General features: G+C 49.6%; 2 protein-coding genes across 4 annotated transcripts; one reads left to right on the forward strand and one right to left on the reverse strand.

The window, feature by feature from the left end:
- MRAP (melanocortin 2 receptor accessory protein) lies at window positions 19747–42299 on the forward strand. Of its 3 annotated transcripts, none has more exons than XM_021070915.1 (4): window positions 20104–20191; window positions 21242–21404; window positions 38879–38978; window positions 41685–42299. In XM_021070915.1, the coding sequence occupies exons 2-4, from the start codon at window positions 21344–21346 to the stop codon at window positions 42007–42009; spliced, it is 486 nt and encodes a 161-aa protein (XP_020926574.1). In that variant the 5' UTR covers window positions 20104–20191; window positions 21242–21343; the 3' UTR covers window positions 42010–42299. The 3 variants fall into 3 exon arrangements, with proteins under 3 accessions (XP_020926573.1, XP_020926574.1, XP_020926575.1); XM_021070916.1 differs by lacking the exon at window positions 21242–21404 and adding an exon at window positions 34324–34426; XM_021070914.1 differs by lacking the exon at window positions 21242–21404 and having other exon boundaries at window positions 19747–20191.
- Window positions 43588–116680, reverse strand: URB1 (URB1 ribosome biogenesis 1 homolog (S. cerevisiae)). The gene is given in 41 exon segments (XM_021069844.1): window positions 43588–44325; window positions 44788–45348; window positions 45716–45957; window positions 47711–47908; window positions 49665–49774; window positions 51182–51325; window positions 51991–52097; window positions 53850–53961; window positions 54380–54540; window positions 64121–64223; window positions 64906–65077; window positions 67948–68011; window positions 68232–68342; window positions 69353–69546; window positions 71507–71565; window positions 73635–73818; window positions 74447–74648; window positions 75522–76377; window positions 77793–77972; window positions 78901–79125; window positions 80982–81175; window positions 82199–82369; window positions 83136–83274; window positions 84115–84231; window positions 85582–85701; window positions 87495–87607; window positions 88724–88840; window positions 89361–89445; window positions 90050–90175; window positions 91003–91097; window positions 91100–91175; window positions 93708–93845; window positions 95345–95540; window positions 97350–97474; window positions 100400–100525; window positions 102360–102445; window positions 104723–104819; window positions 110911–111043; window positions 111978–112129; window positions 113102–113241; window positions 116398–116680. Coding segments are annotated over 41 exon segments (6855 nt in total). The 5' UTR covers window positions 116540–116680; the 3' UTR covers window positions 43588–44143.

The raw sequence follows: 124282 nt of genomic DNA on the forward strand, positions 1-124282 counted from the left end.
GGGAACTTTTGCATGCCACAGGAACAGCCAAAAAAGGAAAAAAAAAAAATAAGAGAGAGAAAGCCAAAACCAAAACATACAAGTGGGTAGTAACCTTGGAATTCAAGGGACAATCTATGTGTGCTGACTTTGCGTCCCTATTGGCAACACTTATATACTGTGGTGGGGAGTTCCACTCGTGGTTTGGAGAAACAAATCCAACTAGTATCCATGAGGATGCATGTTTGGTTCCTGGCCTTTCTCAGTGGGTTAAGGATCTAGCATTGCCTTGAGCTGTGGCATAGGTTCTAGATGCAGCCGGGACCTGGCATTGCTATGGCTGTGGTGTAGGCCAGTGACTATAGCTCCAATTCAACCCCTAGCTGGGAGCTTCCATATGCCACAACTCTGGCCCTAAAAAGCAAAGGAAAAAAAAAATTACAGTGGTCCTAGGCACTTGGTGACCTTGGTGGAGCCATTCCTCCATTTAAAAAAATTAGTAACAATAATAATAATCCATAACTCTATTGCTATAAAGATACATATATAAATGGTACCTTTCTTTTTATTGTTTACTTAACATTATAATCACTTCATTGCTCTAGAAAATTTAGTTTTTAAAACCATCAGATTATCGTAATGACAATGAGACTAGCCAAACACACACATACACAACAGTTGATATGCACCATCAACTGTATATCATGAGGCTGCTTCTCTTAGAAGATAAATATTACAAAAATACAAAAATTGTCAGTTACTGTTGCGCTATCAAGGAGGTGTCACATTTCTACAGATCAAAAAGTTGAACAAAAAGAAAACTGACAAGTCACGGAGTATATTTGAGGAATCCGGGTTACATGCAGACAAAAGAACACTGATCACAAAACTCTAACTTAACTCTGTACTAACATTTTGCAATGTTTTAAACATTCCCAAGCCTGTGACAGTAATAAAGATCCAAATGAATTTTTTAAAGGAAGCTCAACAGACAGGATTTATTCATATTATATTTTAAAATGTTTTCTTTGATCTAAAACTTCATTTTTTTCCTTCTGTTTCCAAAATTAAAACATTTTCAGGGGGCCCTAAAAATATTGTGGGCCCTTGGCACTGTGCCTAATGGAGACGCCATCCCCGATGCAAATGAACTCCTCTCAGAGTCACGAGTATAGTTGTGTTATGAGTATAAAATTTTAGATACCCACAGAATCATAGTTTATGAGGGGATAAAAAAGAGATGCTTGAGTCGGATGACCTTGGACTGGGTGGTTGTGGCTGCTTCCCAAACAACCCTTCCCACCCTTCTTCTTAGTTAAACAATCTGGAGATGTGGATAAGGTTGAGTCTGACCCCATCACCTCCACTTCCATCACCATCAATTCCCAGAATGGGTCCCCAAAGATTAACCCCATCAGGATAACCCATCTCTCTTCCACTGTGATTGGCACAGAGATGACACCTGCTCCAAGTTTAAGGCAATCAGCCCATGATGCTCCCCTGGTGTTAGGAATTGACTCAAGATAAAACTTGACCCAAGTTGAAGTTCCCTTCGTGGCTCCCTGGTTAACAAATCCACCTGACTAGGATCCGTGAGGATGTGGGTTCGATCCCTGGCCTCGCTCAGTGGGATAAGAATCCGGCCTTGCCATCAACTGTGGCATAGGTTGCAGACACAGCTTGGACCCCGAGTTGCTGTGGCTGTGGGGTAGGCCAGCAGCTGTAGCTCTGATTTGACTCCTAGCCTGGGAACTTCCATATGCCATAGGTATGGCCCTAAAAAGCAAAAAACAAAACAAAACAAAAAAACCCCAAAACAAAACAAATAGAAGAAGAGCTGCAATCCAGTTTGGTTCGGAAGTCATGGATTTGGTTAGTGGAAGCCATTGGTAGGCATCTGGGCTATTCGACGTCTAGCACATTCCCTCTGCTCTCCCCCGCTCCCCACTCCAACAGTGTGGCAGTGGCAGGGCTTCTCATCTTGAAGGAATAATCCCACTCCCACCACATCCCAGAGGTGGGCTTGGACCAGTCTTGGCCACCACCTTTGTGGCCACAGAGATTGGCTCTGGGTGAGCAGGTGTCAGAACGAGAGCCGTCCAAGTTCATCCCTGGAACTTTTTGGGTCAAAGCTTGGAGGGAAACTTGCACTCACCCTTTCCCCTTGAACTGTGGTCCCAGAACTTCATCAGCCATGTCCCCAGCTACGTGGGACAGCCTGGCCTGATGCTGACCCTTAGAGGCAGGATGTGAGGTGGAGATGGAGAGTAACAGCAGAACCCCAGTTCCCTCCGCTCACTCTCCAGCTCTGTGGGCCCTCCAACTAAACCCCACTGGTGTTTCCATGAACTAAACCTAGGTTTCTGTCACTTACTACCAAGAGTCCTGATGAATACACAGAGTCCAGTCTAGAACCTCAGTCTCTTGTCCCTAAATTTGGTGCTCCCAGCACTATACTAAATTGATGAACTGTAACACCATGCATTTGATAATGCTTGTAGTTTTCAAAATGTAGTCCCTTAAGGGAGTTAACCCTAGAGAATTACCACGTCATGTGATATATTTCCAGCACAAAATTCATTGCTTTGGTTTTGGTTTTGTTTGTCTTTTTAGGGCCACACCTGCAGCACTCCCAGGCTAGGGATCCAATCGGAGCTGTAGCTGCTGACCTACATACACTACAGCCACAGAAATTCAAGATCCGAGCCACATTTTCCACCTACACGGCAGCTCACAGAAGCATGGGATCTTTAACCCACTGAGCAAGGCCGGGGTTTGAACCTGTGAACTCGTGGGTACTAGTCAGATTCGTTTCCGCAGAACCAGGATGGGAACTCCTCCAGCACAAGCTTTTTAGCTCAATCCCAGGCTTTCTTTCCAAGCACTCCTTTGTTTCTCCCCACTTCTTTCCATGCTTTTTTGTTTATACCGAGAGGAAATTCTCAGCGGGAGAAGAGTTGGGATTTTTTATTTGTTTGTCTTGTTTTGTTTCTTTTTTGGGCTGAGCATATGGAAGTTCCCAGGCTAGGGATCCAATTGGAGCTGCAGCTGCCGGGCTACACCACAGTCACAGCAATGCCAGATCCAAGCCTTGTTTGTGACCTATACCACAGCTCATGGCAATGCCGGATCCTTAACCCACTGAGTGGGGCCAGGGATCAAACCCGCGTCCTGGTGGATACTAGTTGGGTTCATACTGCTGAGCCACAACAGTAACTCCCAGATAAGAAGGTTTTGTGTTTTGTTTTTTTTTTTTAACAAAACGCATAAGCTCAACAGACTGATCCAAAACTGAAGATTGTGACTGCTGAAGCTAGAATAATACCAGAGAGACCTAAATATCAAAGGTGTAAATTACTTTTCTTTAAAGAGATTTGAGGTGATGTTTCATCCATGGTAGAAGGATTAGAAGATAACATGGAAGAAAATTCACAGAAAATAGAATAAAATAACTAAGAAATATGAAAAGTGGGACAACATTGTAAATCAACTATACTTTAAAAAAAATTGAAAAAAAATTCTTTTAGGGCCACACCCACAGCATATGGAGGTTCCCCAGCTAGGGGTCCAATTGGAGCTGTTGCCACCAGCTTATGCCAGAGTCACAGCAATGTGGGATCTGAGCTGCCTCTGCAGCCTATACCACAGCTCACAGCAACACTGGATCCTTAACCCAGTGAGTGAGGCCAGGGATCAAACCCACAACCTCATGGTTCCTAGTTGGATTCATTTCCACTGTGCCACAATGGGAACTTGGAAAAAAAAAACTTTTTAAAAAGTAAGGCTAAGGGAGTTCCCATTGTGGCTCAGTGGTTAACGAACCTAACTAGTATCCATGAGGACTCGGGTTTGATCCCTGACCTTGCTTGGTGGGTAAAGGATCCATAGTTGCTGTGAGCTGCGGTGTAGGTCACAGACATTGCTTGGATCTGGCCTTGCTGTGGCTGTAGCGTAAGCCAGTGGCTACCGCTCCAATTCGAGCCCTAGCCTGGGAACCTCCATATGCTGAGGGGTGCAGCCCTAAAAAGAAAAAAAAGGGAGGATAAAAGATAAGAGGCATATACAATTAGTCCAGGAGGTTATCTGACTAACAGGTGGTTCAAACAGACAGGAAGGACAAATGAAGAATGATAAATCATCAAAGGAATAATACAGTATAATTTCTCAGAGTTAAAAGGTATGACTCGTCAGATGGAAAGAGCATCTGAAGCACAAGGAATGAAATAATCTCACACCAAGGCTTAGCATTTGTACAATGTCAGAACTTCAACCTTCAGAAAAGATTCCAAAGCTTCAGAGAAAAAAGCTCCAAGAATCAGAATGGCCCGAGTTCCCATTGTGGTTCAGCAGATTGAAGACCTGACATTGTCTCTTGGAGGATGTGGGTTCGACCTGGCTCAGTGGGTTAAGGATCTGGCATTGCTGCAAGCTGCCATGTAGGTGGCAGATGTGGCTTGGATCTGGTGTTGCTGTGGCTGTGGTTCAGGCTGGCAGCTGCAGCTTTGATTTCACCCCTACCCTGGGAACTTCCATATGCTGCATGTGTGGCTGTAAAAAAAAAACAAAAACAAAAAACCAGAATCAGAGTAGTATTAGACGTCTCATCAGCAACTCAACTTCAGAAACTAGAAAGTTCAAATTTTAGAGGGCAAATAATTTTTGGACTAGAATTACAAACCCACTTGAATCATGATCCTTGCAGAGGTGACATTTTGGACATACATGAACTTCAAAAATGTATCTTAAACATATCCTTTCTTATTCAAAAATGTGCTAAACATGAAATGTGAGATGAAAGGTCACAGAAAAGCAAATATTTAATATATTAAAGATTCTCGACTATACTGATTTTTTGTTTGTTTGTTTGTTTGTTTTGCCTTTTCTAGGGCCGCTCCCACAGCATATGGAGTTTCCCAGGCTAGGAGTCTAATCGGAGCTGTAGTCACCAGCCTATGCCAGAGCCACAGCAACGAGGGATCCAAGCCACGTCTTCGACCTACACCACAGCTCACGGCAACACCGGATCCTTAACCCACTGATCAAGGCCAGGGATCGAACCTGCAACCTCATGGCTCCTAGTCAGATTCGTTAACCACTGAGCCACGACGGGAACTCCTCGGCTATACTGATCTTTAAACCACACTGGAAACCAACAGCTCACCTATCAGTTTGATGAAGTCAGAAATTTGGCAACATAATCTGTTGCTCAGATCATTGTCCAGGAAAACAGATAGTTTCCTATCTGATAGGGATATAACATATTATAACTTCTATAACTGTGGCAATGTCTAACACAATTACATATGTATGTATCCTGTGACATAGAATTCTCACTTTCAGTAATCCATTCCAAAAACATAGTGACATGGAGTTCCTACTGTGGCTCAGTGGGTTAAGAACCTGACACAGTGTCCCTGAGGATGCAGGTTTAATCCCTGGCCTTGCTCACTGGATTAAGTATCCAGCATTGCTACAGGCTGTGGCATAGTTAGTATTGCTGTAGCTGTGGTGTAGGACAGATGCTGTGGCTATGATTCAACCCCTAGCTTGGGAACGTCCATATGCTTCAGGTGGGCTATAAAAAGAAAAAAATATGATAGAAGCATGAACCAAAGTATTGCAACACTCCCTGTAACAGCAAAGACTGACAACAACCCAAAGAGCCACCCACTAGGTGCAGGATGAGTATGGTGTAGTATGTCCACACAATGGCAGGGTGTAACTGTAAAAAAAGAAAAAGAAGTATCTCTACATGCCATGGAGGGGTCTCCAGAAAACACTGTCAGGTGAAAAGAGCAAAGCGTAAGAAAACAAATGTAGTTTGCTATTGTAATTATAAAAGGGGAAGGGGACAGATGTACATATTTACTTAATCTTTTAAATTAAAGGATAAAGCAAAAACTTTTTTTCAAGTGCCTACTCATAAGCAACCTAAATGTCCTTTGACAGAGGAATGGATAAGGAAGATGTGGTATATATACTCAATGGAATATTACTGAGCCATAAAAAATGAAGTAATGCCAGTTGCAGCAACATGGATGGAGCTAGAGATTATCATATTAAGTGAAGTAAGTCAGAGAAAGGAAGATATTATGTGATATCACTTATTTGTGGAATTTTAGAAAAAATGATCCATATTAACTTATTTATAAAACAGAAATAGATTCATAGACATAGAAAACAAACTCATGGTTTTCTGGAGGGGGATGGAAGGAGAGAGATAAATTAGGAGTTTGGGATTAACATATACATGCTATTGCATATAAAATAGATTAAACAACAAGGACCTACTGTATGGCACAGAGAACTATAGTCAATATCTTATAATAACCTATAATGGAAAATTATCTGAAAAAGAATATACATAGAATATATATTATATATAAGATTATATTAATTTTACATTATGTATAGATTATAATATAATTACATATATAGAATGTGTAATTGATATATATAATATATCAATTATATGTATTATTTATATTATATAATATTGATATTACATGTGATATATATATTATTGATATTACATATAATATATATTTTATATATTATTGTGTTAGTTTCAAATATATGACAAAGTGATTCAGATATACATTGTAAATTATATTGTATATATAATTGTATATATACATTCAGATACATATATTGTAAAGTACATTTTAAACACAATAGTGTAAATTACTTCAATTTAAAAAAAATGCTTACTCAAGTGGAAAGTAACAGAGAACCAAAGCTAGAGTTCTAAAAATATGCCTTATTTTGTAGATTTGATTTTGGAATCATGTACATATTTTATAATTATAAGCATTACATAATTATAAAACAAAGTAGAAGTTTAAACAGCAATTTCAAGATATGGACATATTTCGTGTATTTAGCAGTGGTGTAACTTCATAGAGAAGAACAATTTCAAGTGACCTTAAAACATGATGTTGACTATACTTACCACGTAGGAGACACTCTAAGGACAATCCCCCCACAAACACAAGGGCTGAAATTGTTTTCAGTAACTATGTTCTTCTTGTTGATATTATTATTCTGTGACTGTGTGTATTGTATATGGGTAGTTATACTATTATTTTAGGAATAAGATTTTAAGTTTTGGAGAAAAGAGATACAGATCAGAAAGAAAAGGTTAAGTAAACCCCTATGGTGATGATTTTGAATTGAAAAGTATCAGTATGGGAGTTCCCACTGTGGCCCAGTGGAAACAAACCATGAGGATGTGGGTTCTATCCCTGGTCTCCCTCAGTGGGTTAAGGATCCGGTGTTGCCGTGAACTGTTGTGTAGGTCGCAGACACGGCTCAGATCCCACATTGCTGTGGCTGTGGTGTAGGTCGGCAGCTGCAGCTTGGATTTGCCCCCCAGCCTGGGAACCTCCATATGCCACAGATGTGCCCCTAAAAAGATTAAAAAAAAAAAAAAGTATCGGTATAAACTCATGATTTTTTTTTTACTTTAAAAAATAATTTCCTAGGTCTCTATATTGAATGGGCCTGAACACATAACCAACTCAATAGCAATAAGTATCCTTAGTATCCAGACTATGAAAGCTAAATATTTCCTACTACAAGAAACCAGGAGTCCTTGGAGAAATGATTGAATCCACGCTCTGGGGTAGGAAATGCACACAATGAACCTGGAACCTCTTGCCCTTCCAAAAAGCCAAGAAGCTATAAAAACCAAAACAAAGCAAACTATTAATGTCACCAACCCGAAGAGCCTCTCACTGTCCAAATATGAAGTAATTTGGGGCGTAGAGCTCAGGGACAGAGCACTTGAGTGCAAATATGAGGTGATTTGTGCCTCAGTAAAGATACCAGCTGTAATGGATTGGAACACATGAATAAATTTAATTGCACGAGCCCATAATGATTAAAAACAAAAACAAAACACAAACAAAAATCCTCTCACTGTTTCCTGCTGAAAGGTTCTAGGAATCCCAACCCTTATTTTGAAAATTGGCAGAAAAAAATTTAAAAAGAAGAAAAAAACAAAGAAGTAAATCAAACATGTATCCCATCTTGATGTGAACCAAATAGTTCATAAAAGATTTCCCTTCCCCCACCCTTTTTTTTTTTTAAATGGTAGTAGCTATAAGAAGGAATGATAGAATAAAGAAACCACCATTTTGGAGTCCCCGTTGCGATACAGTGGAAACGAATCAGACTAGGAACCATGAGGTTATGGGTTCGATCCCTGGTCTCGCTCAGTGGGTTAAGGATCCGGGGTTGCCGTGAGCTGTGGTGTAGGCTGAAGATGTGGCTTGGATCCTGCATTGCTGTGGCTGGTGGCATAGGCCGGTGGCTACAGCTCAGATTAGACCCTTAGCCTGAGAACCTCCATATGTCCCAAGTGCGGCCCTAAAAAGCAAAAAAAAAAAAAAAAAAAAAAAAAAAAAGGAAACTACCATTTTTACAATGTTTAATGCATTCAAGGGCCTCAGCAATGATCATCACTGATGATAACCGCCCACAAAATAAGGAATGAGACATTATGTATCTCTTGGGGGTAGGACATCACACAGCTTATGAGATAATCTTTCCCCATAAAAATAAAGAAACAAAAAACAAAAAGAAAAGAGATAATCTTTCCCTTCTGCGTTTTTTTAACTTTTAGTTTTATGTTTTTAATTCTTTTAATTTTTAAGTTTTTAAACAGCAGTAGTCTTACCAACTAAAAAAAACTAAAAATTGCTCGGCAGCTGGTCAGTGAAGTGACTGCAGCTTCTCTCCCAGCCCCCACTCCCTCCCTCCCTCTCCCCCCTCCCCCCCCCAAAAAAAACGAACCTAAATCTGATTCAGTCTCTAGATTTAACTTCTCCTTCCAGGAAAAACAAGGAATGGGGAACATGACTAACTCCACATGGGATCCAACTGGCAAACTCTTCAGGATGGATAACTCATTTCCTCAACAAATAAATTTCTTTAAATAGTAGGAGGGGAGGAAACCTATAAATTTAATAAGAAGACTTCGGAGTCATTTCAATCAATTGCAACACATGCAACTTCTTTGCTCCTGATTTGAACATATTAACTATAAAAGAAATTATGAGAAAGAGTTCCTGTTGTGGCACAGTGGGAACGAATCCTACTAGGAACCATGAGGTTTCGGGTTTGATCCCTGGCCTCACTCAGTGGGTTAAGGTTCCAGTGTTGCCATGAGCTGTGGTGTAGGTCGCAGACGAGGCTGGGGTGCAGGTTTGATCCATCCCGGCATAGTGGGTTAGGGATCCAGCACTGCTGCAGCTGTGACATAGGTTGCAACTGCAGCTGGGATCTAGTCCTGGGTCCAGGAACTCCATATGCTGTGGGCAGCCAAAAAAAAAAGGCAGTTCCCACTGCGGCTCAGCAGGTTAAGAACCTAACTAGTATCTGTGAGGATGCTAGTTCAATCTCTGGCCTCACTCAGTGGGTTAAAGGATCCGGCATTGCCCTGAGCTGTGGTGTAGGCCATAGGCACAGCTCTGATCTGGTGCTGTGGTATAGGCCGGCAGCTGCAGCTCCCATTCGACCCCTAGCTTGGAAACTAAAGCCTCAGGTGTGACTCTAAAACCAAAAAAAAAAAAAAAAAAATAGGAAGAAGAAGAAAGTATGGTGGGAACACAAGCCAAGAGATGAGGACCAGCCTCCAGAAGCTGGAAAACACAAGGAATCAGATTTTCCCCCTGGGCCACCAGAAGGAGCTGGGACCTGGGACCTGGGCCCCTTTGCTGCAGTGCTTGCTCGTGGATAAACAGCTCCTCCAGCAACAAAATACAAAGAAACTATAAGCGCCTAAAAATAACTGTGTGGGTATATGATTGGGGACAACAAAATTGTGGACAACAAAATACAACACAACTGAAAAAACCACCTGCCACTTGTGAAGAACCAAGAGCAAAAGCAGGGCACTGCTCATGCCCCCTGCCCAGAGCACCACCAAAGGGGTGAGCCGACCACCTAAGCCACCTCTCTGACCTGAGCCCTGGACCTGCCCCCACCCTCACCCCATAGAAGGAACCAGCTCACCCCACCTTGGGAATCTTTTGCTTGTCTCTGCTGCCCCCACTGCAGCAGGGGCCCCAAATAAAGCCTTGCCTGAATTTTCTTGTCCGGCCTCATCATCAGTCTCTATTGATTAAGGAAGCCAAGAACCCTCCTTAGTAACAGAACCCCCGTTCTGGCAACACCTTGATTTTAGCCCCATAACTCATTTTGAATATTTGACTTCCAAGACTGTAAGATTAAAAAAAAAAACAAACAAACAAAAAAACTGCACTGGGAGTTCCTGTTGTGGCTCAGCAGTAAGGAACCCGACTAGCATCCATGAGGATGAGGTTGGATCCCTGGCCTCGCTCAGTGGGTTAAGGATCCGGTGTTGCCATGAGCTGCAGTGTAGGTCGCAGACTCGGTTCAGATTCCCTGTTGCTGTGACTGTGGCATAGGCCGGCAGCTGCAGCTCCGATTCATCCCCTAGCCTGGGAACCTCCACATACCGTAGGCGCGGCCCTAAAAAAGCAAAAAAAAAAAAAAAAAAAAAAAAAGAATCTGTGCTGTTTTGAAGCCACCAAGTCTGTGATAATTTGTCACTGCAGCCACAGGACACTAATACAGCACAGCTTGCAAGTCCTAGGTGTACTGGGCAGAGCTTGGAGGTTGTCCCACCTGGCTGCATCCCAGCTCTCTGCCAGGATAACAGGGCTCCCAACACCTGAACAGCACAGAAAACACCGAATACAGCAGCCAGCTCAGGTCCTTGTGCAGGGAATGTCTGTTTCCTCCTCTCCTCACTTCCTTCACCTTCTCCCCTGTGCAGATCTGTCAGCACATGGATCGCTCACAACTGTGCACATTCCCCGTAAAAGAAAACACTGCATGGAGTTCCCGTTGGGGCCCAGCAGAAATGAACCTGACTAGCATCCTGAGGACACAAGTTCGATCCCTGGCCTCGCTCGGTGGGTTAAGGATCCGGCGTTGCCATGAGCTGTGGTGTAGGTCGCAGACACGGCTTGGATCCTGTGTGTCTGTGTCTGTGGCTGTGGCGCAGGCTGTTGGATACAGTTCCAATTCGACCCCTGGCCTGGGAACCTCCATATGCCATGGGTGCAGCACTGAAAAAAAAAAGAAAGAAAGAAAACACTGAAGGAAAAATAACTTCACCTTCAAGTTTGGGGTTATAAATTAAAGTGAAAAGAAAAACAATGCCAACTGTCAAGGTCTCTGAGGTATTTGTTAATATAAACATGTCATGGTTATCTCGGAGAGCTGACCTTGATGGGGGTATTAGTTCTAACTTATGTCAAAGGCGAAAAACTTTTTTTAAAATCTGTTTTTCTCTCAGAGCACTTTCATGGGTATTTAAAAGTCAAGATTATTACCAGACCAATAAATTCATTTAAACAATCTGTATGTTGTCAGAAGGGAAAATTCCAAACTAATGAAATTAGATTATGTTCAACTGGCAGACCTGTGGTTGCCAAGGGAGTCAGGGGGAGGGAGTGGGATGGACAGGGAGTTTGGGGTTAGTAGATGCCAACTATTCCATTTGGAATGGATAAACAATCAGGACCTACTGTACAGCACAGGGAACTATACCTGGTCTCTTGGGATGGACCGTGATGGAAGATAACGTAAGAAAGGGACTGTGGAGGAGTTTCTGTCGTGGCCCAGTGGTTAACAAATCTAACAAGGAACCATGAGGTTGTGGGTTCGATGCCTGGCCTCGCTCAGTGGGTTAAGGATCAGGCATTGCCGTGAGCTGTGGTGTAGGTTGCAGACGCGGATAAGATCCTGAGTTGCTGTGGCTCTGGTGTAGGCCGGCGGCTACAGCTACGATTGGACCCTTAGACTGGGAACCTCCATATGCTGCAGGAGTGGCCCAAGAAATGGCAAGAAGACAAAAAGAAAAGAAAAGAAAAGAAAAGAAAAGAAAAGAAAAGAAAAGAAAAGAAAAGAAAAGAGAAAAGAAAAGAAAGGGAATGTGGAATTCCTGTCGGGGCTCAGAGGAAAGGAATCTGACTAGCATCCATGAGGATGCAGGTTTGATCCCTGGCCTCGGTCAGTGGGTTAAGGATCTGGCATTTCTATAAGCTGGGAGGTAGGTCAAAGACACAGCTCGGATCCCACATTGCTGTGGCTGTCGTGTAGGCTGGCAGCTGCAGCACCGATTCGACCCTTAACCTGGGAACTTCCAAATGTCATTCAGGTGCAGCCCTAAAAAAAAAAAAAGATTAAAAAAAAAAAGAAATTTATTTTCTCACAATTTCAGAGGCCAGGAGTCTGAGATCAAGGTGTCAACCACGTTGGTTTTATTCTCAGGCCTCTCTCCCCAGCTTGCAGACGGCAACCTTCTCACTGTGGCCTCACGTGGCCTTTCCTCTGCGTGTGTCTGTGTCCTAATCTCCTCTTCTATGTTATTGTTATTATTATTTTTTGTCTTTTGGGGGCCGCACCTGCATGGCATATAGAAGCTTGAATCAGAGCTGCAGCTGCTGGCCTACACCACAGCCACAGCCATGCAGGATCCAAGCTGCTTCTGTGACCTACACCACAGCTCATGGCAATGCCAGATCCTTAACCCACCGAGCAAGGCCAGGGATTGAACCTACATCCTCATGGATACTAGTTGGGTTCATTAACGGCTGAGTCACAGTGGGAATTCCTCCTCTTCTATATTATAAGGTTTCCAGTATATTCCACTTTAATGGCCTCATTTTAACTGAATTACCTCTTTAAAGACTCTAAGTAGAGTCATATTCTTAAGTATTGGAGTTTAGAGACTCAGCATATGAATTTAAGGGGGAAAAACACACAGTTCAAACCACAGCAGTAATGTTGTTTATTATCTATATCCTTTCGGATATTTTGATATTCTATCAAATATTGACATCATAGTAATTGAAACCAAATTTTGCAGATTTGCCTTTCTCTTCTTAGTTCTGTAAGCTTTTGTTCATGTATTTTTTTTTTTCCTTTTCTAGGGCCACACCCTCGTGGCATATGGAGATTCCCAGACTAGGGGTCTAATCGGAGCTGTAGCGGCCAGCCTACGCCAAAGCCACAGCAACGTGGGATCTGAGCCGCCACGTCTTCGACCTACACCACAGCTCATGGCAATGCTGGATCTTTAACCCATTGAGCAAGGTCAGGGATTGAACCCGCAACCTCATGGTTCCTAGTCAGATTTGTTAACCACTGAGCCATGATGGGAACTCCTGTTTCATGTATTTTGAAGTACTGTTATTAAGCACCCACAGATTTTTTTTATTGTTACGCTTTCTTTGCATTAAATTGTATCACACCATAATGTGATGTGCTTACATGTGATTTGCTTTCTGCTTATTTCCTTTGGGGTTGGCCAAGCAGCTTAGATCCCTAAATTTACAGTTGTCTTAGTATTTTTTTGCTGTTGGTTTTTTTGTTTTTTTTAGGGCTGCACCCACAGCATAGAGGTTCCGAGGCTAAGGATCAAATTGGAGCTATAGCTGCAGGCCTACCCACAACCACAGCAACGCAGGATCCGAGCCGTGTCTGCGGCACAAAGGGAACTCCTGTTCATCCTTTTAGTTATGACTTTTCCCCAGGCTCCTTTGAATCTCCTCTCACACATATACAGCTCAGGAATCACCCAAGGATTTTTTTTTTTAATTTTTTTAATGACCACACACAACAGCATATGGAAGTTCCTGGTCCAGGAATTGAATCTGAGCCACAGCTGCAGCAATGCCAGAACAAGGATTTTTTTCTTAATTTATATTTTGAAATAATGTAAGACATACAGAGGTGTTAAAAAAAATAGTACAAAGAGCTCCCAGCATCAGCAAAACCAAGAAAATAACTTTGGTGGAACACTATTATCTAAACTGTAGATTTTATACTGATCTCACCAGATTTCCCACCAATAACCTTTTTGATTTAAAACATTTTTTTTCCGGAGTTCCTGCTGTGGTGCTGCGGGTTAAGGATCTGGTGTTGTGTCTGCAGTGGCTCGGGTCACTGCTGAGGTGCAGGTTTGATGGCCTGCCCAGCACAGTGCATTGAGGATCTGGTGTTGCTGCAGCTGTGGTATAGGCTGCAGCTGAGGCTCGGATTCTATCCCTGGATGGGGAACTTTCATAGGCCGTGGGTGTGGCCAAAAAAAAATATTTTTTTCCAGTCTTATTAAGATATATTTGACACAGAATATATGCAGGTTCCCAGACTAGGGGTCTAATCAGAGCTGTAGCCACCGGCCTACGCCAGAGCCACAGCAATGCAGGATCCGAGCCGCGTCTGCAACCTACACCACAGCTCACAGCAACGCCAGATCCTTAACCCACTGAGCAAGGCCAGGGATCGAACCCGCAACCTCATGGTTCCTAGTCTGATTTGTTAACCCCTGAGCCACGATGGGAACTCCAGAACATGTGTACATTAAGGTGTATAATATTCTAGTGTCCTTTTTCTGATCCAGGAGCCCATCGAGAATGTCACATTGCATTACTTGCGATGCCTCTTTAATCTGCAGCAATGACATTTCTCTAGTGTTTCCTTGATTTTTATTACCTGACCCTTTCGAAGAATTCGGGTCAGTTACTTTGTAGAATGTCCTTCCCTATGGTGTTTCCTGGTATTTTATCATGATTAGATTGAGGTTATACATTTTTGTGGGGGAAGTTCTTTTTAGGGCCAAAGCCAGGGCACCTGGAAGTTCCCAGGCTAGGGGTTGAATTGAAGCTGCAGCTGCTGGCCTACACCACAGCCACAGCAACGTGGGATCCGAGCCACGTCTGTGACCTACACCACAGCTCATGGCAACGCCAGATCCTTAACCCACTGAGCGAGGCCAGGGATTGAATCTGAGTCTTCATGGATACTAGCCATGTTCATTACCACCGAGCCACATTGGGAACTCCAAAGTTGTGCATTTTAGCAAGAGTACTGCAGAGGTGATGTGCCCTCCTTGGTGGGCACGTGACATCACTATGACTCATTACTGAGGACATTAACCCCATGACTTGTTTAAGGTTGTATCTGCTGTGTTTCCTCTTCCTCTTTTTTTTTTGTTTTTTTGTTTTTTAGGGCTGCACCCTCAGCATATTGAACTTCCAGGCTAGGGGTCGAAAGAGGCCACATCTGCAGTCTACACCACAGCTGACAGCAATGCCAGATCCTTAACCAACTGAGCGAGGCCAGGGATCAAACCCACATCCTCATGGATACTAGTCAGATACATTACTACTGAGCCACCATGGGACCTCCTGGGTTTTCTCATTGTAAAGTGATCATTTTTCTCTGTGTAACTAATAAGTAACTTGGAGCGGATACCTTTTAAACTGTGCAAAGATTGTTTCTCTTCCAACAGCCCTCCCCCAGCTTCCGCAGCCATCAGCGAGCCTGCCTGCCAGCAATTACTGTTGTTATGTTCTAGCAGCGGTTTTCTATTTCTGTCCTTCCTTCTCCATTTTTTTTAACTGTAATTCTTCTGTTAGAAAGGGCCATTCTTTCTCTACCGTTTGTTTATTTATTTATTTTGTCTTTTTGCCATTTCTAGGGCCACTCCCGCAGCATATGGAGGTTCCCAGGCCAAGGGTCTAATCAGAGCTGTAGCCGCCAGCCTACACCAGAGCCACAGCAATGCCAGATCCAAGCTGTGTCTGCGACCTACACCACGGCTCATGGCAATACCCAGATCCTTAACCCACTGAGCAAGGCCAGGGATTGAACCTGCAACCACATGGTTCCTAGCTGGATTCGTTAACCACTGTGCCACAGTGGGAACTCCTGTTTATTTATTTAGACATTTATTTATATCAATGTGGATTCATGGATATTTACTTTATCCTATGGGTTTTTGTCTTTTTTTTTGCTGGGGGGAGGGCGCACACACGTGGCATATGGAAGTTCCCAGGCTAGGGGTTGAATCCAGCCTACATCACAGCACAGCAACGCCAGATCCGAGCCGAGTCTGTGATCTACACCACAGCTCACGGCAATGCTGGCTTCTTAACTCACTGAGCGAGGCCAGGGATCGAACCTGTGTCCTCATGGATGCTAATCAGATTTGTTTCCACTGAGCCACAACGGGAACTCCTAGCCTATGGGTTTTACTCCAACACGGTTGTTATGTATTTTGCTCAAGTCCTTCCAGATTTGGCTATCATGATCTCTTTCAGGGCCGTTCTGTACCTTAGCCAAGAATGCGAGCAATGTTCACACACAGATGGGAGGGTTCTGTGACCCTCTACCTTCCACGACTCCCCTCCCCACACTTTCTAACTCTCTGAACGCTGCCCCAAGTTCTGTCCTCTGACTCCTCAAGCCGATGCAACTTCACTTTTCTGCTGGAGTTCACACTGTTCCATGCGGTGAGTGCTCAGGAAACATACAAGCAGGGGAAATGCTATTTAAATACAAATCTCAGCCAGTCAGTCCTCTTCTGGCGAGTGTTTTCTTCCCTTCCATTTCCGTCTACTTTCAGTCGCTCTCCAGTGCCTCCAAATAATTGATTTATCACATCTTATCCAGACTTCCTTATCTGTGGGCTGGTTACTGTGGTACAGGCCGTTCCACAATCACTGAAACCTTTTAAATTTGGTTTTAATTTCACAAGTCTGTACGTCAAGAACCTGGATGAGCTGGTAGTTGTTCATTATTCTTTGCAGGCTTAAGATTTCTGATTTTTAGAAAATGTTTTGTTTATCTCATGGAATGCTTTTATTATGTTTTTATGTTTGTTTGCTTTTTGCTTTTTAGGGCAACATCCATGGCATATGGAGGTTCCCAGGCTAGGGGTCGAATCAGAGCTACAGCTGCCAGCCTACACCACAGTCACAGCAATGCGGGATCCGAGCTTCGTCGGCTACCTACACCACAGCTCACAGCAATGTCAGATCCTTAACCCAAGCAAGGCCAGGGATCGAACTTGCAACCTCATGGTTTCTAGTCGGATTCGTTTCCGTTGCGCCACGACGGGAACTCCAAGATTTTAGTATGATTGATACTATCGACAAATACTGATATTGCAGCTATTATGTAAAACTTGGTCTTTGTATTGAAAAACTTTGAAAAGCAGCGAGGCAAGTTAGAATGTGTATGGAAATGAATTTTAAAATATGGTAGTATTCCTTAGCATGTGACAACAACAAACATTGGTAAAGATGCGGAGCAACCAGAATTCTCACATGTCATCAGTTATCTTTTCCTGGAGTTCCCGTCATGGCTCAGTGGTAACGAACCCAAGTAGAATCCATGAAGATGTGGGTTTGATCCCTGGCCTCACTCAGCAGGTTAAGGATCCAGTGTTGCCGTGAGCTGTGGTGTAGGTTGCACAGCAGCTCAGATTTGACATTGCTGTGGCTGTGGTGTAGGCTAGTAGCTGCAGCTCTGATTCAGCCACTAGCCTGGGAACTTCCATTTGCTTCAGGTGCAGACCTAAAAAGACCAAAACAAAAAATTTTTGCTTTTTTCGGTGTAACAAATCACCCCTTAAAAGAACGAGCATTCACTTATAGTTACCAAAGGGGAAGGGGAGGGAGAAGTGGGATAAATTAGGAGCTGGGGATTAACAGATACACTCGGCTATATATAAAATCAACAACAAAGACCTACTGCCCAGCTCAGGGAATTATATTCAAAATCTTGTAATAACCTGTAATGGAAAAGAATCTGAATCACTTTGCAGTACACCTGACACAAACACTACATTGTAAATCAACTATTCTTTAATAAAAAAATCAAATTAAATAAACAAACAAAAAAAAGAACAACCATTCAGCTAAAAATCTGAAGATGCTATAGACTAACCATTTAAGTCAGGCTCAGCTGTGTGTTCTTGGGATTTTTGCTGGGCTCACTCATGAGTTTACAATCAACTACTGGTCCAGTGGGGGTGCTCCACTCCTGGGGGCTGGCTGGCTGTCACCTGGGCAGCATGTCTCTGAGCACCCAGCAGGCTAGCTTGTGCTTATTGACATAATGATTGGGCAGGGGTCCAGCAGCGTGGGCACAGAGAGAGCCTTCTAAGGCCTTGGCCTGAAACTTACCCACCTTAATCATTCTTCTTATTAGTCAAGGCCAAAACAAGTCACAAAATGGAGAAACAGACTTCATTTTTGATATGAAGAGAAGGCAACGTCGCTGAGCGTGGAAGGCAAAGGATGGTAGGCATTTTTGCAACACGCCGCATGTATATTCCTGATGAGAGCGTAAATTGGTATTGACACTTTTTTTGGTGTGTGTCTTTTCAGGGCCACCTCTAGGGCATATGGAAGGTCATCGCCAAATGTTCATCAAGAGGAGAATGGATAAATAAATTATGGAATATTCATCTAATGGAATGCTACAGAGAAACCAAAGAACATGTTGAAATAAAAGAAGTGAGATATAAACGATTATACATTGTATTTTACAATTAGATTTATACGAGGTTGGAAATCAGGCAAAAACAAATGATAGAAATCAGAATAGTGGGAGTTCCTGTCGTGGTGCAGTGGTTAACAAATCCGACTAGGAACCATGAGGCTGAGGGTTTGATCCCTGGCCTTGCTCAGTGGGTTAAGGATCCGGTGTTGCCGTGAGCTGTGGTGTAAGTTGCAGACCAGGCTCGGATCCCACGTTGCTGTGGCTCTGGTGTAGGCCTGTGGCTACGGCTCCAATTAGACCCCTAGCCTGGGAACCTCCATATGGCGTGGGAGCAGCCCTAGAAAAGGCAAAAAGACAAGAAAAAGAAAAAGGAAAAGAAATCAGAATAGTGGCTTCCTTGGTGTGCATGGGGAGTGGGGGATGGTTCTCTTCCAGGAAAGTGGCTGAGGGAGGCTGCTGAGGCAGTGGAGACCTTCTATAGCTTGATCTAGATGATGGTCGTGTGTGTGTGTGTGTGTGTGTGTGTGTGTGTGCGCGCCTGCAATATTCATCAAGCTATATCGGTAGGATGTAGGCCTTTCATTCATTGTAAACTATACATCAATTTTTTTTTTGTCTTTTTGCTATTTCTTTGGGCCACTCCCGTGGCATATGGAGGTTCCCAGGCTAGGGGTCGAATCGGAGCTGTAGCCTCTGGCCTCCGCCAGAGCCACAGCAACGCGGGATCCGAGCCGCATCTGCAATCTACACCACAACTCACGGCAACGCCAGATCCTTAACCCACTGAGCAAGGGCAGGGACTGAACCCGCAACCTGGCAGTGGAGACCTGACTCAAGACTACTAGAAAGTTGATAGATTGGCAGAAAAGTCCCCATCGTTCTGTGTATTTTGATTTCAGAACTGATTCTCAAAGGCTAAACTCTTGGGATCCCATCTCCCATATTTGGAAGGTGCCTCTCGCTTACATCCGAGCTCTTAGAAGAGTGAGTGTACAACTTGGAGTCAGGCCCTACTGAAATCCAGAAGATTCCCTGTTGCACTTGTCATCAGCCAAGGGCTGGTGAACCCTGGGGCCTTATTTTCCAAGAGTGCAATTCATGTGGGCTCTTGACTTGGAAAACAGCCTCTCCAGTCTGAACAGAGGCTGCTGTTCAGTCGGTTCTTGGGGGCTCCAGTAAAAGCTGGGGGGTGTGCTTAATTGGAGCAAGGATTCTTTCAGTGTGATTGATCGGTGGTGTGTACACGAGAGAGGTTGCAAGTTCAGGGTTGACACCACTCAGTTTCTGCCCTCGGATGAGAAATCTAAGCCAGTGATTTTCTGGTTGCCTAATAGCACGACGAACTGCCTGAATCTAAGTCAAGGGCACTACCAGGCTTTTGATTTGATAACCTCTTAAGTATGTAAGGCCAAAAGGGATGGCCCTCTCCTCGTCCCCATCTTGCCTTTCAAGCCCCCCCCCCCCGGCCCCCGCCCCGAGGGAGGGATCTGATTTTCTGTCCTGACTCTGAGGGCCTCCCTGGAGCTGCACGGGGACCCCAGGCTCCCGCCTTGCAGCTCTGTTTGTTTTGAAGATCTGTCATCCAGGCAGGATGAAGTGCTCCGCTCGCACGCTGAAGATGTCAGGCACACCCCCCTGACCTTTTTCCCAGCCCAGCAGCTCTGATGAGTGGGCAGCCCTTGAGCCTGGAGACCCACAGCCACACTTGGATGATTTTACAGGAATCAGTGAGAGGTCTGAGCAGCTCCGCAGGGGCCGCCTCCCAGCGCCGCAGACATGGCCAACAGGACCAGCGCCCCCGCCCCGTACGACAGCTACGAGTACTACCTGGATTACGTGGACCTCATTCCCGTGGACGAGAAGAAGCTGAAAGCCAACAAACGTGAGTCCTCAAATGGGGAAGCCGGCCAGGCAGAGGCTGGGGGTTGATCCAAACGTCTTTTCTCCATCCACTTGCGAACCTACCATGAATGCCATGAAGCCAGGAGGTGACCTTGAACTCATGGGTATAAGCGAGCGGGGTGTAACTTATCCTCTGTAATACGTTTGGAACCAACCTTCTGAGAAACCAAGTTTGGGAGCAGAATATACTGGAAAGATTGGTTTCTTGGTAGAAGATGATTTGCCTATGGTTCCATGAAACTAGGCGGGTTTCTTCAAATTGTAGATTCCGAGTTTTCTGTTGTCTCTTTGCAGATGGAGGAGGGGTTATGTGTCCCCTCTCACTATGGCTGATGTACTAATTCCTATTAAAATACTCTCCAGGGCTTAATCTTTGTGGCTCAGGAAGGACAACCAGACGAGTTAACATCCTTAGCCTCCTCCTCCCTGCCTGGTCTTCCTCTCCTGTGTAACTTGCTACTTTGTGAGCAGTCTTCTCTGATTCTCCAGCAAGTCAGTCAAGATAACAAGTTAGCTGAGGAAATGAGCGTGAAAGACAAAACCAAACAAAAACAGTGTCTCAGTACCAGGAACCCCTCTTTTCTGCCTCCAGAGTCAGGGATTCCTGGGGTCATTCACTAAAATGACACAATATGTTTGTCAAAAAATAAATGCAGTCCTTAGAAGGAGTAGGATGCTTCCCATAAGAAAAGAAACAGAGTGTGTTACACACCAGCTCAAAACTGAAATTCAGGTGTTCCTGTCGTGGTGCAGTGGTTAATGAATCTGACTAGGAACAATGAGGTTGTGGGTTCGATCCCTGGCCTTGCTCAGTGGGTTGGGGATCTGGTGTTGCCGTGCGCTGTAGTGTGGGTCGCAGACGCGGCTCGGATCCCGCATTGCTGTGGCTCTGGCGTCGGCCGGTGGCTACAGCTCTGATTAGACCCCTAGCTGGGAACTTCCATATGCTGCGGGAGCGGCTCAAGAAAATGCAAAAAGCCGAAAAAAAAAAGAAACTGAAATTCACACGGATATTATTTTCTGATCAAAGGAGGCTGATCCCTGGCACGGCCCTTGGGGAAAATCCAGTAAATGTTTGGTAAGGAAGTGTTCCTGTTTCACTTACAACTTCCAGAAGTCGAGCGAGCCATCCATGATTGCTGAGAACTTCCTGTGTCCCCAGAACTGTTGTAAAGCTTATGGAGGGACCATAGGTGCGGTGTGCATTTTTATTTAAATTTAATTTTAATGTTATATTGGAATACAGTTGATTTACAATGTTGTGTTAGCTTCAGGTGTATAACAAAGTGATTCAGTTATATACATATATCCATTCCTTTGCAAATTTCTTTTTCCATATAGGTTATTACAGAATATTGAGTAGAATTCCCTGTGCTATACAGAAGGTCTGTGCTGATTATTTTATATATAGCCGTGTGGATATGTTAATCCCAAACTCCTAATTTGGAAAGAAATGGTATGTGTTTCCTGACACAAGGTCTATAATCATGACATTAAAATGCAGATTTTTGCACATAAACTCAAAATAAGGAAGACAAATAATAGTAGGGAGAGGAGTTCTCATTGTGGCTCACCGGATTAAGAACCCCACACAAGTCTCCATGAAGACATGGGTTCGATCCCTGGCCTTGTTCAGTGGGTTAGGGATCTGGTGTTGCCATGAGCATAGGTTGTAGATGCAGCTCAGATCTGGTGCTGCTGTGGCTGTGGTGAAGGCAGGCAGCTGGATATCCGATTTGACCCCTAGCCTGGGAACTTCCATATGCTGCATATGTGGCTGTAAAAAATAAATATATAGATAAATAAATAAATAAATTTTTAAAATTAAATTAAATTTAAAAATAGGGTGAACGTGGAGGTTTAAAATAAAAGCCCAGGAATTCCCATTGTGGCTTAGCATAACGAATCTGACTAGGAACCATGAGGTTGTGGGTTCGATCCCTGGCCTTGCTCAGTGGGTTAAGGATCTGGTGTTGCTGCGAGCTATGGTGTAGGTCACAGACTTGGCTCGGATCCCTCATTCCTGTGCCTGTGGTATAGGTCAGAAGCTACAGCTCTGATTCAATCCCTAATGTGGGAACTCCCATATGCCGTGGGTGTGGCCCTAAAAAGACAAAATAAAATAAAAGCCCACTCATGTATGTTATCAAGAACTTCAAGATACAAATTGATTTGGATAGGCTGTAGATCTGCATTCAGGAAAGACTTTTTTTTTTTTTTTTTTTTTTTTTACTTTTTGGGGCCACATATGGAGGTTCCCAGGCTAGGGATCTAATCAGAGCTACAGCTGCTGGCCTATACCACAGCCACAGCAACGCCAGATCCGAGCCGCATCTTCGACCTACACCACAGCTCATGGCAACCCCGGATCCTTAACCCACTGAGCGAGGCCAGGGATCGAACCTGAAACCTCATGGTTCCTAGTCGGATTCACTTCCCCTGCGCCACGACAGGAACTCCCAGGGAGGACTTTCTATTTATTCACTTATTTACATATTTAGCCGTGCTCACCGCCTGCAGAAGTTCCTGGGCCAGGAGCAGCAACCTGAGCCACAGCAGTGAGAACACCAGATCCTTAAGCTGCTGAGCCACAGGTAATTCCAAGAAAGACATTTTTTTTTTTTTCTTTTTAGGGCTGTACCTGTGCCATATGGAAATTCCCAGGCTAGGAGTCTAATCGGAGCCCCAGCCATGTGGGATCTGAGCTACGTCTTCGACCTTATTAACTTATTTGCTCAAGATCCCAGAGCTAGTAAGTGGCAGAGCTCAGATGTGAATTACAGCCGATAGGCTTGGGAGTACACAGCCTCTCCACAGCCACTGCCCCCCAGTTGGTCGCCCAGAAAAAAACAAGACAATTAACCTATTTGGGGTGTAAACAGCCTGGTCGGGGAGGGATTTTTGTCTGGCCCCAGACTACTTTTCCAGAGACAATAGAAATGAAGTTGAGATAAGACATGAAAACACATAGGAATAAAGGAGCCCAGAAGAAGCCCCTCACCCCGTTGGTATCAAAGATCCCTAATACCTAGGGGTTGGATATAAGAGCGAATCTGAGAGCTGATAGCCTCTGTAATTGGAGTTCCCTTTGTGGCGCAGTGGTTAACGAATCCAACTAGGAACCATGAGCTTGCAGGTTTGGTCCCTGCCCTTGCTCAGTGGGTTGACTATCCGGCGTTGCCGTGAGCTGTGGTGTAGGTTGCAGACGCGGCTCGGATCCCACGTTGCTGTGGCTCTGGCGTAGGCTGGTGGCTACAGCTCCGATTCGACCCCTAGCCTGGGAACCTCCATATGCCGCGGGAGCAGCCCAAGAAATAGCAAAAAGACAAAAAAAAAAAAAAAAAAAAAGAAATTTGGAATTAACTTCCTAAGACATCAACTCACTTTTGAGACAGAATATTCTCTTAAGATGGATTTCTGGGTAGAGTTTAGTTTACTTGTTTGGGTGAGTTTCTTCAAATTGCGGAGATCGTAGTTCTTACTCTCTGTATGAAGATGGGGGGAGTTATTTCATCAGCTCCTTAAGGTGTATAACTTGAATACTTTCTATGAAAATACCAATCCACTTTACTTTTTTTTTTTTTTTTTTTTAGGGCCACAGCTGCAGCATATGGAGGTTCCCAGGCTAGGGGGTCCAATTGGAGCTACAGCTGCAGGCCTACACTACAGCCACAGCAACTCGGGATCCGAGCCCCATCTGCGACCTACACCACAGTTCACAGCAACGCCAGATCCTTAACCCAGGGATCGAACCTGCGTCCTCACGTAGGCTAGTCAGATTTGTTTCTGCTGTGCCACAACGGGAACTCCATCCATGTTCACTCTTCATAGGAGGGATCCAGCCCCTGGCCTCTCCCTGTGGGTGTCAAAAACTCCCAATGTCCAGATGGTTCTTCCGGGGGGTGGGGCCCGGGACTGGCCTCTCTGGCAAGAGTCCTCATTAAAATGTCCTGTACTGGGTTTGGGAGTTTGAAGAGGCGTTTCTTATTTGACCTCCTTTCTAACTCCCCAGGCTGTAAACGTCTAACTCTGGCTCCAGTGTGCAAGAAAGAACATCTCAAACTCCACGCACAGTTTAGAGAACACCAACCATTTTCCCCAGCAATGCAAGTTGTTTGGTGGGGGAGGTGGACCGAAGATTGATGCTGTGGCCTCTAAGATTCTAAAGTTGTAAATGTCCCCCCACCCAAAGGGGAGAGAAGCTTTGGAGTCCAGGTGATGATGAGCAGGATGTCTGACATTAGCCAGAATTTTAATTTGAAAAAAAGTCTTTTTAAATTTATTTTTATTTTTTTGTCTTTTGGCCTTTTCTAGGGCCACTCCCGCAGCATATGGAGGTTCCCAGGCTAGGGGTCCAATTGGAGCTGTAGCTGCCGGCCTACGCCAGAGCCACAGCAATGCAGGATCAGAGCCACAGCTGTGACCTATACCACAGCTCACGGCAACGCCGGATCCTTGACCCACCGAGCAAGGCCAGGGATCGAACCTGCAACCTCATGGTTCCTAGTTGGATTCGATAACCACAGCGCCATGACAGGAACTCCAAGTCTTTTTAAATTTAAAAAATGTCCTTCCTGAGAGTTCCCATTGTGTCTCAGCAGTAACGAAGCCAACTAGTATCCATGAGGGTTCGATCCTTGGCCTCAGTGGGTTAAGGATCTGGTGTTGCCATGAGCTTCGGCGTAGGTTGCAGATGCGGCTTGGATCTGGAGTGGCTGTGGCTGTGGTGTAGGCCAGTAGCTGTAGCTCCGATCAGACCCCTGGGAGGTGTGGCCGTACAAAAAAACAAACAAATAAAAAAAGCAGGAACAGAAGAAACTCAAAAGGCCAATGAATTTGAGAAAATGCTTACTGTCACAAATTCTCAGGGGAATGAACTGGGAAAGAACAATGAGATACCATTTCACACGCACTGGATGAGCATCAATGAAAAGGTGGTGATTGGGAGAACTGGGGTTGACAGTAGCGACATGAGGACCGTCAAATGCTGCTGATGGGATGAAAATTGGATTCACCATTTGGGAGAGCAAACTTGGCAAGGGACAGAAAAGTTGCAGAGGTTCAGAAGGCATAATTCGACATCCCTCTCTCAGGCATCCTCCTAGGGAAATGCTTCCATACAGCCACAAGGATGCATGTATTCCCATGTTCACTGTGGCACCATTTGTGGCAGTGAGAAGTTGGAAATGACCTAATATCCATCAACAGGAGATGGGATAAATAAATTATGGTTGTGTTACTATAACCAAATAAAAATAAATGTATAGATATTTTCACAGCTACACCTGCAGCACAGGGAAGTTCCCAGGCTAGGGGTTGAATTGGAGCTGCAGGTGCTGGCCTACGCCACAGCCACAGCCACGCCAGATCCGAGCCGCATCTGGGATCTACACCGCAGCTTGAGGCAACACCAGATCCTTAACCCACTGGGTGAGGATCCTCAGGAACACTATGTCAGGGTCTTAACCCACTGAGCCACAACAGGAACTCCTAAAATGATTTTTTTTTTTTTGTCTTTTTGCTATTTCTTTGGGCCACTCCCATGGCATATGGAGGTTCCCAGGCTAGGGGTCGAATCAGAGTTGTAGCCGCCAGCCTACGCCAGAGCCACAGCAACGCGGGATCTGAGCCGCGTCTGCAACCTACACCACAGCTCATGGCAACGCCAGATCCTTAACCCACTGAGCAAGGGCAGGGATCGAACCCGCAACCTCATGGTTCCTAGTCGGATTCGTTAACCACTGCACCACGACGGGAACTCCAAATGATTTTTTTTTTTTAAGCTGATATGCTCCTAGTAAATTATTTCACTCCACCACACAGAAAAAAAAATCATTATTAACATCTTGGTGGGAGTTCCCGTTGTGGCTCCGCGGTAACGAACCCGACCAGTATCCAGGAGGACGTGGATTCAATCCCTGGCTTCACTCAGTGGGTTAAGGATCCAGTGTTGCCATGAGCTGTGATGTAGGTCGCAGACACAGTTCAGATCCCGTGTTGCTGTGACTGTGGTGTAGGCCCGCAGCTGTAGTTCCGACTAGACCCCTAGCCTGGGAATTTCCATATGCTGCAAGTGCAGTCCTAAAAAGCATTTAAAACAAAAAAAAACCCACCCATTTCAGTGCCTAGCAAACTGGGATTGTTCTGTGTGCGTACCCCCACACGTGCACACATGCACACACACACACACACACACACCACACACACGTGCATGCATGCACATACACACATATCTATACCCCACATTCAGCTGGACACCTACTCTGTGTGCTGTTTGTAATAACTCCTGTCTGGAGCTGCTAAGGGAAAACTGAGGCCTTCCTTCAGTCCCCTCTCTCTACCTGGGCTTGTCTGTAACTGGATCACGCTGGACCCAGTGGGTGGACAAGTGACCATCCTCTCCAACAGATGCTCAGTGGAGCTCAGCTGGGGAGCACAGGATGCTGAGCTTGCTGGGAGTTGTGTTATCAGCTGGTGACAATAACTCCAAGCTCTGGCCCCTTTGGAAATGTCAGCCTGTAAGCTACCTCCTTCTTCTTCCTAGTTTCTGTCTCTCCCCATCTTCTGCAACCTCTTCTTTTCCTTGTGGCACCTCCTGAGAGTGACCACCCTTCTAGGACTGTCCCCTGGATGTATAGTGGGAAACCCAGACACATTAGATGGTCACCTTAATTCTCCTCTTCTTCCTTAAGCCGCACAAATATAGGAACAGGGCTGCCACTAACCCACATGGTAGAGAAAATTAGATAAAGCATCCTCCTCTGGGCCATCAGCTAATCACACGCCATTCAGGTGGGGTCCCTTGAGCAGTGCGCAGCCTGTGCAACGCTTCACGGCATCCCTGCATGGGAAGGACTCCAGGCTCAACCACATGCCTTTGCTTGTTTCCCTGCCCGTGGCCTTCCAAGAGCTTCCTAGAGCTCCCCAGAGCTCCCCTTTTCCTCTTTAGTAGCCCCTCTGAAATTAGGCACTAATAATTTTGTTTTCATTCTTTCCAATGCGACACACTTCTGTACTAGACCCAAAACACCCCATACCTTTTCCCACCTGGCTGTGGTTCCTGATTAATTCAACAATCAAAATTCTCCAACTATCCCTTATGGGTCAGACGATACCCTGGGAACTGGAGATATGAGAGTAAAAAAGACTAAATCCATGGCCTCGATTTTTTTCCCCTAAGACCTATTTTATTTTATTAGCATTATTATGTATTTCGTGAGGAGGTATTTCTAAGTAGGTTACAGGCCTCATGACATTCCTCCACCAGAAAGAGGAAACTAGTAACAGGCAGAGCATCGAGTCCATCTAATCATTTCAATAATTATTTCTTAGCACCATCCAATACCCAGTTGGGATTCAAATGTCCCCAATGCCCCCCAGATGTGCCTGGGAGCTACCCGGTCCCCTCAATGCCAAGGCGCAGCCTCTGGTGGAGTCCTTGCCGTGCCTTCTAGTCTAGACCAGGCCCTCTTTGTAGATGCCATTGGCTTGAGGAAGAGATCAAGCAGGTCACTCTGTTGATCCTCAACTGGATCAGGTGGGAGATACTGACCATTAACAGTGATTCAGCAAATAACACATGCTGGAGAGGATGTGGAGAAAAGGGAACCCCCTGCACTGTTGGTGGGAAGATAAACTGGTACAACCACTACGGAAAACAGTATGGAGGTACCTTAGAAAACTATACATAGAACCACCATATGACTTAGCAGTCCCACTCTTGGGGATATATCTGGACAAACCTTTCCTTGAAAAAGACACATGCACCCGCATGTTCATTGCAGCACTATTCACAATAGCCAAGACATGGAAACAACCTAAATGTCCATTGAGGATGATTGGATTAAGAAGATGTGGTATATATACACAATGGAATACTACTCAGCCATAAAAAGCACAAAATAATGCCATTTGTAGCAACATGGATGGAACTAGAGACTCTCATCCTGAGTGAAGTCAGTCAGAAAGAGAAAGACAAATACCATATGGTATCGCTTATATCTGGAATCTAATATATGTCACAAGTGAACCTTTCCACAGAAAAGAAAATCATGGACATGGAGAACAGATTTGTTGTTGCAAAGAGGGAGGGGGAGGGAGTGGGATGGACTGGGAATTTGGGGTTAATAGGTGCAAACTATTTCCTTTGGAATGATAAGCAATGGGATCCTGCTGTGTAGCACTGGGAACTATGTCTGGTCACTTGCGATGGAGCAGGACAATGTGAGAAAAAAGAATGTATACATGTCTGTGTGACTGGGTCACCTCGCTGCAAAGCAGAAAATTGACAGAACACTGTAAATCAGGTATCATGGAAAAAATAAAAATCACTATAAAGAAATAAAAATAAAATAAAGAGTGATTCAGGAGTTCCCATCATGGCTCAGCAGAAACAAATCTCGCTAGGAACCATGAGGTTTCGGGCTTGATCCCTGGCCTCGCTCAGTGGTTTAAGGATCCGGCATTGCCGTGAGCTGTGGTGTAGGTCGCAGATGTGGCTCAGATCCTACATTGCTGTGGCTCTGGTGTAGGCTGGTGGCTACAGCTCCGATGGGACCCCTAGCCTGGGATCCTCCATATGCCGTAGGTTCGGCCCTCAAAAGCAAAAATAAATAAATAAGTAAATAAATAAATAAATAGGGATTCAGTCCATGGTGTTAGGCTGGAGACTTGTGACGCTGTCACCAGAGCACAGAGGATGCCCCTCAAGGAAGGTTCCCAGGTTTTGGAGCAGCTGAGTCCAAAAAAGTCAAGAATTTGCCTGATACACAGAAGGCCGGCCGCGGGTACAGAACAGTTACATTCCTGTAAGTAAAGGAAGGGCTTCCGGGAGGGGGTTTGGAAGAGCAACAGAGGATGAGCTCCAGACCCCCCAGGGGCCAGATTCTTCCAGGCCAGCTTTGGAAGATGCCTATAAACTGTAGGATTTATTTTATTTTATATTATTTTATTTTATTTTTAATTTTGGCTGTGCCTGCAGCATACAAAAATTCCTGGGTCAGGGATTAAACCCATGCCACAGCAGTGACAACTCCAGGTCCTTAACTTACTCGGCTGCCAGGGAACTCCTGCAGGGGGTCATTTAAAATTGTAAGTAAAGGAGTTCCCGTCATGGCGCAGTGGTTAACGAATCCGACTAGGAACCATGAGGTTGCGGGTTCGGTCCCTGCCCTTACTCAGTGGGTTAAGGATCTGGCGTTGCCGTGAGCTGTGGTGTAGGTTGCAGACGCGGCTCGGATCCAGCGTTGCTGTGGCTCTGGTGTAGGCCGGTGGCTACAGCTCCGATTCAACCCCTAGCCTGGGAACCTCCATATGCCGCGGGAGCGGCCCAAGAAATAGCAACAACAACAACAACAACAACAACAAAAGACAAAAGACAAAAAAAAAAAAAAAAATTGTAAGTAAGGGGAGTTCCCATTGTGGCTCAGTGGATTATGAACCCAATTAGTATCCATGAGGATGCAGGTTCGATCCCTGGCCTCACTCAGTGGGTTAAGGATCCAGCATTCCTCTAGCCATGGTATAGGCTGGCATCTGCAGCTCCCATTCGACCCCTAGCCTGGGAACGTCCATATGCCGCAGGTGTGGGCCTAAAAAGCAAAAATAAAATAAAGTAAACCTGTAAGTAGGGAAGAGACAGGGTCCGATTTGCTTGCTAAGAATCTTGCTCTGGTGAACATGTAAGTGTGAATGAGAGTCGGGCCAGTAGTGAGGACACGCGGGCCGGAGACAGCCTCTTGCTGGGGCTGGAAGTGTTACGGGAGAAAATTCTTTACGAGTTGACAGTCTAGGCAGAAGCAGCCACATAAGTGAATAAATGAGAATGCCCTGGTGTTTCAGCCACGGGAATAGAAGTATGTGCGGCTCAGAGCGACTGAGTGACTTACTTGATGTCACCCAGTCACAAAACCGGGACCTAAAGTCCAGCTCCAGTGCCTTGGGACACTTGTCGTGATTAGGATGGCAGCAGGAACTTTTGTCCACCTCCCTCCCCCTCCCTCTGGCTTCCTCTCTCTCTCTCCCCAGCAATAGTGAGCAATAGTGAGCACAGTAGGCACATAATGGATCTTTGCAGAATGAATGAATAAACCAGTGCAGAGTAGGCAGCTCTTGCACGCATCCTCAATTTTTATGATGAATATTTACATCAATTATCAACCTATTGCCTCTCAGCTTTGCATGCGCCCTTCAAAACAGGTTCTATGACCCATGAAGGAATTCTTTTAAAGTGAGCATGTGTTGGTGTGGTGGTTAGGACTCGGCACTTTCACCCCTGCAGCCCAGGTTCAGTCCCTGGTCTGGGGACGGAGATTCCGCATCCGTCCATCAAGCTGCTGCTGCCCGCCGCGACCTGAACAACAGTAGCAGAAAAAGTGAGCCTGTGTTAGGCTTTTTCAGGAGAGAGAGGGCTCTGGTGGGGCACAGCAGGAGCCCCAGGGGAGGGGCGTCCGCAGTGGGGCTTGGGGCCATCTGATGGAATCAGCGCTGGTCCTGGCCCTGGACGTGGTCCCTCCGTGCTCTTGCAGCCTCTGTGTGGCAATAGCCTCTGAGCGACCATCAGAAGCAAAGCCCCTGGACAACCTGTGGCTGGTGGGGGAGCGGGTCACACACTGAGGGGCCAGGCCTCCAGAGCCCCTGCCAACCAACCCCACCCTCGGTTCCCTATCCCGTCCCTCCCACCGGGACTGGAGGGTAGACATCTCTGCCATCCAGTGAGTGGCCAAACCACATCTCCTCCCAGGAGATCTGCACCCTTTCGAGTTCGTCCTTCCTTGCAGTTAAAGGCTGAATTGTGTCCCCCCCCCAGATTCCTATGCCAAAGTCCTAAACCCCTAGAGTACCCCCAAATGGGACTCTCTCTGGAAAAAAGGCCACCATAGAGGGGATTAGGTTAAAGAGAGGTCATTAGGGCGGGCCTTCATCCGGAATGACTGGTGTCCTTGTAAGAAGAGATTAGAACAGGAGTTCCCATCGTGGCTCAGTGGTTAACAAATCCGACTAGGAACCATGAGGCTGTGGGTTCGATCCCTGGCCTTGCTCAGTGGGTTAAGGATCTGGCATTGCCATGAGCTGTGGTGTAGGTTGCAGACGCAGCTCAGATACCACGTTGTTGTGGCTGTGGTGTAAGCTGGCGGCTACAGCTCCAATTCGACCTGGGAACCTCCATATGCCGCAGAAGCGCCCCAAGAAATGGCAAAAAGACAATAAATAAATAAATAAATACATACATACATACATACATAAAATAGATGAGATTAGAATAGAGCCACGCACAGAGGGATGACCTTGTGAGGGCACAGGAGAAGGCGGCCACCTGCAGGCCAATGAGAGGGGCCTCAGAAGAAACTGATCCTGCTGACACTTCGATCTTGCACCTCCAGCCTCCAGGATTGTGAGCCAATAAGTTTCCGTGGTTTAAGTTACCCAACCTGCTGCGGCAGCCTGTCTTAGTCCCTTCATGCTGCTGTAACAAAAAAGACCATGGGCAGGCTCAAAATACTGTAAACACAGATATTTATTCAGCACTGGTCTGCAGGCTGGGATGTATGCAACAGACACACAGGGAACACTCCACTGATTCAAGGTCAGGGCAACAGCTACCCTCTCCTACAAGGCGAAGGTCAAGGGGGGACGCTAAATACTGTCTCTACTGTCTCTAGGGAAAATTCTTTGGAGCTAAGCATCACCAAACCAGATTTTCGATAGTCAACACCTGTCTTAGTCTATGCAGGCTGCCATAACAAAATATCACAGACTGTGTGGCTTCAACAACAGGCATGTCTTTCTCACAGCTCTAGAGGGCAGAAGTCCAAGATCAAGGTGGCAGCAGATTCGCTGTCTGGAGAGGCTTGCTTCCTGGCTTGAAGATGGCCACCCTCTCGTTGCATGCTCACGGGGCCTTTCGTTGCTGCAAATGAAGAAACAGCGTATGTGTGTCTCTTTCTTTTCTTCTAAGGGCATTAATCCAACATAAGGATTTTCTAAACCTTTTCTCTCTCTTTGTTTTTTGGTCTTTTTTTTTTTTTTTTGTCTTTTCTAGGGCTGCACCTTTGGCATATGGAGGTTCCCAGGCTAGGGGTCGAATTGGAGCTGCAGCTGCCAGCTTATGCCAGAGCCACAGCAACGCCAGATCCAAGATTCATCTGCGACCTACACCACAGCTCACGGCAATGCTGGATCCTTAATCCACTGAGCGAGGCCAGGGATCGAACCCACCACCTCATGGTTCCTAGTTGGATTCGTTAACCACTGAGCCATGACGGGAACTCCTCTAAACTTTTTCCAAACCTAATTACTTCTCAAAGGCTCCACTTCCAAACACCACCACACTGGGGATGTGGGCATCAATCTATGGATTTTGTTGGCGGGGGTGGGGCGGGGGGACACACACACTCAGTCCACAGCAGCACCTTGGTCCTGGACATCAGCTAAAGCAGGCAGAGAGAATCCATTACAAACATCCTGTCTCCTAAATATATTTCAAATAGGATCTGGCTCTATAAGCCATTTTGTACCCTGCTCTTATTGACCTCACAGTATTTTGTTTTCCCATGTTGTTATTCTTTCACAAGCTTCGTCAATAGCTATATGGTGTTCTAGAAATTTGTGTCCTTGAATATGTAGAATCCTTCCAGGATATTGGTCTTATAAGTAGTGGGAGAGAAGAACTTCTTCCACTCTTGCGTGTTAAGCACAGATGTCTTGGAGTTCCCGTTGTAGCTCAATGGGTTAAGACCCCAACATAGTGTCAGTGAGGATGTGGGTTCCATCCCTGGCTTCGCTCAGTAGGTTGAGGATCTGGCATTGAGGCAAGCTTCAGCGTAGGTCACAGATGCATCTCAGATCTGGTGTTGCTGTGGCTGTGACATAGACCCCAGCGGCACCCCTGGTTCAACCCCTGGCCCAGGAACATCCACTTGCTGTGGGTGTGGTCCCTCCCTCCGCCCCCCCCAAAAGAAAAAGCCTAAAAAGGGCAAAAGCAGAAATCTCCCTCATCTATACTCTATGCTACCGTTATCACTGTGTCACTTTCACTTCCTGTGATGCTCTGCCAAAGGCAGCATCACCGGGGCTCTGCTGCTTGGCTTTGAAGGTAGGATAAGGTAAGTGTGAGTCCAGGTGAGGGTGGACAGAGGTCAACCCCAGCAAGCAGGTGGCCTTCTTTGCTGACAAATGCAGCTTTCTCTCCTCGCTGGTGCCTCTGGGTTGGATCTCCAACCCACTCAAACACATCAGAAAGCATCCCAGCCCAGGTGTCTGCAGAGGCGCACATCAAAGGCAGAAAGATGCTGGGATCCTTTAGGGGGAGCCAAAGAGGTCGCGCTTTCGCTCAGCTTCTCTCCCTAGAAGGTCGCCTGGGGCAGCTGGTTGACGTGGGAAAGTCAGGCTGCATTTGACCCCTATGCTGAGTAGTGAAGGAGACAAAAATAGAAGGAAAAATACCCAGGCATGTGTGTTAACCTAAAAGCAGGAAGGATTTTAAGATTTTCGTGTTCATGCTCACACGGGGGAATTTATTCCCTCATGGTTGGGCAGATCATTGGAAATATCTAGGGATTGAGATGGATTTTTATGAGCAGTCAGTGCTGAGTTGAAGGCTGTGGGTTGCCCTTTCCCAGGGGTGGCTGGAAATCTGGTGTGATTTTGTTACAGGGACTTCACAAGCACTGTTACCTCTGTGATCATCAGATGTGGCTTCACAGAAAGATTCAGAGTCTCCACAATACCATCAAAAAGGTGGAGATGTAATCTGTTTCCTGAGGTCCTGCTTGAATAGACTAATGATACATTCGATCTTTTATCGATGCCCTTTTCAGAGGCTAAGATTAGGACAAAAACAGTCCCATCTACCAATCTTATGGCAGCAATACCGATGTTTTTAATACAATGACTCTCCAGATATCGTTCGAGTCCCCCCTTGCAGGGAGAAGCGAGATGGACTGATTTCCCTGGGGTGGTAACTGGCTTTGCTGCCGTATCATTTACCTCTCAGGTCAATGTCTTCCTCCTTTAATGATGGATTACGAAGAATGTCTGTTCATCAGCTGCTCTGGCAGCTGGGAGGGAGAGAACAAACCCACCACTAACCAACCTCTTCTGAACACAATACAGAGACTTCAGTGTGAAGACTGAACAAAGGATTTATGCAGAGCTCTTTTCTCCTGTTCAGAGCGATCAAGTTCGGGTGGCAGCTTTAGGATGTCTTCAGGAAATGGTCAGTCTGATGGGCCTGACAGCTGTGAATGTGATATTTATTTATTTATCTGTTTGTCTTTTTGCCTTTTCTAGGGCCGCTCCCGCAGCATATGAAGGTTCCCAGGCTAGGGGTCCAATCGGAGCTGTAGCCGCCAGCCTACGCCAGAACCACAGCAACTTGGGATTTGAGCTGTGTCTGCGACCTACACCACAGCTCACAGCAATGCTGGATTCTTAACCCACTGAGCAAGGCCAGGGACCGAACCCACAACCTCATGGTTCCTAGTCAGATTCGTTAACCACTGCGCCACGATGGGAACTCCGAATGTGATTTTTAAAGAGAACCGTGGAACAGATTTTGCACCAAGCGAGCCCCATGCGGTGGGGCTACACTTGGATGAGTATATTGTCACTCAAAAACCGCTTGGGGAAGTTCCTGTCGCTTGGTAGAAAGGATTCTGACTAGGATCCATGAGGACACAGGTTTGATCCCCGGCCTTGCTCAGCGGGTTAAGGATCTGGCCTTGCCGTGAGCTGTGGAGTAGGTCACAGACGTGGCTTGGATCCCGAGTTCCTGTGGCTCTGGCGTAGGCTGGCAGCTACAGCTCCAATTTGACCCCTAGCCTGAGAACCTCCATATGCTGTGGGTGCAGCCCTAAAAAGCCAAAACAAACAAACAAAAAAACCCTGCTTGGAACTCTTTCTTTGGAACTGACTTTGGTAGCCATGACACATGCTACGAAAGTCCACAGTAATAAGTTTCTTTTGAGGATGGTTTTGCTTCTGGGAAATAGTTAAGAATCACCCAGAAACCATTCAAGTGAGTGAAATCAAGCTGACTGATACCACCTGGGTGTCAAAAAGAAAATAAAATCTCATAAAATAGCAAAATTGATATATGCGTTTGAGTGTCCTTGAAGGTAATTCCAAAAGAAGAATTTATAAATGTTTATGAATGATAGATGTTTTTCAATGTTTGATTAACATATGTGTTTTAAGAAAATTTAGATCACTCTAGTAGAGAAGGGACGATTTTTTTTTTTTTTTGTCTTTTTTGTCTTTTTGTTGTTGTTGTTGCTGTTGTTGCTATTTCTTGGGCCGCTCCCACGGCATATGGAGGTTCCCAGGCTAGGGGTCTAATCGGAGCTGTAGCCACCGGCCTACACCAGAGCCACAGCAATGCAGGATCCGAGCCACGTCTGCAACCTACACCACAGCTCACGGCAACGCCGGATCGTTAACCCACTGAGCAAGGGCAGGGATCGAACCCTCAACCTCATGGTTCCTAGTCGGATTCGTTAACCACTGCGCCACGGCGGGAACTCCGGGACGATTGTTTTGAAGGTCAGCACTCACTTGGATTTGTCAGCTTTGGTTTGTTCATTTAAAAAGTCATTTGAGGAGTATCCGTCGTGGCTCAGTGGTTAATGAATCCGACTAGGAACCATGGGGTTTCGGGTTCGATCCCTGGCCTTACTCAGTGGGTTAAGGATCCGGTGTTGCCATGAGCTGTGGGGTGTAGGTCGCAGACGCAGCTCGGATCCCGCGTTGCTGTGGCTGTTGCATAGGCCGGTGGCTGCAGCTCTGATTAGACCCCTAGCCTGGGAACCTCCATATGCCTTGGGAGCAGCCCTAGAAAAGGCAAGAAAAAAAAAAAAGTCATTTCTTAGAGTTCCCTTTGTGGCTCAGTGGTAACGAACCTGACTAGTATCCATGAGGACACAGGTTCGATCCCTGGCCTCACTCAGTGGGTTAAAGATCCAGCATTGCTGTGCCTGTGGTGTAGGTCGCAGAGGTGGCTCTGATCTCGCATTGCTGTGGCTGTGGTGTAGGGCGGCAGCTGCAGCTCTGATTCAACTCCTAGCCTGTGAACTTCCCTATGCCATGGGTGCAGCCCTAAAAAGCAAAAAATAAAATAAAAAGTAATTTCTTTAAATAAATCACATATAAGAATTATTTATTTTTTCAGCATGAAAAAGAGAAGCTAATCGTTGTCTTCTTTATCAAAAATAACAAATATATATATATGTGTGTAACTGATCCACTTTGCCATAAACATGACACTAATACAACATTGTAAATCAACTATACCCCAATTAAAAAGAAAAACTACAAAAAAACTCATTTCTTTTTTTTTTTTTAAACAGATTCAATAGAGAAAACTGGGTGCAATTAACAGAGTAGCCAATAAAACAGAAGTTGATTTCTCTCTCATGTAAAAGTTTGCATGATAGGGTGATGGGTCAGCTCCATGAAATATCTTCAGGAACCAACTTTGTCCTAGCTCATACCTCTGCCACCTTGGCATATGTCCTTGTCACCATGTTCTAACCCTGACTCTAGCCATCACATCCACGTTCTGGGCAACAAAAGGGGTAAGGGAATAAGAGAGACACGTTTTCGAAATCCAGCAGTCTCTGCAGGAGGATTCCTAGAAGCCATCCTATAACTGCTCCACTCACATCTCATTGGCCAGAACCTTGTCACATGACCATACTAACCAGAAGGGAGGCTGGGAAATGTAGTCTTTATCCCAGACGGCCATGTGCCCAGCTAAACAAGAGGTTCTATCACTAGAGAAGCCCCTGAAAGCAAACATTAGGATTGACAACCAGTGGTCAACACCACAGTTACATTTACCCAGAGCTTACATTTTAGTGAGCGCAAAGGATGCAGCCGTATCACTTGCTGCAAAACCTTCTTAACAGAAATAATAGTTTTATTTATATATTGTTTCACAACTATTAAACAGGAATTGTCTCATGGGCATTGCATATATATTTTATTTTATTTGCTTAAAAGCCTCTATAACACATACTATTATCCCTATTTAACAAATGAGGGGGGAGTTCCCGTCGTGGCTCAGTGGTTAACGAATCCTACTAGGAACCATGAGGTTGTGGGTTCGATCCCTGGCCTCGTTCAGTGGGTTAAGGATCCAGAATTGCTGTGAGCTGTGGTGTAGGTCACAGACGCAGCTTGAATCCCAAGTTGCTGTGACTCTGGCGTAGGCCGGTGGCTGCAGCTCTGATTAGACCCCTAGCCTGGGAACCTCCATATGCTATGGCAGCAGCCAAGAAATGGCAAAAAGAGAAGAAAAAAAAAAAAAAAAGATGAGGGAAGTGATTTAGAGATGTAAAAATCCTGGATTGCCTGCGATCACATAGCTAGGAAATGGCCAAGTCAGAATTTGAACACAAAACCATCCACTGCCAGTATTATTCCCCAAGGAGGGAAAAGTCTTGGGGTTAATGTTCTACAAGGACCCTGGAGAAGAGGGAATGAGAAAGGAGTTTTCATGGCTGGGCCAGCTTTATTGTGAAGCCATCATGGTGTTCCGTGCTGTAAAAACAAGCTCGTGGATGTTTAAATATTTCCAACACTGGGGGGTGACAGCTCTTGCCCCTGGAACAAAATGTTCTCTCCAAGCACTTAGGCTGAACCTTCAGAAGGAAGAGAAAAATCCCTCTTTTCTTGGCTGCCTTTTTTCAACAGAACACATGAAAGAGAAACGTCATCAGGAAACAGCTAGTGGCTACTGATGGCCTTTTTGGTCCAACAAAATTCTGAAGACTCTGTGTTCTGGGAGAGGGATCATCTCATTTCCTGCTCAGTGTCTGGGGATAATGACCAAGGGCTGGGACAAGCAGTGTGAGCCTGGGTGAGGGGAGGGGGAGTCTTGACTGCTCAATTTTAAAAGCTGCTTCCTTAGAGCTTCCGATGGAACTTATCAAGTGCCAAAGGCCTCAAATTCTGCATTATTTTTATGAGAGAAAAAGAATTAGTGTCTGCAGAAAATGGAAACATCCTTAACACAATAAAATCTCAAACCCGATTTTCTTCTGCGTCCTCATGGACATTATGTTAGGTTCTTAACTCAATGAACCACAATGGGAATTCCTATTGGGTTTTTTGTTTGTTTTCAGCTGCCCTGCAGCATGCAGAGAAGTTCTGGGCCAGGGATCGATCCCATGCCACAGCAGTGACAATGCCAGATCCTTAACCACGAGGCCACTGAAATTCCCCAAGTTTATTGGTTTTCGGTTTTTTGGTTTTGGGTTTTGTTGTTGTTGTTTTTGCTTTTTAGGACCACGCTTGCAGCATATGGAGGTTCCCAGGGTAGGGGTCGATTCAGAGCTGTAGCTGCCAGCCTACACCACAGTCACAGCAATGCGGGATCCGAGCCATGACTGCAACCTACCCCGCAGCTCACAGCAATGCCAGATCCCTGACTACCTGAGCAAGGCCAGGGATCAAACCCACATCCTTTTGGATACTAGTCAGATTCGGTTCCACTGAGCCACAGCGGGAACTCCCCCAAGGTTATTGTCAATGGAAAAATCTTCTCCTGGGTCATAGCTGAGAACGCTTACACCCAGGGGCCTCTTCCCACAGCACTTGGGGTCCTTTTTTCCTCGCAGTCGGCTGTGTGATGTCACACTGACATAGAGATGCCTCTCCCCTCCTGCAGATTTGATTGTCATCGCCTTCTGGGTGAGCCTGGTGGCTTTCGTGGTGTTTCTCTTCCTCATCCTGCTCTACATGTCCTGGTCAGGCTCCCCGCAGACCAGGTAAGTGAGGACAGCAGGTGTGGTAACGCACCTGCCTAAGCAGGGTGAACTTGTGTGTCTGCAGTCACATATTAGAGTCTGATTTGGCCATAAAATGGAATGAAGCCCTGATTCATGCTGCCACGTGGATGAACTTTGGAAACATTGGGCTACGTGACAGAAACGAGGTACCCCAGCATGTGATTCTGTGGATGGGATATGTCTCAGAGAGACAAACCCACAGAGACAGAAAGCAGATCAACGGTCACTAGGGCTGGAGGAGGGGAGGCAGAGGGAGGGGAGCGACTGCTAAGAGGTATAGGAGGATGGGGTAAATACTCTACAGTAGATTGTGGTGGGAGTTCCCTGGTGGTCTAGTGGTTAGGATTCTGCCCTTTCACCACTCCAGCCCGGGTTCAATCCTTGGTCTGGGAACAGAGATCCCATACCAAGCCGCTGCATGCTGTGGCCAAAAGAGAAAAAGACAAAAAAGCTTGTGGTGATGGCCGTACAACTTGGGGAATTTTCTAAAGATCACTGAAGTTTAAATTTTGCTGTGTATAGAGTGATCTCAGTTAAGCTGTTGCAGACAATGAAGCCAGAGTGATGCCAGGTTAGGTCACCAGCTGACCAGGTACATGGACCCTCTTGGAGGCATCTGTGGCCACCTTCTCTTACTCAATGCCTCCCAAGTGCCTGAGTGGTTAACTTGGAGGTAAAATCCACGCATTCCAAGGAGTAATGAGAGCCAGGCTCATGCTATGGTCATGCTCCCGTGCTAGACAACTGGTCTCCCACATCCAATTTTTCCCCTCCAGCTTACTCTGCCCAACACAGCTACCGCTGTCCTAATGACAGTGCTTACTGGGGCCCTGGACCACCTCTCTCTCCCCGTCACACCCGATGGGACCGGGGTGGGCACCTAACCCAGACAGGGCTAGTCCAGGGCTGGCCAGCACCCTTGGAAATGAGCAGCCTGGTAGGAGAGCTGGCACCAGGAGGCACTGAGGGGTCCGGCAGGAAGATGGACCAGGAAGTCCTAGGGGGCGGGGTGGAAACCACGAGGCAGCCTAGGAAGCTGGGCTGTTCTGAGAAAGGAAGGAATGAGGAGCCTCCAAGACCCCAAAGGAAGCAGAGGGCAGCCCCTAGGGCTGATGGGGTCCCACAGCCGGTTCCCCGAGGACCTGTGGTCTATGGATGCACAGACCCACCTCAAGGGGCCTCCGTTTCTTCAACCTCCTTGCCCTTAGTGTTTCATCCCCCTGTGGGTCTACACACATTGGGTCATTTCTGGTCCCCTTGGCCACACGTGGGAAGCAGGAACCACGTGTGAGCCATGATGAAATCCCTTCTTTCAGCTCTCACAACTCCCATGGAATCTAAGTAGATTTTCATCCCCAAGAGGTACCCAAGGAAAGGCGAATGAATTCGCCTTTCTTCTCTGCTCTTCCAGGGTGACTGGTAGCAAGCCCTGTGCTGGGAACAGTTTGGGAGGGGGGTCAGCTACCCTCCCAGTGAGAAGTCCCCTGGTCTGGTGGGCACCCGGGGCTCTTGTGCATCTTCCGAGCTACAGTTTGACAACAGGGTAAAATGATGATGCTGTTTGGCCCGACTGGCTACCTGGCTCGCCAAGGAAAAGGCTTCCCAGGAACTTTGTAACAGACAACGAATGCTCAGGGTGGCCAAAGGCATCCTTAGTCAGATTGAGGAGAGAGGATGCCAAGTTGCTTCCCAAGGAATCTTTTTTTCTTTTCTTTTCTTTTTTTTCTTTTTTTGGGCCATGGTCGCAGGATGAGGAAGTTCCCAGGGATCGAACTTGTGCCACAGCAGTGACAAGCCAGATCCTTAAACCACTGAGCCATCAGGGAACTCCCCAAGGGGTCGTTCGTCCCATGCTTAAAAAAATCTCCCCAAACAGTTGATGCCAGCATCATCTAAAAGGTCTGAAAGAAGGGCTCTGCTCCCTGCGACTCCCTTCCTCAGCCTCTTCATTCACGGTACAGTTATAACCACTTTTAAACTAGTCCTGTAGCTAAGACAACTTTCAGTACACGGCCTCATCTCATCCTGACACCCACGAGGCAGTTGTCGCCCCATCTCACTGACGGAACTGAAGGTGGGTGGGATGTGGGTGGGGGTGGGGGCGTCCAGGGAGGATGGATTTCTGCTAAGATTGGCTTGAGGACGTGAGATGAGCCGTGGACTCATGGAGGTCAGCACTCCCTCCCCAGCTGTGAAGGGACACACAAAGTCAGGGGGAAGCCCCAAGGTCACGGTCAGCGCTTCCTCTCCTCCGCCACTTCTCCACCGTGGCGACTTCGGTGAGCTGGGCTGACCTTCCCTCGGACCCGCTCTCCCAGCAGAGGGGCTCTCCCTGCTGGGAGCCTCCCCTACACTTTGGACAGTAGGGAGTGGGGTGTCCCCAGGAAAGACTGTTCTCTTGGCAGATTTTTTTTTTTTTAGGGCTGCAGGTGCAGCATATGAAAGTTCCCAGGCTAGGGTTGAGCTGCCGGTCTATGCCACAGCCACAGCAACGCCAGATCAGAGTGTAGTGTCTGTGACCTACACCACAGCTCAGGGCAATATGGGATCCTCAACTCACTGAGCAGGGCCAGGAATCGAACCTGTGTTCTCATGGATACTAGTTGGGTTCATTACTGCTGAGCCACAGCGGGAACTCCTCTCCTGGCAGCTTTGATGCCTGCTTCCCATCTGCTCTGTCTTCAGGAACAACACCCAGCACCACCCAACATGCCCCTGGAATCTTGGCCTCAACCTCTCCCTCTGCTTCTGGAGGCACCCCGCACGCCACAGGGCTCCTGACGGACGCTGCAGCCTCCACCGAGCTTGGTTGAGGGACCAGGCAGCGGCAGAGCATCTGGCCCCCTCCAGCGGCTGCAGTGGGAGAGCCCCTCCATCTTGCTGCCCACCGCCCCCAGGCCCACCCTGCTCTCCTCTGGGACCTGGCCCTCAATGGGGACCCGCAGGGCATCCGCTGACATCAGGAACAAGCCCAGCGAGCGCCCGCTGCAGACAGAACCTCTCGATGTAGAACCAACACCGGCAAATGGGGGTCATTGCTGAAGGAACCGGGGAGTTCAAAACCAACCTGGACCCACAGGTGCCCTCTGAAGGCCTGCATACAGGTAGCAGGCCTGCAGCCAGGTCAAGAATGACTCTACAAGGGGCACGTCTGTGCATTTCTCCAAGGCTGGCCATGGCCCATCTTGTGAGGGAAGCAGTCCCCAAAGAGCGCTCATTTTATTTAACCTGCCGACTTACTGCTCATGTTTGCTTTATATATGAATTAAAGATTAAAGAATACTAATCTTCGCTATGCCACTTTTTAGTTTCAACTCTTATTTCTGTCATATTTTATTGACCCTGAGTTCATGTGGCTGATCTGTGCCTTCTTTAGGACACTAGGGAGGGCTGACCAAGCCCCCGACACCTCTGGTACCAAGGTGGGACAGCGTGTGCCTGGCCAGGCTCCCTGACCGAGATCCAGGGACCGAGTCACACCTCTGATTTCCCCAAGGCCTTTCACAGCTCGGCCCAGCAGGCAAGGCCTACATCCAAGGGGCAGGAGAGAGTCCCATTCTGGGGGTGACTTCATCTGACCTCTGATGCGAGACCCCCGAAGTGACCAAGCGCCTGTCCCTGGCCGGGAGCCAGCACCATGCTACAAAGCCCATAAAAGCCACCCCACGCCAGGTAATTGAAAAGTGATTCTTCAAGGTGATGGCCAGGCTTGGCCTCTCCAGACTCAGGGGGCAGTGGGTTAGAAGGGAAGACGAGGCAAGGGACACTGACGGGCTCCAGAGATGGAGAAAAGGGGGAGAAAGGACCACGTGGCCTTTCCAACTTGAACCTAGAGGTATGACTGGCTGCAGACCATTCTAAGAACCCTGCTGTGGATGTGTTGCTGGGAGGGGGAGGGGAGGTAAAGCCTCTTGGCTTTTCTGGGTGATAAGCCCTATTTGGGGACAGATGCACAGAGGCATTACTCTTGTCTCAGTTAAAAACTGAAGTCATTAAAAAAACCCAGAAGAGTCTATACAACACTGGAGGTAAGCAAAAGTACAAATGTTTACACCGAAACCAAACCATTCTTAGTGCTAAAAATAGCACAGGGGCGAATAAAAAGCCACCTCCCAGGTGACTGTGGGATGCTGACACGGGACGAGGGCTGAGCAGACCTCTGGGAGCCCAGCCTAGTGGGAGCAATGTGGGTACATGCAGAGCTTTAAATAAACAGGACTGACTTTTATCTAGGAAGCCCATGAAATTCCATATTCAATGCCGATCAGCTAAGATATCAATATATGAATACTGAAAATGAAATCTCAGAATTTGAGTGGCGGCTTAGTGGTAACAAACCCGACTGGGATCCATGAGTTTGCCAGTTCGATCCCTGGCCTCGTTCAGTGGCTTAAGGATCCAGCATTGCTGTGCCTGTGGTGTAGGCCGGCAGCTATAGCTCCGAATCAACCCCTAGCCGAGGAACTTCCATATGCCACGGGTACAGCCCTAAAAAGCCCCCCCAAAAAAGTCAAATGTCAACCTCTAAAATGCAGGTCTGTGGAATAAAACTAGCCTGTGATTAAATCAATTAAACAAAACACAAAACCCTAAGAAAAATAGACATTTATTAATGAGTTATGAAATTTACAATCCCCTTTTTGAAACACAATTTTAGAAAATACAGGCTGTCTTTCCAAAGCAGAAGTCAAAACAGTTTTATACTTTAAGGATTCAGTGTTAACATCCTTTTATTTAAGAAAATAATTAACACAATACTGGCAGGGCTTATTTCTTTAAAAAGTTACACGAAGCTTAGCTAGGACTTCTTATAAAAAGAAAACCTGAAACATCTCTGATAGATTTTTCAACATTGCAGCTTTAGTATCCATGAATCCCTTAAGCGCTCAGAAGTGCTACCTCAATTTGAGGTATTTTTCTGAGGAACAGTGAACCTCTAAGAGGAAGGGTCTTCCCTGAGCGGGGCTCAGGGCTCGAAGGTCCCCAACCCACTGTAACTCTGACCACTTCTCACACACGGTCCCTTGAGCCGACTTTTCTGGTCAGGACACCCAGTCAATACACAGAGCTCATCATCTCGCAGGGCCTCCGTGACTCAACCCAACTCCTACAACCTGGAGCCAGAGGAGCAGGCTGGCAGGGGGTCAAGCGTCGGGGGCGGCCGCGGTGAGGTCCCTGCAGAGCCTGATGATGGGCTCCTCGTCACCAGCCTGCCGGTCCTCTGTGGCATCGAGGACCATCCGGACGTGGGTCAAGAGGCTCTCAGGGCGCTGGGCCCCCAGCCAGATGTCCTTAATGTACAGCGACACCAGGAATGCTGCGGTGGCTGAGGAAGGGCGACAACAGGGATAGCAATCTGTCAGCGGGAAAATGAGCCACCTGCCCACACACATACACGGGACCTGGGGCTCGGCAAAGCCTCCAGTGGCAACCTGCAGCAGGCATGCGGATGAGGCAAATGGCTTCTGCCTTTGCTCAACTTGGGGGCTCATCTTACTCGTTCATTTTATTTTTCTATTTTGGGAGGGGGAAGGGGGGACACGAGGCTGCAAGCTGAGAGCATCCTTCTCTGCCGTAAGCATTAACGACACAAGGTTTCCACCAAAAGCAGAGGCAGAGATGGCCTCTCCCCTCGCACGCAGGGTCCAGCGGCAGCCTCTGCGGTCCCGCAAGGGTGGCGCGGGGCCACCCCTGGGCTTAACAACCGGCTCTAAGGACCAGGCGGTGCTCCGTGCCCCCCCCAACCACCAGCTCTTCTTCAGCCTCTGACCCCGGAGGCGGTTGTTACCTCGCTCGGCCTCATCCTCCTCGTGCAGAGAAGAGCGGTGCAGGGCCTCCACCGCCAGCTGCAGGGGGGTCCCCACAGGGCCCCGGGCGGCCACCAGCTGCAGCATGACCTCGTTGAACAGGCAGGCCACGCTCTGCTCGGGCCCCGCCGGCCCCTGGGCGCCGCCCAGCCGGCTGTACAGCCTAAAGAGGCCGCTCCGCACGGAGTCATCCCCGAGGAGGTGGCCCGCGACGGCCGGCCGCGGCAGCACGTGGCTCCGCAGCCAGCGCAGGAGGCCCGCGGTCTCGGCTCCGCTGGGCGGGCTCTGGGCCGCCGAGCGCAGCAGCCAGACGGCCACCAGGGAGGTGACGGCGCACACGGGGCCCGCGGCCTCGCTCTCGGATCCCGGGCCGGGGAAGGCCGGGCCCCAGTGGGTCAGGATGGAGCGCACGTGGCCCTTGCACGCTTCCAAGGTGGACGCCGGCAGCTCGGGGTCGGCTGCCTCCTCCACCTCCCCGGGCCTCCTCTTCCGGCCTTTGGCTCGGGCTGGCACGACGGGCTTGTTCTTCTCCTTGAGCATTTCTATCACACACACACACAGAGGAAAGAGGCGGTGAGGGTGGGGTGGCCGTGGAGAGGGGGGACAGCTCCCAGACTGGGCCCCGACAGGCCCTGGCCCCTGTGTGTCCCCTGCGTGGAGCCCCGCGAGGCTCAGTGTTTCACCGGGACTGTTATGCCAACAGTTGAGCACCCGTTAGCAGCAGAGCTGAACTCTAAGCCAGGTCCCCGTGTCCCCTTAGAGGGCTACGAAGGTGCCAGGCCCCACTGCTGAGGCCCGCCTGCTCTGGGAGTGAGGCTGGGAAGGGGTGAGAGGCCGGAGGCCCTGGGGAGGCGGGAGGGGGTGCGAGCACAGCCTGAGAGGTGGTGCAGCATCAGGCCCCACACTCACTCAGCAGCTCCCTGACTTGGTGCTTCTCCGCGGTAGCTCTCAGGTCCTCCTGGAGCCGGACATCCTTCTCGATGAGGCTCCACTTGTGCAGGAGGACGAGGACATCCCTGGTGGACAGCACGGTCTCGTTCACGGTGAAGCGGTTCATGGCCTTGAAGGCCTGCAGAACGGTGGCCCGGTACCTCAGCACGGAGTCCAGCGCCCCGAAGAAGTCGGCCAGCTGGGCCGAGGCCAGGGTGGGCCTGTTGGGAACCAATGTCACAGGAGGAGGCTGGGCACAAGCCGCCTCCTCGTCCTGCAGCCCCGGACCCGGAGGTGCAAACAGTCCATGACAAGCCGGGTGTCCCCTCACCATGGACAAGAGCGTGGACCCCAGCATGGGATAAGCACATCAGCAGCCTAATGACCCTCCAGGACTGCCAATTATCCGTTCCGTCCCAAGAACTCAGACTGAGTGCAAGGCTCAGCAAAGCCCTGGGCCGGCACCACCCATGGCCAGACCCGACGGTGGGCAGCAAGAGGCCACACATCCCTCTCGGCTCTGAGAAATTGAAAACTGAAAACTATGTGCTCCACACAACGTTTTATTTTGGCCTTGCTGGGGGCATGTGGAAGTCCCCAGGCCAGGGATGGAACCTGTGCCACAGCTATAACCTGAACCACAGCAGTGACAATGCCAGGTCCTTAACCTACTTAGCCACCTGGGAACTCCATTTTTTTTTTTTTTTTCGCTTTTTATGGCTACACCTGTGGCATATGGAAGTTCCCAGTCTAGGGGTCGAATCGGAGCTACACCTGCCAGCCTACAGCACAGCCACAGCAACACAGGATCTGAGCTGCATCAATGACCTACACCACAGCTCACGGCAATGCTGGATCCTCAACCCACTGAGCAAGGCCAGGGATTGAACCTGCATCCTCATGGATCCTAATCGGGTTCATTAACTGCTGAGCCATGAAGGGAACTCCCTGAAAGTTCTTTTTATACCTAACTTTTTAGAGGCTGTTTTTAAAAGCATCTCTTATTTTTATTTAGTTTTGGTCACACCCATGGCATCCAGCAATTCCCAGGCCCGGGACTGAACCTGAGCCACAGTTGTGACAACACTGGGTCCTTAACTGCTAGGCCACGAGGGAAACCCCTGCTCCACACAGTTTTTAACTGACAACTGTTTACTCTAAATAATAATCATTTCTCAGAGTCCAGTGTGTCTTTGGACGCCCCAAATAAGAAATGTGGCTTATGGTGGTACTGATCCAACAACTGAACTCAGAAGAGCGGAAAACCGAACGCCCTTTTCTTTATCAAGGAAGTTTTCATTCTGAGATAACAACTCATTTGCTGAAAACCTTCTGGTTCCTATCAGCTTATCTCTGTTTCCCAATCAGAAACACGAGTGCACATAGCTCGTTCTAACACGGGAGACACTGAAAACCTGAGCTCCCCCCCAAGGGAACCAAGAGCTTAACTCCAAAGGGGCAGATGAAAATGCAGGAATATGGTGCACCTGCTAAGAATGATCTGGTAGGACAGGTTTTATTTATTTATTTATTTTTTGGTTTTTTTTTGTCTTTTCTAGGGCCGCTCCTGCGGTATATGGAGGTTCCCAGGCCAGGGGTCCAATCGGAGCTGTAGCCGCCGGCCTAAACCACAGCCACAGCCACGCGGGATCCAAGCCATGTCTGCGACCTACACCACAGCTCACAGCAACGCTGGATCCTTAACCCACTGAGCAAGGCCAGGGATCGAACCTGCCACCTCATGGTTCCTAGTCGGATACATTAACCACTGCGCCACGACGGGAACTCCCTGGTAGGACATGTTTTAGATGAAAAGTTCTCAAGAGTCTTGACAGGATCCTCAGAAAGGTGAAGAGGAAAGAGGAGCAGCTGAAACAGGTTTCCTGACGTCACCCCACGGGACAGCGGCCCTGGCCCAGAGCCTACCTGAGGAGTCCCGACCACGGGGTCAGGCCTGGCGTGGGAGGGACTCACCTCAGGTGCTTCGTGAGTGCAAGGAGAACGTAGAGGAACTCGTTGACCATGTGCAGGGCCAGCAGCTTCGGGGGCTCCTGGGACCCAAGCGTGCAAGGAGGCTGCTCCCCCACCTCCTCTCCTTTGTCCCCCAGGTTGGTCACCCACAGCGTGTGCAGCAGGGAGATGACGTTGCAGAGCAGCTGAGTCTCCAGAAACCTGAAACCAATGTGGGCAAGTCCACCCTCTGTCACATCCTCACCTCCCAGCCACACCTGCTGGAGGGGAGGTGGGTGGGAGCCACGGAGGGGACAGCGATGGTGGCGGCCATCCCAGGTGGTGGTGTGGCACGTTCCTCCCCTCCCCCAACCATTCTATGTGCTGCCCTCCCCCACCTTCCCACAGCCCCCAAACGGGACCAGCGTCTAAAAACAGGGTGCCTCCTACAGAAATGCAGCTTAACCCCAAGGTGAGGCTCAAACCCTCCTCTCTAAGGTGATAATGACCTTGGTCCCAACCAAGAGACACTCTGTGGCACCAGAAGAGCCATCCCGCCCCCGAGAACTCAACCCTAAAATAGGTGAGGGCCAGGGCCATAATCAGCCAATGCTGACTTTATAAATCCGAAACTGCCCAGAAGCTGAATTGTCCAGAGACGCATTCTAGATAGGAGATGTTACTTCCTTTTGGAGAATGCTGTAAACATCCTTTTAGAAAAATGCACAAGGGAGTTCCCATCGTGGTGCAGTGGAAACAAATCCAACTAGGATCCATGAGGACGCAGGTTCGAGCCCTGGCCTCGATCAGTGGGTTGAGGATCCGGCATTGCCGTGGTCTGTGGTGTAGGTCACAGATGCGGCTCAGATCCTGCATTGCTGTGGCTGTGGTATAGGTGGCAGCTGTAGCTCCAGTTCAACCCCTAGCCTGGGAACTTCCATATGCTGTGGGCACAGCCTTAAAAAGCAAAAAACAAATTAAAAAACTAAACTAAACTAAAAGCACAAAAGAACCTCGATAACCCTGGGCTTATCACCATAGAGAGCTGTTTGAAAGAAAGCCCCCTCCCACCCAGGGCTGTCTGCTGAGACAGGGCTTCATCTTTTCACACAGCCTCAAACGTAGGAGGCTGTTAGGAATCAAAAGAGACCAAGCTGCGGACTGAACTGTGGGCACGCCGCCCCCATCCACAGGCTGAGGCCCCAACCCCCCAGCGTGACTGCATCTGGGGCGGGGCCTTTGGGAGGTAACTCGGTTTAGATGAGGTCATGAGAACGGAGGCTCCGCGATGCGATGAATGTTCTGTAGGAAAAGGACGGGACCAGAGCCCCTTGGGCTCTCTCTCCGGCCATGTGAGGACGTGGCAACAAGTCGGCAGTCTCTTTGCCAAGAAGAGAGAGGCCACCAAACCCCACCAGGTTGGCCCCCCGGCCCTGGACTTCCAGCCTCCAGGATGTGAGAAAATGAAGCCCTGTTATTTGAGCCACCCGGTGACACAGCCCAGATAACAAGACAAAGCCCCACTCCAGCCCTGAGGCTGCTCGGCACTGGCCCTTGATCCTGGGAAGAAGCGGATGGCTGTAACCCGCATCACCACAGAAGCGTTCCTGAAACTGGAGGCTCCTTCCTGCTACCCTGCTCCTTGCAGCAGCCCTGAAATGGTGATGGGGGACGCGGCTCCGGGGGACTGCACAGAGGAGACAGAAAGGTCAGCCAGTGGGGCCTCCGCCTAATGCAGGCAGCAGCTGGCCTGCTGTCCCACGGCAGACAAGACGCTCAGGAGACAGATTCGAAGTGAAGAACTGCCATTTAGGCATCGCTGGAGGTTGGTTCTAGGTGTGCAGAGGATGCTGTTCCCGAGAACACGGATTCTACAGGACACTTTCAGGTGACACCAGAACCAGCAGGCGATGCCATGGTCTCTGCCCATCCCTTCCGGCACACGCCCCCGCCCCCCCAATACCCACAAGGTGCCTACTTGCTCTCGAGGATGTGCAGAATCCACGTTAAGAGGCTGTAGTCCCGCAGGATCTCATAGGCAGATTTGGCATCCCGGGCGGCACTCTGCAGAATTTCCAAAATCCAATTCTGCAAACCCAAACACAGAGTTGCTCTTCAGTGGGAAAACCCGACTTACTTGACCCAAGGAGGGCTTTAAAACACAGATGGTCTGGAGTTCCCGTTGTGGCTCCGTGGTTAACGAATCTGACTAGGAACCATGAGAAACAGGTTCGATCCCTGGCCTCGCTCAATGGGTTGAGGATCTGGTGCTGCCGTGAGCTGTGGTGGAGGTCGCAGACTCAGCTCGGATCTGGCATGGCTGTGGTTGTGGTGTGGGCCAGCGGCTACAGCTCTGATTAGACCCTTACCCTGGGAGCCTCCATATGCCGAGGATACGGCCCTGCCAAAGACAAACAAACAAAAAAACAAACAAAAAAAGCAGATGGTCTGTTCTAGTTACAGCAGTGGCTGCCTGTGACATCTGCTAAGTCCGTAAGTGTGCAGGACCACCCTTCCCCTCAATGACAGCCAGAGGACACAGGCGGGCACAGAGGGCACATGGCCTGCATCCGAGGCAGCCTGAGAGTGTGACCCCACTTCTGGCCCAGCCAGGAACTGCTGGCAGCTCATTTCATCCCTGGGATTTTTTTTTTTTTTTTTGTCTTTTTAGGGCTGCACCAGGAGCCTATGGAGGTTCCCAGGCTGAGAGTCGAATCAGAGCTGCAGCTGCCCGCCTACACCACAGCCACAGCAACACCAGATCCAGGCCAGGTCTGCAGCCTACACTGCAGCTCGTGGCAATGTCGGATCCTTAACCCACTAAGTGGAGCCAGTGGATCCATGTCCTCATGGATCCTAGTCAGGTTCTTAACCCACTAAGCCACAAGGAGAATGCCCATTGCCTGGATTTCACCACTTGGAAAGGACAGAAAGACCCTCCTGGAGCTGTTAACTGGGTGCTGGAGTTACCACGTGCCATAAAACACACAAATCCACCATCCTCATTAGAGTTTATTCCACTGTGTTTCTGAATCCCAGCCCACTCCTATTTACCCACATGTTACAGAATATCAGAAACACAGCGGAATAAACTCTAATGAGGGTGGTGGATTTGGGGGCTAGACGTTACTGGGGCTAGACGGTAATCAAATTACCAAAGCCCTTTCTTCGCCAGTTCTCAGGACGGGCCCTCTTGTCCCAGGGGCAGAGCTGAGGTGCAGGCTCCCTCACGGGCTGTGAGACAGGCGTCCTCCCGCCTGACTCTCCTCCCAGCTGAGCTCTGCTGGTCTACAGCTTCTGTGTGACATCCAGGTGGCCCGAGAGCATCTCGAAGGACCCCAGTCACTTAGGGGTGATGTGTTTCTAGAACTCTCGGCGCCCCCAGAGCCTCCGGGTTACTCACAAGCGCCCCCCTCTTCACAGGCCCTGTCCTCGGGCGTGGCCCCAGATGTGAACGGGGACCCGGGAGGGCAGGCAGGGGAGTGGGCCGCCTACCCTGGCCGTGTCGTCGCACAGCGGGCTGCTGAAGAAGGACAGGACGACGTGGAGGACGCCCCGCCTGGCGCAGAGCTCGTAGCAGTGCTTGTCCCGCATCCCCTGGCGCAGAATCCCAAACACCCACTCCTGTTCCGTCTTTTGCTGGAACCAAGCGAACAAGAAACTGTGGTTAAATAAGCGAAGGCTCTTTTCTCTGAAAACTCTTCAAACAGGATTCTCTTTTTTTCTTCAGCCACATCCATGGCCAGGGACAGAATCTGAGCTGCAAGTGTAACCTGCGCCACGGCTGCGACAACACGGGGTCCTTTACTGCACTGGGCTGGGGACCAAACCTGAGCCACCACAGAGACACCCGTGCCAGATCCTTAACCCGCTGTGCCACAGTGGGAACTCCAAACACCACAATTTTCAAGTGGTGGCGAGGATGGCAGCCCTGACCAACCCTCATTTCTGGGTGTGTTATTAAAAATCCGCACTCTCCTCTCTGATGTGGTTTCCCCAGGTCAGGAATGAAGGATCAAGTCAAGTTTAAACACTGAGCTGGGCTCATACAGGGGGGCGTTCTGGAAAAGCACATCAGTATTCTACCCAGTGGTTCACCCAGAACATACAACGAGGATGCCGTGACACGAGGCCTCCGGGGAGCCAAGCAGGATCGGCTCAGGGGATGGACAGCATTTCCACGTGCGGGCCCCGGCCCCCTGCCGCCCCCGTGCCATGCGGCCCGGTCTCCACGGGGCAGCAGCGCAGCGGCTGGGCCCCCCACCCGGGAGGCTTTCAGACCCCGAGGACCTCAGGCACGTTACCTCGAAGTCCGAGCTGTAGAAGAACTGGTAGAAGCCTGGAACCTTGTTCATGTTCAGGTTCTCGTGGGACAGCAGGAACTTGTTCACCTTCAAGTACATGTGCTCCTCTGCAGACACAGGGACAGTCACTCCCAGCGGCACCAAGAAGACACCCTGTGGTCGCCTGGAGTCGGGGCGCAGGGCCCTGGGGGTCAGACATAAACCCCGCCCTCGCGGGGCTCTCCAGGCCCCATCCAGGTTGTCAGTTCTCGAGAATTAAAATGCAGTAAGACACCTTACGTCTGCACAGCATGTGGGCTTCTCTCGAGGCTCAGAAACCATTTGGGGCGTCAAGTCCTTTAGCGACATCACTGTTTCTCTGGTCATCGGCCCACAGCCTGAGCTCCTGCAGCCGGCAGGCAGCGTGGGACCCGGCCGCACATAGGCCAGCACAGGGCTGACACCCAGCCCAACGCCTCTCGCCGAGGGAACTGCCACAGCGAAGGGGGTTCAGGCGCACCCCAGGCCGCTTGGCTCTGGAGTGAGGGGACCGCCACCTCCTCCCCAAGTCCTGCCCTTGGACCACAGCCTCCTGCCTGTCCCCATGCCCACAGCCTCACGGCCCACTCGTGACCGCTGCTGCCCTGTGCCCACCAGGACTGGGGGCTGGTGTGGGACAGAGCGCGCTCAGGGGGGCAAAGACAGGCCGCGAGGCCAAGACCATCCGCTGTGACCTCTGCTAGGACATCTTAGAAGAGTCTGTCTGTCTGTAGAGCCTACAACTAATTACCTTCTTTCCTCTCACAATTTCCAAGGTAAAGAAAATACCAGGTCGCAAAATGATACGGGAGCTGATGCAAATCAGATCTGAAGCCTAACAGCAACCTGACCACAGAGTAACTGTGGGGCCTTGGACAAGCTATTTAACCTTGGGGGCCTCACTGGGAGGCTGTTTCCTCATTTGAACACAACCATGTGACACTCAAAGAGCCCTAGTGTCCCTCACTGTATCAATATGCTATTTTTTTTTTCTTTTTCAGGGCCACACCCTCGGTATAAAGATGTTCCCAGGCTAGAGGTCGAACTGGAGCTACAGCTGCTGGCCTACACCACAGCCACAGCAACGTGGACCCCGGGCCGTGTCTATGACCTACACCACAACCACAGTTCGAGGCCATGCCGGATCCTCAGCCCACTAAGCGAGGCGGGGGATCGAAACCGCAACCTCATGGTTACTGGTCGGATTCTCCTCCACTGTGCCACAAGGGGAACTCCAGTCTACGGTTTTCAATAACAAAAAAAGGGTCTCATGACTGACTTGTGCTCACAGCTCAGCAGCGCCCTGACGTGAGGAACTAAGAGGAGCCGTGTTCTGGGCCTTGGTGACACCTGCGCAGGGACCCCCGGGCTGCACATCTTCCAAATGAGTGACAGCGCTGACTCTGGCCCCTGAGCATGGGGCTCCCGGGTCAGGCCCCCCTACACCTCTGGTGTGTGGATCCGTGGGCCCCTCAAGCCGTCGCTCTGGGGGGAACTCTGATTTGCTCCCACCACAGCTCTATACACCTGCAGGCAAATTGGAACAGGCATTTTTTCCCGTTGCACATGCTTCCGCACTTTGCACTCGATTTTTTGTTCTGGATTTCACCCCACGGGAGCCCCCGGAGAACTTCCTGACACTGCCATGTATTCACCGTCTGCTGCTGGTGGGCACGCAGGTGGCCCCCACCCCCGGTCAGTGTTCCGAAGGTTGGGGGGCCCCGACCCCTCCTTTCTCACACGCGTGGGGCACAGATTACACCTGTGAGATTCCCCCTCCGAGCGGACTGGCTCAGCCCCGATATTTCCCACTCCTGTCGACCTAATTCTATCCGTGGTACCTGGTTTCAAAATCTGCAAGGCTGCCTTGGCAATGAAGAGCGTCAAGGTGAAGGTGAGTCTCATGTTCGGAGTTCGGATCCCGTTCCGGACCACGTCCAGCAGGTACAGCACCTTACAGCCAGGAAAGAGGGAGGAACAAAATTCAAGACTTCTCAGAACAGCGAGGACCGGCCTTGTCTCGTGCAGCCTAAGTCACAGCTTTGCAGGGTGGCCTCACCCTCCACGGACCGCCCAAGGCACTGCTGTCCCTGCCACCTCAGGGCACGGCTTTAAGGCTCTGTGACCTGGAAGACAGCTGCTGTAACCCGAGTTCAGAGCAAGGGAAGAGTCGACAGAAGTCAGAACGGCTCTGCCCACACGGCACAAGGAGAGCGTTCCCGAGGGGTGCACCCTCCACCTCCTGGGGACTCGGGACCCCAGGCAACCCCTGGCGTCTCCCCCGGAAGGAGACAGACTTTGGCTCTTTATCAGAGGCCGCCTCAGGCATCCCACTCCCCCGGGGGGAGCGGCAGCCCCCCAGCCCGCTCACCTGGGACTGCTCCCGGAACCGCGCCCCCTCCACGTGGGAGTAGTAGGCCGCCAGGACGGAGTAGGCCGCGGCTCGCATCTGGGGGTCGTAGCTGCTGAGGGCCGTGACCGTTAGGCCCAGGGCATTTGAATCCACAAATTTGCGACAATCCACCACAAATTCTATGGGAAATAAAATAGAGCGGTAACTATACACACACAACGATTCCATGATGCCTGTGCAACACGAGCACTCCATTTCTCGATGCCTCCCACCACTGTCAGCTCTGTGTGCGCACAGGGACCAGGAATGTGAGTCTCTTTCCTGCTCCTCTTAACTCCTGCTGAAGCTGGAGAAGAGACCGTCTCCCCTGCCGTGGCGATAAGCAGCAGGCCTTCCACTTCTGAGATGCCTGCAACCCTGACCAGGATTCTCCCACTGCTTCCCAGAAACATCCCATGAGCCAGAGGACAGAGGTGACATGTGGACCCCTGATAGAAATCCCAGCAGGTGCAGGTCTTGGGGACCCAGCCAGGAGGGCAGCTGGGAAAGCCGGCTCACAGGTGTCCTCTGCTCAGCCCACTGCCTCCGAGCTCCTCCCTACAAACGTGGCCATGGAAGGCCGTGATGCTGGGAAATTCCGCCGTGTGGACCAGCCTGACTGGCCCATCAATTTTACAAGGGATTAAGTTACATCCACTCGGCAACCCCCATGCTTCCCTCAAACAAAGGACACAAATCTTGCGGAAGAGTGGCTCACCAAGCCTGAGCAAAAGCTACAGTCCAGAGAGCCTGCTGGCTGATAGCCATTCATCGCCTGTGAGGCCTTGAGAAATCCTGTCACTCCAGGGGAGGATGTGACCAAGAAACAGGGTCAGATACATGAGGGACTCCCCTGACCACACCTGAAACTCAGGACACTTCAAATCCTCTTCAGTGAAAACCCAGGTGTTTTTACAATGTAAGTACTAGCAAGAAATACCTCAGAACAGGAGTGCCCATTATGGCTCAGTGGAAATGAAACCGACTAATAAGATCCGTGAGGACGCAGGTTCGATCCCTGGCCTCGCCCAGTGGGTTAAGGATCTGGTGTGGCTGTGAGCTGTGGTGTAGGTCACAGATGTGGCTATGATCTGGCATTGCTGTGGCTGTGGTGTAGACCAGCAGCTACAGCTCCGATTCGACCCCTAGCCTGGGATCTTCCATATGCCACAGGTGTGGCCCTAAAAAGACAAAACAAACAAAAAACCCCTCAGAACAGAGACAGGTCCCCCTGTTTAAAAATGATCATTACGCAGGCTTTGGTCATTTCAATCACCTATGATGATGAGAATGAGTGACTGGTGACCTAGTTATGTTAGGAACCAAACATAAACTAACTGAAAGGACTAGCCCAAATGAGCAATCCTGGAATATACTACCAACAGAATATTATTACCACTAATAATATTTCTTGAAAAATCAAACTCTTTTTTTTTCCTCTGCTTTCCCCCAAATGAAGACTTTTACAAGGATAATGCTGGTGGTTAAAACAAAAAAACTTGGAATAAAGTAAGAAGAAAAATGGTAATAATCAGCTACTCCTTCTTGGTTCAAACAGCTACACAGCCACATAGTGGTCTTCAAACGGGGGGCTGTCCAACAGTGTAGACATCACCAGAAACCATGGAGCAGAGAACCCGTGTCCATGCCTGCAGCCCCTGCTTTGGGGCGACAAGGTCTGCGAGAGGCTGAGCCACGCCAGGGGACCGGGACGCACCTGTCCTGCGAGCTCTCTGCCTCCCCCCAGGAGCAGCAGAGCCCCTTGGAGCTCCCCCCAGCGTCCCACCCAGGGCCGCTTCCGTACCCCTGTTCTGTCTTCCTCGGCTTTGACACCCCAGCAAAGCGTCGCCAGGATTTCCACGTGCAGCCAGGAGCGCGTGCCGGGAACCAGGTTCCCCTGTCCCCCTCGAGCAACCAAAAAGTGACCGAAGGAATGAACCAAGGATGTTCAAGACACCAGACGTGAAACAACAAAGGCCAGGAGGCCTGAGAGACGGGACCCAAGGCGACCCTCTGACTGTCCCAGCTCACCCCTGGAAGCGTTTCCGGGCTGTGGCACAGGGAGGCAGACCAAGGCACAGACTGGGGAACTCTGAGTTGGGGAGACAGAGCTGGGAGGCCCGGTGGCCGGATGGGGCAAGGTGGAGTCCTGGAGAGGCGTGCTCCGAGGAGAGGGCGGTAGCCCTCAGCTGAGCGCCCGTCAGCAAGTGCCCGTGAGGAAGCTGCCCCAGGCTGGGGAGGAACCGCCCAAGGGATGGATGGAGACACTCCCGGGCTCACCTGCCGGGAAGCAGCTCCTGTTCCCACCAGCCAGGGTGGAATCCTCTCAGCTCACAGGGAGAGGGGTGCATGTGAGAAGGATTTTACCCCAGTTGTGGGGCAAATTTCATCCCAGACAAACTGTTGCTTTGGTCCCACATACTAAGAACATAAAAGCGAGACTGGGAAGGATCAAACTGTTTCTAAGTGACCTGAATGTGTCCTAGAACAAAGCTCGAGAACCTTCACAGGGCGCTCCCGTCGTGGCTCAGTGGTTAACGAACCCGACTAGCATCCATGAGGACATGGGATCCATCCCTGGCCTTGCTCAGTGGGTTAAGGATCTGGCATTGTGGTGAGATGTGGTGTAGGTCGCAGACGTGGTTCAGATTCCATGTTGCTGGGGCTGTGGTGTAGGCCAGCAGCTACAGCTCTGATGAGACTCCTAGCCTGGGAACCTCCATAGGCCGAGAGTGGCCCTAAAAAAGACAAAAAAAAAAAAAAAAAGAAAAAAAAAAGGACATTCTCAGGAATACAAAAATGCACTAAACAGAGAAAAACTCATAATGTGTGGCTTCCAATAAGGATTGCCATGTATTCAAACAAGCAGGAATATGGCCCATTATGAAGAAAAAAATTGGCATTCGAAAATGACCCCGATATGGCACAGATAACAGAATTAGTAGACAAAGACATTAAAACTCTTATTATCACTGAACTGTACATGTCCAAGAAGCTAGAGAAAAGACTCAACATGTTAAGCAGAGATGAAGAAAATAAGAAAATCCAAATCAAGCTTCTAGAAAATGAAGACGTCTGAGATAAAAATGCACTGGATGGGCTGATCGGATTAGACGTGGCAGAAAAAAGGATCAGAAAACCTGAACACAGCAACAGGTTCTAACCAACTGAAATGGAGGAAGACGAATGGGAAAAACATGAACAGAGTATCACCGAGCTGTGGGATACTTTCAAGGAGCTGATATATGGGTAACTGGAGTCCCTGAAAACGAGGAAATGAGGGAGGGCCAAAACTTCTCCAAGTTTGACACAATCACAAACCTACAGAGCCAAGAATCTCAACGAACACCTCTAACTCAAAAATATAAAGAAAATTACCCCCGAGCGTCATAATCAAATTGCGTGAAACTGGTGAGTTAAAAACCCTTAAAATGGTCACAAAACATATAAAGGGACAAAGATAAGAACAGGAGCAGGTTTCCTTTTGGAAACGGTGTGATCCAGAATCAGGGCTGCAACGCCTTTAAAGTACAGGGAGAAGAGAACTATCAACTCAGAATTTTGTACCTCATTAAAAGCTTGCAAAAGTTAAGACCAAAAGCTGAAAGAAAGGATCACCTTGAACTAAAAGAATTTTCTTTTTTTTTTTTTTTCTTTTTAGGGTCGCACCCTCAGCACATGGAGATTCCCAGGCTAGGGGTCGAATTGGAACTGTAGCCACAGCAACGCCAGATCCAAGCTGTGTCTGTGACCTACATACACCACAGCTCACAGCCACACCGGATCCTTAACCCGCTGAGCGAGGCCAGGGATCAAACCTGCGTCCTCATGGATGCTCGTCAGATTTGTTTCCACTGAGCCCTGACGGGAACTCCCTAAATTCTTAAAGGCAGTACTTTGCAGAGAAGGAGAAATGACAGAAGCTGGAAATCAGGACCTACACAAAGGAATTACGAGAACAAGGAATGATAACTATGGGGCAAACATAAAATATCTAAATCCCTTTAAAAGGTAACTGACATTTTGAAGCAAAAATAACCACATATTGTGGGCTTTTTAAGATTCAGACGGAAAAATGTTTGATGATTACAGCACAGAGCCAGGAGGGGAGAGATACATTGTGTTGCAAGGTACTTCTATTATCTATGAAGCTGTATCATCTCACTGGAAAGTAAACTACAATAAACCGAAGGTGTGTGCCACAGATGCTAAAGCAACCAGCACACACGTACATATGCTGACAACCACACACACATGTTACAGCTCAAAGCGAATAAAGAAAATAAAGTGGAATCGGTCAATAATCACATTAAATGTAAATGGTATATACATTCCAATTAACAAGCAGAGATGGTCAGATTGGATTAAAAAAAAAAATCCCACAGCTATCTGCAAGAAACCGCTTTTGGAGTTCTCTTGTGGCACAGTGGGTTAAGGATCTGGGTCGCTGCTGTGGTATGGGTTCGATCCCTGGCCTGTTAACCTCAAGATGCAGATCTTAAGTAAAAGGACGGAAGAGTGATCATTATGGAAATAAAGACTCACTGTGTTGTACACCAGGAACTAATATCGCGCTGGTAGGTCAACTTCCCTTGAAAAACAATCAAGCAAAACAAAGAAAAAGAGATCAGATCTGTGGTTACCAGAGGAAGCGGGCAGGAGGAGGGGGGACTGGATGAAGGGAGTCAAAAGGGACAAACTTGCGGTTATAAGATAAGTGAGTCCTAGGGAATGTGACCTACAACACAATAAACTTAATTAATCTGCGGTATGCTATACATGAAAGTTGTTCAGAGAGTAAATCCTAGCGTTCGCATCACAAGGAAGTCTATATATTTTTTTCCTATTTCTTTTACTCTTTATATGAGATGATAGATGTTCACTACACTTTCAGGATTTCATGTATGTCAAATCACTGTGCTATATAAACACTGAAAGCCATCTATATGTCAATAAAATTTTTTTTAAAAAGATGACAGTTGCCCCCAAGTACAATTATCAAACTCTCCGCAAAAAAAAAAAAAATCATTATGCTATATACCTTAAACTTATACAGTGCTATATGTCAACAATATCTCAATAAAATTGGAAGGAGAAACAAAGGCAAAAGGATAGAAAAAGAATAATGAGAAAACCCTTGGGCTCTAACAGTTTATGGACTACATTTTCTCATTTCTACCAAGTGACTACTGTTGATGGGAGAGGGAGACATTCAAATGCTTTACAAAGCATCAGACTGTGGGATAAAATTGTATTGTTTTGGAAAAGATGAGACGTGTTTTAAGATACACCTACCTACCTACATACCAAATACAAATAAATGGACTAAATTTGGGAAAGAGAATACTCTAAATATTTAATATTACACTCACTAAAAACAGCCAGTACTCATTGGGAATATTTTTTAGTAATCACCGACATTCTCTAAGACAAAAGGGTTTTCCACACATGCACGAAGATGTCTATTTTATGTTTTGTGCTCCTCTCTGTTACTCTAAGGCAGTCTTGACTCTGTAACATGTATAGAAAAGAGCTGCCCTTGGGTGCTGAAAATACAACAGGCTATCAAAATAGTTATGCCAGGGAGTTCCCTTCATGGCTCAGGGGTTAACGAATCCGACTAGCATCCATGAGGATGCGGGTTCGATCCCTGGCCTTGTTCAGTGGGTTAAGGATCCGGCGATATCGTGAGCTGTGGCATAGGTTGCATGTGAGAATTAGGAGCCGAAGAGCTCAGCCCGGTTCTCTTGAGGACAAGAATCTGCTGTGGAAAAAGCATCTGTCACTGCCGTGCCTAAGAGCCTTGGCTGGCCCTGCTTCTCAGCCAAGGACTTAAAGAAGGGAAGCAGGAAGGTTAAGCAAACAGGTTCCCATTTTCAGAAAGGGCTTGAAATGGAGCATGAAGCTAGTTTCTCTGAAGCCTGGCAGCCGCACAGAAACCTTCATCACACACCCGACTGAGGACTGCAAACTGTTTAGCGACGCTTGGACTCGGGTGCCACTGCAGGAAGCAGAAACACACGGTAGAAAACTTCTACACACAGTATGGATGAACCTCGAAAACATAATGCAGATAGGAGTTCCCGTCGTGGCTCAGTGGTTAATGAATCTGACTAGGAACCACGAGGTTGCGGGTTCGATTCCTGGCCTTGCTCAGTGGGTGAAGGATTTGGCATTGCCGTGAGCTGTGGCGTAGGTTGCAGACATGGCTTGGATCCTGCATTGCTGTGGCTCTGGTGTAGGCCGGTGGCTACAGCTCCAATTAGACCCCTAGCCTGGGAACCTCCATATGCTGCAGGAGCAGCCCAGGAAAGGAAAAAAGGCAAAAAATAAATAAATAAATAATAAAATGCAGATAAATGGAGTGGACACAAAGATTACATGGTGTTTAAGGCCGCTTACATAAAGTTCAAACACAGGACACTGGCCCCTGCTGGGGAAGAAGGGTTTCTGACCAGGAAGGGGCCAAGTTCTCTTCCTTTATGGGGCTGATGGTTTCCACCAAAACTCAGGCCACACATGGGTGACGTGCATAGGTTTCTATAGGTCACACTTCACTAAAAGCTTATTTAAAACTTTGTTCGTGCAATGGAATAGTAACTTTTAAAAAAATAATGATATGAGAAAAAGATTCATGACTTAATTCAGCAACAGTACACCTGGTCTCACTGGCCATTATGCTTTTCACAGATTTCTGTTCTGTTCAACTTCTCATTTTACGGCTAGGGATTTTCCTCTTCTGATGAAGTCGTATGCTAAAATTCCAGATGATAAAATTTGTTGGAAATAGTATGCTGCCATTTTTTTTTTTTTTTTTTTTTTTCTGTTCTGGATTATTAGCAAGTAGCTCGGAGCAAAATGTAATGAACCTAGTTTTTCTTGGTTTGCTTTTTCGTTTTGCATGCATGTTTATTTCCCTATCCACTGCTATGCTTTTTAAAACTCTCTACTTCAACGTGCATGATTTTAGCGTAACCAGCATTTTAAGATACCGCAAATCCTTTCTGGGTGCACTTGCTCTGAACATTTTTCTACCTGTATTATACCAATACAATGTAAAACAGGCCTGTATTTGGAGATTTCCCTAACTTGGGAGCATTTACGAATAACCTCTCTTCCAAAAGGCCTTCCAGATCCTGTCGTCCCACCCCCCCACCCTCCGGCTGTTTCCAAGGCGCAATATGCAAGACTGTGAGGAAAACACTGTTGGGATATTACCATTTCTCTAAAAAGTGTTTCCAGAGCCTTTGCCTTCTGTCTCCTAAAAGCTATTTTGAAAGACAGAGCATTGGACCAAATGATTTGTTGTAATTCACTAAAGTTGCATCATATTTTTAGACTGTGGAAAATCTATTTTCATGTTTGATGAGAAACAGACTTAGCCAGCACCGCCCAGGCCAGGGGGAGTCAAGAGCTTAGGAGATGTGTCCGGCTTGGTCGCTAATAGTCACCAGGGCAGTTAAGACATCCGCTGGCTACTGTCATCATCCGACCTCTGTATGAGGTGACATGCCCCTGCTCGCTGGCAAAGGAAATCCGGCTCAGCCCGAGAACCAGTGTTCATGGACAGGCTGCTGCCGGGCAGGCTCTGAGCACACAGCCCGCGCATCGTTCTGTCAAGAATTGAAGGGCGGATGGTGGAGGGTCAGCAAATGTGTTTGCAGGGAGGAGCGTCTGCGTTTCAAAGATGCTAAGCTTAGAAGGGGAGAAAACAGGGCGATTGGGGGCGCATCTCCCGGGGCAACGATTCTCTGCGGCCAGCACCTCCAGGAGGCAGGAGTCGGAGCCCCACAGGCATCACGCGGGCCGGCCAAGGAGCAGAGAGGCCGAGCACACCTTGGCTGCCCCCTCTCACCCTGTCCCGAGAGCCCTTCCCTGCAGTTCCCACGTGGGTCCTCACGAGATGCAGAGAAGCCGGTGAGGATGTGCGCAGGGCCGGAGGCACAGGCCCCACGAGGCAGGAAGCAATGGGCCAGAGGTCAGGTATGAAGACGCTTAGCACACACCCGGCGGCACTGCCGGGATTGTGAACCGTGACTGTAGCCTCTGATGTTAAAAGTCAGTCACACTAGACTCCCTGTTCTGGGAAGATGACACAGACATGTTTTGTCTAGTTTTACTATCAGGTACAACGAGATCTCCCGGACAGACACAAGACAACGCTACGGGTGGACAGGAAGCAGAGCAGTGAGGGGCTCAGGTGAGCTCATGGCCTTCTCGCGGGGCTCTCCTCCCCACTGGTCCCCACTGGGCATCAGCGGGGCCTAACACAGAGCACGGAGGCGGCTCCTCCTTGGTGCCAGTGGAGGCCACGAAGGGGCCGTAATGGGCCCTCCAGCTGGGAAGTGTCAGTATAGGGGAGCCGGGACCACCACCCCCAACCGCCCCCCGGCCCGGTGTAACCAGGAGGAAGGACGAGGGGGAGGGATGGCAGATGGCCAAACAGGGGTCAGAACAATCACAGGCGAAAAAGTGAAACTGGACCTAAACCTTATACCTCATACAAACATTAACTCAGGACAAATCGCAGACTTAAGTGTAAAACCTACAACTATAAAACTTCTGGAAATAACCAGAGGAGAAAATCCTGGAGTTCCCATCGTGGTTCAACAATAATGAACCCAGACTAGTAATCTGTGAGGACACGGGTTCGATTCCTGGTCTTAGTGGGTTTAGGATCTGACGTTGCTGTGGCTATGGTGCGGGCCAGCTGTGCAGCCTCGACTGGACCCCTAGCCTGGGAACTTCCATATGCCAAGGGTGTGGCCCTAAAAAGACCAAAAAAAAAAAAAATCCTTTGGGATGGACAGATAGGCAAAGAGCCCTAAGACTTGACACCAAAACATGACCCATAAAAACAAAAATTGATAAACTGGACTTCTTACAAAATGAAAGCTTCTGCTCTTTGAAAAACTGTTAAGAAAGTGAAAAGATAAGATACACACTGGGAGAAAATATACGCAAACCACAAATATACGCAAACCATAAATCAAACAAAGAGCCCTCAAAACCCAACAGTGAAAACAAACAAATAAAACCCTTTGGTGTAAATGGACAAAAGACATGAACTGACATTTTACCAAAGAGGATTACGGATGGCAGATAAGCCATAAACGTCCAGCATCCTAGCCATTAGGAAAATGCAAATCCGAACCACACTGAGATGTCACTACCCACCGATTACCAACAAAGTGCCCCAAACCACAGACCTGACAGGCCTGGGAAGCAGAGTCCGGTCTGACCAGTGTGCACTTGCGCACAACTTTGTTCTTTCCGTCTCTCCCCGACCCGTTCACCTGCAAAGACGCCCGCCCTTAGGCTAGCAGACACAAAATGCAATTTCAAAAACGCACTCAAACCAAGAAAAAGCCAACCTCGGCAGGCTCTCTCACTCATTTTCAAGGACAGTCTCTCAATTCTGCTGGTATATGGCCACTATACAGTGAAAATTCAGAAAAGGCCCTGGTCAGTAAGAATTAGGAAAACATCAAGACAACGGGACATGCCCAGGTTTCAAAATTACATATGTATTTTTTCTAAAAAAACACTGTATATTCAAAACATTTAACTGTTACTTTGCTGGAAATCTCTGGAATAAAAAGGTGAGAAGGCAGCTGAAGATCCTTCAAGGATTATTTTCAAGATGAGGGTCCTCATCTGGTAATTACAGTAATAACTACCCCCCCCGCCCCCGCAGTCCCCAACCGTGGCTGCAATTACCTGGCCTGGTCAATTCACTGAAGAGATGAAGGAGAAAACAGGGGTCGTAGAGGTCACTGAGGTCCACTGTGCTCCTGTCTTTGAAAATGGGTTCCTGTGCGTCCTACAATAGCCCAGAACAAACAGAGACATGGGGTTGAACCTCGACACCGCATGAATGTTTACCCCTTATCATCCAGAGTTTAAATGATTTTGAGTAGTCAAGCACACTAAGAGATGCTTCTGTGGGAGCAATGCTTGTACGTGAAATGGTATCTTTGAGATGAAGAAACGAGCGTGGCCAGTGCTGACCGCTGCTGAAGCTGCGTGATGGCTACGTGGGCGCTGGTCTCTGCACCTTTGCATAAGGCTGGATTTTTTTTTTTTTTTTTTTTTTTTTTTTTTTTATCTTTTTGCCTTTTCTAGGGCCACTCCTGCGGCATATGGAGGTTCCCAGGCTAGAGGTCTAATCGGAGTTGTAGCCACTGGCTTACGCCACAGCCACAGCAATGCGGGATCCGAGCTTCGTCTGCAGCCTACACCACAGCTCACGGCAACGCCAGATCCTTCACCCACTGAGCAAGGCCAGGGATCGAACCCACAACCTCATGGTTCCTAGTCGGATTCGTTAACCACTGAGCCACGACGGGAACTCCGTAAGGTTGGATTTCTACTTATAAAAAGTTAAACAGGAAAAACAGCCCTTGTCCTTTACAGCAGCTAAAGCCGAGGGTGCACTCAGAGCCCGCGGAGGGATGGGCAGAACAGCACCCACGCTGCAGTCAGAGCTCCTTGACCTCCCGCACCTCGGGGGGCAGCAGCCTCCGCTTCTGGGGGAAGTGGAGGACGGTCCTCATCACGCGGTCCCGGTCCAGCAGGCGGAGGATGTCCCCGACGCTCGGCTGCTTCCACAGCGACGTGCCCAGGCTCCGGCACGTCTTGTGATGCTCCACGGCCGCGGGGCCCCACAGCAGCACCCTGGAGGGGAGAGCAGACTGGTCACGGGGCCCGGCCAGGAGAGAGGTGACGATGGCGAGGATGACAACGACCGCTGGAGGGCGCACACGCTGGCCACTGAGTACATGTCCTGTGTTCCAGCACCTAATCCCCGCCGTAACTGAGGGGCAGGGTGGGAGTGAAGGAGGGGCTGACAGTGATGCGGGGAGCGGGTGACAGTGTCGGGGACGATGACAGAGGCCAACAGTTAGGAGAGTGAGGATGTGCCAGGTGCTCCTCCAAGCCTTCTCAGTGTGTTAATGCCCTCAAGCTGCACAACCACCCCTCAGGTGGGTACTATTATCATCCCTATTTTGCACATGGTGTTGGGGGGAGACAGAGAGAAGATGTGGAAAGTTCCTTGGCTGGTCACCTGGCCAGCAGGTAAGTGGCAGGGTAGGAATTCGAACTTGCGGAGTTTGGCTTCAGAGACGGGACTGGACCACAGCAGCAGAGTCCCGGCGGCTCGAGGTTGCTTTACCGAAGCAAACCTCTCCCCGTTCCCAGGGGCCGTGAGTAGACCAGGTCCGCCTGCATAGCCTTGAAGCCTCCCTACCTTGAGGGTCCCCCACCTCTGCTTTTCATGCCACCAGTTCCCATGGCAGCTGCCCTAAGAGGTCACCTCGCCTTTCTCCTGGAAAATGACACAGGCCTCTCTCTTCCTCCCACCCTTCTCCCCACACCCCTGGCCATCCTCCCACAGCTGGAGGCTGGAGGATGCTCCTGGAAAGCCCGGCTCCAGTGAGGGTCACTTCTCTGCCCCCAAGTACCTATCAGCTCTCTGCTGCCCCCTGGAGGGAGGTGGCAGTAACTTCAGTCCGGTACTTAAAGCTCTTCCCAAACAACCTGCCTGGCCTTGCCCCCACCCTCTCCCTATGCATACTCCAGGATTCGGACAGGCTGGCCCAGAAATGTCCTGACTCTCCCACCTCCCAGCCAACAAGAGGCTGCTCCCTCCACCCAGAGCCCCGAACTCTTCCGCCAACCTCACCCCAGTCAAATCCCTCCCTGCCCTAGTGTGGAAGCACCCCTGCTCCCCAGGGGAGAGCCTGCTCCTGGGTGCCCCAGAACAGCGGGTTACAGCACATGTTGAGTCACAAGCCAATGTAAAGAGTTACATTCAGGACGGTCTGGCCCCTCGACGGACAAGACTGTGCCTTACTCCTACTGGCCACGCCAGGCTCCGTGCCTTGTAAATGGCAGGTGCTTGGCGAGCATCTATCGAAAGGGAGTTCCGCTACACAGGCTCATTTTCATGCCCATCAACAGCAGTTATTCAACTTAAAAGGTAACCTTTTTTTTTTTTTTTTTTTTTTTTTTTGACCTTTTTAAGGCCGCACCTGTGGCATATAGAAGTTCCCAGGCTAAGGGTCAAATTGGAGCTACAGCTGCCGGCCTATGCCACAGCCACAGGAACATGGGATCCGAGCCTACCCATAGCTCACGGCAACGCTGGATCGTGAGCCCACTGAGCGAGGCCAGGGATCAAAACCACATCCTCATGGATACTAGTTGGGCTCATTACCGCTGAGCCACAGAGGGAACTCCAGTAAAAAACCTTCTTTAGGAGGACTCCCTGGTGGCTTTGGCTTCTAACAGGCAGGCCGCTAGTGTACTGGCTGTCCCGTCTGTCTGGCTTGGCTCAGGGTGTGACACCCGTCCCCTGAGCATCCAGAGCCCCCATGTGGCCCCCTGGCTAGGGCCTGCTCCTCCACCCGAGGTCGCGGCTGTGACATTCGTTCTGAGTCTGTCCTGAGCAGCTCGGGCGCCGTGAGCACCACGTCCCCACCCCACACCCTCTTCTCCCGGGAGCTGGGCCCAGCCTGACCGTCCACACAGGGCGACCTTCCGTTAAGCCGGGGTCAGAGAGGATGGCTGGCTCTTCATCAGGAGAGAAACTGCTTCTGTTTTTCTCTCCTCTTCCTCGTGTCCATGGAGGCTGTTTATTCCAGAAAGAATACAACTAACGCAGCACCAACTCCGAGAAAGAGGGTGAGGCCACGAGGGAAAGGGAAAGAAAATGTTTATTCATGACCTGGGCACTCCCATGAGGCAGCAAATGGTTTTCTTTATAGTTTTTCTTTTTGGAGGGGATGGCTTCTATGCTAATATATCTTTAATCTTTTTTTTTTTTTTTTTTTTTTTTTTAAGGAACCTATAGGGGAAAATATTTTTTTCCTTCCCCACAGAGTTCTTCTGAACTCTTTTTCTTGGCCCAGAAAGTTTTCTTCTTCTCTTAGCACACAAACTTCTTCCTATGTATTGGGCAGATGCCAGGGTGCTATTTCTAAATTAGGGAGAAGAAACTAGGGCAGCAAAGAGACTCTCAGATGCTGCCTGTGAACAGCTTAACCCCAGCCCTGGCGGAGCAGGGGCAGAGCCCGCGGAGAGGCAGCAGCCCCAACCCTCAGGGCTCCAGGCTGTGCTGGCCAAGGAGGCTGGCAGGCAGCCCCTGGAACCCAGGAGAGACAGACAGAGGCAGACAGACAGACACAGAGAGACAGAAAAGAGACAAATCCGGACAGACACACAGATGGGGAAAAGTGGAATTAACATTCCCACCTAGAGGAAGGCACGAAGGGAAAGGTTTTCAGAAAAATCCACTAAATGACACTTGAGTCACAGTGAGTCTGGGGGCAGGTCTGCAACAGACACACACCATCAATCAGCAGGTGGCCCAGCCCACACAGGCCTGGCCACCAGAGACCACCCTGATGGTGAGAAGCCAGAGTAGCCCACACTGGAGCTGGTGTGGAGCTGAGGGGTCCACCCAGCCCCCCCTTCCCAGGGGTGGGGCTGGCCGTGCGGAGCCTCCAAAGCCGGCCACTCGCACCTCCAGGCCCAACGCTCACCTGAAGTTGATGAGGCTGAGGTTGTTCCGTTCATACGCCCGGAGGAGAAGTAAAATCTTCTGGTCTGCAAGTCAGTGAGGGTCGGTTTAGAAAGATTCCTGGGGACGCTTGGTCAAGCCGCACAGAGGCCCCACATCCCCTGGTCCCCTTAAGCCCCCTGAGTCGCACTCCCCCGGTCCCCACACCTCCCAGGGCCATACTCCCCTGAATCACATTGCCTGGTCCCCATGCCCACCCGGACCACATCCCCCCGGGCCCTGGGCTCCTGGGCCCCGTGCCCTCACCCAGGACGCTGAGCGAGGCGCCGTAGGCCCCGAGGAGCACCGCGAAGTGGCTGTTCTCGCAGACAGAGGGGCACAGCCTCACCAGCAAGGACATCAGGTCCACCAGCGCTTCTGGAAAGAAACAGCACCGAGACGCACGGGGGTAGGGGGTGGGGCGCGTGCACGGTCAGCACAAAGGCAGAGGAGGACAAGTTCCAGGGGACATGGACGCCTGAGTGTCGTTCCCTGAACAACCCTAGCCTCAGGGCTGCACCCGCTCCCTTCCCAGCTACCTCCGTCTTAAAAATAAACACGTCTTCACAACAGTCTCTCTGCCCGGGTCCTTGGCCAGGCTGCTATCAGCCTCTCCCCAACTCCGCCCTGAACCCGAAGCCAACAAAGGTTTTAAAACCTAAGCATGCTTCTCCATGATTATGTTCCCCCAAATCCCTAATACTTCTACTCCCGCCTGAAAGCGGGGTGGGGGAGAAGCCCTTTTAGTTTTCCTGCTGTCCACACCGGTTCTCTCCAGTTCAGCAGTTTATTACAACGGGCTCTGCAGTGACTTCTAAGGGCGCGGATGTTAATTCTGTCTCTAAACAGAGCATGGCTTCAGGGGGGAGACCCTCCAGACCGCTGAGGTCTGCCACAGCCTGAGTCAGGCTAAAACGCTCACGGAGCTGACTAGGGACGAGCCGAAGCCTGGCCTCTAGGAGTGCTCAGCAGTGACCCACCAACAGGGACCTTCGAACCCCTCACCCTTCATAAAGGTTTCAATCATCCCATGAAGACGTTTCACACGACTACACACTTTCTGCCAGGTCAGCCTCCCCCCACCCCCCAACTCCTAAGCCCCCTAACCCCCAGCTGTTCACACGTGCCCACAGTGTGGGGCAAGAAGACCTCAAACCTGCCTCCACAGGCCAGGACAGGTTCTGAAGCGAGGTCTGCGTTGGCTGTTTGACCCTAAGTCAGAGGAAACACTGCACGAGCTTGGACTGGGCAGAGACCAAATAGTCAGATACCGTCTGGGTAATGCCTGCTCAGCTCTGAAAAGACGCGGGCGCTTACTAAGCCTTGGGGCCCAGGATGGGATCAGGAGATGAGATCAGCATCTCAGGTGGGAAGGGGCGAGGAGTCACCTCTCACAGGACTGTCGGGGCTGCCCTCCTCGCCGGTCCTCAGCAGAGTCGGCAGGAACAGGGAGTGCTGCGTGAGCATCATGTGGATTACTCGGAGCTGGGTGAGCTGCGGGCGCACGGAGCTTCCCGGGAGATACAGGCGCTCCACGGCGGCACAGAGGGCCTTTAGAAAGGCACAGTCCTGATACCGAAATCTAGGTAGCAAGGAGGAGAAAGGAGTTTTGCAAATAACGGCAAACCCTTTCCTTGGCATTTTAAGAAGAAACCAAAGGGGGGAAGGAGTTTTGTAAATAACAGCAAACTCTTTCCTCGGCATTTTACAAAGAAAACTTCCACCCGTTACAAAGGTGAGGATTCCACAGTGCGGGTCAGGAGCTCATCACTGGCCCCTGCGGCGCCCCCCACTCTGCCACACACCCGGCCCCCACACCCCTGGCTGTCTAGGGCCAGGGAGCACCTCTGACACCAAGGGCAGGACTCAGATATGAACCCACGACATTCCTGTCCAGCTGAGACGCCAGGAGGCAGCAGGACTGCTGAGCTTGAATAAAGACAACACCCACGGCCCCAGCCCACCTGCCAGGCCCGCTCCCTCCCTCCCTCCTCTGGGCTGCTCCCATCTAACTGTTCGGAGGTCTTCTCATCTTAAATCCCTTCAGAACCCAATAAAGGAATGAAACCATCAAAACATAAATAAAAAGAGAAAAAAAAAGAAATGAGAGCATCACGCTCTGGGTCTGTCGTCACATGTGAATAATGTTAAGAAGCACTTGGCACTCTGGGCATTCTAGAAACACAGATTAACTGAAGCCTGAAGGAAATGCCGTCATGTCACCAGGGTAATCTTGGGGTGCCATTAACCTCTGCCCCACCTTCACTTATTTCTCTCTTCTTGAGTACTTTTTTCTCTTTCGAACTGATGAATAATCGGAGAAATGAAAATCACAGGTACAATGAAACGCCGCTGTTTCATGACAACCTGATGGCCAAAGAGTCTGACCACATCAATTATTGGTGAGGGGGTGAGGAAAAAAATGACCTTTCCACACTGTTACGTTAGCTCGAAAACCTTGGATTGCAAACTAAAAAATCCAGTAACAGTGAACTTGCGCCCCTGCTAACAGCTGGAGAGGGCTGCCACCCCAGAAGATCTGGCACATGGGGTAACTTCACTGTAGGACCGGAAGGAGGAGGCAGGGAGGAACGGGGAGGGGGGGCGCTGTCCATCAGGAGGGGACGGGCTAAACCAACTGGGGTACAGTCACAAGACAGAATGCCCCAGTTCAGAAAAAAGGAACTGCTTGGATCTCCATGTAGCAACATGAGTAACTAAAAAACATGTGATTGCAAAAAAAGGGACACATTTGTCAAACACACTAAACACTGTTGTTTATTTTTAGCGACACGTAACCAACACCCAATGTGTGAAAACACACATGGCCTGACAAAGGTCAACCTCAGAAGACCGAGACTTCGGGGTGAGGGAGGGAAGAGAATCATTTAGGACAAAGAGAGAAAACTGTTAGTATGTATTAAATCTGGGTGCTGCTGTATTATTCTCTGCACATTTCTGGGTTTTTTTTAAAATTTCACATTTTACAGAGCCTCCTTTCCCGCTCGCTTGCACCTCTCACACGCGTCCTATCTTAATAAATCTATTTCTTGCCTAAAAAAAAAAAATTCATATTTATTTTATTTTATCTTTTTAGGGCCACACCTGAGGCATATGGAGGTTCCCAGTCTAGGGGGTCGAATCAGAGCTATAGCTGCTGGTCTACACCATAGCCAGAGCAACCTGGGATCCAAGCCACGTCTGTGACCCACAGCTCAAGCAATGCCAAATCTTTAACCCACTAAGTGAGGCCAGGGATTGAACCTGTGTCCTCATGGATGCTAGTCAGATTCGTTTCCGCTGAGCCATGATGGGAACTCCAATCTTGTATTTTAAAGGCTGATTCTCCCATCAGTGTTAGAAGCGCATACATATCAATGGGCAAAGCACGTAACCTCCCAGCATTACTGGCCTCGGACATCTGAACTGGGAGCAGCGTCTGCCCGGCCTCATCCTCTAGGCCAGTGACAAGGGCCCTCCCTGCTCCAGCAAAGACAGGCACTGCCTCCCTGAAGCGCACCAAGAAAAGAAATTTGACTTACTTGAGCCCAGTCTTCACAAATTTCTGCCAGGCACCAGGATCAACTTCATTAAGTGAATTCTAGGAATAAGGTAAGTGAGAAATACACATGGAATACCCCAATTACTTTAAAATAGACCACACGGAATTGAAATTACAGTCCTTCAGTAAATATGGACTATAGCCATCTAAGCAATTCACAAAAGCACGCAGTTGCTTCTTACTTTGACTTCTTTAATTTAATTTCTTTGTTCCCACTAGTAGCTCTGTCATTTTATTAGCATAGCCATGATCACCAAGTGACCAAAAGGACATTCCTGAAGAGTCCTCTAACTTTCCCCTCTGTCCACCAGTGTGAACTGCACTGACTGATTTGCAGCCACGTGTGACAGTTTAGTCACGCGAGTTCAAGTGCATCTACCCAGGGCAGGGCCAGCGTAGGTCCACAGTCACTGACGTGGAGAAAACCTCCAAACGTGGGATTATGTTGCATCGTAATGAAGAAGGGCTGCTTTGGAGCCAAGGGGACCGACTGGGAGAAAGCACAGGAGAGCCTTCTGGAATGATGAAACTCTTCTTGGTAGGAGGGTGGGCATAGGGGGTGTGTGTAGCTGTCAACACTGAACTACACACCTAAGACTTTGTATTTCACAGGATGAAAGTGCACCTCAATTCCAAGAAAAGGGCTTTTGGGGTGTCGACAGAGAGGAGGCTGTGCACGTGTGGGGGCAGGGGGCGACTGGGACCTCCACGCTTTCTGCCCAGTTCTGCTGTGAACCTAAAACTGCTCTGCCAATAAGAAAGTTTGTGAAAAAGGAAAATAAGAGAGAGGAAAGCAAACAGAACTAGTGGGGTAAGCAGGGAGGCTTGCCCTGAAAACACAAATCCTCACAACGGCACAGCCAGTGACTCAACCAACCTGCCCGCAGGGCAAGGGGCTGCCAGCGGAGCCCAGCATCCCTGCCAAGCTCAGCCCTCTCTAGATCTTGGGGAAGGTTCATCTCCCCTAGTTCTGCTACGTTGGGCTCCTACATGTCTTAAATTCACAATTCTGTAAAACAACAAACTAGGTCTGAAATACAGGTTACAGCTTGATCTCTAACCTACAAATAAATGTGTTTATCGCACTTCTGAACGTCCACCTGGGGTGCTTTTCCTGCGGATTCCTTTTTAAGTCCTGGGTCCTGCATTTACACACAAGTCACAGACCCTGTGGCTTTTAACACAACTGTGCACTGTGCCTTGAGGAAAAGCTCATAGGCCAGCCTTCAGGATGTTAATTTTTCCTATGCAAAAATTTAACAGCAAAAAAAAAAAAAAAAGGATACTCCAATAAAAGGGACTAAAAGCCAAAAACAGCTGAATATTTTCAAACTTTATGGAAACCTTGAACTCACAGGACCCAAAGCATAGGAAACCTGAAGAAAGCTACACTATGTCATAATCAAATTGTTTTAAGCAATATAATGAAAAAAATCCTACAGCCTGAGGAAAAAAGACATAGTGTACAGAGAAGGAGATAAGAATGAGAGACTTCTTAGCAGAAATAATACACACTGGGAGACGGTAAAGCAACATCTTTAAAATGCCTACAGAAAGGGAAAACTGTTAACCTGGAATTTTATCCCCAGTGAAACTCTCCCCAACGCGTTCTAAGGCGGTGTTACCTGATCCTAAAGCCAGACAAGGACACTGCAAGAAAATAAAATTGTAAACTAATACCCCTCATGCACACCGACAGAAACATTCCTAACAAAATAGCGGCAAATCATATCCAACAATATATATAAAATGAAAATAGAGCATGACCAAGTGGGTTTAACCTAGGAATGCAAGGGTAGTTTACCATTCAAAAGTCCATTAATAAATTCACCTTATTAACAGTCTAAAAAACAAAACAATACAACTATTTCAATAAATCCAACAAAAAAGCATTCTAACAAACTCCTGCATCCATTCCGGATAAAAGATGCTTCCTCATTTCAGAGTCTGCCCTCCACCTGCCGCTTTGTGTCCCAAAAATGGCCCCTCTCGCTGCCCACCGGGTCGAAGTCAGGCCACCTGGCTTGAACGTATCAGTAAACCTGGGTTTGTCTATCTCCCCCTTTCCCTTAAGAACTTAACCAGGGTCTCTGGTAAGAGACACTTACCAACAGTTCGTTTAATCTCAACAGCATCTGCTTCTCTTGGTCCTGGGTACCATCGCCGTGCTGGCTGCCACCGAAGGACGCCACCAGCCACTGTACGCAGACCTCAAGCAGAGTCTTCTTCCAGTCACGCAGCTCTTCTGCCGACCCTTCCAGAACGGCCGAGATGGCGTCGGCCACGACCCAGCTGCAGTAGAAGACAGCAGTCAGGGAGTCAGAGCCACGGCCCACGTCCACCTGGCTTTAAGTACAATCCACTGGCACGAGGGGCCATAAAAGACAGATGCGTCCTGGTCCCCACATTCCCCCAGGGAAGAAACCACAGGCTTCCCTTGCCCCGATCTCAAACTTCACGGATGTACCAGGATTTTTATGACTAGGGAAAACACTCCTGGCACGCCAGAAAAGGGGTACATTGTCCAGACTTTGTCTAAATCAACCTCGGCTCTACTTATGTTTGGGGCCAGATAATTCTCTTTGGGGGAAGGGGGGCTGTCTGAGCAGAAGGCAGATGCCAGAAGCCAGGAATAACAACGCCCCATCCATACACACTGTGACAATAAAAAAGTCAGAGATTGCCAAGTTTCCCCTGGAAAGGGCACAATCACCCCTGGTCCAGAACCAGGCTCTAGGAATCGGAACCAGCCATCTGTGGAGGTGCAGTGGTGGCAGCCAGGATGCTGGAAGAAGTGCTCCTGGAGGAGCTGCCTTCTCACCGACAGACCCATGGCCATGCAGCAGTTTCCCTGCTTTATAAGCACTACCGGGAAAGGGGAAGCTGAGGCGGGAAGGACCATCACCCTGAGCCCTCATACCTCTTGTGACAGTCTGGAGCTTGGAGCAAGCTGGGCAAGCGGTCCATGAGGACATGGAGGCCCTTGGCTCTTGCAAATGGGACCAGCTGGGCCAGGATCTCCTGATGCAGCCCCGACTCTGGGGGCCCATCAGCCCTGAGAAGCCTGGTCTGCAGCGGCCTCCACAGGGCCTTCCTCAGGACAGGAATGACGGCCGAGGACACTGGGGGAGAGACAAACCGGAGAAGCGGTCAAACACCGCACAGCCCCAGAACCAGCTCACGAGAGCTCGTGGCTGTATTTTAGGAGTGTCACACTGGTAGCCTGAAATTGACTGCGGCAGGAGTTTTGACAGCATGGAAATTGGCAAATGCCACAAATCAGTCTCCCTCAAGAGCTGCTTGTTATGCATTTGCCAGCACGTCACTGGTCACCTCTCATCACCCAACCCCGACGGGGACGGTCAACCCCACAGGCCCCAGGTGTAGCCCGCAGCTCAGAGGTCAGGATGGGATGATGAGCACCCAAATTCTGAACTCACTGGGGCACAGGAGACGGTATCGAGAACCACTGCCCGGTTGGCTCCCTCCTGCAGAGGCTCTTATTTTCAAAAAACATGTCATTGGTGACATGAAACTATGCAGCACAGGAGCAAGGCAGTGAGTGAAGAAATCACTCATGTGTATGATCAAGTGGCATGAAACTACATTTGCGGTGATCAGAAAGCGCCTCGGGTCTGAGACCCGATTGGGGAGAGAGAAGCGAGAGCTGGGTCCCGTGGCCTTGGCTCAGCGGTGACACACCAGGCTCACCAGCGCTCTGACAGTGGGGAAGGGGGGATGGGGTGAAGGGAGCTCCCTCAACCTACCGAGCCCCAGCCGGGGCTGCTGCTTCTCTGGCCCCCAGGGGCCCACCCCTGCCCCAGCTTCCTATGGGTAACTCAGGGGTGATGGGAGCTGCATCTCCAGAGCTGGGCAGATGGGAGGAGAAACAGAACCAAACCACAGCCCAGAACGTGAAGTTCAGGGCTTTGGGACGGACATGCAGCTGCACCTGCTCAGCCCTCCCGGCCACCCGAGGCCACCCCTTCCCGTACCTCCTGCGGGGCGCGTGAAGGGTCCCTGAGTCCTGCACTGAAGGTACACACGGATGAGGGGCAGGAAGTCGTCCAGGGCCTCCTGCAGGCAGGGCCCCGAGCCGGCCCGCCTGCACCAGCTCTCAAACCACAGCAGGTGGGGACAGCTGTGCTGCAGGAGCAGCGCCACGGCGTCCAGGGCCGCCCGCGTCCGCCGGGCCAGGCAGTAGTCCAGCAGGTCAACCCTGAGCACGGGGGCCAGTGCGGGCTCTCTCTGCAGCGCGTGGAGGAGCACGGCGTCCAGCTCATCCACGGCCAGCGTGGGCAGCAGAGCGCCCAGGCTTCTCATGTACTCAGAGGCCCAGAGGAGCTGGCCACTCTGCAGCTGATCCTCAGGGCTGCTGGTCAGCAGCTGGACCAGGGTTTTCCCAAGAGCGCTCAGGTGCCTCTCCTTCTTGGGGGACTTGGTGGGCCGCTGGGCTACGAGGTGGGCCTCAGGCAGGCTCAGCAGAGCCAGGGTGACCTCCCGGAGCTGGGTGCCCTCCATGTACGGATGCAGCGCCTGCAGGGCTTCCAGCTGGGGAAGGGTCTTTGGTGGCGGTGTGGCCGAGCTGGCCCTCCGGTTCCGCAGCTCTCTGAGCACGCTCTGGGTGATGGCCTCTGAGTACCTGGCCAGGAGGCCCAGCTGACCGATGCTCCGGAGGATGGGGGCACTCGCCACCAGTAGCGGCAGGACCCCCGCGCTGAGCTGGGCCGCCAGGAGCTTCACGAGGATGGGGCTGAGGGTGTGCGGAGGGAGGGCCTGCTGCTCCAGGGCCAGGAACCAGGCCTCCAGCGTGGGATGTCTGAGGATGGCCACGAGCACCTGCTCCAGGGTCTGAAACACAACGACAAGGCCCAGACCTCACCCACCACCCCAGCCAGCAGCTGCCATGTGTGTAGCACGGAGACAGAAAGCAGCTTTCCTAAGTCACTCCAGCCGCAAGCCTGAGTTTCAGTGCTGCTTTCAGGGGTGCCTGCAGCCTCCCAAGCCCAGTCTGAGCTGTCATCCAATCTTAAGGCACCTCCTCTCCTATATGTCCAGGGGGCAGGACTGGAACCTGGTCAGTGCCAGACCAGCAGGTACCTGATAAATTCAGCCTAAATGAATTTACTAGGCAGTAAAACAGCCCTCCACAGCCACTCGGGCAGGACACAGGCCACGCAGAAATGCCACATGAAAGTAAGATCAACTGTCTCCTGGTTTCTCCCAGCAGCCTGACCTTCCTAAATAAATCTGGTTGACGGATGGAGGTACCACCTGACAACCGGGCAGGGCGACCTCAACTTAAGGTAAGACTCTGGCTGGGGAAGGTGGGTGGGGGCTAAACGACCCAGCACTGAAGGTGATCCTGCGTCCACTTTCAGGAGACGGGGCCTCCAGGGACCCCTGAGGAACTAGCTGACCCCGGGACGAGCTTAAACCGCGGAGCCGAGAGCAGCCGAGCGCGCTTTGCCGGATTAGAGAATGATTTGATTCCGCCTCGCTGAACGCCATCTCTAGCCAGAGAAGTCACCCGTCCCCGGGGACAGGAGGGCATTTTCTTTCCTCACTGATTCTTCAGAGAAGGAAAGATGGGCCTGTCACCCTTTCCAACTGAGCTGTGCCAAATCAACACAGAAGAGCACGCATTAGGTGGGGGGGGGGGTCCTGCACCCACACTGCCCGCCTCCCCATCCCAGCAGGAAAGTCCCATTGGTTGGAGGTCAGAGGACGGAGCCGTGCATTTGACTGTGGAATGAGGGATGTGCCCACTTCCCGAGCCCAGTACAAAAGGTCAAAGGGCAAATGGTGTGAGAGGCGAGGCCTGGCCCAAGCCGGAGGGAGACTGGCGGCGGGAGGGGAAGGCGCCCTCTTCTCCGGGCAGTGTCGTCACCGTGTGTGTTCACGGCGGGAGGCCCCAGCCACTGCCCGGCCTTTACTCAACACAGGCCGCGGCTCCTTAAGAGGAGCAGGTGCGCGTTGAGCTCCCGGGGAGCCCCCGGCTCATGGCAGAGGGCAAAGGGCTGGCAGGAGGGGGAGGGGGAGCTGAGAAGGGACTGGAAAAATGAACGCCCAAAGTACACGTGCTTCTCTGGGGCAGGAGGGGCTGGGGGTGGTGTTCGGTGTCTCCTCTGGACGCCTCTGCATCTCCCCACTGCCCTGCAGGGGACACGCGTTTGTTTTTCGCCAGCAAGGAGGGCAAACCAGCATCTGTGACCTCACAGGAAAAGGCGTGGGGAAGGAGACCTGGGGGAGAAGGGTGGCAGTACCTTGTCATTGGCCAGATCCCACGAGGCCACGGACTCCATATCCAAAAAGAGGTCGGATTCGGCCTGGGCGGCCTGGCACTGCTGCTGGTTCTGGGCATCCAGCTGCTCACAGTGGACGAGCAGGCGCCTGAGGAGGTCCAGGAGGAGCTGCAGCAGGCGAGGCCCTGTACTCCTACCCAGCTGTAAGCACAAGAGCCACACGGCCCCTCAGACCAGGGAACGGCTGAGAGTCACCGGAACACAGACTGCCAGGTGCCCCTGGGGCCAAAAGGTGCCAGGTTGCCAGAAACAAGAATCAAAGAAGGAGGCAGGCTGAAATGGCGACTCCCCATAAAATGCCAACAACCGAAGTCATTTCTTAATATGTCCTTCTAAATCTTGGTGACACACACAGGTTTATTTTGACCAAAAAGAGGGGGCAAGGCCCACTTCAAATCTGAAAGTAGGAGTTCCCATTGTGGCTCAGCGGTAATGAACCCAACTAGCATTCATGAGAATGCCAGGTTCAATCCCTGGCCTCGCTCAATGGGTTAAGAATCCGGCATTGCCATGAGCTGTGGTGTAGGTATCGGATGCGGCTCAGACCCTGCATTGCTGCGGCTGTGGTGTAGGCCGGCAGCTGCAACTCCAATTCACCCCCTAGCCTGGGAACTTCCATCTGCTGCGAGTGCAGCCCTAAAAAAGCAAAAAAAAAAAAAAAGGGAAAAAGAAAAACCTGTAACCCACATCAGGGACAGAAGACTCAACAATGAACCATCCTGACTCAGTTGCCCCAGCAACAAGCCTCGGCTACACTTGGCTCCCAGTCCAAGATCCACCAGGTCTGTGATCAAGGCCTGGTGTAAACGGTGCCCAGCCCACCTTGGTGCCTCTGCTCCAGGGAGGTGGGGCGCTGGACCAGCAGCCTGGACACCCCCCTACTGCAGGCCTGCCTGGGCCCCACCCATCAGGTTACCACCCTCCCCACGTGCAGAACAAACGGGGAGACAACAGGGTCCCAGGACTCCATCGACACCGCCACCAGGTATAGACCAGCTTGCAGGAAGCCACGCTCTCTGTGGGCAGCGACGCACCATGGGGGCTGCAGGGGAGCAGGGGCAGCGCTGACCTGGCCGAAGTTCTCCACGGTGCTCCGGACGTATAGCAGCAGGTGCTTGGCCGAGCGCAGGGCCTGGTGCATCGGGAGGTGTGGGAGGGCGGCCTGCAGCTGCGCCTGAACCCCCTCGTCCAGGAGTGGGAGCGCGCCCTGGCCCGCGTAGGCCGACTGCAGCAGGGTGGAGAAGGAGGGGGCCGGGGGCACTGGGGTTGCTGGGCTGCCCGACGTCTGCAGTGGCTTGGGAGACAGCAGAGGCCGGAAGAGGAAAGACGGGTCAGCATGGGGACAAAGGGGCACAGGGCCAGGGTGAGACAGGGCCAGGGTGACACGTGCACAGAGGGACAGTCCAGAAAAATCCCCTAGTGATACTAAGAGGTATGTGACCCCTGGCATTTCATTCAGCTCCCAGCGTCGCCAGCCATGTGCAATTTCCTAGCAGGTGTTCAGGTGACGGCACCAGCCGGGGAGGTGTTTACACGCCCTCAGCACAGGGGCTGCGGGACAGAGACGGGTTTCACACACGAGTCACTGTGATTAATCCCTGGGAACAAGAAGGTCCCACCTTGTGAGGGGCCAATCGGGTGAGTGGCGCGCCTTCCCCAGGCGGTCGGGAGGATGAGAGGACAATGGCCAAAGGAAAAAAGCTGTTCATTTCTTTTCTTTTTTGTCTTTTTGTCTTTTCTAGGGCCACACTCACGGCATAGGGAGGTTCCCAGGCTAGGGGTCTCATCGGAGCTGTAGCCGCCAGCCTACACCACAGCCACAGCAACGTGGGATCCGAGCCGCGTCTGCGACCTAAACCACAGCTCACAGCAACACCGGATCCTTAACCCACTGAGCGCTGCAGGTGAACCACGAACCCGCAACCTCCTGGTTCTTAGTCGGATTCGTTAACCACCGAACCACAATGGGAACTCCCAAAACTGCTCACTTCTAACCCAGCTCCCATACCGCCTTCCAGATTCATCCCACATGGTATTTATTGTTACAACTCCAAACACTCCATTTCCCAAGGCCGATCGATAAAACTAGGCTGTTTGTGCCTTGCAACTCAGTGAGGCTGAACGGGGGTCCTGGGCCGGCAGCAGCAGCACCCGGGAACTTGTCAGAAATGCAAATTCCCAGGCCTGCCCCAGACCTGCTGAATCACGCGCCCAGGGGGCGCCTGCAGGAGCATCTGGAGAATCCTGCACGCCCTCGAGGGTGAGAAGCGCTGTGGGCCCAGCTCCACGGGGTGGGTGCCTACACTTCACGCACCTAACACCCCCTGAAGGTGCTATGTGGCGCAGACCATGTCCCGACCATGCCCGGCAGGCCGGGTAGGGCGGGGGCCCTGAAGCCCAGCTGCCTGGCTGGACCTGGCGCCCACTCCAATAAGTGGTGGGCTCGCTCTGTACCTCAGTGTCCCCACATGTACGGTGAGGATAGGGCGGCGTAGCCCTTCTCTGAGCTGCTGAGGACTGAAGGGCTTGAAAGGCAGTGCACTGGGGACAAGCAGTGAACTGCGACCCACACGAGCCACGGCTACCAAGTTACAAGACAGAGAGGTCCCAAGCTGCCCGCTTTCCCAAGTGCAGCCACGACTGAACGGACGCACAAGTGTGCACGCAGCGTGAGCTCCCGGCCTCAGCCAGCACTCCTAAGAGCCCTGCATCAGAGCCAGGGCTGCAGTGCCCCTCAGAGAATGTGGCCCCACTAAGAGAAAATCTGTTGCTTTTCCACTTGCCCGGTTTTGGCAGAGCGGGGCCTGCAGGAGGCCTTCGGGGCCCAGGTGTGACAGCTGAGCTTGGGACGTCTGGGGGCAGGAAGGGACGAGAAGGCAGCCCCTGACCCCCACCCCCACCCCCGGGGGGAATTCAGTGCTGCCGCATCGCTGAGCCCCTCTGAGTCCGTCACATCAGCGGAGCAGCCGTGACACCTGGCTTCCTCTCCTACGCAGGGGAAATAAAGGTGAAGGAAGGTCACCCTGTAAGTTGTGTGGCCGTCAAGCTACACGGGAGGACAGCCCCCTGTGGCCCAAGGGGAGAGACTCCGGGGCTTTCTGGGGAAAGACAGGCCTGGCTTCCGCGGGAGCGGTGGTCCCCGCAGCTCACCAGGGCCTCTCGGGCTGGCTCCGGGATCCAGAGGCTGTAGTATCTGTTGAACTGGGCCAGCTGACGGCAGTAAGGCGGGACCGGAGGCTCCAACTTGTCGTAAGACTGAAGCAGAAGACACAGGGCCAGCGGGTCTCTCTGGGTGTGGAGGAGGTCCGTCAGCACGCCTGTCAGGTACGCCACGACGCCTTCGCCTGCAGGACAGGGGACAGGCCAGGGGAGGCTTGTCGGGACGGCCCTCCTGTGGTCCTTCCACCACACCAGCTCCCACACAGAGCCAAGGCCCGGAAAGGTGGCAACCGACTCTGCAGGGGGTCACACAATCGCACCGGAAGGCGGATGCGACCACTGCAGGCGGCACCAGACTTTGTTTTCTTAAATGTATAGCACACAGTCAGACTTCAGGCCCAGAGGCCCAGAAGTGGAGACCCGGGCGTAGAAGAGGTGCGGCCGAGGCCACCGGGCATGGGGACCTCGCTGGTGGAAACCAATCCATCTCCTCCTCCTTGGCACCCAAGCCTCCCCCGCATTTAGGCCGGGGCCACATGGGTGGTTTAGCCACTCCCAGGCCTGCCTGACTGTCCACTCTCTCGTCCTCTTCCGCAGAGACCTGGAAGCCATGTGCTGAGATGGCACAGACACAAGACGGAAGCAGGCCAGATCCCGGAGCTACTCCTGGAGGACCGCCACCCAGGAGAGCACCTGACCTGTCCTGGGCCATGACAAGGTCGAGACAGAGACCTTTCCTCATGAAAACACTGATGTGTTGGGGCGTATGTGTTACTGCAGCAAAGCCTAAGCAAGCCTGACTAATGACACCGCTGTGATCTGCGAGTGCATCCTTGGATCTACCTTGCCTGGATCCTACCCAGCAAGGAGGAAGGACCTTAGCATCAAGATACCAAGACTACTGAAGAGAAAACGTCAGTGTTACAGCAGGTGTCTGTGCAGCCACACAAAAACATCATTTCAGCTTCAGCTATCAAATGGCCCACTTCCCAACAGCCTGGCCCAGCCTCTAGATCTACCTACTTAGGGATCTTCCTAAACACTTAGTTCCACCAGCTGTGGAACTACCACTTTGGGTGGGTCTGGAATCTCGGCCGCTGCCCTGGGTTTTCAGCAATTATTTCCAGAGCTCCGGGAATCCCATCTCCTACCCCACAGAGACCCAGCTGGCCGGATGCGCCCAGAACATCCTGACTACACGCAGGTACCTGCTTCATTTTCGGCCCCAAGGAGCAACTTATTCCTGGCTTCCAGGGCTGCGGGGACCACCGCACTGAACGGGAACGTGAGCAGGACCATGTCTTCACTCAGGGAGACTCCGATCTCCTCATCCAAGCCTTCGCTGCCCTCCACCAGGACGTCCACCATGTCGAGAACATCTGAGACAGAAACGGGGAATCAGGCCGAGGCCACAGCTGCCAAAGGACCCCACAGGGAGGGTGAGCAAGAGAACAGTGGCAGAAAGAGGAAAAAATAAAAGCTCAACTTCTCCCGGGGGGAAATGCTTAATGTAATGTTTGATTCTGCACAGAGAGTGGCATTGCCTATAAAATCTGAAGATCTCTGCAGACACAAAATGTGGGATTATGCAGCAACGGTGCTAATAGGCTGAAATTTCCTTAGATGATGCTCAGAAGCCCAGAATCTTTAATCTGGATATTAGTGGAAACAACCCAAAATCTAAGAAGCAAAAGAGCATAAGGATTAATGTATAGACTAGAGCCAGAGGGTCTGGAGTCAAAATCTGACTTGGCTACATACTAGCTGTGTGAGGCTGGACAGGTTCCTTAACCTCTCTGTGCCTCAGCTGCCTTGTCAACACATAAAATGAGGATAATAACACCCCCGATGTAGGGTTGTTTATGAGACCCCAGGGGTTAGGATTGTGAAGAGCTTAGACCAGCACTTGGCACAAAGCAAACACCGCACAAATAAAAATAACCCAGCAACTAAGCACTGTACATATTTCCTGTTATAGAAACAAATAAGGGGATTTTCATTTCTAGAGGCAGCTGATCTCGGACGTGCAGAAATGAGATGTGTGCACTTTGCATGAGGCCTTAGTGCAATTTTGTGTTCTGTCTCTAACGTGCCACCCTGGCTGGTTCTTCAGAAGCCAAGGAGCCACGAGGGCACGGCACCCACCGTCAATGTGGGAGATGGGAATGCTGACGTCATCGGCGTCCTGCTTTGTCGTGGTGGCCTGCAGGGTGCTGGCTTCCTGGACAAAGTCAGAGGCTTTGTCCGTGTACGAATAGGGATTTGCCACCAATGTCAGAAGCACCTGAGCATTAAAGAGCCAAGAGGGAAATGTTTAGATGGTCACATGTGAAATGAAAAATGCCCCCGAATGTTGCAGGTAATACAGGGAAGAGCAAAAATCTTAATCTTCATAAGAACAATAATTTTTCTGCAAAGTTTTTTTTTTTTTAGTTTAGTTTTTTTGTTTTGTTTTGTTTTGTTTTTTGTCTTTTTAGGGCCACACCAGTGGCACATGGAGGTTCCCAGGCTAGGGATCAAATTGGAGCTGCAGCCGCTGGCCTACACCACAGCCACAGCAACGCCAGATCCGAGTTGCATTTGCGACCGACACCACAGCTCATGCCAATGCAGGATTCTTAACCCACTGAGCAGGGCCAGGGATCGAACCTGCGTCCTCATGGATACTAGTCAGGTTTGTTAACCATTGAGCCATGACAGGAACTTCCAGACTGGTATTTTAACACCACTCTTCATAAACCACTATTCCCTCTGCCAAAACAAATGCCCAAAAGGAAGTTAAAGCGACCACAGTAATACATTCCCATTTTACAGATTCTAAAACTAAGCAGTTTCTTCCGTCTCAGCAAGAACTAGGAAGTGAGCCAGGAAGAGAGGCCTCTTGGCTCTGGGGCATCACAAAGGCTTTAAGGACAGCAAGGATCACTTAGTACATCATTCTTTTTTTTTCTTTTCAGGCCGCACCCACGGCACATGGAAATTCCCCGGCCAGGGATCCAATCTGAGCCTCGGCTGGGACCTACGCCACAGCCGCAGCAACGCCAGATCCTGAAGCGGTGGCGCCACAGCGGGAACGTGCCGGACGTCCGGAATGTGTTCCTTTACACGGGAAACACCTGCTTACTCGCTCCAAGAACTGAATCACGGCCTCCTTGTTCTCCTCCGCCGTGTCATCCAAGTGCTCCAGCCACAGGTCCAGCTCCTGCCAGGTGTGCTCAAACACGCCCGTGTCCCGCAGGATCTGAAACGTCAGGGCAGAACCTGCTTTCTCCGGGTCCTTTGAGACCCAAGGAGCACAGACGGGGTCCAAGGTCCAACCCGGTTTACTCTAAAGGCTACGCTTTCAACAACACCCCCGTGGTTGGAGGAACAAGGAAAAGACGTCACCCTGGGCTGGATCAGGGGGACCGAGCCCCTCGACCTGCCGCTGTTCACTGCTTTCCTCCAACCCCGAGGTGATAAAAGGAAGAAAAACATTTAGCTGCTGCTTAAAAGTCTGACTTTCAACCCGGGGCTGGACTCCTCCGAGCCACTCAACCTTCAGCCTGCGGGGAACATTCTCCAAGACAGTGACGCAGTCAGGCCGCATCGCCGCAGAGTGCCCCTCACCCCAGGATGGGGAGAAGCATCACCATTTCTAAGGGACCCCAATTTGCTCCGAGGCAGGACTTGGGTAAATGACATCCCCCGAAGGCCCCATGTCAGGACGTGGGGCCTAAGCACGGCCTCAGCACGAGCCCTGCACGGTCGCACCGAGGGGAAGCCTGGTGTGCCACACCCCTCACAGGCACTCACACCTGCACCACCTGTAAAGAAAGGGCAACATGCAGACCTCAAGCCCTAGACGTTCACAGCCCCCAAGTAGCTCAGGCGAGGTTCAAGGGCAGTAAGGGTACCGACCCTTCAAAGAAAGGGGAAATCTTGGAACCCTAAATACAATGAATGTGATTTTTCTAGCACCTTCTCCACCCCCGCCCTGACCAAAATGTCTGCTGCACAGCAGAACAAGGAACTAGGTTTCCGGCTGCAGCAAGCCTGATGGAGCCCTGGAAAAGGAGTTCAAGGGCAGGAAAGAAGGGATGCCAACTAACCCCTCACTCCCTTCCGCTGACTCTGGCGACACCTATGCCGAGGTCCAAAGGCTGAAGCCCTGGAGAAGGCGGAGTCTGGAGCTTCGGGATGAGGCATCACCTATTAACGTCGCCGGAGGGCTGGAAATCTAGCATTTAGAATGAGCTGGGCATGGCCTATGACCTCATTGCTGTATTCTCTGCTGCAATCCTATGATTTGATTATTCCCGCTCACCATGAGAAAACTAAGATCAGAGAGGTTACGCAATCTGTCCAGTGGCATCCAGGAAGTGGTAGAACCAGGACTCAAATATCACAACAGGACTTCAACAGGCCTGCTTTTCCCATTTCACCAGGCTGCCTCTTGGGAACTCAGCCAGGTTAAGACAGGATAGATTAAAACTGCCATAAAACCTTCCACTTTAAAAATGGAACAGTCCTGTTGACTGAGCACCTGCTCTAAGGAAGACTGTGCAAAAAAAAACCCTGTGAGAATGAGGATCTGGCGGAAAACGCTCACCTTCACGATCAGAAGTTTGGTTGATGATTTGAGGTGCAAGTGGCTGCTGGTCACAAACATTTTCATCAGTAAGTAAAACACGGACCGTTTTCCGCCAATGATTTCCGCATCTGGGCCTTCCTGGAGTTTGAATGAAACATTGTAATAAACGTAAGAGAAGCCTCATCTGCTGAGCAGACAGGAACTGCGCAGCCAGTGTGCTCTGCAGCCTCTCGTCTCATTTAACCCGACGGGGCAAAAGCCTGCCGGGAGATGATGACACGCACAAGCTCACAAGTTAGGCGGCTCAGCCCACAGCCCGACAGCAGCTGTAGGAACAACTGAGGTGGGAAAGAGAGCCTTCGGAGGCTTCGTGTCCACTGACTCACTTTACCCTCTCCACCAGCCTGCAGTGGGGATGACTATTACCCCCATTTCACATGTGCAGAGACTGAGGCACAAGGAGGTAACAGGCCGTTTAATGGTGGAGGTGGGACTTGAGCCCAGGAGCCCCGGCACAAACGCACACTGGCTGTAGCTGGTGGCGGGTGTGGACACCTGCCACCCAGGGCTGCCCGACTCCCTCAAAGCCACACTTGCTGCATTTCGACAGGACGCCAGTCTGATGTAATTGGTTCCTTACAAACAGTCAAGCCACTTGACAAAAGCTGTGGGCTTTGAACCTTCGGGACCTCCGGTTCTCCAGCCCAACTCCGTTGTGTCTCCCTGGAGCATCTCCACAGCCCTGATCTGAGCATATGAACGGCTGGCGCTCCCGAAGCCCAGACGACCCATCGAATGAGCAAAAACTGAAGCATGGGACACAAGGTAAGAGGCCTCTGTTCACTTTCCGACAAAATCATCAAGATGCCAAAGACCCAGTTCAGCCAGATGAAAAACAAAAACAGCCCAGACGCATCATTTCTCTGGGCTCCTGGCAGTGGCCTCAGAGGGGGTGCAAAGGCGGAGAGCAGGGCTCTGGACCACACTGGGCAACTGGTCCCTATGCCTGGGTCCAGTCCTGGATCTTCCACTTAAAGCCGGGGACCCGTGGAGGTCTAACCACTCTGCACTCCAGCCGCCCTGACTTCAAGTGACAGTAAGGGAGTCGAGCCCGCCATTCAGGAAGTTCTCAATAAGAATCATCCTCAACGGTGACGCAGGTGAGCCTTAGAGCGAGGAGTAGGGGAAAGAAGGGCGATCCCATGGCCACAGGCTTCTTAAACCTTTCTGGAAATAGCACCTTTAAAGCACCAACGTACACTGCCACGCTATTGGTTCCATACAAGATACTAGATCTAAGTCATGAAAACAAGTCCTCTGAGCTACGGAGGAACATATTCAGACCATGCTTAACTCTGCCTGGTCAAGTCACAGAAGTGACATGACATCTGTGTTTAAACAACACAGGTAAGTACCTGTTGCCTTGTGCGTTCTATGATTCAACATTACATTCTCTGGAAAGCCCTAGAAGACATTATCAAAGACACAGCAAACAACGCCAGAAATCTTTCCTGACTTTTCCACCAGCCTCGGGCCTCCCCTGGCTTGGTGCCTAGTCCCATCTCTGTCTTAGGTTCTTCTAGGATGAGGACAAAGGAGAGAGAAGGCATTTTATTTCCGAAAAAGTGTTAAAAGGACAAGAAAAATGTAAAGGAGTCAGGATAAAAAAATATAGAAAAACTCCCAATACTCAGCAATAACATAATTTCAGTAAGGATAGTTAAGCACCTTAATTTTCAAAAGCAAAGCGATTCCTGGTTTACAGAGCAGCACCTGACCTCTGCTCTAGAGACTTCTCCCTGAAAGGAGAACCGTGAATGCCTTCCTTTGTAACCAACTATCAGGTTCTGATCCAGCCAGCATTTCCCAAGCCCAAAAGCCCACGACCTGAAGGTGCGCTATCAACAGGAGATGGGATCTCAGCCTCCTACCTGGGCCTTTAACCACAGAAACTTGCTGGCAGGCAGTTCCAGTGCCACCTTCAGGATGTGGTGCTGCAGGATGGGTGGCGCCTCCTGGCGAAGGCCCTCCTCGGAGATGACACCTGTGGGCGAAGAAGCGGAAGATGATGAGAGGTCAGGAGGAGGCGGGGCCCCAGTCACTGCTGCCCCGGCCATGAGGACCGGACAAGGAAACTGGCAGAAAGGACATGGGGTTCTGCCCGCCCTTGTCCTGCGGTCACCCTGACAAAGGCTGTGCCCGCACACCTCACCTGCCCCGTCCCAACCCAAGGTCGATGCAAATTCTTCAGTGAAAAGCTGGGATTCCCCTTGCCCAGGAAGCCCCTCCCTGCACGCGGCCCACAGGGAGCTCTTCCTACAGCTGGAAGCCTCCCAGCCCCTCACCTCCAGGTCCACTATCTCTGGTGGGGGTCACAGGCCTCGCTCTCCAGATGCCAAGCATCTTGTGGGCAGCCTGCGGCCACCGCCTAAGACCAGGTGCTCAGCCTCCGGCCTGATCTGCGGGTTTCTCCTTTGCTTGGGAAGGACACGGTACTAAGTCTTATATAGCCGTGTTCTCGTGAATCTCATACTCTCACAGCAAAGAACCTTCTGCCTTCATACAACCAAAGAGATAATTATAGCTTTTTGAGTAGGATCATTTCCAAAGCTTATATAAATTCCAAGAATGATATTTCTACAAGCCTTCCTCCGGAGGCCCAATTATCAAGTCAACTTTATGAGACAAACTTTTCCATCAAGGAAACATGGCCAGACAAGCTAACGTTACTTTCAGAAGATGCGGCTGAACCTGACTCACGGGGTAAAACACGAGTAACTATGTCAGAAGTGCCTCTGCATGAACAAGACCCCCTTCTAAGGGGCTCTCATTCCGCACCCCTCTTCCTATGAAAAGAGGCTTTAAAGGGAACATCACATGATCTCATGCATGTCGAGATCATTCAGCGCGAGTAACTCAGCCTGGCTGGCTTCTCCCTCGATGTGGCTAAGTGTTCATGATATTTCCTTAACGGAGATGAGCCGTTTAAAAACACTGGTTCTGATGAAAACAGCCAGGCTGGTGGATCACACACGCAGGTCTAACGCCCACGAGCCTTCCGGGTCCTTGGCTCCCGGGACTTGGCTCTGGTTTAACCGCACTTCCTTCAGGCCCACGGGCAGGAGCAGCAGAGGCCCAGCTGCCGTCCCGGGACACGCACCTTTCAGGAGCTTGCTGAAGTCGAAGTTATACTGCATAACCACGTGCGGGACCACCTGCTGGTAGAGACAGATGACCTGGAGCAGAGCAGCTTTCAGGAGAATGGTTTCGGCGTCATCTGAACCCAAAGGAAACAGCCTGAATTAGGAAAGACACTTGTTCTTTGTCCTCCATCAACAGTTCCATCGACAGGCTACCCAGAGCCATCATAGCCAAGTGTGTGCTGAACCCCAAGGCTGCAGACAGAGCCCCCAAAGCGAGACTTGAGCAGTCAACGTGGTTTTTAAAAAAAAAGTCAAGGAGTTCCCGTCGTGGCTCAGTGGTTAACGAATCCGACTAGGAACCATGAGGTTGCATGTTCGATCCCTGGCCTTGCTCAGTGGGTTAAGGATCCAGCGCTGCTGTGAGGTGTGGCGTAGGCTGCAGATGCGGCTCAGATCCCGAGTTGCTATGGCTCTGGCATAGACGGGAGGCTATAGCTCCCATTAGGCCCCTAGCCTGGGAATCTCCATATGCTGCGGGAGTGGCCCTAGAAAAGACAAAAAAAATAAAAAATAAAAAAATTTTAAAAAAGCCAAGAGTGTTCAAACAGGCTGGTTTAAATCCCCATTTCACAGCTTTGACCTTGCACAGGGTACGGCTACTCTGTCTCCCTGTGCTTTCGCGTCCTTGTCGGAACAATGGGGACATGGAGCAGTGCCTGCCCCCGCCCTCCGGGGGCCTCTGAGGATTAAACGGGACAGAGATCTAAGATACAGGGTCTGAGTCCACACCTCTCACAGGTACACCCTGTAGCCCACCTCGACCTGCCGAACAAGAGAGGCTCTGCCCCTCCCCACCGAAAGGACACCCATTGCACAAATGCTGAGACATAGTGCCTGCATAAAGCTTGGGCACATCTCTAACAGATCCAGGAATTCCTGCTGTGGCAGGATCCAAAATCCAGGAGTTCTTGCTGTGGCACAGTGGGTTTAAAAATCCGACTACAGTGGCTTAGGTCACTGTGGAGGCGTGAGTTTGATCCCCAACCCAGAGCAGTGGGGTAAAGATCCGCAGTGATTCAATCCCTGGCCCAGAAACTTCCATATGACACTGGTGCAGCCAAAAAAAGGAAAAGGAGAAAAAAAGAAAATTAAAAAAAAAAAACAAAAATTCAATCTACAATGCCATGCTACTTCTTCTCCCTGAACATAAAAAAGGACCCAGGATTCATTCAGAGCCAGAGAGGCCTTCAAAAGTCCCTCTGGACGGGCCTGTGGCAGGAGGTCCCCCGGGCCGCCCAAGGTGGCACCGTTCACCAAGAGCAGTGGCCCCGCAGTGCCCTCACCGCTCTGGGGAGCACGCAGGCAGGAGTCCTGCTGCCTTTTTTCTTCCCTTTCTCGTCATCCTGTTCCGTCTCCTGCTTTCGGAGTGACTGCCAGACCCACACGACAGCGTTCAGGTCGGGTAAAATCTGAAAGGAAAAACAAAGAAACAAAAAAAAGAAGTCAGGCGTTCATGTCGTGGCTCAGCGGATAGGAATCTGAGTAGAATCCATGAGGATACAGGTTCGATCCCTGGCCTCGCTCAGTGAGTTAAGGATCCAGCGCTGCCAGAGCTGTGGTGTAGGTCGCAGTTGCGGCTTGGATCTGGTGTTGCTGTGGCTGTGGATCTGGTGTAGGCTGGCTGTTGTACCTCCGATTCAACCCCTAGCCTGGGAACTTCCATATGCCATGGGTGTGGCCCTAAAAATCAAAAAAGAAAAGGCAGAAAGGCAAAGGAACTGACCCTGAGAACAAGGAGAAGCAAAGACCGGGGTCAGGGGGAGAGGGGTCGACAGTGTGAGTGTGTGAGCTCGAGAAAGAGGTCACGCACTGCTCTGGGAGCTCTGTTTGGGGTATAAGTCCTACAACTGGACACAAGTACTGATCAGTAAAACCAGCCCCTGAAGACTCGTTCACCTGAGCCACACACTGCGAACCAAGACACGTGTCTTTATGACCAGCCGGGGGACACTGCCCAGCAAGCCCTTGGCTCTTTTGGGCAGCCACCGAGTCTGCAGATGACTGGCCTCCCGTCACCACGGTCCCAGCCCCGAGACTGTGCAGCGGTGGGGAGGACAGGGCACAACGGCTCCTGAGGGGGCCTGAGGTCCCAGGACCCCCGGCCCCCTCACTTCACTTCACATCCAAGCTGGGCCCCCAAGCTGGCCTTTTCCACCTGCTGTGCTCCCCCTGGCGCACCTTCGAGAAAAGCCCCGGCCACGTAACCGGAAAGGCCAAGCCTGGCTCCCGTGCCTACCTTGCTCAGGGCCTCTCTGAAGAGCCGCACGAAGTCCTCCATCGCAGCAGCCGTGTACACGCTCGACTCCTGCCAGGCCTCTTTATCCAGGCATAGTCAATTGTCTTCAGGGCTCTCTTCAGAATGACGGAAATGAGGGACAGAGCTGTGTGTTTCACTGATTTGCTGTCCAACTGGGAAGAAAAAGAGTTAAATCCGTGTCTTTGGGCCGCCCTGGTGGACAGACATCCCTGCCCCCCAACCCTCGGCCCTTCCCAGGTGGCACACAGGGAGGCCAAGGCGAAGTGGCCTGGGGACACTGCCCTCTTGACCTCCTGCAGACCTGCCGTCAGCAGCTGCCGGGAAGGGTGCCCCTAAGGAAAGAGCCTGATGATTATTCTTCATTTTTGTTCCACGGCCTATTTTTGGTAGGTCTTCTCTGCCAAAGACCTCGGCTTTGGTCTCTGCCAGCCACTCGGTTGACACGGATTCTTCCATCACCCATGGCCAAGATGCCACCGCAGCCGGACCAGCCCCTAAGAGCTCTTATCGTCAGATGGGAGGTGGTGCCCAAAGGCACCAAGTACTGAGTCTGAACTGCCACCTCGGGGCCCCCATCACGAGGCCTCTCACATGCAGACTCTACCTGGATTCAGAATGACAGCCAGGGAGTTCCCATTGTGGCTCAGTGGTTAATGAATCCCACTAAGAACCAGGGTTATGGGTTCAATCCCTGGCCTTCCTCGATGGGTTGAGGATCCAGCGTTGCCATGAGCTGAGCTGTAGGTTGAAAGCATGGCTTGGATCCCATGTAGCTGTGACTCTGGTGTAGGCCAGCGGCTACAGCTCCGGTTAGACCCCTAGCCCTGGAACCTCCATATGCTGCAGGTGCAGCCCTAGAAAAGGCAAAAAGACAAAAAAAAAAAAAAAAAAAGAATGGCAGCCGGAGGGGCTTCTAAGTCCTCACTCCCTGCAGAGATCCAAAAACCTGTGCTCCTTCCAACAGGGGCAAGGGCTGGGCCCGGCTGCTCACGGTGTGTCCCTGGGCGTTTCCTGGGCGCTTGGGAGACATGTTCAATCCCAGGCCCATCCCAGCTCGACGCCGTCAGCCCCGGGCAAGCCCCGAGCACCGTGACGTCCTGGGAGCACCGGCTGGGATGCTGGAGATGTACAGTCAGGCGGGAGGAGCACGAAGGTTTCCAGACGGACCTTTAGTGTCGTAACACCGCACGCCCCCAGCATTCCAGTTAGCTGGGTCTCCTTTTACATGCACAGGAAAGCAGCGCTACACTAGACGCCCTAACCAATAACGACTCCCGCCCCACCGCTGCTTCAGAGGCAGGATCCAAGCAAGTGTTCACACGGACACCCGCCAGCTCGGAGCTCGAAGCTCAGCCAACAGCCTGGGACCCTGGCTCCAAACATCTTGTTGTTTTCTATTTCCAAAACAAGGTCGCTTTTTCTTTCTGCTTCTAGAACGTATGCTACTGGAGTTGCCGTCGTGGCACAGCGAAAACGAATCCAACTAGGAACCATGAGGTTGCGGGTTCGATCCCTGGCCTTGCTCAGTGGGTTAAGGATCCAGCGTTGCCGTGAGCTATGGTGTAGGTTGCAGACACGGCTCAGGCCTGGCGTGGCTGTGGCTATGGTGTAGGCTGGCAGCTGTAGCTCCAATGAGACCTCTAGCCTGGAACCTCCATATGCTGCGGGTGAGGCCCTAAAAGGACAAAAGACAAAAAAAAAAAAATTAAAAAGTAAAGAAATAAAATGTATGCTATTAAAATTTTATAGGCGTTTCCCCTGTGGTTCAGTTTCCCAGCCAGGCCTCCTTCTCTGTACCCCACACCCTACTGCTTGCTCTCAGCACAAACCCTGCGTGGGTGTGAAAACTGCACAATCCCACCACACAATCCAAGGAGTCTTCGCCACTTTATGGTAACTGCCCTGTCACCACTGGGGCCAACCCCAGCCACTGTAAACCCACGTCTGCAGACCCTGCTCCTGCTGCATTCACACACCACCCAGCCCGAGGGAGGGTGGGGGGCTCTGCCTACCACAAGGAAGCTCCAGACTCCACACCTCCCAAGCCTCCGCCAGGTGGGTGTTGAGGCACCTTGTGTGTGCCAACAACTCTCAGGCCTTCACCTAAGACCACGCTGCGATGGTGAAACACGCACGAGTCCCTCACAGTGTGGCTGCTGATGGGGCTTGGGGAACTTTACAATAAATGATGATGCAGAATTTAGGGATTGACTTTTTTCTATGAACACGTCCTCCCTGAACTCCTGAAACAGCTGGTCCCCAAGGTAACCACTCCCCGGAGGACTTTACACCATTCACTTAAGCCACAAAAGGATCTGCTCGGCCAATTTCAGTCCCTCCCTGGGCAGAAATCCTAACGTAACGAGACTTTCACACAGGACACGGGGCCACGGCCGAGCATACTCGGCTTCCTGACTCCCGCCCCTCCCACCTTGGCAGGACCAGGGGGCACAGAGCATCCCGTGGTCCTGGCTTCACGCTGGAGGCGGGGGCGGGCATCACTCTCTTGAGACAGGCGTGTGTCTTGGGCCCCGGGGTCTCTTCCCCAGCGGAGTGGTCACAGGGAAAGTCTCAGAGGCTTGCTGACAAAACAGCACCCAACACAGGCAGGCTGGTGTGCTGAGACCGGTTCCCAGCGCGGCCAGCGGGGCGAGCAGGGGAATCCGGAAGCGGGGGCCACTCACGTTCAAGGCCTGGGTGAACATGATCTTACTGCACACCAGGGGCGCGGTGGTCACCATCACCATCGCCAGGAGCCGCGGCAAGGGGATGAACTCTCTGGTCTGAAAGGCCCGGGAGATGTCCGGCTGGGCGGCATAGATCTAGGAAAGGCAGGGCAGAGAATGAGCCGGCGGCAGAGGTGAGCTTCAAACCTGAGTCCGACTACGGGCACCCAACCGTGAAGCTGCTCCAGGGGAACAGTGACAAAGGAACAAGGACCAGAGTCCGGAAGATCCACCCCCAAATCCACCTGTGAACGACCAGTCACGTCACAAGACTGCTGCTCCCTTCGAAGCAGAGCCTGGCCTGCGGTCTGGGGAGCCTCCTAAAACCTGGGATGGTGAGTAGTCACTGCTGGGACAACCGACTAGCTACTCATCAGTCACTGCACCTGACGGGCTCGTGAAGTTATACCATCTTTTAAGCACTCACTGCGTGACCACCCTTTGGGGTGGCGATATTTTACATCAAGACAAAGAATGTTTACAGATGACAAAACCGGACTCAGTGAACGAAGTCATTTCCCTGGGACCACAAGGCTAGAAGGCGGAGACGCAGGATCCGAGTGCTGCCCTTCCCCCTCCGGGGACAGCAGCTCCCGACAGGGTTGGGTGGTGACCAACATGGGCAGCAGAGCATCCCCTTCTTGTCCCAAACACACACAGGGACCAACACACACACACACACACACACATTCAAGGGAAATGAGGAAACACACGAATAAACGTTTGCTCTACAGACAACCCCATGCGCAGGTCAAGGCACAAGAAAACAGGCCCGGGTGTTTCACTGGTAGGCAGGCTGTAGATCAGAGAGACAGAGACAGAGCGAGAGAGACAAGAGACACAGAGAGCTGGAGAGAGAGCAGTGACCTGAGCCAGGCAGTTCTGCCAAAGAACCTGCCGCAGGTATTTCCACGGGCAGATGAGGGGAGATTACGATCCAAGAGCAGATGCAAATGAATTCGGATCCACTTAAACAGACACACCGCCAGTTCATGGCTCACTGCAGGTATGTTCTAAGTACTTGAAAGAGCAATCTTTTAAAACTATGCTATAGCTCAGGGAGGTCCCTTTGTGGCTCAGCGGTTAACGGACCGACTAGGATCCATGAAGATTCGGGTTCCATCCCTGGCCTCGCTTAGGGAGTTGAGGACCTGGCGTTGCCATGAGCTGTGGTGTGGGTCGCAGACGCGGCTCAGATCCTGAGTTGCTGTGGTGCAGGCCAGCGACTGTAGCTCAGATTCGACCCCCAGCCTGGCAACTTCCATATGCTGCAGGTGTGGCCCTAAAAAGCAAAAACGAAAACAAAAACCAACCTATTCTATAGTTCGGACATTTCACTAATTCTGGCCTCGCTGTGCTGAAACTCATCAAGATCTCAGTCGAAGCAAAATCTGGATGAAACTGGCTCTACCAATTCAAAAGCACAAACCTCAAAATCCAGCTCTAAAAGTAAAACGTCCTCAAGGACAGACGCCGGATTGGCATCGTCTAACTAAAGCCCTTAAGAAAGGCTGGAAGAAGGGCTTCACCCGACCCGCTCATCACTGCCCCCCCTCGCCCCTAGGGAGCTGACTGCAAACTGCCCGGGTCGTCACCTTGTTGAGCAGTTTGATATTGTTTGACCAGGTGGACTTCACCCTTGGGAGAAAGGAAAACGTCACTTCCTTAAAATACTTGTTCAGGAGGTCCGGGCACACTTTCAGGATGTTCACCACGAGTTCGGCGACCAGCTCGTCATCCGCTGCAGTTTTCAAACCCAACAGGAAGTGCAGGAGAGTCAGGTTTCCTCCTCTGTCGGGGAGAGAGAGGGGAGGGGTGAGCTGGGAGCTTCCCCAAGGCGCTGCCAGCTCGAGCCCAAGGACCCACCCTCACCTGACACAGTGATGGGCAGATTCCACTTTTGGTGAATTTCCTTCACGGCATACAATGAGATGTCCCCCTGGTCTGTGGGGTCCCTGCTCCCCACCAGAGGGCCTGAACTTCACCCGCCACTTCTGAGTGGCTGAAAAAGTCCCTTCCTGTTCCCCATCTCTGCTTCCTCCCTGAGTGCCCAGTGACTTTTAAAAACAGGTAGAAACTCTTTCTGTCAATGCCCCAGACACCTGCCGGTCTGAATTCAAGGCTAGGGTAAAGAAAATTTTTAAATTTCCCTTTGAGATTTTACTGGCCTCTTTCCTCTGACGCCACGTGAAAACACCCATCTGTGACGGTGTGTGAGTGCGTCAAGTACACAAACACACAGGATGCATTTTTCTTTTAAAAGATCACGTTGTGTTTTTCCCCATGAAATGCTCATGAACTGCCGCAGCCTTTGGCGCCACAACGTGACTCCTAAAACTCAACAAGGTGACACAGAGTCTTCCCACAGGTCTTCTGCCTCCTCTGTTTCTATCTCATTTCAAACGCCTACACCCTCACTTGGCAATTGAGAGACGCCAACATCGGGAGGAAAAATCCGCTGTACGAAAATAGTCAAAACATGCACCGAATCGGGCAGCTGTCAAAACTATAAGATGATAAAAACAGCAAAACTGTAGATGTTAAAACTTGGAGAAAGGGAGGACCCAGCCCAGGATCTACGTGCCAAACCCACCAGACTCTGGGTTTTACCCCCAGATACCATTTAAGAAAAGATACTGTGCAGCCAAAGAAAGAAATAAAATAAAATAAAACAAAACAAAGTAAAATGAAACTAGGTAAAATAAGCAAAGTAATAAAAAAAGAGAGAAAGTCCAAAAGAATACAATCTAAACCATTAGCTGTGGACTTGATGTTTCTGTACTGATGAAATGTTACCATAATGCTGAAATACGAAACCAAAGGCAAAAACAAAACTTTGAGATCCTAACATGACCGGCCGTCTCTGAGGAGGGAGGCCCCTGCAGCTGTCATGAGTGTGGCCTGGGAACCGGATTTCCAAGGTCCCAGTCTGAGCTCATCCATTTACAGGCTGAGTGACCTGGCCTCTCCGTGCCCATCTCCCCGTGTGCAAACCTGGGGTAACAAGGGCCCCAGGATGGTGGTGAGGCCATGAAGGGGCCCGCTGTCCCTGGGAGGTGGACCCAGCGGACACTGGCCCCGTAGGAACACACGTAGGCACCTGGGCGAGGTGCCTCGTACCATGTGACTGCAGCTCTGAGCCCCTGCCCTGAATTGCTGCCCTCTGGGTCTCTGAATGTTCATTCCTGAAATTAGTTAGACGGTGTCTAAAATCCCAGTTCTTTTTTTTTTTTTTTTTTTTCTGCCTTTTCTAGGGTCACTCCCGCAGCATATGGAGGTTCCCAGGCCAGGGGTCGAATCAGAGCTGTAGCCGCCGGCCTACACCACAGCCACAGCAACGTGGGATCCAAGCGGCATCTGCGACCTATACCATAGCTCACGGCAATGCTGGATCCTTAACCCACGGAGCAAGGCCAGGGATCGAACCGGCAACCTCATGGTTCCTAGTCGGATTCGTTAACCACTGCGCCACGACGGGAGCTCCTAAGACCCCAGTTCTAAGCCACCACAGTTCCAGCAATTACTGGAATTCCACCGGAAGCCACGTGTGTGTTGACCTTGAGGGACATGCTCAGGACTCCTGCACGCGTTGCACTTTACCTGCCCACGGTACCGAGAGACGCGTCGTAAAAATTAATCCCGTGCTTGAGCGAACAGCAGAGGTCCATCAGGAAGTTGTGAACCAGCTGCCTCACCATGGTCTTCCCTGCGTCTTCAGCAGAGGCCTACGAGGGATTTAAAAAGACCCAACGAAAACCCCAAGTTCATACACCTTAGTGACAACACAAGAATGAGAACAGGACTATGTCACTGCCTAATGACGCTTAAAAAACATTTTACATTAAACACTTGGTATAATTTAAAAACAAAAAATCCAAAAAACAGAAGCACCAGTCAAAATTTAAAAACACTCTCTCATATGTGGAATCTAAAATAGATAAGGAAGCTAGATAGCACGTTTAAAAAAAGCTCAGAGAGAAAGAAGACTGGTAACTGCCAGAGGTGAAGGTCGGGAGTGGGAAAAATGGGTCGGCTGGGGGTTTTTTTTGTTTTTAGTTTCAGTAAATTGAATTTAAAAATTTCTTTTTAAAGTTGCACTAACAGGGAGTTGCTAGAACAACAACAACAAAAAACTAGAAATTTGAGATTTTACGTCATTTCTTGTTTCCAAGCACTTCACAATGAGGGTTGTCATTTTTTTTCTTTTTTGTCTTTTTAGGGCCGCACCTGCGGCACGTGGAAGTTCCCAGGCCAGGGGCTGAATCAGAGCTGGCCATCGCCACAGCCACTGCACAGGACCCGAGCCGCGTCTGCGACCTACACCACAGCTCACGGCAACACCAGATCCTTAACCCACTGAGCGAGGCCGGGGATCAAACCCACATCCTCATGGACAGTAGTCGGGTTCATTACTACTGAGCCATGACGGGAACTCCCTTATTTAATTCTTAGCAGCCTGTGAGTCTGGCAAAGCAGACGTGATTACACCCACTTTGTGTCTGAGCAAGCTGGGGATGAGACGGCCCACGTCATCACAGGGTCAGGGAGTAAACAGCAGATCAGGAATTCGGACCCCCAAGATTAGAGCGCCTCTGTCCACAGCATGTGTTTTAAAGAGAAAATTCTTTTCCATGCTTTTCCTTGCCTTTGCATTGCAGTATTGTGACATAAGAAATAAATATTTGGTCATTGTCCCCCGTCCCTGGCAGAGAGCTCCGAAAACCCTTGTAATTTTCTGAGTGACAGGGATTCAAGGAACGTCTTACACGGAGCTCCCAAGTCCCCAGAATTTCCCAGGTGATGGGAGCATCTTTCATTCGTTTTTCTTGTAATTACTCAATGAATTTTATCACATTTATAGTTGTACAGCGATCATCACAACCCAATTTTATAGCGTTTCCACATCTTTCATTCTAATGAGGCAACTCTCAGAGGGCTCCTGGAGAGCCTCAGGACAGGGTGTGGACATCAGAATCGAACCAGTAATGAGAACAGCACTTAACTCTCTGAATCTGAACGTCCTCACCTATAAAATAGAACCTTAAAAAAAAAAGATAAAAAGATACGCTCAAGAGGGGCAAGTCTGGGAGTTCCCGTCATGGAGCAGTGGAAACAAATCCGACTAGGAACCATGAGGTTGCGGGTTCGATCCCTGGCCTTGCTCAGTGGGTTAAGGATCTGACGTTGCCATGAGCTGTGGTGTAGGTTGCAGATGCGGCTCGGATCTGGCGTTGCTGTGGCTGTGGCTGTGGTGTAGGCTGGCAGCTGTAGATCTGATGAGACCCCTAGCCTGGGAACCTCCATATGCCGTGGGTGCAGCCCTAAAAAAAAAAGGAAAAAAAGGGGGGGGGGGTCAAGTTTAAACCTGTATTTTTAATCAAGCTTATGAATGACTTCATTTCACTTGTTCTTTTGAATAAAATTCCGTATTTGGGAGTGTTTTTATTAAGCCCCGGAGGCTTCCTGGTCAGAGGGGACATGTACAAAACCTGCTCAGAACAGGAGGGCACAGGCAAGCCGTGGAGATAAAAGGAGGCAAACCCGCAGGCTCTCGAGAGGTAAATGATCAGTGTTAACAGCAGGTCTGAGCCATCACAACTCTGGCCAAGTCCCTGTTGAGAAACACCCTGAGGAAAATCAGAATAAGGAGAACAAAGAGGTACATGGGTCTTGGGTTCATATGAGATTGACTGTTCTAATTTAGCACTTGTTACAAAAAAATTATACATGTCAGCAGGTGAGGAAATGGAGGTTCCTTAGATACTTGGGGTCCTGAAGGAGCAGCCACAGGCCTTGAAACTCCAGTGGCTAGATGTAAAAAGAAGGGAAGGAGGAAGAGGTAAGAGAGGAGGGGGAGCCAGGACCAACCCCTAAGTCCCCCGGGGCAGGGACTGCAGGGAAAATTAATGTGTCACCCGGCTAAAGGAAATAACAGCTTCCTCATTAAAAAAAAATAATAATAGGAGTTCTGGTCATGGCTCAGTGACCATGAGGTTGCAGGTTCGATCCCTGGCCTTGCTCTGCGGGTTAAGGATCCGGCGTTGCCGTGAACTGTGGTGTAGGTCACAGACGCGGCTCGGATTCCGAGTTGCTGTGGCTCTGGCATAGGCCGGTGACCACAGCTCCAATTAGACCCCTAGCCTGGGAACCTCCAAATGCCTTGGGTGGGGCCCTAGAAAAGGCAAAAAGACAAAAAAAATAAAATAAAATAATAATAAAGTTTAATATCATGATACTGCAGATTAGAAAAAAAACTTATTGTTAAAAAACCCAAAATTTAAAAATCAAATTGGGAGTTCCCGTTGAGGCTCAGCGGTAACAAACCTGACTGGTATCCATGAGGATGTGGGTTCGATCCCTGGCCTCGCTCAATGGGTTAAGGATCCGGCATTGCCGTGAGCTGGGGTATAGGTCTCAGACATGGCTCAGACCTGGCATTGCTGTGGCTCTGGTGCAGGCCAGGGGCTGCAGATCCTATTCGACCCCTAGTGTGGGAACTTCCATGGCCGTGGGTGTGGCTGGAAAAAGACAAAATAAATAAATAAATAAAATCATATTGCATCTCAGCAGAGAATGAATACAACCACAAGCCAAGAGAAGCAGGTGAAACGGAGGGACTTTTTCAAAGGCAGGAGTAAGGACGGCGGCACCTCGACATGCTCCGGGCTCACGTCGACAATCCCCTTCCAGTTGTAGAGAGACGCTATGTGGGTCAGCACTTGCCCGGTAAAGAAGCGTACCTTCTGGGTTTTTGTGATATTTTTATTGTGAACCACCTGAAAACAATAAAACCAATGAATTTCAAGGAATTTTTAAAATGGTGTTTAGGGGTTTCCATCACTATAAAAACAATGTAGGCATATGGAAAATATGTAGCCAAAAAAAAAAACCCCAAAGAAACCATCAAGTGAAAAAACAAATTCACCAATATTGCCACCATCCCAGGATACTCTCAGCTCACATTCTGGTCTATTTCCTTTCAGCCGCCCCACCCCTCTCAACCACACAAAGGATACATGTATTAGGTTTCGGTTGGGGGCTTGGGGGTAGAGGAGGCTTCTTTTGAGGTCATATTTATGTGTCGTTTGGGGCAACACCGGATCCTTAACCCACTGAGCAGAGGCCAGGGATCGAACCCACATCCTCATGGATACGTTCATTTATGCTCCATGAGCTGTTACCACATCATTATAAATTCCTTTGGAACACCACTTTGGAGGGCTGCCTATCATCCTACCCTATGAGTGACCAGAACTTACTTAACCACGCCCGGCGGGGTGCACTGAGGCTGTCTCCCCACACGGGCTGTGAAGAGCATCCTTGTATAAAGTCTGCACTGCGGCCTTGACTATGGGCTTGGAACGGTGGCACAAGTTCTCGGCTCCACCCAAACCTACTCCCCGTATCTCTGAGGGTTCGTGTATTTTGAATACATTCCCTGGCTGATTCTGAGGCAATCCCCCCCGACTCCCCATGTCAGGTCTTTCAGACCTCTGACACACACGGCCAGACCTGCTGTCTTCCAGGGGGCTTGTAACACTCTCTCCTAGCAAGTACTTGACTCAAAGTATCTTTGCTGGCAGCAGAGAGCATTGTGCTGAAAAGCCAATGCCAATTTGGTAGGTGAAAAGGCCTGTGTCTCATTGCTTGCACTGTTTTGAATCCAGATTTCTCCAACCTCAGCGCTATTGATATTTGGGGCAAATACCTGCCCAGGGAGAACCATCTCACACACTATAGGATGTTGGGCATCGTCCTTGGTCTCTACCCACCAGCTGGCACTGCATTCCCCCAGTTCAGACAAGCCCAAATTGCCAAAGGGCCCATGGGGGATGGGTCAGAATCACCCCCAGTCAAGAACCACTGTTTTAGATGCTAAACCAATTCACCATTTTTATGTGGGCTGCCAGTTCATGGCCTTTTGAATTTTTTTTCTTTTTATGGCCACACCTGGGGCACATGGAAGTTCTCAGGCTAGGGGTCAAATCAGAGCTGCAGCTGCTTGCCTATGCTATAGCCACAGCAACACCAGATCTAAACCACATCTGCAACCTACACCAAAGCTTGCGACAACGCTGGATGCTTAACCCACCGAGCGGGGGCCGGGGATCGAACCTCACAGACACTATGTCAGGTTCTTAACCTGCTGAGCCACAACAGGAACTCCTGACAACATTTAATGTTGCAAGGGTCACAGAGACTTCCTGACTGGGAGTTCGTTTAAGGGGCTTCTGAATCAGACTGTGATCCTTTCCTCAAGTTGTAAAATTTCTTTAAGATGCTTGTAAAAGCTGAAAGTGCAAAATGACACAAAATAACATTCTGCTAGGTGTGTAAACGAAGATCTGTAATGGACAAGCTCACAGCTACCCCAGCGGCTTCCCGTGGGGGTGGGGAGGGGGCAGCTGCTTTCCTCCTGCTGTGAATAAAACAGCTGCCTCTCCTGAACCAGGTAAACTTCTGGACTCGCTCATCACCAAGTTTCTGCCTAAAAACCAGCCTTCCATTCAACCGGCACAACGACCCATATGAACGGTGATGTCATAGCTCGAAAGTCCTACAAAACACGGAGCAAATAAATGAGGGGAACACGGATCGCCAAACACGTACCTTTGTTTTCAGTGTGGATAACAAAATATTGATGGTAGAAATCCTATCTTCCTTTATGCCTGAGCTAAAAATGCAAGGGAGAAACTCTGAAAGTAAAAGTTTCGAAGCATTAGACTCAAAAATACTTTGAATATGAAAACAGAGGAGAGAACATTACTTCTTAAAATAGTACAGCAAACGTTGCCATTTATTTGCTTTTATCAAAAGTTTTCCTTTGACAATATAAGTTCACAGAAGGAAAAGCTATTTTTTGTGACACAGGAAATTAATACCTAAAGGCAAAACAAGGACTGAACCATGAAACAGTCAAGAGTTCCCTGGTTCTGTTTTAGTCTCCTTTTCTCACATTAATTTCCGTAAAATTAATACTGACGGCTTGAAAGAGAATGTACAGTAGGATTAGTTTTCCAAAATTTCCTTGGCTTGGACTTGCTCAGAGATGTACTTAAAATGACAGTCATCACTTTATTCATTGGTGGTAGACTTTGGACTGATTTTTTTTTTTAATAGCTGCACCATGGCATATGGAAGTTCCTGGGCTAGGAGTCAAATCAGAGCTGCACCTGCTGGCCTATGCCACAGCCACAGCAATGCAGGATCCAAGCCGCATCTGCAACCTATACTGCAGCTTGCAGTAATGCCGGATCCTTAACCCATTGAGCAAGGCCAAGGGTCAAACCCTCATCCTCATGGATATTAGTCAGGTTCTTAACCCACTGAGCCACAATGGGAGCTCCTGGGCTGATGTGTTTGTCTCCTCTTCCCCAAGAGACCCAGTCTGGATCCCGAAGGATTTAGACACCCCAGCCTGATGCTGTACTGTTTACTAATGGACTGGTGACACTGGTACAAGCATCAAAGCATTACCGTTGCTCTTATTCCATTCATACTTAATGGGCATACATAATTTCCACAAAAGCAAACTCATTCTTCTTTTTTTAAAAAAAGGAAAAACAGAAAATACCAAACAAACCAAAAAAAAAAAAAAAAAAAAAAAAGACATTTAAAATCTACCATAACTCCATTACCCAGAGATTAACTCTGTTAATGTCTGGGTTACCAGCTAACTGTTAACCTTCTGACATATCCATATTGTTAAATTTAACTTTTAGTAAAATGGGATCATACTTCACAGTTTTATAACAGAGTTTACACCCAATCATATGTCCTTAAAAAAAAAACCTAACATCAATAAGTCTATTTCTACATCACTTTAAATAGCTGCATTCCTCCTTATGACCAGTCCTCAATTTGTTCCATCAATCCCTTGCTGGTGGGTAGTTAGGAGGCATCCAATTTTCAGCTAATATGAAAAAAATGTCTCCTAACAAAACCTCTGCTCGCATGTTTAATTATCTCCTTAGGATAAATGATGAGACATGGAAGGACTGGATCAAACACTTCAAACACTGTGATGCCTGTGGCCAAACTGCTCTGTAAAAACTTTAACAGAAGTGCATTCCGCCCCTTTCGCGGCGCAGATGGATAACCCCAAACTGTCCCTTAATAGACGGCCAGTGGCCAAGAAGACCCCAGGGAGTGGGAAGAAACTCTCTACTCCCAGCAGCAGAGGGCGCCCCACACCGGGCGGCAGCAAGCAGGCCCTGGCAGCGGTACCACCACACAAAGGAAGCACTGCCTCCCAGGAGCTGCGGAGCCCAGGGCCGACCATGTGAGGTGACCAGCACCCGAACCTGCCTGTTCTGGAGGGGCCTCGGGTCTCTCTCGCTGGGGAAGATGGGGAAATGCTGACCGGCCTCAAGCTGTTCCTCCTCCCACGGTCCCAGAGCCCGAGCCGCTCCTCCCCCGCAGACAAGGCTGGACCCTGGGGCCTTAACGCCTGCCCCCATGCTGCCATTCACCATTGTGATAAAATGCAAGTGGCCCTAAGAGACTAAACCATGCCAAGCCTTGCCCTAGGAAGACAGGCAGCAGAAGGTGGTCCAGCTAGAATTCTCTGAAGCTCTACTACTGCTATTCCAGGGACACTTGGCAAAGCCACCAAAGTAATCATATTTTATTTTTAAAAATACAATTACTAAGAAAAGCCAGGTAGCCAGGGCTATGAATCCTCACACGTCCAGGAGCCATAAAGCCTCCTTTGTTTGCACGAGTCTCTGAAGTTTGCGTTTCTCCTTTGTAAGGCCCGCTCAGCATCCAGCCAGCAGAACAGGGACACCTGTGTCCACGGCGACCAGCGGCAGCAAAACCACCATGACCAAAGCCTTGCCACATGTGCAGCCTGATTCTAGAGTACCTGTAGAAAGCGGCCACCAGCTCATGACCCTGCAGAATGCTTTGTGGTGGGTTTTTTCAAGACAATCACGAGCCCGCTCTGCCTGGAGACAAAGAGGCACACCCACCTTTCAACTCCAGCACCTGCACGATCGTGCTGTCGTCCCCGGCGATCAGGAAGGAAAGGGCGAACTGAATGTAGGCCAGCCGGACGTCATGCACTCCCTGGGGGCGAAGGAGACCGTGAGTCACAGGCCTATCCACACTCACACCCCAGGGAGCAGGGACACCCCCCCGGCCCCAATGTCACAGACGCCTCCAGTCTAAAGCCACGGGTCACCTCTTTATGGAAACAGAGGGTTTCTCCTTTGCTCTTTCCCTTCAATTTTCTACAGTATTTCTCCTTCAGGCTCTCTCTAATAAGAAAGTACAGGAGTTCCGTCGCGGGCAGTGGTTAACAATCGATAGAACCATGAGGTTGCGGTTCAGTCCTGTCTTGCTCAGTGGGTTAGGATCTGGTGTTGCGTGAGCTGTGGTGTAGGTTGCAGACGCGGCTCGGATCCGCGTTGCTGTGGCTCTGGCGTAGGCGGTGGCTACAGCTCGATTGACCCTGGCCTGGAACTCATATGCGGGACGGCCAAGAATAGCACAACAACAACAACAAAAATTAAATAATAAATAAATAAATAAGTACAGCTATCCCTTCCGCAGCTGTAATAATACACACTTTTAGTTCATGGACCTCTTCAGTATAGAGCAGAAGATTCAAGCCCACCCAGATACCGTCTACTCTCATGTAATGAAATAACCTATCTGTGTTTTTGAAAACGCAGAGATAGTGGAAAGGCTAGTGCTGCTTTTCATGAGACACCAATGAGATGATGTCTGGCTTTTATTAGATATTATACATTTATACCAGACACCAAAGCACAGATGCTGTCAAACTGCAAAGCTAGCGCGGCCCTCCCAGGACTGCAATCCACCCTGTCCTGCAGGCATCTGTCATGAGCCAGCACACAGGCACCCTCAACGAGGGCCTCAGGGGAAGCCAGCAGGGCCATCTGACCAGTTTTCCCTCCCAGCAACTTTAAGACAAACCTGTATCTTTTTTTTTTTTTTTTGGTCTTTTTGCCATTTCTTGGGCCGCTCCCACAGCATATGGAGGTTCCCAGGCTGGGGGTCGAATTGGAGCTGTAGCTGCCGGCCTATGCCAGAGCCACAGCAACGTGGGATCCGAGCCGCGTCTGCAACCTACACCACAGCTCACGGCAACGCCAGATCCTTAACCCACTGAGCAAGGCCAGGGATGGAACCCGCAACCTCCTGGTTCCTAGTCGGATTCGAAAACCACTGAGCCACGACAGGAACTCCACAAACCTATATCTTAATGTTCCTGTTTTTCACCCCAAAGAACCCAGAGCGTGTGGTCATGCAGGTCTCTTGTCAGTAGGACCAGAACGCGCACAAATGCTGAGAGCCTCCACGGCTTACACCAAAATCGTCTCCCTATTTCAGTTATTCCAAAGGTACTTTGCTGGCGAGAAGTAAATTAACATCATGGATGTTGCCCTGAAGGCCTGAAAAGATTAAGGAGTCTCTGCCTTCCAGAGAGTTCTACTCCACTCAGGAGCCATAGCAGAGGTGGGGGCACTAGTGATGATAATGAACTTGACGGTAACAGCAACACTTCCTGAGCACTTCCTGGGCACCAGATGCCACGTCACATGGCACACATCTGTCATCTCATTTCCTCCTTATAACAACCGGAGGCCCAGGTGTCCACCGTACCCATTTTGCAGATGGGGAAACTGAGGTTTTTAAAAACTCACTTCAGGTTCCATGACTACTGAGTAAGTGCTGGAACTGGGATAGTCATGAACGCCTCTACAAACATGCTGCTTTATGCTCGACCTCACATCTGTCTAGACAGAAATGCCTGTTTCTCGGGGCTCCTGTAGCATCTTTATTCCACTTTTTTCTCGAGGTGCAAGGATGATACTTGTGAGTACTGAATTCATTCCGTCCTGTTTTACTGGGTTGGCTTCGATGGGAGCAGACACCGAGCGTCTGAACCCTGCTCTGGGACATGTAGGTGGAAGACCTGCACACTTACTGTGCCCACCGAGTCCATCTCCAGCCACGCCATGGAGCGCTTCAGCAAGACCTCGTGAGGCCAACCCTGCTTCATTCACGATACACTAAGAGCTCCACGCCATCCTCCTGTTCTGGGGACCAAGCTGCAGCCCTCTTCACAACACGGGGCTTGGGAACAATGATCGGTAAAGTCTCGAAAATGGGCTGATTCCTTTAGAGTGTCAGCAACGCTCCAGGCCCTTCGTTCAACAACTCCATGGGTTTTCTTGGTTTTTTGTCTTTTTTAGGGCCACACCCACAGCATATGGAAGCTCCCAGGTCAGGGGTCAAATCTGAGCTGTCACCTCCGGCCTATGCTGCAGCCGCAGCAACTCAGGATCTGAGCCATATCTGCAACCTACACCACAGCTCATGGCAACACCAGATCCTTAACCCACTGATCGAGGCCATGGATACAAGTCAGATTCGTTTCCGCTGAGCCACCACGGGAACCCCACACCAACTCAATGTTAATAAAACACCCATGACGCTCAAGATGCCAGGACCTCAGGCTGAGAGAGGATGCAAAGACGGCGCAGAGACTGCCCTTGTCCTAGGGAAGCTTCAAGTCACCACAGTTCCCAAGCTATCCAGCCACCTAACCACTTCAAACAAACGGGTCACCTAACTCAAGCACAGTCAACGTGTCATCCTGGTCCACGTATGCCTTACATTTCAAAGAATCCTGCTTAAATGCTAAAACACTCCTGGTAAAATTAAATCCTCTGTTATCCTTTTCCGGTGAGTTGAAAAGGTTCCCCAAGTTTTGGGGTTTTTTTTTAATCCAGTGACATACTGGGAGTCAGGGCCCTGGAAAACTGGTCCCAGCCTATCACTCTAGGTCTTTCTAGCATACACGGCAGAGCTGGACTAGATGCTTTCAAGAGTGCTTCCAGCAATGAATTTTGAACTGAAATGGAAGTTAGTACTCACCTGCTGGCATCTACCTAGAGAATGTAGATTCCTGACAAAACAGAGAAGGGCTCCCCAACCCAGCCTGAGACACGGCCTCTGCCCTTTTCCAAGAGCCACGACCAGGCCTCGTCCACCTGACCACAGCCCCCCAGCCTCTGCCCTCCAGGTTCAGCCAACTCCATCAAAGGCAAGGAGGTCACATGCCTGCCCCTCATTCCAGCCCTGTGACTTCACTGGGTTCTTATCCCAGGAAGAAAACATCCTGAGCTCCATGGCCTGTCTGCAAAACACGGTCCAAAATAGAGCAAAACATATTTGGTAAAACTGCTCTCTGGCACAGGATATTCAACAATGCTTTCTTTGGATGAAAAGAATACTCATAACCCTCTTTCTTCATGAGGCTTTAATAATTCCCTCCAAACTGTTAAAACAAAAAATATCTCTAAGCTTCTTCAACAACTCAATGGTATTTTTCAAAAAAGAAAAAGAAAAAAAGTGGGGGAGAGGCCGAAAATTCAAAGATACGAAGAGATTTAAGAAAGGTATCAACCGAACATAATGTATGACCCTTGTTTGGGTCCTGATTTGAACCACGAAGTACAAAGGTATTTTGGGGACAGCTAAGGGAAAAGCTGAGACCAAACTGGGCATTAGATGATACTGAGAAATTATTAATGCTGTGGGATGCAATGATGGGTCTATGGTTTTGTTTTTTCTAAAACGTTGTTTTCTGTTGGAGACACACATTGAAATATTTATGGTGAAATATGATTCGCATGTGGGATGTGCTAGAATAGACTGACTGCCCCCAAACAACCCAAAAGGTGGAGGAGGTGACAGCGTCTAAAGCTGGATGACAGGTCTGGGGGACCTCATTATGCTGCTCTCATTTCTGAACATCCCTGACATTTCCAATATACATAAAAAAAAAAAATTGGGTCTATGGATATGAGTAACATTTAATCTGTTATACACCTGAAACTAACACAACTTTGTAAGTCAACTTTTAAGTCATCCAATAAAATTTATTTTAAAAAAATTTTTTTTTTAAAAAAAAAAAGCTTTTTCTTAATGTCCAGAATCATTTCCTACAACATACAAAGTATTTAAGATACATTATATATAGATGATTAAAGAAAATGAAAACACATTCATTTTGGGAGCTCCCATTGTGGCTCAGTGGAAACGAATCTGATTAGTATCCATGAGGATGCCGGTTCAATCCCTGGCCTCACTCAGTAGGTTAAGGATCTAGCATTACCGTGAGCTGCGGTGTAGGTCACGGGCATGGCTCGGATCTGGCATTGCTGTGGCTGTGAGGTAAGCGGGCAGCTGCAGCTCTGATTCAACCCCTAGCCTAGGAACTTCATATGCTGCAGGTGCAGCCCTAAAAAGCAAAACAAACAAACCAAAAACAAACAAAAAACCACCTTCATTTTGACAAGAATTCCTGTTTTACGGATCGAGAAAGACATAAAAGCACTTGCTAAGGGCCTGAGATGAGGTGCCCAGGGGCAGCCCTGTGGCCGGGGTCCAGGCAGGGGACCCTGCTGGGCTTTCCCACGAAGCGCCCTGGAGGGCGGCCTGTCTACTGATGTGCGCTTCACTTAAACAGCCGGGCTGCCTGAAGTCAAGAGAAGCGGTTGGGGGGTGGGGGATTCTGATGGGTAATTACTGCCAGGCTGACTGCCAGGTAAGACTAAGAAGCCATGACACTTGGCCTCGCGTGCAAAGAGCACACATGCTCTTTTTTATTAGATACGTGCTTAAATGCCAGGAGCCATTACTCATTAAATGGCACTTTTGACATTAATCAGATATGGTATCCATGAGACACTAAGACCTGGAAAAGTTTTCCTCAAAGAAAACCTTATTCACAGAGTTCCCGTCGTGGCGCAGTGGTTAACGAATCTGACTAGGAACCATGAGATTGCCGGTTCGATCCCTGGCCTTGCTCACTGGGTTAAGGATAAGCCCGTAGCTACAGCTCCAATTAGACTCCTAGCATGGGAACCTCCATATGCTGGGGGAGTGGCCCTAGAAAAGGCAAAAAGATTTAAAAAAAAAAAAAAAAAAAAAAAAAAAAGAAAACCTTATTCATGATTCCGGGAAAACCCAACAGCAGGCCATAAGGTTACCTGCTGTTACCATGATTAACCTTCAGCCAATTATCTGGCAATGAAGAAACTCTTAATCCCAGGAAGAGATAGAGCCCCAGGTCACAAGTGAGTGTAGACGTCACTCGATTTTTTTTTTTTTTTAGGGCCACACCTGCGGCATATGGAGGTTCCCAGGCTAGGGGTCTCATCGGAGCTGCTGCTGCCGGCCTATGCCAGAGCCACAGCAATGCCAGATCTGAGCCATATCTGCAACTTACACCACAGGTCATGGCAATGCCGGATCCTTAACCCACTGAGTGAGGCCAGGGATCAAACCTGCATCCTCATAGATGCTAGTCTGATTCATTAACCAGTGAGCCACGACGGAAACTCCCTAGAAGTCACTCGTTCTAATGTGGCTCCTCCACCTAGGCAGACAGGGACAGACTGGTCCTGACAGGGGGTGGAGAACAGAGCAGGGCAGCCGAGGCACTGGGGTGCCAGCGGGAAGAGGCACTGGGACAGCCTGCAGGTGGCACACACGCTGGGGGGATGTCCTTTCTGCAGCTCATGAGGCCTCAAACTTGTGTTTTTTCCTCAAGAGCCTTTCCAACCCCAGGTGAAACGTCTGGAGCCACCGGAACACTTTTTTTCTTTTTTCTTAATCAGCTCTCCTGAAACCCAACCACTCACACTTCCATTCTCTTTGACACAATCCAGCCCCTACTCGTTTTAAGCCTTGTAATTGGGAGGCACACGAAATGTACTAAAAAGCCATAAACGTCCTCTCTGATATCACAGGCTTGGCCTCCCAAGGGTTTCCTGCCCGGTGGACAAACAGGAGGACTGGGACCCTGCCAGGCCACGCCCTGCGGGACGCGGACATGACCAAGTCCTCCTCACGGCCAGGAAGGCTCTGCGATGCGGAGCCCCCGGAGGAGCTGTCCTCAGATGTCCCCATCACTCAGGCTCTGCCGGTGACCAGGCCAAAACCACTGGCCAGGAGTGAGGCCCCCCCTCCACAGGCATAGGTCCTCCGCAGGGGGGCCTCCCACTCCATCTACGTGAGGACCAAGGCCAGGGAGGGGCGGGGGGGGGGGGGACACCACTTCCCCCCCCCAAAGGGAAGGAAACCCTCAGGGGGTAACGAGACACTCGGTGCTCCTCACCTTTGAATCCCTCTTGGTCGCCAGGGTGTACAAGGTCTTTTTATTCAGATCAAAGTGGCTGCAGACGTCCCTGGCGGCCTCGGGACCCTGGGTCACCATGGCGGCCATCAGGTTCAGGCAGGCGCGAGCCATCCTGTTCGGGGACAAGGGGGAAACCGGGCCTCAGGACGACAGAAGCACAAAGACACCTCCCCACCAGCCAAGGGTACACGGCGCCCTGTGGCCTGCTACCCCCCAACCCAGAAAACAGGCCAGGGGAGACATGCAGACAAGGCCTTTCTTTAATAAAATCCTGGAGTTCCCGCTGTGGCACAATGGGTTTGGCGGCATCTCTCCAGCGCCAGGACGCAGGTCTGATCCCCGGCCTGGCACAGTGCATTAAAAGATCTGGCATGAACTCCACACACTGTGGGGTGGCCAAAAAATTAAAAACCTCAAAGACAGCTAAAAAACTGAGTCCAAGGAGGAGCTCTAAGAACACGGGATACAAGGTCCAAAGAAGACGGCAATCTGTCTCCAGTCGACACCATGGAGCTGGATCTGCATCCCCCTGCTTTGCAGGGCCCAGACCCGGGGTTGCTGAGCACCTACAAATCCTAGGCACCGTTGAGGTGCTGGAAAGACAGCATTTCATGACGGCCAAGGCCCCCACCCACATGCACCTCGCATTCTAGTGGAGGGAGACAGAGTCAACAGACTAATGTGGAATATTCCGTCACGTGGACGGGATGGTCAGAGAGGACCTGCCTCAGATGACAGTTCTGCCAAGCCCTGAGGCACAGGAGGGAGCCCATGGTGACCCAGGAGAAGGGCCGTCAGGGCAAAGGAGAGGCAGTGTTAAGGAGGTCTGGAGAGTTCCCAAGACAGCAGGGAGGGAAGCAGGACCAGGGCAGAAGGAGAGGGGTCAGTGACAGTGAGGGGTCGGTCACCAGAGGAAGGAGGGGCAGAGCCAGAGTCTCGATGGCCTCGAAAACAGCGCTGCTCTACGGATGCGTGGAGGGAAGGTCAGGGCACTGGCGGAGAGCCGCCAGCAAGGCCAGTCCCGCCACGTGAAGGGGGCAACTTACTTGTAACCCGAGGCATACAGGGACTCGCAGAGGAGCTTCATGTGGTTATTCATGAGCTTTTTCACGATGTTGGTTCCCACCACGTGAAAATGGGAGAGATCACTGGCCGTCCGCAATAATATGGCCTCGAAAACTTGAAATATTAATAGCATCTGCAAAGACAGAATTGAAAAGCTCACGAATCAGCTCTTTTCTTTTCCTCCTCTAGTATATTATCCTCTTGTCTTAGCAACAGTTGCTTGCAGATTTAAAGATTTCAACTTGCAGGAGTTCCCGTCGTGGCATGGTGGTTAACAAATCCGACTAGGAACCATGAGGTTACGGGTTCGATCCCTGGCCTTGCTCAGTGGATTAAGGATCCGGCGTTGCCGTGAGCTGTGGGGTAGGTCGCAGAGGCAGCTCAGATCCTACGCTGCTGTGGCTGTGGTGCAGGCCAGCGGCTACAGCTCCGATTAAACCCCTAGCCTGGGAACCTCCATATGCCTTGGGCGCGGCGCTAGAAAAGACGCAAAGACAATAAATAAATAAATAAAGTTTTCAACTTGCAGGAAGAGGCCTGCCTACCCAGACTCTGAGCCAAACGCAGGAAGGGAACAACTTAGCCTTGCTCCCAGAGTCTAGCCAAATAGGGACTAGCTTGCATAACAAGGAAACAAAATGAAATGCAACGAGAAATCTCTATGAATGATTGGGCCTCACTGCTTTGGGGAAGGTCAAGTTCAACAACCCTGAGATTTCAACAAGTTCACAAACATCCCAAATTTCGAACCTCTCTGGAACCAGATAACAACAGTCCATGCCATCTATGTCTGTATCTGCTGACATGCCAAATGGTGACAGTTTTCACCTATCCCCCTTTCATTAAAGCGAACCATCGTGCAACGAGATTAAAAAGCTATGATCTTTCCTTCTGGTATTATTCACCACCAGCAAATCCACACTTCCAAAGGCCACGATGTAAAAATGAATGTATTCCTCCTACAGCACAGGAACAACGCACCCTTTTCTGTAAAAAGCTGGTTAACGCCTTAGAAATTGACAGCACATTTCTCTTCACCAAGCTTAACACAATCGCAGCGTTATCTTTTTCTCCTCTCCATCAGGCCGTGTCAGGAATAGCTTACCTCACTTTCAGGGCGCTTCTCCCCACTCAGAAGCTGGAAAATCTCGGCACACTCGACAGAAATTTTGATGTATCCCTCCACGACATCGTACACATCCTCTCGAGGTAGCTTCTTGGCAGCAGAAACAAATGCTTCCAAGGCTGAAATAAAAGTTATGATCAAATGTTAACAAGGACAGTCTCTTTAGAAACAACTCCAGGAGTTCCTGTCACGGTGCAGCAGAAACGAATCCCACTAGGAGCCATGAGGTTGCGGGTTCGATCCCTGGCCTCGATCAGTGGGCTAATGATCTGGCGTTGCTGTGAGCGGTGGTGTAGGTCACAGACGAGGCTCAGATCTGGCGTTGCTGTGGCTGTGGTGTAGGCTGGCAGCTGTAGCTCCGATTAGACCCCTAGCCTGGGAACCTCCATATGCCTCAGGTGCGGCCCTAAAAAGCAAAAAAAAGAAAGAAGGAAAGAAAGAAAGAAAAAGAAAAAGAAACAACTCCAGCTGCTACTGTGACAGAGGGAGATTTCTGACAGGAGGACTCAGGTGAGGTGGAGAACAGAGCAGCAGGGTAGAGATAGGAAGATCAAGGTTAAAACCCGGCCTTTTCTCCATCACCGGTAAGTCATGAGCAACAAGGCACTGGTTTAGAGCAGAACCCTTCCTGACCCAGGGATCCTCTCTGACCCTGAGGCTGGTCCAGTCCCGAGCCCCTCTCTGGGTCTTTATCAATCTAACCCTACCGCCCCCCCTGAAGGGGGTATAATCAGAGAATGAATAAAGAAAAGGTGGCATATCTATACACAGAAATATATACAATGGAATATTACTCAGCCTTCAAAAAAGAAGGCTTGCCTTTTGTGACAGCGCAGATGGACTCTGAGTGCGCTGACTGAAATAAGGCAGACAGGGGAAGATGAATACTGTATATTCTCACTGCTAGGCGGAAACCTGGAGTTTCCACTGTGGCTTAAGGACACGACGTGGTCTCCATGAGGATGTGGGTTCAAACCCTGGCCTCGCTCAGTGAGCTGAGCATGGTGGTAAGTTGTGGGGCAGGGCTCAGCTGCAGCTCCGATTCAACCCCTAGCCTGGGAACCTCCATGTGCCGCAGGTGTAACCAAAAAAGTTTTTTTTTTTTAATTTAAAAAAATTAAAAAATTAAAAAAAACAAACTCATAGAAACAGGAGAATGGAGGTTGCCGGGGGCTGAGGGAAACAGGGACGTGGTGGCCAAAGAGTATAAACTTATAGCTATAAGTTCCAGGGAATCCAATGTACAGTATTGTGACTAGTTAATGATATTGTATCATATACTTAAAAGTTATAGAGAGTAGATCTTAAATGCTATCACCACAAAAAAAGTAATTCTACTGGGAGGGGTAGAAGTGTTAACTAACCTCATTGCGGTCATGTCCTACTACCTATATTTCTCGAACCAGCACACCGTACACTTAAGCTTACATATGCTGTATGTCAATAATATCACAATATGGCTGGGGAAAAAAAAAAAAAAAAAAAAAAAAAAGAAAAAAACCTTCCCTAACACCTGAATGAAAAGAAAAATCCCTAACATTTGTCCGATCCACTGCCCTGATCGTCCAGTGAGGTGATCCTACCACAGCAAGTTATGAGAACATATCCAAAGGGAGGGAGAATCCAAGATAGAGACTGGATTCGAACACAAATCCAACAGAGCCTCACACCAGGGATTCACACGTGCACTCCCAGTTTCAGTCCTGCCACATCTCCCAACTCCCTCACCGTACCCACCACTCACCGACCCTGGCTTCTGAAATCTGTTCAAAAGCAGTGCCTGAAAGTAAAGAGCTCTGTGAGCAAAACCACTGCTATCTCTAAGGATACAATGTCGAACAATTCAACACGCTTTTTTTTTTGGTTTGTCCTGAGGCATATGGAAGTTCCCAGACTAGGGGTCTCACTGGAGATGCAGCTGCCAGCCACGGCCACAGCCACAGCCATGCCAGATAGGAGCTATGTCTGTGACCTACACCACACCACAGCTCACAGCAACACTGGATCCTGAACCCACTGAGCAAGGCCAGGGATTGAACCTGCCTCCCCTTGGATACTAGTTGGGTTCCTTAACTGCTGAGCCACAGCGGGAACTCCACATGCTCTTTCTTCCACCAGGAAAGTTTCTATCCCTGTCCTTTTAGAGCGCTTTGTGCTGAAATGATTGGTATGGGACTTTAAGGATTCCCATCTGCCTTCCCACTTGACTATTCATAGGCTTCCCCATGGCAGATTCTTACTCACCATTTTACCTCTACTCTGACAAATACCAGCCCCTTGCAAGTAATGAACAAAGGAATGAATGAAACGCAAACTTCTTTGCTAAAGCCACTATCATCTTCCCAGCTCTGGCTAGCATATGCTGGCATCCAACGTTTAAAAACACAATCTGTGCAAGACAAACTGGAAATTGAGGATACTCTGGACATTAACTTAACTTTCACTTGAAACAGTCACTGCTTTCTTCTGACACAGTACCAGTGTTTCGCACATGCTAGTGTCTTCCATTGCGTTTTGTCCTCATAACCTAAATACTTTCTAATGGAGTACAAGGAATTGGGAAGTTAGGTCACACTTTTCAAAAAGTGCAATTATTGAATCTGCTCCTTATCTGTCACTAGTCTCTTTTTGCTTTTTAGGGCCACACCAGCGGCATATGGAAGTTCCCAGGACCCAAGCCACGTCTGCAACCTACACCACAGCTCACGGTAAGGCCCAGATCCTTAACCCACTGAGTGAGGCCAGGGATCGAACCTCTGTCCTCATGGCTCCTAGTCGGATTCGTTTCCGCTGCACCACGACAACGGGAACCATATCTGTCACTAGTCTAATCTTGCTCAACTGTCAAGTCCTGCAGTAGCTTCATGTGGGAGCTTATGACAGGTTTTCTGGTCGGTGTGAGTGTTGGAGGATCAAAGCTACGGAAAACAGAGCTGACAGCCATGGCAGTAGCAAACTCACAGTCGGGACTCGATAAATAATCCGTTTTGTGAATAAGTACTACACATCCACTTTCCTGACAATTGCAGTAAAGGTTTTAGAGCTTGCTGAGGGACACTGTCCGGGCAAGGGAGGTGTGGGATCGCAGGAACTGTCACATTCAAGCAAGTCTGGGCCCTGGACTCCCAAGCACCCGGGCCTCGGTTTCCCGACTGCGAATCGGGAGGCTGAGCTCTGACCCTCGCTGCAGGAAGAAGAGGCTGCATCCACACACACACCGAGGCGGGTAGGCCGCCCCGAACGCATCGGCTCCCCGCCCCGGGTCCCGCACTCACCCGGCCCCGCACCCTGCGCGTCTCTCAGCTGAGTCTTGAAGCGCACGCCCGTGAGCTCTTCGGTGCGGGCTCGCTTGGCTGCGCCCGCAGGGGTAGCTCCACCTTCCCGGCCGCCCGCAGCCTTCCTTTTGGGGACCCCCATGGCCGAGAGGGCGGGGACGCGCCGGGACCCACACACCCCGGGACCTGACAAGAGGACACCGGGGGAGACCCGACAGGCACCTGTGGCCCACACGTGGGCTGAAGGGGCGGGGGGCTGTCGGAAGAGGCGGAGCCTCGGGAGGGAGGCCGGCGGAAGGGGCGGGGCCTGTGGGAAGGGCGGGGCGGGGCCTGTGGGAAGGGCGGTCCGGCGGAAACCCGGTAGCGGTTCCCTCTTGGCTGTGCGATTCTAGCTCCCTAGCTCGCTGCCCCGGGCCGAGCCGACGCTCCACCACACCCGCGCTTGGCCTCGGCGCGGGGGGGCGGGGGCGTCTATCGGCGGCTTTCTCGAGGGTTCTTGGGAGGAAGAATCCCCAGATCCTCCACTCCTGGGGGGCACGAGCCAGACCGCTGGCAGCAGCACCGTCAGCTCGGTTCTTGACCTGTGGGCGCCCTAATGGTGCCTCTTGACTGACATGCAGCGGGATTCGGTGCTTTGCCTGTTCGAGGCCCAGCGAGTTGGCCAGGAGGGTGGCTGCCCCGGGCTAAGTGCCAGGTGGGCTTTTGTGGGGAGATCCTTGCTCTGGGACCAGGTCGAAGGTCGTGCGGATGCCCCTAACCCTGACCCCTAGCTTATCTCACATCCGGAACCAGACTGGCTTGTCTGGTGCGATGTCGCCCCAGACGACCTCCACTTCCCCAAACTGATGGGTGGACTTGCGCCTTTCTGGTCATGTAGGGTGGGAGGAGGGGATCAAATGAAGTAACGTCTGTGAAAACCCTACGCGGACAGCGCAGCAGCCTCCACATCTAAGCCCCTGTCATTAAAATGGAGACAGTAAAGCCAGCTGTTCTCAGCGGAGAAAGTGATGCAATGCATGAAAAACTGCTTTGACGGGAGAAAAAAAAAAACTACTGTGTTTTTGTAAGATGTTATTGACTTGTTCTGAAATAAAACGGAGGTATAAATAAGTGGAAACAGGCTAGTGCATTTTTTAATACAACTTCATCCATACTTGGTTATGTGCGCAAACAAATCATGAAGCAGGTCATTAGATAAGTCATTTGGTGATTCCTGGAATTATCTGTCAGCTTGTCCTCTAGTATGAGAAAGTACTGCCCCGTGGTCTGTAAGCAGATCTGTTGTGAGCATCTGAGAACAGTGGCTTTTTGTGACCTGTTAGGGTTTCAGAGTCTCTAATAGAAAAAGCCTGTGCTGTTGACCCTGTGCTCCTGACCTGGCAAGACTATTGTGCCTGTGGAAATGCCTACCTTGTAGGCAGGTCAGAGGGAGTAGCCTGAGCAGATCTGAACTGATGCAGAGGTATTAAAAGGCAGGGATATGCTCAAAATTTAGGCTGTCAAGGAGGATACTCTTGTTAGTAAAGACAGACTTAATTCTGACCGGTCATCTTCACGGGGTTCTTTTCTATGGTTAATTGCCAACCACCAACTTTGTTTTCAACCACAGTGGACCTGACCAAAGAGACAGCAGAGAGAAGCAGGAAATAGTCAAAAACTATTCAGTTTCTGCCTACGTGACCTTGAGCAAATTATCATCTCTCTTTAGAAAGACTTAGAGAAAGTGGGAGAACTTGCTGGTACTATCCAGTTTGTAAGCGGTGGACCACTCACCCAGTGTATCCTAGCTCCAATTTTATTTTATTTTATTTTATTTTATTTTATTTATTTATTTATTTATTTATTTGTCTTTTTGCCTTTTCTAGGGCCGCTCCCACCACATATGGAGTTCCCAGGGTCTAATCAGAGCTGTAGCCACTGGCCTACACCACAGCCACAGCAACATGGGATCTGAGCCGCGTCTGCAACCTACACCACAGCTCATGGTAATGCCAGATCCTTAATCCACTGAGCAAGGCCAGGGATCGAACCTGCAACCTCATGGTTCCTAGTCAGATTCGTTAACCACTGCACCATGACGGGAACTCCTTAGCTCCAATTTTAAAACAAAGAAACAGGGAGTTCCCATCATGGCCCAGTGGTAATGAACCTGACTAATATCCGTGAGGATGCAGGTTCAATCCCTGGCCTAGCTCAGTGGGTTGGGAATCTGGTGTTGCTGTGGGCTGTGATATACGTTGCTTATGTGGCTCAGATCTTGCATTACTGTGGCTGTGGTGTAGGCCGGCACCTGCAGCTCCAATTCGACCCCTAGCCTGGGAACTTCCATATGCCATGGGTGCGGCCCTAAAAAGACAGAGAAAGGAAAGAAGGGGGGAAGAAATAGGAGTTCCCGCTGTGGCACAATGGGATTGGTGGCCTCTCTGGAGCACTGGGACACAGTTAGATATCCAGTCAGGCACAGTGGATTAAAGGATCTGGCATTGCTGCAGCTTCGGCATAGGTAGCAACTGCCCCTCGGATCTGACCCCTGGCTTGGGAACTCCCTATGTTCCTGAGCTGACTGCGCCAAAAAAATAAAAGCAAAAACAAAGAAACAGAGGTTGGCCGTGCCCATCCCAGCCTTAGCCGGAGACATACCGGATGAAGTAGGGCACAGAAGTGCAGATGGATGCTTCAGACTAAGTCAGCTGATGCAATGAATCCTTGATACCAAGTCACTAACCCTGCTTAACCCCACCTGTTCAGATACCAGGCTCACCAATCAGCCTCTGAATGGTGACATGGCTTTCTATGTAACAGTTCTGTGTGGAGAGAAAAGGCTTTATTGGCCCCAAGAACATTCTGGTTCATTAAAAACAAGCATTCTAAAGCTGGTATCCTCTTCAGGGCCTTTGCACATGCTGTTCCCTCCCTCTGAAACTCTGCCCAGACCTCACGTGGCTCCTCCTCTCACTTCATTCACTTCATGTGGGCTCTTCCTGTCCATCTCTTCTTACCCACCTCAAATTTCGCTTATTGCCTTTATCACCTACTGGTGATGCCAGATCCTTAATCCACTGAGCAAGGCCAGGGATCGAACCTGCAACCTCATGGTTCCTAGTCAGATTCGTTAACCACTGCGCCATGACGGGAACTCCTTAGCTCCAATTTTAAAACAAAGAAACAGGGAGTTCCCATCATGACCCAGTGGTAATGAACCTGACTAATATCCGTGAGGATGCAGGTTCAATCCCTGGCCTAGCTCAGTGGGTTGGGAATCTGGTGTTGCTGTGGGCTATGATATACATTGCTTATGTGGCTCAGATCTTGCATTACTGTGGCTGTGGTGTAGGCCGGCACCTGCAGCTCCACTTCGTCCCCTAGCCTGGGAACTTCCATATGCCACGGGTGATGAAGATTTTCGAGTCTACAAGCTTGTGAACTGGCCTCTAGACTGTGGTGAATTAGTCAAGGAGAGAGTCCAGCCTCCAACAGCCCACAAGTTCATCTCCAGTGGCCGTATTTCTCATTCATCCCTATTAAGTGAGTGTGTCTATTTATTCCCATTTCAGTCGTACGGGGTCACATTCCAGTTTTGGAAGCGGTTAAAAGGAGAAGCTCAGTCAAAGATTATAGCAGGTTCATATTAAAGCGTATTTATCATGGACTCTCAGGATGTGAGAATACATCATTGCACACAAGGTGAAGCTGTCTTGACAGTTGACCCTCTGTTATTTCATTTAATTAAAATCTCATTAATGCAACCGCATTATAGAGAGGAGTGGTATGGCATGCCTTTCTCTATTTGGATATAAGTTTGAGTCTCTTTAGTGACGAATCTTTTAGTTTACCCGACCTCAAGACTATCCTATTATATGTTCATCAAGGAGAAGAATGAAGCATTCTTTCAGAGACAGCCACTGTGAACGCCAGGGAAGGATCCAGGGTCCACAAGCTAGAAAAGATAAGTAAACCCACAGCACCATTTGCTATATTCACTGTGTTATAAACCAGCCATAACAGACTCAAAAAAGTGTTACACAGTAGACTTACCCTCAAGAGACTTGCAGTCAGGATAATTGAGAATATGACACACCTTATAAATCCAATCATAATAAAGACTTTATCCAAGAGCCCAAGATGATATGAGATACTACAAGGCCATATAATAATTATCAAATAAATTATTTGAACAGTAGATACATTACATCAGTATGACCCAGGAGTTCCCTGGTGGCTCAGTAGGTTAAAGATCTTGCATTGTCACTGCTGTGGTTCTGTTTACTGCTCTGGTTACTGTCACTCTGGTTATTGCTGGCTGAGGAACTGCTGCATGCCACAGGCATGGCCAAAAAAAAATTTTTTTAATATTAGTATGATCTAGATTAGGTCATTGTGAGTTTCTGACCAAAATGATAGTAAAGCAGAGAAGAAAATAGAAGCATTAAATGTGCCTTCTTTTCTTTTCCAAGGCAAAATTGAAGATGTGCAGGAAATGTTCCCCTCTTGTCCAATACGGAAGAAATGAGCTGTAAGTGTGAGAACAGTTGATTAAAATCATGACATAGATGATGTTTGTCTTCTTAAATTTCCCCAAGTCTGCTCTCTGCCCACCCACTCCCCACACATGCATAATAGCACCTTCTTGCTGCCCCCATTTTCCAAAAGCTTGACTGATGCAACTTTCCCAGGACTCACATGCCTGGAAAATGCCTCCTCCAGAATTATTTGTTTTTCTGCCGCTCCCGCTCTAGGCTCAGTCCCTTTTCTTGCAGAATTATTTATTTTTCTGCCTCCCTCTCTATGCTCAGTCCCTTTTCTTCCCCACCCTTCCTCTTAACCTGTTTCCTTACAAAAGTAAGCCATCAGAGAAATTTGATAAATTTACCATAAGGTATGGGAGAATAATATCAACTTGCAGGCAACCCATGAATATTTTTACACGTTAAAAGGAGATATTTGGAAACTACCACTCCCCACTGTGGCATTGAACGGGGCGCTGGCTGGGGGTATGTACAGGCAAGTCATGGACCGGGAGAAGAAGAGCTTCTGAACATTCTGCATGAATCTGCCTGTGAATTCCAGCAATTATTCCATATGTTACATCTTACAATTGGGTAGTATACACCTATATTTAAAATTATACTTTGAAATCCATTCAGGAAGTATGCAGCGATCAGTTCTCAGAAGAGCCATAGCCTCGATATGGTCTCAGATCAGACTACTCAAAAATACTAGGTTTTGAGTTGATGGCCCTAATCTCTGAACAGTGAAATGTAGCAAAATCCATACCCAATTAATAGATTAAAATATCAGTGATAAATTTCAAAGCAGTTGTGAAAACTTGTCCAATATCTTAGTCATTGGACAAAAATATGAAAAAAATATAGAAAATTTGAATAACAGTGTATTCAAATTAATAGGTGGTGTGACAACTTTATTCCCACAAGTGGAATACATGTTCTTCTTGAATAACATGGAATAGTTGTAAAAATTGACTACTTCCTAGGCCCCAAAGGAGGCCCTAATAAATTCCCTCAGAAATCAACATCACAGGAGTTCCCGTGGTGGCGCAGTGGTTAACGAATCCGACTAGGAACCATGAGGTTGCGGGTTCGATCCCTGCCCTTGCTCAGTGGGTTAACGATCCGGCGTTGCCATCCATGAGCTGTGGTGTAGGTCGCAGATGCGGCTCACATCCCGCGTTGCTGTGGCTCTGGCATAGGCTGGCAGCTACAGCTCCGATTCAACCTCTAGCCTGGGAACCTCCATATGCCGCGGGAGTGGCCCAAGAAATGGCAAAAAGATAAAAAAAAAGAGAAATCAACATCACACAGACTATGTTCTCTGACCATCAGGCAATAAAATTTGACCTTGATAATAAGAGAATAGTTTTATTAAAATCCCATAAGCCTGGGAGAGAGAAAAAAAAGCTTCTAGGTAATTCTTGGGAAGCATTAGGGAAATTGTGAAAGACTTGGAATGCAATCAAATGAACACTCTATATTGCTTAATTCATGGGACACAGGTCTTAGAGGAAAATTGATAGCTTTAAGTACACTTATTAGAAGGCAGGAAAGATTGAAAACAAATGAACTGATAGTACATATTCAAATCAAGAAATTAGAAAAAGTACAGTAGAATCAACCCAAAGAATTAAGAAGAAAAAAGAAGCAAAGATTAGGAGAAAAATCAATTACAAAGAGAATGAAAAAACAATAAAGAACATTTGCAAACCAAAAGCTGATTGTTTTTGTTTTTTAAATTAAATAAACAAATCTGTGGCAAGATTAATGGGGCAGGAAAAAGATGGAAAACAATAAAACACAGCAGTAAAGGGAGAAAATAGCATACAAACACAAAAGTGTCATAAACAACTATTCACAAAAATTTTTTTTTAATTTAAAAAATAAATTAACCAGTGTCTGGAAAAAGGTAAAAATCCAAATATTGGCACCAAAAACATTAGAAAAATTGAATAGACCAATAATTGTTAAATAAAATGGTACAACATCAAAACTTTCCCAAGGTACAGATATTTTCAGGTAAGTTTTTGCAATTGTTTAAGAAACATATAATCCCTATTTATGCAGTTTGCTTCATAAAACAGAAAAGAAGGAAAGATTCCCAACACCTTTTATGACGCTAATGTAACCTCAAATACAAAACTAACCATGGATTATACAAAGTAGAAGAATAATGGGCTTATTTCACTTACAGACATAGATGTGTGTAAATAAAATATTAGCTAAACTAATCCCATGCTGCATGTAAAAAAGCAACAGCAACAGGAAGTTCCTGTTGTGGCTCAGAGGTAACGTTAGAACCAGGTTAGTACCCATGAGCATGCGGGTTCCAGCTATGGCCTGGTTCAGTGGGTTAGGGATCTGGCGTTGGCATGAGCTGTGGTGTAGGTCATAGTCATGGCTCGGTTCCCACACTGCTGTGGCTGAGGCGCAGGCCAGCAGCTGCAGCTCTGATTGGACCCCTAGCCTGGGAAATTCCATATGCTGCAGGTGCAGTCCTAAAAAAAAATTTTTTAATAAAAATAAAAAAAAAAACAGGAAATACAAGGATGGTTGGATATCACATCTACATAATTTACCACATTAATGGGTTAAAGGAAAAAAATTAATTATTATCCAAATAATACATGTAGATTCTCCCTGCTCCAAGAGAAGGAGCTCAAATCTCCCCCTCCCCCCACCCTCCTCCAGCGTCGGCTTAGTGATCAATTTGCAAAGATTAGACTACGGAAAAGGAAAAATGGCAACTTTATCACGGAGAAATGTGACAAAAGCTACCTTGACCAAGCAGGTAATCAAGGGTAACATCGCCAGTGATAAGCGAAGTTGTTATCAGTCACCCTTCCGGTGATTAAAGGGAACCGATGAGAAGGGCATTTCACCCATGTAACATCCTTCCCCAAACCCATATAACCCCACCCCCATCATGTGCAAGATGGAGGAACAGTCTACAAAATATATTACCTGTAATCTTGAAAACTCTGAAGATCCTGAGAAATGAGGAAAAACTTGGAAACTGTCAAAGATCAGATGAGGCTGGGGAGACATGACAACTAAACACACTGTGATATCTTGGACTGGATCCTGGAGCAGGAAAAGGACACTAGGAGGAAAGTTGGTGAAATGTGAATAAAGTCGGGAGTTTAGTTAATAGGAGTGTATCATGACAGTTTTTAGTTTTAACAAATGTATACAAAAATAAGGGCATTAGATGAAACTGGGTAAGGGCGTACGGAATCCCTCTCCAATTTTTCTGAAAATCCAGAATTATTACAAAATTAAAAGTTTATTCAGGAGTTCCCATGGTGGTTCAGCAAGTTAAGCACCCAACATAGTGTCTGTGAGGATGTGGGTTCAATCCCTGGCCTTGCTCAGTG

Source organism: Sus scrofa, chromosome 13 (assembly GCF_000003025.6).
Source record: "Sus scrofa isolate TJ Tabasco breed Duroc chromosome 13, Sscrofa11.1, whole genome shotgun sequence".
Classification (NCBI taxonomy): Eukaryota; Metazoa; Chordata; class Mammalia; order Artiodactyla; family Suidae; genus Sus; species Sus scrofa.

Coding starts and splice junctions, on each gene's coding strand:
- MRAP (XM_021070914.1), top strand. CDS start 20,086: ATGGCCAACAGGACCAGCGCCCCCGCCCCGTACGACAGCTACGAGTAC. Junction 20,192..38,878: donor GAAGCTGAAAGCCAACAAAC/GTGAGTCCTCAA, acceptor CCCCTCCTGCAG/ATTTGATTGTCATCGCCTTC. Junction 38,979..41,684: donor TCAGGCTCCCCGCAGACCAG/GTAAGTGAGGAC, acceptor CTCTGTCTTCAG/GAACAACACCCAGCACCACC.